Below are 121,690 nucleotides of genomic sequence, written 5' to 3'. Positions count from 1 at the left end.
GGAGAGTTGGGGGTTGAGCCTTTGGTCAGCGCCAATGGAGCTGTTTTGGGGTGTCCTGTGCCACCTACCCAATTACCAGACCGTGTGATCTGGATCCAGCCGGCACCTTTCAGGATTCACCTACAAAAGAACTCAGAAATCCCCCAAGACCCACAGGTGGAGGGACCAGGCCGGTGGAGTCGCTGGCACGGCCTCAGATGAAACTTTTATAACAACACACAAATTCTCACTGGTGGCAAAGTCCCTGGACTGTGGGTTTGACCACGGATTACTGAACAGGGTGGATTTTTACCCATTTGGCTCCCTGATAGTTATTTAATAACCAGTAACAACAGTTGAGCATGGAGCCAAGGGGATATGTGTTGTCTTGAAGGTCAAGTGAGATGTCAAGTGTTGAGCTGATAGGGAGGAAACATAGGGGACAGAGTGGCTAAACCCACATTTATGGGGATTTGGAGCAAGAATCTGAGCTTGGGTGATAGCAAAACTGCGTGCCTAATCCAGCCTCCAGCTTCTGCATTTTCTGTTTCACTGGTGTAGGGGAAAGAAATGCCTTTCTCAAGTATTTCAGAGATTTCACGGTAAGAGGGGCCATGAATGTTTGGTCTGCCACTCTTTAGCACAGCCTGGGGAAGTTAACTCAGGGTTTTTTGCAGGGGAAGAAACCATGGAAGTTCAAAAGGGAAAGTGAAGTGGCCACAGAGCCGCAGGTGGAGAAAAGCGGAAGGGGACAGCACTGGTCTGGTCATTGTAAGGGATTGGGACAAGGCCAGAAACAGTCTGCCTAGCACCAGGAGAACCTACATCCCTGTTGCTCCCAGGCATCCTGACTGAAGTACAGAGCCTCCAAAAGAAGATCTCAGATGAAAAAGCAGCTACAAGAGTCTCCTGATAGCCAGAAAGGTCGGGGGAGGTTGGCAGGGTGAACAGAGTCTTGGCTTGACCTTCTGGACATTTGAGGCTGGCAAAACTACGGCTGTGTGTTAAAGGACACTTGGAAGGTTGTCAAATATTTGTAAAGAGCCTCTGCATGGTTAACTCAATGCTGTGGATGTCCACATGATAGCAATGTGTGCCATGACAGGTCAGGCCATAAACATAAATAAAAAAAAGCTACGCTGAAGAAATCCCATCCCGTACCACAATCATGGACACATCAGGCTGTGGAAGTTGCTTTCAGGGTCTTGGGTGTCTCTTCACTTAATTTAAACACCTAAACAGAAGAAGGAGAGGATCTTCCTCTCTGACTTAACTCATACCATTGGCATTCGTTGCAGAAGAACTGGTTTACTGAGCAGGTGAAATTTAGGTGGCAAATCGGTACTTTGCCCCAGAGCGTGACCTTGCAGCAGCTGCTTTCCTGAGTGTGCCTGTGTTTATTCGGATAGGAAGAAGAGTCCAGGCCCATCTGTCCCTGTGTGTTCCTGCAGTGCTTGGTGCTGACAGATGAAATGTAGCTGTAATGCCAAAAAAAATAATAACGTTTCAAGCTTCCAAACACATGATATATGAGGAAATCATGGCAAGACCCCAGCAAGTGTTGCAGAGTAATGTGAGCTGCCTGGATCCCATCTGACCATACATGTCTCGAGGATGAATTTATATCTGGAAGCATTTCATACAGCTGTCTTACAAATATGTTGCAATATTTACTTAATTTACAGGCTGCTTGCAGTGTAAAATCCCAGTGGGGTTTAGATGGAAATTGCTGCTACCATCTGATAATGGGTTTGCCCGGAGAGTGGCGTGGGTCCTGTGCAGGGACCGCATCTCCCGGCGGTGCGAGCAAGCTGCTCTCGCCGCTGCTTCTGCTGCTCCCGTGGTGCTTGGCAGCGTGTGAGAAAGTACCACCACCAGACTGCGATGGACGAGTACCCTTTGCATGACCAGGATGTGGCTGTACAGCTATTATGACAATCTCTGTGAGGAAAGGAATAACTGCCTGAGTAGATGGCATCTTTGCTCTGCCGTTATTGAAAAACCAAGCTGTAGCAATGAGAAAAATCCAAGATCTTTTTAACTGTAACAAAGACTTACCCTGTTGCACCCCGCATAGCCCCTCTCATGAGTTCTTGTTAAATTGGTTATCTGAAGGTCTGAATCAGGCAGTCCAAGGTCAGCTCATCATCTTTGCAATTACCCTTTCTGCAGAAAGTAGGGAAGGATTAAAGAATGAGGTAACCCCTCTGCATCCAGTCCTTGACTGTCTTTATTGCTCTGAGTTATACATTCCATGTGACCAGGTCTTTTTATTACTAGCATGTCTCTAATATCTAGGAGGGGAAAGGTAACTGGGGGCAGGCGCTCTCAGAAATTACATTCTAGAAAGATCTGGCTCGCTCTGGCACTGGGACACAGTTGCCCCAGAAGCCCTGTTGCAGCCTCAGCCCAGCTCTCCAGTTCAAAAGCAGAGCAGCCATGGAAGATGTGGGATGCAGGATGTGGGATGTGGGATGATGCAGGATGTGGGATGCAGGATGCAGGATATGAGATATGGGATGCGGGATGCAAGATGCGGGATGTGGGATGATGCAGGATGCAGGATATGGGATATGGGATGCGGGATGCAGGATGTGGGATGCAGGCTGTGGGATGCAGGCTGTGGGATGCAGGCTGGCTGGCCTGGGGTGCAGTGCTGGCCCACGTGGCTCGGGGGGACTGGGAGCTGGGCTGCCATGCGTGGCATTATTTAGAAGAGTGTGACTCTAGCTCCTGGCCTCAGAGGTTGTTAGCACCAAGGAGAGCTTTGTGCGCAGATCTGATGTTGGGTTTGGGTAGGCGGCTGCAGGGGGAACCAGGCTCCGCTTCCTTCCCATGCCAAGAAGCCACAAGCACAACACAGAGAGGAGGATGGGATTGCTGCAGAGCACCTTTCCTTTTACTCTTCAGATATGAAGAGGCAGATTTTTAGTGAATCCTAAAAGTCACGGGGGGGATAATGACTGAACAGGGTGAAGGCAGGAGCAGCCTGGCTTTTCTATCCCAGGGCCAGGAACATTCATGCATTGGACAATCCAGCTGGGAAAGCAGCAGTGCAGCTTTTCCTCTACCCTCAATTCAGTCCGGTCCCAAAAACCAGACCAGAGGTACCCTGCTGTAGCCTTACCCCACTGTCGTGGTTTAACCCCAGCTGGCAGCTAAGCACCACACAGCCGCTCGCGCACTCCACCCCCAGTGGGATGGGGAAGAGAATCAGAAGGGTAAACGTAAGAAAACTCGTGGGCTGAGATAAGAACAGTTTAATAATTGAATTAAAATAACATAAAATAAATATAATAATTATAATAATAATAATAAATTGTAATGAAAAGGAAAATAACAAAAAGAGAGAGAAACAAAACCCAAGAAAAACAAGTGATGCAAATGGAAAACAGTTGCTCACCACCAACCGATTGATGCCCAGCCTGTTCCTGAGCAGCGGCCCCCTGGCCAGCTTTCCCCCTAGTTTGTATGCTGAGCATGATGTCATATGGTATGGAATATCCCTTTGGCCAGTTTGGGTCGGCTGTCCCAGCTGTGTCCCCTCCCAGCTTCTTGTGCAGCCCCAGCCTCCTCGCTGGCAGGGCAGCACGAGAAGCTGAAAAGTCCTTGACTTAGTGTGAGCACTGCTCAGCAACAACTAAAATATCAGTGTGTTATCAACATTATTCTCATCCTAAATCCAAAACACAACACTATACCAGCTACTAGGAAGAAAATTAACTCTATCCCAGCCAAAACCAGGACAACCACATTCATTGCTTTCTTTGGGCTTTTGGATTATGCAGCAAAAATGATGACCCGCTCTTAAAACAGCTGAAAATGCAGATTCCCCAGGCAACCTCTGTCAGGGCTTAAGAAACCTTAGGGAGTGCTTTATGCTATGTAATCTATATCTACCTAAATGCAATTTAGCAGCTGCCGTTTATTTACATGAAGACCATTATGCCAAGTTCCCCTAGTCTGATCCCCTTTTACGTACTCCCTTTCAGTGGGTACACTGTGATTTCAGCCTTGTGCTCTTGCTCATCAGATGTTCTTGCTTTAATCTTTCACTTTTGCATGCCAAGGTTCATCCAATCCTTTTTAGATGGTATTTTTTAAAAATCTTATCTTTAAAAGAAAATTGAATCCAATATAGAGATGCATGTCATTTGCTTCTAGCGACTTCAGCTATTTTGATTAAAAATGTTCTCATTTTACACTTTAGAATATGTAGGCAAGGTACATTTTGGAGTAAATGCAGTTGCCTTTATACTTAAATCCCCAAACAGGGTTGAAGGACACTGTCTCATTTCATCTAGTGAAAGGAGATGCAAGTGAAAAATTTTTGAGAAATATTGGTATTTACGTATCCAAGTACGATGTTTGCTTTGATTACAACAGCACAATATTATTGATTCGTATTACCTTTGTCAGCCTCTATATCTACAAAATACCTTTTGGAGAGATTGCTACCTATCAGTCATTTCTGCTCTTGGTTTTGTGCAATAGCTGTGCCTGCTCTTGCTCTTTGTGCTTGTGCTTATGGACTCACATCCCATTCACGTCATCATTTTTTCAATTTGTCAAGATAATTTTGTATCCTAATACTGCCCTCCAAAGACCTTGCGGTGTCTCATAGTTTTGTAACATTTTACATTTTAATAAGCATACTCTGTCTCTCTCCGTTGCAGGGATATCTCTGATTTCCACTCAAGAGCTGCACCTCACGTCCAAAGAGGGGACAGGCAGCTGGAGCGTGCGGGCGTTCGCCTGGGCTGCCCTGGTGCAGCGGCTGGAGCCGCAGTGAGCATCTCCTGCAAAGCGGGTGCCATACCGTCATGCTGATGTTCCTGCTTCTTTGCGAGGAGCTGGCTCAGGCTGAAATAAATTGGATTAACTCGGAAGTGAAAAGAAGTTGAACTGGGATTCAGTTTTCCTGGCATAGGCGGAAAGCCAACATTGCTGAAGGGCAGGGAATAGAGACGAAAAGGCACATGGAAAAGCACATTTACTGGGAAATCTTATTTTCATTTTACTTTCTAGAGTCCTGATCCTTATGTATATAAATGAGGGCAACCGCTAAGACTGCGTGCTGATTGAGCTGCCATTTAACAAGGACTGCCTTTACGCATAAGCTTAAGTGTATTTTCAAAATATATCTTTCTCATTATAAATTTATATCTGTTCTTTTGGTGGAATTAATTATGAAGGAAGAGAGTAGCATCATCATTCAGATTATAATATGGGGTTCAGCAAGTTTCTGATTTTTTCTTAAGAAAATATTTTTCTTCCTGGGAGACTTTACCTCTGAAAAGTCCTGGTTTTCAAAGGAAAAAGAAGTTTGAAAAGAGAAACGGCATTTTGAATCTCTTCTGCTTTTGAGCCCAGAAAATAATAATTGGGTTAGACTAAGGTCTGGCCTGATGCTTGGTTTTTTCATGTGCTTTTTTGCCAGACAGTATGGCATATAAAATAATCTGCGACATTCTGAAATCCCTGCTTACCCACCCAGACCAGCTAAGGGAAGTGGGGTAACCTCAATGCCTCCGGCTGGTCGCTGAGCTCCCCACTTTCCCAAGTTCCATTCACGCTGTTCCATGAGAAGTTGCTGTAAGCTTGATTTTTTAAATTATTATGTATTTATTATTATTTATTTTTAAATTATTCTTTTTTTAAATTATCAACTCAATATCACAGATTTTCAAGTCTTTTGCCTAGAAAATAGTAGGTCTTCCTGCAAACCCTTTCCAGGCAGCCGTAGTGCTCTCAATAAGCGGGATGGACTCGTGAAGGTGCGTGCAGGAGGGATGAGGCTGGGGGATGCTTCCAGCACTGCCGACGGCTCCTGGCACTGAGGATGCATGAACCGCCTGGTCCAGCAGATGCTCTCCAGCTGCTTTCTCAAAGTGATGACAACAGTGAAAGGTTGTCCTCTCACCTAGTTGGCTTGCGCTCTGCACAGCCCTGCACTTCACACTTAGGTGCGGAATCCAGCTGTCTTGGTGCCATTAAGCCTTTCTTTAGCTTTAAATCCTCTGTCCTTTGCAAACTCTGAGTGTGAATTTTAAATTGCACTTGTAATTTGCTCCGTTCTCACTGGTGGGATGTCTGTGCATTTCCATGGCCTTGCAAAATAGTTCCCATGGATACCTTTTCTGTGGGCATAAGGAGCAAAGGAGTTTCTGGTGGGTCACAGCCCAGGTTCGGCTTCATTTGCAGCCAGTTTTGTTCATTTGGTCTCTGGCTGTGGTGGTCTGATCACAAACTCTTTCAGATCTCAGCACAGGAGGAGAGAGGCAAGGTGCTTGATTGGCACCTCATCTTTCCTGAAGGTTCTGTACTGTCTCAGCTCACCGGGTGGCAATCTATAGCTCAGGTCTCACTTGCAATGGTAAGTTAAGGGGTTACAATACATTAAAGGCAGGGAGATGAATGGCGGGTACAAGGGGATGCAACCTTGCCCCATCCTGCTACCATCACAGCAGCGGTCTTCTGCTGATGAGCCATCTGCACTCTGGCCTTCTTGGCGAGAGGGCCACCTGCCTTGATATAAACAATGCTTTCCTCAGCGTTCACCAGTTTTACTGCTGTCACTTGTGTCCTTGGTCATTGATATAGGCCATTTTTGCCATCTTTGCTTTATGTTATTCCTCCTAGTGCTTTCATACACAGCCATTTCCATTCGTGCTTCATGCACAGCACTCCTGCTGTCGCTGTGACAGGTCTGTGCATGGCTCTGCTATGCTGAGCTCCACCACGCTGGCTCTGTTCAGTGTACAAGGACAACTGTGGGTTTTCATGGGAATATTGGCGTCACCCCTGATACGTAGCTCCTCAGCTGCTGTAGCTGGAACAGCCCTGGTTTAGTAACCGAGGTGAGGTGAGTTTGCAGCTTTTTACCCAACGAGCTTTTACCCAGTGACCTTGAATTACGATTGAACGTAACTGAAAAAACTGGCTTTTATCAGCTGACTACTTGCCATATCACTAGAGGCTGTGACTGAGCAACTTTGAGCCACATGCATTTATTGTTTTCCTCCTAGACCAGAGCCTCATCAGGAGGAGATAAATTATTGTTTTCCTTTAACTTATTCCAGGATATGGAGTGACCCAAGTTTTTCTCCTCGCAAGCTATGGATGCAAATCCATGGCAGGGTGGGAATCTTTTGATATATTTTGTGTACTCAGGCTTAACAAAGTTGTGGTTGAATTCAGGGTGAAGCTGGATGATGCAGCCATGTCCTTCGTGTTACCCATGCACGCAGGTGATTTCTTTCTTTTACCATTTCTTCTGAAATGGGATATTACTGAATCATAGCAGTTGCTTCAGGGCAACCTGGAGGTTTTGCTCATAGGAGGAATTAATTTGTGGCTTGGGTGCCTGGAGCACCATGAGGTGTGGAGAGCAGAGGTGAAGCTGGCTGATGAATGTGCCTTCTCGAGGCTGCTTGGCTAAGCAAGCACCCCACGGCAGGCAGGTTTTATGGATGGTGGCCGGATATGCCGGCACAGAGGTAAGTGGAGAGGACACAGGAGGGGTTCGTGGGGGCTTGGCGGTAGCTGTGGATACAGCTGTGGTTAGAGGAGATACGGGTGATGTGGCAGATGAGGTGCATGGGCAACCCTATTTGCACAATATACTGGCCTGGTTTTTGCAGCTTCTCAATTACAGCTGTTCTGAGGACACCTTTGGTGTGACATTTGCAGTGGGCTGGTAATATGCTCAGAGTAAGAGATGACACAAGTTATTTGTATTATCTCTATTATTTATTATGGGCACCCTTTGTGTACTTAAAATTAAAATTGGACAAAACCTTATGTTTGATATAACCTTCCATTAATGGCGCTCACCAGTGATTGGGCTCGTGGTGTTGATAGTGTAGCACAGCGTATCCACAAAAAGGTCCTCCTGTTTCCCCCCCTGCTTTCTATCTGCCTTATCTCTGCAGATGAGAGCTGTATGAAGTCAGCCGCTGTCTTACCACACAGCAGCCTGCTCACAATGCCGGAACCACAGTCGACATCATCGCAACACTAATCGCAACAGCAGCATTTGGGATTTCCTAGTTTGACACTTGCTACCCCAATGATTCCTGCAGAAGCAGAGGACAGCTCGCTAGTGTCCTCCAGTGTACCTCAAGCATACAACCCCCATAAATTTATCAGCTTAGGAAAATAAAAAAAAAAAAGAAGAGAAAAAAACCCTTTCTAACTATCAGAACTCCTCCCTTGCAGCTTTAAACGAAGATTGCACATTGGACCCCTGTTAAGGGGTTGCCTATGGAAGGAGATGCTGCGTTGGCTGTGGCTGGAGACCTGCGGGCAAGGGGTCGGTCGGACACCCCCAGGTTTGTCTCTTGCTGCTCATGGGTTTCCTCTCCATCTCCCATTTCTAAAGGGGTTTTACACCATATTTGTGATGAAGTGGGCAAGCATCAGCAATAAAAACCAACGCAGCTGCTGCTACAGGAATAATTACTGGTTTATTAACACAAAAATTACAGAGTATTTTGCAGTTTAGGCAGAATTTCAAACCCCAAACTGGAATCAGTGTTTTCAACAAAACAGAGACACATTGAGTGCGAGAAGAGAGACAGAGGTCTGCCACGGGCTGTCCCTGCTGGAGGAGAGGAGGGCTGACCTCTAGGCACTGAGGAAGGTGCTGACAATGGAGCAGGGCTGGGAACAGTCACGGATTTGGCCAGGACATGAGTTTGAAGGCAGGATTTGGTAAGGAGGAAGCTGGTGTGACCTGCAGATGTTCCCAGGCCAGTCCAGCCCTTACGGCAGGGCAAGGGGACAGCCAGCAAAGAGGCATGGCCATGCCTGGCTCCTCCAAGATTGGCGCTCACGGAGCAGATGGCAATGGGTCTGTGCAATGCCATCCAGGCTACCTGGGCCGAGGCCGAAAAGGGCTTTCAGCTGGTGGAAGAAGTACAGAAATTAGGAATCCTCATCCCCAGATCCTGCCCTGCACCTTTTGCCCTAGAGAAACATTGTCCCATCATCTGCTTGGTCCCTCCCTCCAGCGAAGGCAGGTCGTTTTCCAGCATCAGTGGATTTTCTTTAGATACAGGTGAATCCCATTCTTGGAGCGAAGGATGATCTGAGGTATTTTGCAGGGAGGCTTGGCTGGGTCGGGCGAGAGCTTGAAGCGGAGCAGGGTCAGGGCCAGGGCTACCTTCATCTCGTTCATGGCGAACTGCTGCCCGATGCAGTTCCTGGGGAAAAACAGAGCAGCTCAGCCACTCCATCTCAGTGCTGGGCACACTAAACCCTTGCAGCTGGATCCCAGCCCTCTCACACCAGCACACAACCCTTCCCCTCTGCGGCTCTGGGGGCCCCAGGCAGTGTTTTGGGTAGCAAAAGCAGGGGCATGGGCTGAGCAGGGGGAATCTGGGGGAGCATCGGGAGCTCCTGGATGTGTGTTCAATGAGCACAGAGAAGGAGGGGAGATTGGGAAGCCAAAGGTGAGGCCAGCAGAGCCGAGGCGGTGGGTCTCTAAGCAGGAGGGTCTGCAACATGTTTGCCTTGGCGGGGTGAGCACAGGGCGAAGGGAAGGACTGGGAGCAGGGGAGAAGGGGGAATCAAAAGGCGGGAGGGGGTGGGATGGGGTCTCTGCATCAAGGAGAGGAGCAGAGCAGTGAGCCCAGGATGCTGCAGGCTCCCCGCATGATGCCAGCAGGATGCTCCACAGCTTTGGCACCCGGTTCCCTGTCCCCAGGAGGGGCTCGGCAATGTTTTCTTCCCATTTTGCCTGCTGGTATCAGAACACCGCTGCGGCACAAACACTTGTTATGTGCTCGTGAACTGTTTAACGCTGCAGGGCAGGACTTCAGGCGGCGGTCTCTGAAAGCACTCTGTGAGTGTTTCCCCGATAGCAATTATAACAGCAGCACACACTTCTCGGGCCGAGCAGTTTCCAGGGATGCACGTTTTCTCTCCCCACTACTCCTTCAGTGTTCAATACACTTTACCTCATTCCAGCAGAAAAAGGCAGAAAGGCGTGAGAGTGTCTGCCAGAGACGTTCTCCGGGGAAAACCGCAAAGGATCAAACACCTGGAAATAAAGAATATACAACAAGAAAAAGCGATTATTTAAGGAACACAGTACCGACTGGTATCTTCAGAAATGTGACACTCCATAATTTCTGAACAACCCCATTGGAGAGAGAATTCATTTTGAGATGGACTGAAACTCACACACCAGACTCCCTTGCTTTCCACTGAGCCTGGCAATGGTGTTGCCAAGATAAACCAGACACAGATATGATGAAAACCGGGGAGCCGGGATTCAATTCTCCACCTGTAGGCTGAGCAAAAAATCATCTCTTTGCCTATTAATACAACAAGCTCTTGGGAGCACTTTGTCTTACTGTTTGGGCAGCACCCAGCCCTAATGCTGCTGTCTGACCACCCTGTGCTGCAGCTGGCCGAGACTAACGCAAGGCGGTCGCTTCTCAACGTGATTCCCGTGGGCAAAGATGTTCGGGAGCAAGGGGGGCGCTCTGCTCTCCTGCTAACAGGCTGAAGGGGACATTGGAAGAGGCACAGCATAAAGGGGAAAAATTATTAGAAGGGCAAAAGAAAACTCACCAAAGGGTCTTTCCATACTGCAGGGTTTCTGTGAATAAGATAAATGCTAATCGCAGTGAGGCTGCCTGTAAAGCAATCGAAGAGGAGAAAAGGGCTCAGTGACAAAGAAACTAGAGGGAAGGTTGCAGCATGCTCACACAAAGGTCTGTCTAAATCATCATGGTCTTATCTGTCAACTGGAAACCTATGAGGGTTTTGTCATTGGCTTCAGAGAAAACTAAACATTTTCTATTTGTTTAGATGTAAGCAGCCAAACAGTGGAAATAAGGAAGGCACCAGCACCATAGGCACATGGTCCCCCCACCAACACTGCCCGCTTGTGTGCCAAATCAGAGGAGGAAAGGAGCAGCACAGGGCAATTCCCACACTGCAAGTTGGGATGGGACCAGTCCCTGTCCCCCTATGCGTGCGGTTTGCCAAAACGGGTGAACCATGAGCTTGTGCTTGGCCAGAAAGAGAAGGGGCTTTTGGCACAGGCACGGCTGCCCTATAGTGGTGGTGGCAGGAAGGATCTCACGGGGATGCTGCTGTACAGCTCAGACCTCAGTCTATCAATGGGATGCCAACATCTGCACAGTCCTGTCTGAATGTCTGTGCCGGCAAGGAGCAGGTCACAGAGGCAGGGCTGTCGCCTTTGCTCTGTGGCAGGCAGCGAGGACGCGGCTGAGGTCCAAGAACACAATTTTGTGAAGCAGGAATGGGATTTACAGACCTTCTGGCAAGGTGCGTCCATCGGGGAAGGTGATGGGTTTGCTGAGCTGCTGGGACACGCCAGGCACCGGTGGGTAAAGGCGAAGGCTCTCCCTGATGCACATGGTGCTGTAAGTCATCTTGCCCAGGTCCTCCCTGCCGGGACAGAGGCAGGCTGAGCCCCACAGTCCCCTTGCTGCCCTGCGCCGGGAGGCCCCTTGCCTCACAGCCATCAGCCCCCTGGGCAGACCCCCTTGCAACAGATGGGGCATACAGAGGGATCCGCAATGTCCAACCACGGGCTGCTGCAAGCTGGAGACCCCAGGACACCTCTGAACAACCTTAACAACCTCTGAACAAGCTCAAGTGCAAAGTGACAGCGAAAGGTGAAAAGCTCCAACTACAACGTCCTGTGGTGAGAAAACAGGAGAGAGCAAAGAGCAACGTTGGTGGCCCAGGTCTTGGCATGGCATCCAGCATGTCCCTCCTGGTCTGGGGTGGTTTTTCTTGTGTCTGCCCTGGTAATACGAGCCCTGAAGCCCTGAAGAGCAGGGAGGCAGATTTAGCTAAAGGATGCAGTATCTGCTCCATCCTGTGAAGTTCCTGTGCATGCAGCAACCTTTAGCACCTCAGCTTTTGAGCCTTGAAGACATTGCTCACTTAGAAATGGCAGCGATAGGAAAAAAGTTACCAGCTGAGGAAATGTGCAACCTTACCACTGAAGCGTCTCTCGGTGCCCCAGGATCCCCTGGATCTCCTCCCGGCACCGTGTCTGGTGCTCGGGGTGTGACGCCAGGCAGTACAAGAGCCAGGAGATCCCGCTGGCTGTCGTATCGTGGCCCTCAAACATGAATGTGTCCACCTCGGCACGCAGGTCCTCATCGGACAGTCCAGCTCCGTTCTCGTCCTAACAGTCCAGAGACATTTCAGTGGCCCATATATATAAAAATAATATATATAATATATAATATAGATAATATAGATGAGATATATACATATTATAGTGGCCCACATATATATATATATATAAAAAAATATAATATCCCAGGAGGGACCATTATATTCTTTCAGGTATTGCAAAGGGGGGTGGTGATGTCCCTGGGATACATATAAACAAAATTAATCTCTGTTTAGACTGAATTCAGGGCCCCTTTTCCTTCACTTATAAATCCCTTTATCCCCCCCATATTAAACCACCAGGACTATGAAATCCCTCTGCGTGTTGTATTCCCCAACAGATGCTACCAACATTTCAGTGATGGAAAACTGGCCCCTCCTCAACTGGGCAGGACTGGCCTAATTTATTTTAATGGCTTGTGCAGTCCTGAGGGTCTCTGGTGGTTTGTGGCACCCCTGCAAAGGCTGAGTGGCTTTTGCACCCTGCTGCCCTGCTGCACACCCACTCCTCACCGCTCACTTTGGCACACAGCAGAATGTCCAAGAAGTCCAAATGTCTCTTCTTCTGGATCTTTTCAAATTCCTGTTCATCTTTAAGGGACTCCTTTCGCTCATGGATCACCTTGTCTGGGGAAGAAAGAGTTAAAGGTTCAGCACGGGCAGGAGATGCTGAGCTGCAAAACTGCCCTTCAAATGCAAAACTCACCCAAGGGGGGGACCACCGCTCAGTCCATGATGCATTTGACATGTGTGCTTCTGCATCCCAGGCAGTTTGGCTTTTTCAGCAGCACAGCAACAAATGCCGTGCATGTTGCCATCCTTTTCTGCAAACTTCTTTGTCCACCACAGACTCCTCAGCCTATTTTACCCACCCCTCCTGCATTAAAATCATTCCTGGCCTGGAAAGGAAAATCATTCCTTGCATCAGTGTTGCCTGCAGCGCCCATCCCTTGTCTTACCAGCCTCTGGTAGTTTAACCGGAGCGTTCCCAGAGGGGAATTCCTCCGTTAGTCCAGTTTAATAATCCCGGAGCTGTGAGACCCCCCTACTTCATGCCTAGATCGGACCATTGCTGCAAGCTGATGCTCTGCTTGGATCCCAGCTCTGAGCCTCCGGGCATGACCCTTCCCTTCCCTTCCTTGCCCTTACAGGCAAGGAGGTAACTCGACTGCCTCTGGTCAGCCATCACCCAACCTGCTCGAAAGCTTTCGGAGAGGATGAAGGCAGGGAATACCTGTGTGGTCATGAGCAAGCTGGCAGACCTTCCTGAACCGATATCCGTGGGGGCTGAGCCAGTAAATGATGTCATTGTGGTAGGGGAAGATGCGGAGGCGCTGGTGCACCATGTGGCATAGGTCATAGACAGCCTGGATGTAGGTGTTTTTCCTGGGGAGAGGGGAATGGTGGAAGTTTGTAAATTTGGGAGCATCATGACAAGCAATTTGCCCGCTTCCCTTCAGAGCTGCAAACTTTCTGCCAGGGTTTGGGGCAGCCAGCACTGACCTGTTGGTCTGGCAGTTGCTGTGACAACTGAAGGCACATTTCATGATGCTATCGAGAGTCATCAAGCTGACGTGCTCAAAGAGCTCCACTGGTTTCCCATCTGTGATCAGCTGCTCCCATTTATCCTAGGGCGCAAAGGAGACAAAAATGAGAAGGCAAGGGACAGTTCTGCACAATCTGTGTTCATCTTCTGGTTAATGACTGCTCAGCTAGGGATACATTCCAGAGAAATGGAAAAAAGAAGAGGATCTGTTAGTTGCCACCAAAATCCCAAAGGAGGGAAGCCAAGAGCGGGATGATAATACAAGATTTGCCTCAGGCAGCTGCTGCTCTCGAATCTTGGCAGCGGTGAGCCCTGGTACACCCTACCCTGGGGCAAAGGCACCCCAGAGAAGCCCAGGACGGGCACATCATTGCTGGGTGAGGGGGCACGTTACCAAAGTATTTCTTGGAGTGCAGTGTGTTTGTGCTCCTGCACAAGAGCAGTGTATGTTGGCACTGGACTTCACCGAGTCTGTGTTTTCTGTCTCTCTCTCACAAGCACACATGACTTTGGTGTCTAAGATGCAAGCTTCCATCTCATGATATCTCTCCCACTTTGTTTTTCCAGCATATAATATAGCAGCTCTTGCTCAACTCTTCCCATAGGGGATCCCTAGAGAAACTATAAAGAGTGTCTCTCTTGCCTGGCAGACATGAAATGATGTTGAATCCTCTGTCCCTTTGTGGCTGTAAGAAACCAGCGGACAATAAAGCTGAGAAAGGGAAGAGATGGAGGAGCACAGTCACATCTGAGCTCCCACAGTATGAAACCAGGCTGAGGAACAGGGCTTATATGGACAGATTTATGTCCTTAGCACATACAGTGATTGCCACCTGGTGGCATGGGCTCCCACCATAGGCACTTTGCGTTGTCTGCAAAGAATTACGAACTGCCAGGCACTTGTGTGCATTGCAAAAGCTCTCCTGCCTCTCCAGCCCCCGGCACCTGGCTGCTCCCTGGGCCAGTGGGAGGGAGGACAGCCAGGATCCATGTGGAGCTGCTTGGGGAGGTTGGAAGGAGGGAGGCAAAGGAGAAGGAATAAATCTGGCACCAAGACTCCTGCCGGTCCACGTGCACAAAGTCTGGTGCCCCTCACCTGTAATTCACACTGGTTTCCATCATGCCCAGCACTGATGGATGCAAGAACAGTGCAGTTTCACTGTGTATTAGGCAAGGCAGAGATTGCAATCCAGTCATGGGTATGTTGACAGCAAATGATACCCTTTAATCTTAGGTCACAGTATAGCTCTGCTCAAAGCTTTATATTTTAGGGATTTATTATGAACCTTTATTTACTTCAATTCTTCATTTACAAGAACACCCTATAAGAAATTGCAGTTGGGATTGAGATTATGCACAGTTTGGGGACGGCAGCAACATTAATCCTCAAATCTTAGCCACAGAGCCCAAAGCAGTACCAGAGACATAGTCCCCACAGGGATGCTCAACCTGCACCTTCCTTCCAGCCCATGGGCAGGGGTTTGTGGTGGATCAGAAACCTCGACTGCTACAGCCTGTCCTTACAATTACCAGGTTGTGAGTAAGGGCACTGCAAGAAAACCCTGCTCCAGCATTTACCTACTAAACAGTCAGGATCAGGGAAAAGAAAACAGGGCAGAGAGAGGAGCATCAGACAGGAGTCCTACCAGCATCACGTTAGTAGACTCTGCCATCAGGGCCACGTACGGTTTCAAGACGTCGTAATGAAACCCTGGAGTCAGGAGTTTTCGATGTTGGTGCCATTTTGGCCCGTGTAAGATCAGCAATCCATTCCCTGGGGAAACACAGTCAAGGCATGTTTTGCTGGGCACAAGCAGGCTGCTTTCACCTGCCTGCAGACACAGCCTCCGCCTGCAAGGAGCATGATTAAATCCGCTGTCCAAGCTGCTATGACAGAGTACTTCCAAACGTTGCCGTCAGCTCCAGGGTTCCTAGGGCTGAGCAGAGCCCTGCTCACCAAAACGACACAGCGCTGCCTCCAAAAAGAAACAGCAACACTGCTGGAGCTGAGAAGTTCAGATCAGCAGATGCTTTTTTCACTGGTCCTCCACTGAATCTGAGCTTCTCCGATCACCGCCCTTTGCTAACTATGGATGTGTAAGTGGTTCTTATTTGTATGTATGACTATGTCTGAACTTTCTTTCCTCGAATCACAAAAAATGGCGTTATTTAGTACCTTTTTCAATAAATGTAATAATTTCAGGAAGCTTTTAGCTATAACTGCATCAAGGAATAAGCACAATGCTGTTTATTTATAGCATGTTCTTGACTAACTTCAGAATCATTCCTGGTAGGCAAAGCCCTGGGAATACATACCGATCCACGGGACAAGGTGTTTATAGCTGACGTTATCCTTGGGATCTGTAAAAAAATCATCAAGAAAGAGAAAATAAAATGGTAAATGTTTCAGTAGCGTCAACCCACTGGTTTGCACCTGAAAGCTCCCTCTGAGCTCTCACTTTTCATTGGGTATGAAGCAGAATCACTGGCATCCCTGCAGAATTCATCAGTATTTCACAACAAAACAACACTGTTTGGCCCAGCTGCAAGAAACATGCATAAAAGCAGATGCCCAGACTGGAATAAACAAGAATATTGGTTGTCCAAAGTCTGTGCTGTGTGATAAATGATTAACCCTCCCAGACAGCACTGTTTAGCACCTTTCTCTCTGGATGCACTAAAGATATGGCTCCACAGTAGGAGCCAGGGGTCTGAGCTGAGAAAAAAGCTTTCAACTGTCTTCTCCTTGCTGAGGTCAGGCACCGAGAAGATAACTTTCCAAGGAAAACTTGAGGAAGTTTGATTTGCCAGATTTGGAGGGGCCCTGGTCACCCCCACAGCCCTGTGCCTAAAGCACTCAGGGCATGGCATGAAGGACGGATATCTCTCCATGCCTTTAGATGATTTCTGCAAAAAAGGAAACCTCTCTGCGAAACCCTGCCTTGCTGTGAATTTTTAAGCTGGCATGGGAAGGCGGCAGGCTATGGTTGTTGCTCCACAGCTGAAGGCATCATCTTCTCACCTCCTCTGGCCAGCAGAGCCTTAGCATAGTCGGGATCAGTGACAACCAGTAATGCTGAGAAACTCCCGAACCAGAGAGGGTGAGCGTAGAGGTACTTCTGTGCCCAGGTCTCCACCTTGTCCAGCACCTCTTCCTCCTTAAGAAACTGTAGTTGTGGGGAAGTAAAAAGAGAAAGAATACTTAGATTCAGAGGAAAAAATAAATGTCTTAAAAAGCTCAAGGTCTTTCTGTATCACAAAAACAGGTGATGGCAAACAAGGTGTCGTCCCTCTGGGTTTGCAAAGCATCAGAAGTAGAGATGCTTGTTACTTTTAAACCTCATATAAAATAATTCTTCCTTATCAATTGACCCTAACCATGGAGAACATTCTTAGGGACAGTGGTGGTGCCTACCAGTGCACGTACGTTATCTGCTCTTTTTCCATGGCCACTCCAAAGAAGACTCAGATTTGCCCCCGACAGCATCTGCATTTTGTGGCATGCAAATATGTTCTGACTTGCACATGGCTGAGCAATTAGCACCCTGCAGTCGTGAGAAAATACAGCAGCGCTTTTACAGCAGCCAACAGCATCGCTGCTGTGTCTGCCCTGGTGCAATGATGCCTCCTGACCGGGAAACCTGGGCCACAGCTTCCTCCAGCCATTTAGGTGGAAAAGGCCAGTGTCCAGGTAAAATTCAACAGAATGAGTCCAAAGTCACCAATGGAGTGTACAGAGGAGGGTACGCTGGTTAATAACATTAGATTAAGATTTCATTGATTTCCAGGACTTGAATTTAATAGGTGACGAAGAGCTGGTGCTCCCAGAAAGGTTCATCTCCAGTCCTTGGAAGCTGCATGCTGAGGAGTAACGTGAGCACCAGCATTCGTATCGGCAGCACTGGCAGGTTCACTCTTCAAAAGCGATCGCCATTCTATTGCTTTTATAGCCAGTGTTGTTGTATATTAAACAGGCAATAGCCAAAGAACAAGTGGAAAGATTGGTGGAAAGATCCAAGGTCACAGGCAGAGAAAAAAAATCACAGAGACAAAACCGTGAATTCTCTTTTCTTTGAACAGAAACTACTCTGCCACAATAGGCAGGGAGAAGGATTTTGGTGAGCCAGGGCTGACAGCTGCTGCTGCTTTGACTTGAAGCCTGAAGTTTAATTACACCTGCATACCGGTGCAGAAATCAGCCACAAAGTCACTCTATTGACTGAGTCAAGTGAATATTTGCTTAATTGCTTTGGTGCTGAGTTATCTCAGCTCAGCTTTTAGTTTGGCTAGTGCTTCTCAACCCGGTAGATGGCTTGTACTCATTTATCACCCACGTCAGGCTTGTCTCGGAGAGGATGCTCAGGAGCACGGGGCGTCTGCCAGGGGACTGCGCAGACAGCGTGGGGGCACATCCAGGCTCCGTGCTCCAAGGCTGAGCCCCTTTCCTTGTGAGCCGAGGGGGTCCCCGCAGCATGTCCTGTGTGTCTCTCACATTCGAGAGTGACGAACTACATCCAGTTGTCATTTATGATAGAAAGTTATTGTTCAACTTCTCTTGCTCAAGTTCAAGATTTTGGACTTACTAAAGAGAACCATCAGTTTCTCTGGTTGCAGGGATCAAGTTTTGGGGTAAAAGGAGGCAGCCCTCCCCAGCGCCCACCCCTTAGGCAATGCCAGCAGAAGCGGGGCTTGGCACGGTGCCTTTAGCTGAGTGACATGCGAACACATCGAAGTCCCTTCGATATGTCTGCTTGTGCTTTCTCCCATCATGAAATCACAGAAAGCATAAATGAAAGTAATTGGGAGATGCTGAGCAAGCCTTGCTGGCAGAAGTCCTAACGCTAGAAGCCTTTGCATCCAACATTGTTTTTGCAGCGCTGGCCTCTGTTTGTGCTATCAAGAACCATCCCTGTGCTGGCAGAGGGTGGGATGGGTTTATCTGAGAGGAGAGGTTACCCGCAAGATGAGTAACCTCTAGCTGCTGTGCCGAGCACTCCCGGGGCAGAGGGTGTAAAGTCCTGTGGGCTGCAGAGGAAAAGGAACGGAAAGCTCCTGCTTCTTAACCAGGGCTCCAGCTACCAGGCTCTGCATGAAACACCATCACTTCTACTTCTTCCTCCCTTGGGGGCTTGAAAAGAAAAGTATAAGCCCCTCTTGGGTCTAAGGAAGAAAGGTAATGGCCTGAGCTTACACTGAAATGCAAGTTTTGAAATGGATCCAACACTAAAAGCATCTGCGAAGAGGCGCTTAAAGGCACTTTTAATAACTATGCACCAATAGCAAATGAAACAGAAAACACAGGAGCTGAAATCTGAGCACGAAGCTGTGCCATGCTCAGCCAGAACCAGGCTGGCTCCCCTCCACCAGCCACCCACGCAGGGCAGATGCAGGCAAAGGGCTGCCGAGGGACCGACAGCCCCCCTGCGCCCGTGAGGCAGCGACCCTGCTCTCCTCTGCTTCCCACCACCCGTGGCCATGGGAAGTCGGTTTGGCCAGCTCAGGGCTAGCACTCTGGGTTTTAACTAAGTTGTGCTGCTGCAGTGAGACTGAACAGCTCTACACAACCTCTCCTGATATTTTAATGTAATTTCTACTGAGTGATTTGGATAAGCAGAGACTAATACCCAAGAATGCTTTAAAACAAAAAGTGATGTATTTCCAGGAGACCTGCCCAAAGCATGACAAACATATTTGAGATACTAAACTGACCTGAATCAAAACTGGCAATTAATCACTTCAAATCAACAGCATAGGAAATGTCAGTGCTCTCCCTGAATACAGCTCTCAGGTCCTCCTCCGAGGTGCGTGTAAACTTTGTACTCAGCATGTGCTCAGAGCATTGCCAGTTTCCTCACTGGCTCAATGAACTGTTGGGCTCTGGGGAATTCAGCAGCATTTAATCAGCAAATGGTTAAATTTGCAAAACAGGAATTCTTCAGAAAATACTGTCCGAGGTAAAAGTTGAGCTGTGAACTACCTAGCCATGATGGGAGTGAGTGATTGGTGCAAATTATTAAATCTCATTCCAGGATACGTAGTCACAACTGACAAACAGGCAAACATACTTTATTTAATTGCAGTTTTAAAGTCTAACTGGCAGTGCAACAAAGCTCTGAACTGGCCCATCTTCATGTTTACTTTGCCAGAAGACTGCCTGTCCCGTCCAGTGCAGCAAAACTGGGGCTGCCACGGCACAAAGACGAGCCCTAGGAGGTCCCCTCCAGATTCCCCAGCTATTTTTCAGGGTGCCAGTTATTTAATGTGCCACAGATTTGGCCGGGGCAGGGCATCAGCAGAGCCCAGGAGAGGTCAGGGCGATTTGAAGCAGCCTTTAGCATGTATGGAAAAGCCTTTCGCACCAGGCAGCTCAGTTACTCCTCAGGAAGCTGCCGATGAGTTGTGGAAATCTGTTTGCCAAGGCAGCCACGCTGATCTGTGTGGGCAAGCGCACATCTTGGGGAATAGCCATCCACGCCACGAGTGCCCAGAACAAGGCTTGCTTATGTACGTGGGTTTAGTTAGTCATGGCTTTAATGCAACCTTAAAAAGATCCGTGGGCCCTGTGCCGGATGCTATACCTGGGATGCGTTTTGTGGCTTAAACATGACTCAAAATGATCAATGCCCTATCTGGCTCACCTGGCCGTGAAGCGGATGCAAGCTGGCAAGGGAGAGAAGGTGCCTCCGGGTGCTGGGAGCAGCATGCATCTCCTCAGCGTTGCAGGGACAGCTGCAGCGGCCATGCCCTGACTTTTACAGGAGCAGAGAGGTGACAGCGGAGCCTGACCCGGGACAGAGCAGCACGGCTCTGCTGCCTCCAGCACCAATGCCGGGTTACACCCCGGGACGACCTTGCCCACGCCACGTTATATTACCGCTTTCTTTACTTGCGAGCCAGCTACCACCTCTTTCCACCGTGCATTTTGCAGCAGCCTGCGTGTGCTGTTCTCTAGGCATCACAAGCAGAGAAAGCAGTTCGCGTGGCTGAGAAAAAGCATGCCCATCTTTCCCTTACCCCGGGGGCTAGCAGAAGCAATTCTCCTGGACCATGGGTACGAGTCCCACCAGCATCATTCCCGCCCCCCCCCCGTGGGGAAACCGCTCCCCGCACTCCCTCCTTCCCCCCCCCGGCAGTGCAGACCGGGCTCTCGCCCTACCTCGTGGACGTGGCCGAAGAGCCAGTGGGTCGGGTGGCCGGGGAAGTCGGCCAGCGCCCTGAGCAGCTCCCGCCGCCGGTGGTACAGCTGGATGGCCTTCAGCAGCACGCAGGTCAGGCAAAAGACGGCAGCCAAGTGCAGCACCCGGGAGACATCCACGCCCAGCCACGGGAGCTTCATCGCCCCCGGAGAAGGCAGCCACCGGCCGCCTGGCCGCTGCCGGCTGGCTCAGGGGGACGCCGGTGTCACCGCCCGGGCGCCCCGGCCGGCACCGGCCGCATCCAGCCAACGCAGGGCGGAGAGGCGGGTTGAGAGTCCGAGGGGCTGTCAAATCACGACAGCGCTTGTTGGGAGGGAGGCATCCCGCGAGGCCTCGGCAAACGCACGGCTTGCCCCCGCAAAATGGGCTCGAAAGCCGTTGCCCGCCCTTCTTCCCCGTTGCCGGCACCGGCTGGCACCTCGCCGGAGACCGCGGGTGCCAGCAGGGACGTGGACGGAGGAGGGAGGACAAGAGCCGTCAGCCTGCGCCGGAGCTGCGGCCTGCGGAGGGAGGGCAGCGTGCCGGGCATCGCCGGCGGAGCGGGAGCTGGCCGGCTGCTGCCCCGCGTTCCCCTGCCTGTACCCACGCACCCCGTGGGCTGCGGCGAACTGCCCCGGCACAGCCCGGGGTGTGTTCACATCCCTCCGCCCCAACCCCGGCTGCTGGCCTGGGCACTGCCACCGGGGGAAAACGGCAAAGGCCGAGCGGGATCGGGGCTTTTAGGGAAGGGGAAAAAAAAAAAAAAAAGAGAGCGTGGCTGAGCGAGGGTGTGTTAACAACCATCCCACCGGGCGTGGGAAGCCGGCATTTGGGAATATCGCTCCTTTACATGCAGTTCTTTAGGCTTTTAGTGTGCACAAGCCTGAAGGAGAAAATAGGCATGCCCTGGGCTTCCTCCCCCCGAGGTCTTCACCACATATTCCTGCCTCCCAAGGTTTCGCCTTCATCTCCGTTCATTCCCATCCCGGCTGACAGCTCCCCACCTCCTTCCCTCCCTGCTGCCGGCACCCCGAGCTAGCTATCATTTTAAGCCGCATCGTAAAAACGCCCGGGACAACATCTCCTCCACAGAGAGCGCGGTGAATCCTGCACCGGGCCGGTTTTGCGCTGCTGCGTAAAGCCGAGAGGCCGGGTAACGTGGCAGCTTTGGCACCGCTTTGCGGCAGGCAGAGGGCAGGCAGCTGCCAGGCAACGCCGCTTCCCTGCCACCATTATCTCTGGGAGCGAGGGCCCCCGCCGAGCCTGGCGGGCGAGGGAACGGAAGGTAACCGCGGCGGGAGGCACCAGCCGGGCCGGGCCCCTCCGCTCGGCCGCTTCTAGCCGCCTCCTTCACCGCTCATCCCACCCGCCGGGGGCGGGACTCGAACCCACGGGCCCTTCGCGCGTGTCCCGGCCCCCGAGGCGGGAGCGCCTGGGCCTTTAAGCCCCGAGCGGGGCGGTCCCGCGCCGCCCAATGAGAACGCGGCTTGCTGGCAGGTGGAAGGGGCGGGACGCGGCGGGGCCGGGAGCAGCCATGGCGCGGGCGGGGCGGGCGGCAGTAGCGGGGCCGGGCGTGTCGCCGCGGGGCCGGCGGGGGAGCAGCGGCCGCGGCCCCGCGGAGCGCCTGTAGCCGCGGCCGGACCGCAGGCTGGCGAGCCGGGGCGCGCTGGCGGCGGCCGCCGCGGCGGCGGCGGAGGAGGAGGGAGGCGGGAGCCAGCCGCCGGCCGCGCCGCCGCTGCCGCCCCACAAGAGGATGAAGAAGCGGAAGGAGCTGAACGCCCTCATCGGCCTGGCCGCCGACGGCCGCAGGAAGAAGCCCGCCAAGAAGGGCTCAGGCCACCGGCTGCTGCGCACCGAGCCGCCCGCCTCCGACTCCGAGTCCAGCTCCGAGGAGGACGAGTTCGCGGGGGCGCGGGGCCGCTGCGGCAAGTGAGTTCCCGGGGCTGCCGCTGAGACCCCGGCCCAGTCCTGTCCCCTTGGGGCTCTGTCCCCGGCTCCGGGCCCCGGCCCGGCCGCGGCGGGAGTCCCTCGCCTCAGCGCCCGTCTCCGGGGCGGAGCGGGAGGCGGCTGCGTTGCCTTCAGCGGGTCAGCTTCGCGGTTGTGGGGCGCTGGGGATTGCCAGGAAAGACCTGGAGCTGCACTGAGTGTGCCTGGCCCAACAGGTCGCCTGGCTGGCGGTAGATCTGAACCATCCTCTGGCTTTTTTCGTCTTGTTTTTTCTGTTTTATGTTCACCGCAGCTGAAGTCCTTAGAGCAGCTCGGGGTCAGTTGCTTGAAATGTTGAGCACGGCTATCCGTGTGTGTTCAGCATGGCACAATCCTGTGTCTGTGAGCTGATGCAGTGCTGGTTTTCTTGTGGACATGATGTGCTTTTGCCAATAAATAAACTTTTCAGTTGAGTAACAGTGTTATTAATGGGTCTCTAAGAATAACTAAAAGTAGGCACGTTGCAGAGAAGCTTAGACTTTCTCAGTTTAGGATAATCTAGAAGTATTTGTCATAACATTATGGTAATACCTTTCTTGAAGCCTGCTTTCCAAGCTATCAAGCAGATGTTCCTAACATAAGTTTATGTAAGCAGAGCAGGGAATTTTAGTAAGGGAAACCTGACAGCTGCTCTTAAATATGCTAGATGTGCCTCCTGAGGATAAACTGAACAGAGAGTAATAGCCCTGATTTCACTGTATAGCCTTATTTATTCTTGGAAAAGCTCTTCATTAGCTCTTGTCAGCCAAAACATGTGCTGTTCTGGTACCGTCCCTTACTTTGATACAACAGCATTTAAAATAAAACTTTTCTACATACTGTTGAATATTCACAATCTGTTATTTTTGTTTTATCCAGGGGAGACTATCTACGATGCTGCAAGTTCTGTTACCCATTATGTGCGTTTGTCATTCTTGCCGCTTGTGTGGTAGCATGCGTTGGCTTAGTCTGGATGCAGGTGGCTCTCAAGGAGGATCTGGATGCAATAAAGGAGAAGTTTCGAACTAGTAAGTATAAATGTAACTACACTATTTCACATTTGCTTTGGGCAGTATGAAGAGCTTTAGTTGCCTACCTGCTTATTCAAAGTCTGAAAGTACTGAGTAGACAAACTGCCCCTGAACAGAGGAGTCCTCTGAGCCAAAAATACGTGGAGGCTGGGCAAATCTAAGGCAAATGTTACATATTTTTGCCTGCTCTATATAATCTGAGGAGCAGGGACACTGGACTAGGTGGGCCTGTAGTTGCTTGTACATACATTTCTAAAATTCCTGACTTTGGTCTTGGGAGTGCTCTCTTCCAAAGGAAGCCCCTATTTAAAAAGCAAAAGTTCTGATCAGCCCCGTAAAAGCAGTCTAGGGGATTTTTATGCATCCCTTAAAAAAAAAAAAAAAAATTAATGGAAAACAACGTTCTTGTCTTGAGCTCTTTTAAAAGCCTCAAATACTTGCTATGGTGTTACTGCAATTTGAATGTTGCTTCGGTATTATGTTTTTTCTTCATACCCTCTGAATGTTAATCTTGCTTGCATTGAGTCATTCTTGTTCAACTTTTATGTCGTGTTGCATATGGTGTGGTGTTACATCATTTTTAGTACTTTGAAGTATGGAGTTAATATGAAGCATTTTGCTTGTAGGTCTTGGGTTTTCCCTGTCCACGTAAGATTTCAATATGATAACTTCTGTAGTGCTGAGGTATAACAAATGGTGAGATTTGCACGTAATGTATGCTCTTGGTTCTCTATACCTCACCTCTGGACACAAGATATGTTTTGGTGCCTTATTTTAGTATTGTTTAAAATCCTGTATATTGAAAAAGGCAAGGATAAGCTGAGGAGCTGTGTGAGTGGAGCAGAAGAGAGTGAAGCTTCAGCATTCAGATAGTCTCTAGCTGCTTCAGGAAAGCTTGGTAGTTACGTTTTGCCTGAGGAGCACCACTCTTGACTGTGAGTTTTGTCCCATAGCTTTGGTCTTCATCTTAGAATTTTTGTGCCCAGGACGTGAAGATGACTTTAAAAATAAGGCTGGTGAAATCAGTTCAAAAATTAGGAGGCTGCTAGGGCTGGAGGTAAGCAGAGGGCTTGATTTGCTTGTGGTAAAAGAGGTATTGAGGAAATGTGTGTAGAAATTCTTTGCTGTTGGTGTTTAGGGCTTCCTGTTCAGATGTGTAACTCTGCTGTGAGGTGGGGAGTTGTCTGCCAAGGTGGAGCCTGCTGGCTGGCTGGGAGTGAGAGAAAGCGTTGCTGATAGATGTGCTTTTATATTAACTGATACTGAACTCTGAAAATTAGCTGTAACTGGCGTCCACCAGTTATGGAGGATACCTTCAGTTACAGGCGCTGCTTTGTGGCTGTCAGCGTACCGAACAGCTCTGCAGCAGCTGTTTCTGTGTTCTGGGTAAGCTGACTGCTGCTCTTCATGGACTGGTCTGCTTTAAGTATGTACTGGCAGTAAAAGTTTTGCACGATGACAACATTTGTTGGCTTTGGTGTAGTTAAGTTTCATCATTCCTGTTCTACATAGACCTCTTTGTTAAAGCAGTTGTTCTCTCTGAGCTCGCTGTCTGGCAATTGCAGATGTGCTTGTTTTCTCCTTAATAGCTCTGATAGAAAAGCTGCGCATTTGATAGAAAAGCTGGGCATTTAATACTTCGTCTAGTGATAAAATACTCTCAGATTTCCTTGCCACTGTAATAGCACGCCTAGAAGCTGGATGGGAGTCTCATAATGAGGCATAGCATTAAAAACAACAACAAAAAAGCAGATAGCAAGAGTAACCTGGTTCCAAAAGGTAACGTTGTGCTTTGGTGAGATGTGTGGGTGGATGGAGAAACAAAGGCATGGGATCTGTCTGTCCTACAGCGAGTTTGGAAAAAGAACCTTCCTCCTTTGAATCTTCATCCAGATTTTTTGCCTGTAAGAGCACATTCCCATGGCGGTATTTGTTAATGCTCTGCCATCCTTTGAACAAACTGAGTATGATATGAGTGCTTTTTAAAAATAAGACATCTTTGCATCTAGTGTGTTTGGGATAGGGGGAAGTCATTGTGGTGTTTCCCTTCAGTTGTTAGTAATGATGCTAAGAATGCATATAGTTCTTAACCTTCCTAGCACTGCAAAAAACTCTTAAGTGGAGTCTCACTGTACACAGTGAGAGTGGCAAAACAAAATAATTTGTCTACAAGAGCCTCTGAAACACCAGATTCAGTGTGAACTGCTTGTGTCAAATGCACAATTAGCTCTCAGTCTGTTTTGGCTCAAATACACCTTTCAAGGTCTTACTTAACCGAAAGCGTTATTTGGATCTTGAGTGATCAACGCAGATTACTCTCTACCTAGAAATGATTTTTAGGACTTGCTTCAAGAAAAGTGAAGTGGGTTTTTGAAGATGCTTGGCTTTCCAGTTGTGTGTATTTGGGCACCCACTCCACAGGCATGAAGCACTCCTGAAGGCTTCCCCTTTTGACTGGGTGGGTCACACATGGAAGTTTGTTCTGGGAGCTGCCAGCTATGTACCACATAGGTCCCACTGCTCTTGGCAGTCTGGTCTGAACGATCGGGGTTTGTTGTGGAGCATTCCAGTGCTGCGTTACAGGGCGGAGGTGCAGGTTTTGGAGAGCTCTTGTCGTCTCCATCTCAAAACCTTTGTTTATTTGTTTCCCAGACCTAGGGATTTAGGATTGCCTAATAGCGCTTGCAACTAAACAGCTTAGTCACTGCGGACCTGGAAGAGCTGCATTTCTGAGGCTCACTTGAATTGGTTTGAGCTGCATGTTTCCCCCTTCCTGTAGTATTAATTGCCTTTATTTCCAAGGACCTTGTTTATTGATTTGTTTACCAACAGACGTTAGTGTGTAAGCTTAAACATTTTTTTTCAGTTGTCTTTCTGTCACACGGAACAACTGTAATCACGTTAATCTCTTTGGATTTCAGAACAACTGTAATCACGTTAATCTCTTTGGAATTCACTTCATCGTCAGCAGCCCCTTTGCAGGCTTGAAAAGGGCGCTGAGGTTCATTTCACGTGCCTCCTTTGCCCTGGTACTATTGGCAGTTCTTATTCACAGTCCCATTACTATTTCATGTTCCTCTGTGAAAGTAATACAAAATAACTGCACTAAATAAAGACCTGCTGAGGCTTGCCAGAATGACAGTACTATTGCAAAGCGTTAAATTTAGTACGGTCTCTCTGGGTTCTCTCTGCAGACATTAGTACTCTTAAAACAAAAAACAGCTATCATTCTGAACAAACACTTAATTCTGAATTGGCAATAAACCCATATATAGAAACTGTTATTGCCTTCTTTCATTGCTGTAGATGTTGCTGCTTGTAATTTGTTTTCTGCCTTTCAACGTTGTTTACCTGGACTTTTGGGGGGTTTTAAAACAAATTTAATTATTTTTTCTTTTTTTTTTTTTAGTGGAATCTAATCAAAAGACATCATTCCAAGAAATTCCTAAACTGAATGAAGATTTGGTGCAGAAGCAAAAGCAGCTGGAACAAATTGAGACTGGAGAACTGGGGCTAAATAAGATTTGGATAAATATCACAGAGATCAATAAACAGGTGAGAGGGAGCAGTGCTTGGTTTTGAAAAATAATAAAATATTTCATTCAGATTTATTTTTACAGAAGTTAATTTCAAGTGCAGTGCTGAGCTTTTATCTAAGGACTTCTGTGACCATATGCTAAACTTTAAAATAAAAGTTAAAATGGAGTATAAGCCTCATTATTAAACAAGCGAAAAAAGTTTGAGCATCCAGTTGGGCTGGAGACTGATTCCAAAGAGGAGAAATTACACAACTGGTGGAAAGACTTCAGGCAGACCTTAAAAGAACCTGAGAACTGTGCAGCTCTTAATTTTCCTGCCAAATAATTGTGATGTTTATGATGAGAGATTTGACATTTCAAATCTCTGAGAGTGTCTGCAAGCATTTCATAAGCGTGGAAAAGAGTTACCTGAATCAGTGCAAGTTCATGTTGCTACAAATGAAGTACTAGTGTCTCGTGAATATAAAATCTGCTAATACACACTCGGAATCTGAGCCGGTGTAAATCTTAGCTTTGTTTACGCAGCTAGAACTAAGCCACTTAACAGAAAGCTGTTTCCTCAGCTGCTGTATTAACTCATGCTTCAAACAAAGCATCCAGCAAGGCTCTGATTGAAATCCTTGCGTCGGAGGGTAAAAGTTCAGATCTGCTCAGTTAGTGGTATCAAGAGGGGTGTGTGGGGAACCCTCCCCGGCACTGGTGCTTTGGGTTTGATTTTTAAGAGTACTGAGGTGCCTGCTCAGATTGGTTTTTCTTCAGTCCCATGCAGTGGTTAAGTGCTTAATGGGGCACATAAATATATTTGAGGATTTGACTTGCTTTCTTTGGCATCCGACAGTATGCATTATCCACAGATATTTAGGTGCTTCATTGGACTTTTAAAATGCTATCATCTGCACCTGGATGTTAAAGATACTTGCACATGGTTCTTGCAGGCCCTCAAGTTACTTCAGGGTCTGGTTACAGTCTGAGCCAGCTCTTCTGGGAATCAAAATTTAGTTACTGTTTTTTTTTCTATGAATTGTTGGGATGTGCTGCTGGGAATTACTTCAGCCAATATTCACAGCTGTGGAACCAGAGACTCTGCATGCCAGCTGATCAGCGTTGGCCTAATGCAAAACTAGGATCTTGCCCATTTCCTCAGCTTGTGAAACAACTTTTTTTTTTAACCAGAAGAAAGTGGATTTTATCCGCTCTACTTTTGTGTTGTCAAATGTGAGAAGAAATTATTTTTCTTCGTTTTGACTACTGATGGCTACAAATTGATCTTAAAGTGATAGTGTTGGCAATTAATGACTAGCATGTAGTTGTAATGAATAAGTAATCTTGAAGACCCATTGAATAACTTGCTGCCTGGGTCAAACAGTTGACAGAAATTGAGCTAACCCGCTGTACCTAGATTGTCACTGTTCCAGTTCTGTAGCAGAAGGCTTGGGTGATACGTGCAACTTCTTTGCCCGTCACTCAGCTAGAGAAGTTGCATGGCTTCACTGGGTTTTGCCAGGCAGGTTTGATTGCTAAATACAGAAGTGGATGACTGTTTCCTCCACGTAAGGGCTTCTTGCCCAATTTTTTAAATCTTTCTTGGGCAACAGCCTCTCTCTAAGGGGATGAATGTAAAATGGGCAGAGGGTACCTTATTGAAAAGAAGGGGCTTCTATGGCTTTCATTCAGTTTAAAAAAAAAAAAAAGTCTTGCTTCTGTTGCAAGAGGCAGAATATTTTTAACATAGCCTAGGCAGGACTTCTAACCTAGAGACAGGGATGTTTTGTGTGTGTACATATATAATTTTGTCTTGCCTTATGTTTTAATGTTACAAATTAAGTCATTAGTATTGGGGAAGGTCAGAATCAGGATTATGTTGACTAATTCTAAATATTCCTCTCTATTTTTAGATATCACTATTGACCTCAACAATAAATCATCTCAAAAACAACGTAAAGTCTGCTTCTGATCTGATTTCTCTTCCTGTCACAGTAGAGAAACTTCAGAAGGCAAGTACTGTAAATGTGGCTATTGCTAAATGCATTCTGTGCTGCTAAGCTGCGGCTGGGCTCTTGGGGACAGCAGTGACAACAGGAGTTACCTGAATTGCATGTGAGGAATATTTGCTTCTCTTGTTTTTAAATTGGACTTCATATACTTGATACATATGGTCCTACGATAACGTATGGCAGGTAAAAAATTTGAAGGCCGCCTTTGTCCCTTTCTGGAGATGCATTTGTTTGTATTATGTTGTCACTTCTTTACTTTGGAGCTGATCTTTCTGGTTGCTTTCCTTCAGGTTGCTAATCTTAATATCATTTAAGACACTTGCAAAAAGTCTGTCTGCAGTTTTACAACTCCGCTTGCAAATAAGTGGTTTGTTTGGCTTTTTTAATTGGAAGAGAACATGGATTGCTTTCTGGAAAACTTCCTCATCTTGAGCAGTATATAGTTCTACATCTGGCTCTGCATTTACAGTCTTGAGGCGGGTAGGGTTCTAACTTGGGAGTGGTGGGCCTGGAACGTTAGCGTGGGAGTTTTATTGGTGTTCAGTACATGCACAACAAAACATGAATTGTACTGGGATGGTTTTCTGACAATCCCTTGAAAGGTGGGCCCTACTGGGTGACACAAGCTTACTTCTAAAGTGATTTCTATTAATACAGTGTCTTACTGTGTGCCTTAGCTGAGCATTCTTTACCAAAGAACTGTCCTGTTCATTTTGGTAAAAAGAATGGCTTGTTGAAACTTCCCTGACTCTTCCATCGCAATTCTGTTTATTTAGCAATAAACATTTATATTGGGCTAACACCTAGTGTCAGTCCAGTCTTTGTGGCTTTTATGAGTTTCCACTTCTCATTTCCTATCCCTACAAAATTATATGAACTATTATATACAACTGGTTAAATCCAGTTGGCAGCTGGTCACAAGTGGTGTTCCCCAGGGCTCAGTACTGGGGCCAGTTCTGTTTAATATCTTTGTCAACGATCTGGATGGGGGGGGGATCAAGTGCACCTCAGTAAGTTTACAGATGACACCAAGTTGGGCGGGAGTGTTGATCTGCTTGAGGGTAGGGAGGCTCTGCAGAGGGATCTGGACAGGCTGGATCGATGGGCCAAGGCCAATTGTATGAGGTTCAACAAGGCTCAGTGCTGGGTCCTGCACTTGGGTCACAACAACCCCATGTAACGCTGCAGGCTTGGGGAAGAGTGGCTGGAAAGCTGCCTGGTGGAAAAGCACCTGGGGGTTTTGGTTGACAGCTGGCTGAAGATGAGCCAGCAGTGTGCCCAGGTGGCCACGAAGGCCAATAGCATCCTGGCTTATATCAGAAATAGTGTGGCCAGCAGGACTAGGGAAGAGATCGTCTCCCTGTACTTGGCACTGGTGAGGCCGCACCTCGAATACTGTATTCAGTTTTGGGCCCTTCACTACAAGACAGACATTTAGGTGCTGGAGCATGTCCAAAGAAGAGCAACGAAGGTGGTGAAGGGTCTAGAGAGCAAGTCCTATGAGGAGCGGCTGAGGGAACCGGCGTTGTTTAGCCTGGAGAAAAGGAGGCTCAGGGAGAGACCTTATTGCTCTCTACAACTACCTGAAAGCAGGTTGTAGTGAGGTGGGTGTCAGTCTCTTCTCCCAAGAAACAAGCGATAGGACAAGAGGAAATGGCCTCAAGTTATGCCAGGGGAGGTTTAGATTGGATATTAGGAAAAATTTCTTCTACCAAAAGGGTTGTCAAGAATTGGAACAGGCTGCCCAGGGAAGTGGTGGAGTCACCATCCCTGGAGGTATTTAAAAGACGTGTGGATGTGGCGCTTAGGGACATAGTTTAGTGGTGGACTTGGCAGTGTTAGGTTAATGGTTGGACTCGATCTTAAAGGTTCTTTGCAACCTCAGTGATTCTATGGTTCTATGAAAAGGCTGCTATTCTTAGAATAGGATTTTGGTTTTCTTAAGCCTTTTTGCCCTGTAGGTACTGTTCCTGAAAACGGGGAGCTGCCTGCTGGTGTTAGAGTCCTGAAGGATTACTGAGGGAGTTCTTCTTGGACAGCGGCTTTTGTTCAGACTGATGAAAGGTGCTAACGGTGTCCTGAAGTCCTCCAGGGCAGAGAGATTGCTTACTGAACCTGTGTTCAGACTGGGAAAATGAAGAGCTGGAGGAAGATTTGTGTGGATAGCATTTGAATATAGTCTTGGTAGCTAGAGGGTCACTTCAATGCCTTAGAGCTTATGAGCATAACAGGGTCATAGGAAAAGGGCATTTTTAGATGGGTTCTGTTTGTTTTAATGATTGAAGAAAGTGTTAAAATGGAATGAGAAGCATAGGGGTATGCTCTGTCCCATTACTGTAACTTCCACTAGTGTTTGTGGATGTCCTAGCTGACAATCAGACTCTGATAGGTGCTATGCTGTCAGCTGCTAAAACACCAGTGCAGCTTTACGGAGTAGTTCCTTTCTAAAGTTAGAGCTGGGGGTAGGGGGAGCTCACACAGGTGAAGGCAAGGGAAGGATGAGAAGGGAGTAGTCAGAAGCAAAGGTGGCTGTCAGAGCACACTGACTGTACCTGCAGAATTCACAGGGGCTTTCATGATGCTTCAGAGCTATTCTTTTCCTTTTAAAAAAGGCAATACTTGCTTGAAAATCTAATCTGCAACCTTTGGCAGACTAGTTTTGCAGTGTATGATGTATCTGATGGGTAGCCCCGAAGGACAATTAAGGCAGGATAAATTGGTGATGTCAGCATCCTTGTATTCAATACAAATACTCCATGTAGAGAGGAGGTAGGATGTCTTCATATCAGGGTGTTTTTTCTAATTAATGCCAGAACATTTGTATTGTTTTGGGAGTGGGAGTAGCAAACCTGTAATTTTGGTTATCTAGCTTAAGCTCTCATGGTGTAGCATGTGTCTGTTTATTGGCCTGGAGATGGCGATGGGTATAATTTGCAGTTTTGTCTGCAAAGAAAGTTCTGAATACTTCAAATTCACGTGTATGTTTTTGTGGCAGTCTGCCTGCAGTTTCACTAACAAAACATTGTGTTTAGCAGATTGAAACTTTGGGACAGTGCAGTTTGAGGAAGGCTGAGATTTTTGTCATCTTCTTTATTCCAGACTGTAGCGAACATAGGTAGCATGCTTACCAGTGTTTCTCATGATGTTGAAAATATACAGACAGCTATTGAAGAATACAAGAAATCCATAGAAATACTCCAGAATGATGTGGTAAGAAAATGTACTGATTTAACGCTGCATTTTAAGTTACCTGCCTAATATGAAGCAAGTTTAAGAACTGTGTGGAGTTCTGCCTTATGGCTTCGAAATACTTCCGAAGTTTCAGTAGGTGCTGGTTGATACATTAATAAGCTAATCTTCTAATCCCTGTGTGGCATCTCCTATATGGTATCAAGTACGTATTTCTCTGGAGCCAGAATTGTTGTTCCCTACTACACTTCTTATCCTGCAGATTTTTGCTTCCTACTACACAGATGTGGTGCCTTGGGAATCTCTGCTTCTGTGTGATGCAGGGTGCTGCTTATGGTAACTGTCTGCCCTATCTTAGGATTGGGGATGGTGGAAGTGTTGAGATAGAGTTTGGTGGTTGAATTAAGGATGCATATAAGGATGAAATTACTGACCATCTTTACCAGAAACTACTCACTGTGTTTATACTGACCTTTCACTTGAGGTTAACAAACTGAGCCAATAATTAAAGTTTTTCAGCTAAACTGCAATACAGTGTTAATAAGAATACTTGCAGATAAAATCTAAATCAGACACATTATAAAACTTGATTCAGCCAGTGGGTGCTCCAAAAACATTGCAGATATGGCAGTATGTATGGTAGCAGTGAAATGTGTATCATAATACCTCATTAAGGGAGAAGAGCTAATTAGGAGGGTTTAATTAAAATAAATTTGGACCTTATGTGTTTGAAGGAGAAAACTCTCTATTAGCCTAGTTAAAAGACTGCATGCACAACAGACATGAGTGTCTATAATTGTAGCAAAACGTCCTTAGCTACAGCCTGCCAGTTATTAAAAGCTTAGTATTTTTTTACAGGCATTTGGTAACATAATTTTCTACTTCTTTCCTTAGAAGGAATTAAAACAGATACCTTCACTTCCCTCCACTATTGTGCCAAGGACTGAGAGAAATCAAACAGAAAATTGCAAAAAGGTATTTTTCTCCCTTGCATAAGGAATATCGGTACAAGTATCACCGATACGTAACTTTTTTGTGTGTTTTGCAGTACTGTAGCGTACAAAAAAGTATGGTTTTTATCAAGACAATACAGATAGCATCCTTCAAAACAAAGTATAAGATAATTTTGCTGTAGTTTGTTCCTGTCTATGTGCAAACAGGGAAGTACCCTAGTCTGAGAGTATTTTTTGTGCTCTAACTGGGTGAGGAGTAAAAAGACTGAAATGAATATCCAACAAATGATAGGTGTACTTTGCTTGTGTAAATGTAAGTGAGTTAAAGGCTTTTTATGGAATGGATTTTATGGCAGGTACTTGCCAATCTGAGCAAATCTGGGAGTGGCATGTTTTGAGTCACTCTCAACGTAATGAGGTGTGGAAAGCAGGGTTTCAGCAACAACAACAACAAAAAAAGGATAATGTGTGGGTGTTTAGCTGAATGGGATGGAACGGAATGACTGCATTTGTTTACATTTAATACAGTCTATCTTCCTCAAAAATAAATCTTGTGTAAATATGCCTAGTACATGCTTTTTTGGGAAAAATAGTTGGCGTGGTTACTAAGCTTGCCCTGGAAAATTAGATGAATAGGCTTTCTGTGTTTACTGGCACAGCTGAAGCGATTACATTAGCAACAAAGAGGTTAGTCCTGAGGAAGAATCTCAGTTTCAAACTTTGAAAGCTGGAATAACTTTCTGGAAGCTTCCAGCTGGATGTTTTCAGCAGTGTCGGTGGAGAGCCAGTCTGAAGTCTGCCCAGTTAAACTGGGTCAGTCACCATGTTGTTGATAGCAGGAGCGCTGCATAGGTTGAGTAAACTGACATGTGCTGGTTTTATATTTCAGGAAAGCCAGTCACTGCATGCAGCTTTGGAAGAGCTAAATAATACTGTAGTGGCGTACCAAAAGTTGAATGACATCAAGCTTCTAAATGTGAATTCAGCCATTGGTAACCTTAGCCGGAGGGTTATGCTGTTAGAAAACTCTCCTCTTGCTGTGAATAATCTGGACAAAAGAGAGAACTTGTCTACCAGTGTGGTAAGTATTTGATGACTAAGGGTGTCTACTCAGGCTAGTAGTTTCAATACTTTCTATAAACTACAGATACAGCTTTTCAAACCTAAATGAAGAAAATGTCAGAGTGAAACTTGAGACACTTAGGATTTCATTTTAAAAGGCTGGAATTTGTTCCATATTTCTGAACAGATAACCAACGTTAAGAGTATCTCTGAAGTAGTCATTTCTTCCCTACAGAATCTGCAGAAAAATGTCCAAAGCACTGTGACATTTAAGACTTGGGTGACTGCTTAATGGGACAGGATTCACAAACCTCTTTATGTTTTAGGAAGGCACTCTGGCATGGGTCTCAAGACCACTGAGGAGCTAGGTCAGCCTCTGGATTGTTCAGCAGCGCTTAAATGCTAAAAAAAAAAAAAACCACCAAAAAAACCGCCCTAAATATGTTCATAAATCCTTTCAGTGCTTTCTGTATGCCATACTGGGGCCAGTCTCCGAGAACGTGTTCTGTATGTTTAGCAATAAGGAACGTGCCGATGTTGCTGTGGTAAATTACATAACCCACTGTCTTCACGTTTATTCTAGCATGTATTTGTCCTGTTTTTTTCCTGCTTCATGTCTGTCAAATTTGAAGGAAAGAAACTATTGTAGAAAATAATAAGCACATGAATAAACTCAGCTCTCCTCCATTTTTCCTGTAGGGGAATGATGCAACTACCTCTCTAAAAGTGGAAAATGAAGATCAACTAGATAACGAAACTCATTCAAATAAAGAACTGAAGGTAAAGTAAGGAAACGCAAATTACACTGGATTAGTAGAGCATGTCATTGTCTTTATAATCATGTTTTAAATGAGATTTAATTGAGGAAAGATCTGCAAGCAGGCTAATCTGATCAAGTTTCTTTTAAAAGTCCGGAGTAGAAGGACAGCTTATCCACCCCATTTTGGGGACAGGAAGTCAATTAGGATGGAAGAAAATTTGTAATAGTTTAAAGTCTTGCCATTCTGACTACATATGGGATAACAGGGTAGAGCTGCTGTAATATCTTTCCGTGGAGCTGAAGGAATCTTGGGAGGTTCAGACCATGGTCCGGTGGAACAGAGGACTCTAGCAGCCAGCTCATTTGAGTACCCATTGCCATGCTCTCAGCAAAGCTAGCCCAACTATTGTGGGTTCACACCGCAAATGGGGTTACAGCATTTGTCCAGGTTTAAAAACTTTCTTGGATTGACTTAGAGAAACTTTGCACTAGTGGAGTCTAGGAATTGATGGGAGCCGCCTCTCAGTAACGATCTGATGACTGGCTGTGAGGGAGCTTAACAGACTGAATGGCCAAATTGTGGGCTGGGGATAAGAGGCAGTGCTGCTGAGGTTAGTTTCCATCCTCTGGAAAGAAGGCAGGTGAGTGAACTGGCTACACTGTCAGTTCTAGGCTTGGATTGATGTGAACTCAGCCTGTCATCTAGAACCTACTCGTCAAAAGAGCAAAGGAGCTCCAGATTAAAAAAATGTGGTCTTACGTTTACAGAGATGTAGTGCCTCCTGCACTAAGGTAGTCAGTACTGCAGACAAACATTTGAAAGACTTATGCAATTCAATTAATGTATAAGTGTTCGCTCCAAGTATGTTTGACTGTTTAATATCACAATTTTTCAGAATCTTGCTCATTTATATAAGAAATATGGAAATTAAATGTCAGATTCTTTTTAAATTGGTGACTGCAAAATAGTTGCCTACTTTTCAGATTGAGGTACTGATTCTATTGTTTTCTTATAGACCATGTGAATTTATTCCTTACATCTTTCCATAGATTGATTTTTTTTTTAATTATTATTTTTAAATCTTGTTTATCATTTTAAACTTGATCAACCTGGAGACCTCCAAGTCACTCTAAAGTACTTACACATTTTAAATTACTTCTTTTCCTGATCTTCTCCATCTACTGAAGGGGTGCTTTTTAAGAAGTTTTTTTTTTCTACATATGCAGGAAACAGGAACTAGAGATTCTCAGGTATCAAAACTAAGAGAGAAGCTTCAGCTGATCAGCGCTCTCACAGGCAAGCCAGAAAATGACAGACCCATTGAGACATCAAAGAATGGTAAGAATGTTGTATAATAGAAATCCATAGACCTGAAGGTTCCCTGTGTAATTCAAAGAATAACTAATGAAGGTGGATAATTTAGACCATTCCTTAAGATTTTGGTGAAGATTATTTCAGTTAAAGTGGTAGGAAACTGATGGCTCTAAAACAGAAAACTGTATATGACTACAAAAGTTTGAACATGACTTCCCATGTGTGTAACAGGATTCACATGCATCAATAGCTTGTATTTGAAGGCATACAGGGATTAACCTGTAGAAATTTATACCCAGTAACATCTATTTTTGCTTTTTCAAAATCTAAGTGTAACATAGAGGAAAGGTCTGCGTCTCTGCTGACTTGTCTCAGTTCTGCACTTTTGCTGTATATATTCAGGTAGTGCTGAAGATAAGATTTGGAATAGTTCATTACAATAGAACTGTGCTTGTTGTTAATTTGCTGAACAGCAACTTCGAAGTTTAGACCTTGTGGTCGAGGAAGACAGATACCTGCATTGACAAGGTGGAAAAAACCCAGGTGGGCAGGTGTAATTTGCCTAATAAAGTTTGTTCAGCACTTTCAGACTGGGAAGTAGAAAACAATTCCAAGTCATTCTTTGTATGGGGTTTACAAATACACATCTCCTAGTACAGCATGAAAGATTAAAGCTGTATAACTGTCCAAAAAAAAAAGTTACCTTCCTTCTGTTCTTCCGGTTATTGGTAAAAGGGGACAACACTGCTGTATTCTGAAATGATTTTGCAGCATTCTTATCCCATACAGCATCTGTGATGGGGAAAAAAAAAATAGTTCTATTGGATTTTTTTTTTGTTTCTGCTAACTGTAATTCTGTGGAATTAGTAAGACTAATAGAAATTGTTTTGTAACAGTTGAAAGTAGTCCGAGTACTACAGCAAAGCCCACAGACCTTTCAAGGCTGGCTTCAAGGTCAGCTGATGACAACACAGAGAGTAACAGACAGCTGAGACATCTGTCCTTACCAGGAATTTCCAGCATCGAAGGTATGTCCTTTCTAGGCTGACCTTTTCTTTTTCTGAATATTTCATGTAAATGTTTAGGAGACGATAAGTATAACTGGAATTACGGTAGTGTGTCTGGGCGTTCTGGGAGAAGTGAGGTCAATTTTAAAAGCTTGAGAACTACAGACTTTAAAAAAAAAAAAAGTAATTAAAAAAACCAACCCTAAAAGGAAGGAATAGCATGTAAAAAAAAAAAAAAAAACCAAACAAACTGGGATTTAAACAGGAATGTGCAAGATAAGTGAATTACAGTTGTTTTGAGTGTCAACATGTTATACCAAGTGCCCCAGAGACTGGGAGAGAAGTCAAGGGCAGAATTAGGGTGCTGAAGGAAAATGAAGTAGGTGTGAGTGTGTATGTTTTGGCGTTTTTTTCTTTTCTTTTTTTTTTTTAAGAGACCAGGCAGTGTTCTCTTAAAATGAATGGTTTCTGGATCTTGCTGTTCAGTCTCTTCAGCTACTGAAAGGGCAATGCTTTGCATCAGGAAATGAATAGACCCTTTTCCCTTTATATCATCTGTGCTGTTGGTATAGCAACAGTCATTCAGAGCTTGCTTTTGTGGAGGATAACTGCATCTGTATGCAGTTAGTGGTTGTAGAATGGGCTATTAGTTGTGGCCAGAAACAGGGATTACTTTTTTCAGATTTAATGTAATTTAATCCAGAAATGTTCGTGCTTTTTTCTCCTAAACTGTTACTGACAGCTTGCAACAATGCAGAAGGCAAACTACATACTTGGGGATGCTTTATTTAATTACTAGGTAGTAAGACATAGTGCAGTAAAATTGGAAGAGCAGCTTATAGGATATTCCTGTGTACTTAAAGGAGCTACTTTTCAATCCTTGTTCTCTTTGCAGATCTTCAGAATTTGTTTGAAAAAGCAACTGAAGATGCTGATGGAAAACTGTCGTATGAAGATCTTCAAAAGCTGCTTGGCTCTACAGCCCAAGAGTCACAGAGTTTTAAGAAATTTGACACAGATGGAGATGAGAAATACTCATTACAAGAACTGAGATTAGCATTAGGTGTATAGGATATATATTTAGAAATGTGATATTGATGGATGCTACTGTAGCTAAAGGAAACTACGGGACATGAAAAACTACATCTGCACTTTCCCAGTGTTTTACTGATCTTTGGAGCTAAATTACTGTACGCATTGCCACCTCTTTTCGTTTGCATTTATTGAAAAGAAATTTACAAATTTATATGTCGATAGGACATAATATTGGGATTGTGTTAAAATCCAGAAAATTCCTAAACTTGGAAACGTTTTCCTCTCATTCTTTCCTTTTCAAGGGAGTTCTTGTTTTTAATTTAAAATGTGTACATACTAAAATAAAACTATGGTTTTTATATTTCACTGAGATTTGCCTTAAATTAGAGAGCTGCACTTTATGTAGAGCAGAGGGATATCTGTCTTGTAAAGATGGGCTTCTTCTGCTTGTAAATATTTGAGATAGAGTAAATTATGCATATTTAAGGGGAAGTTTGTGTCAGGGGCTGTGTTGGTAGTAAGCTGTTTATAATGAGAGACTGAGCCTAAAAGGGGTGGTTAAGAGCTTCAGCTAAATTTCTAATTTTGACTAAGTATATCCATGAATGAGTTTGGACTCAGTCAGAGGAAAGCAGGAGTGGTAAATCATGGCCATCTATAGCAGGATTTATTTTTAGAGGGAAGAGTTGAAAGTGTTTTTATATCATGAGCCTACAGGAGCAATTACCTACCAACTGCTTGGGTTTTCACTTCAGCGTTCTTTTAGCTTTGCTGTATTGCGTCCAGATTGCATTTTGTGAGAAGAGCCTGTCTGTTTTTTAAAAAAAAAAATGTATTGAATAACTTTAGCAGATGCTTAAGAGGTAAAAGTCTACAATGCAGCCTGCTGAGAAGCACCTGAATAGTTCATGCCTTGGGTACAGTCAGCGGTGTGCTGATGGTCTCGCTGACTGGTCACTGGAGATCTTTTGAACAGGGTTGCTGATGCTGCTGCTTTCTTCCGTCCACTGTTGTTTGGGTCACTCTGAAGTGTCCCGAGTAAAGTTCCTGGTCACTGGAAGCGTGAGTGGGTGGGGAAGGCCCAGAGTAGACTTGTGGGCTGTTTCCTGACTAATGTGAACATGATCACTTCTTGGTACCTTTACCTTTTGTGTTCTTGCTGACAGAAGGATGTAAAAAGCAGGATAGGAGTGTGCAATCGCATTGGCATTCTCTACTGACACGTGTTTTGTAAGTGAGGTTTCCTTACTGGAGAGGAACTTAAGGGTTTGTTTATACTAGTGGATCGAAACACAGAGCATGTTTATAACCTTCTGAAACATAAGAGATGACTCTTGCAGAAGGGATTCTCTTGCAGTCTAGATCAGGGCCAAGTCGGATGATTTTGCTCACAAATATCACTGATCTTATTGGGAGTTTTTTGCATGATTAGTGAATTGAAGTTGCCCACCTTGCTGAAACATCAGTTTATGTGGAAGTCGGTTCATAATTGACTTTTATATAACTTTAGACTGGATGTTTTATGAATAATTGTATTCTGGAAGTATGAATCGGTGAAGGAATGTACAAAATGGAACCCTGTTACTCATTGCCTAGGCTTCTTTCACTGTTGCTCTTCTATCCTGTTTGGGTAGTGCAGACATGACCCAATACTGAAATGCTTTTGATGTGACATTTGAAAATGCAGTAGTAAAGACAAAACAAAACCAACCAACCTGGCTTTTGAGAGGACAAGAAGCCAACACTTGCTTCTTGCCGCTTCCCATGCCCTTTTATACACTGCTGTATAATTCCTTAACCAAATAAAAAAAACCTAGCAATAAAATGTAACCATTCTGGTATTTTATTTGTACATACTGTATCATAGCCATATGCCAGAGTTTGCAAAATATTTTTGGAAGTTTGATTTGTATGGAATTTAACTTACCTTAAAATTTAAGGGATTATAGTATTGCCATGTGAATCTATTAGTGTTTTGTTTTGTTACAGTCTGCTTTACTTTTAGAAGGCTCTTCAACAGCAATAGTGAAACTGTCAGCTAGAGACAGCGCGTGCTGCTCCAGCCGCCCATGTCCTCTGCCTGTGGCCAAGGAGCTGAGCTGGCCAGTAATTGGCACTGGGGCACAGCTGTCCAGTGCTGCTGCTTAACTTGCATGTCAAGAGCATAGTCGATCGCTAATTGCTGTAGTCACTGCCGTTGTAGGATGGACTTGTGCTATCAATTTAACAAAATCTGATCATCCCTGAGTACAGTGGTCGTTCTTGTTTGGCCTAGGGTAGCCGGTAGCGGTGTGCTGCAGGCTGGGAGCATGGGTCCCCAGCCAGCCATTGCGATCCCTGCAAGTTTTCTGCTATGCCGCTGGTCTCCATCCTGCGTGCTTTCCAGAGCCCTGATGCTGGGTGCTGGCAGGCTTCCTCCCCCGTGTTTTATTCATGCTGTAGATGGTAAAGGGCATAAAAGCCAGGGGTGTATCTGGACAATACGCTTGTCCGGATCTGCTCTCTGCTGTAGCTCACACCTACAGACCGTGGGTTTCCAGAGGGGCGGTTGGAAGCCGGGCTGAGGAGGCTGCATGCTGCTTTGGGTGGCGAGTCCTAGAGAGAAAAGTAATGTCTGAAATCAAAAGAAATGAAACGGTGAGAGTGACTAGTCTGGGCTGTAGCGGGAATGGAGCGATGTGCTGCCGAGACTTGCTGTTATGCTGTGATTCTTGGGTTCATTTTCAGGCTGTATTTGTGGGGTTTTTTTGGGCGACTCCTGTGTAGGGACCACTGTGTATCTTTCAGTTCAGTTACTGACCTTTACAGGGCGCAAAGCCGCACCGTGCTGGGCGTGCATCGTGCTCCTCTGCTCGCTTTGAGCTACGGCACTCCACGCTTTTTATCATGTAACGCGACTTTCAATTTCTCTAAATAAAAGTTCATTTCCAGCGTGCGTCTCCGGCCGTTTCATTCCGGGGGCGGAACGGCGGGCGGGGCGGCGCGGCGGGCGGAGCGCTGCGGCGGAGGGACCGCGACGGACCGGGCGCCATGGCGGGGCCGCTGCTGCAGGCCTGGGGGCTGGGGGCGGCCCTGCGGAGCCGCGCCGCTCTCCGCCCGCTGGGGCTGCTGGCCCCGCCGTGCCGGGAGGTGGCGGGGCCGGGGTCGGGAGAGGCGGCGCTGGAGGAGAACCCCTTCTACGGGAAGTACCGACACAAGATCCAGGAGCTGCGGAGGTGCGGGGGGCGCGGGCCCTGAGGGGAATGGCTGGGGCCGGGCCTTGAGGGGAAGGAAGAGGGCAGCACGGTGGCCGGGGAGGAGGTGGGGCTGCTTTTTGGGAAGAGGGGGTGCTGAGGGAGATGGGGTTTTTTGGGAGGAGGGAGGTCATTTTTAGCTTTGCGCCCTTACGAGAAAATTAATTAGTTCACGCCAAATGCTGCCTTGAAATTCACATGTAGTTGGCACCAAGTCAATGAGGGAGTCGTCTCCCAACATGATCAGCTTGATAACAGATAGCGTTACTAATAAGAAATTAAAATTTTAAGTTAAGAACGTGAATCAGTACCACAGTAAACATTTTAAAAGGCCAAATGATGTTAATCACCCAGTACTGTTAATAGTCCCTTTTCTGATTCAGATCCAGTCCAGATGTGTTTGAATCCCGCATGGAAAAAAGAAATGAAGTAAAAAAGCAGCCTGTGGGATATTCCAATCAAGGAGAATTTATCAGATGCATGGAGGAAAAGGCAAGGCCAATTTTCTTTGTAATTGACATATATTAAAGCTATAATATCATTTATATAGGATCAGCATAATGCTACAAACATACAGTGTTCCTGTTAGTAAGTGTCGTGGTTTAACCCCAGTCAGCAACTCAGCACCACGCAGCCGCTTCCCCCTCCCCCTCCCAGTGGGGTGAGGAGGAGGAAAGAGGGGAAAAAAAAAGTAAAACTCGTGGGTTGAGATAAGAACAGTTTAATAACTAAAGTAAAATATAATACTAACAATAGTAATAATGAAATATAATAATAATAGTAATGAAAAGGAATGCAACAAAAGAGGGGGGGGGGGGAAGAAAAAAACCAGTGATGCACAATGCAATTGCTCACCACCCGCTGACCGATGCTCAGTTAGTTCCCGAACCGCGATCCGCGCCTCCTGGCCAGCTCCCCCCTGTTTATATACTGGGCATGACGTTCCATGGTATGGAATACCTCTTTGGCTAGTTCAGGTCAGCTGCCCCGGCTCTGCTCCCTCCCAGCTCCTTGCCCACCTGCTTGCTGGCAGAGCATGAGAAACTGAAAAGTCCTTGGCTTAAGATAAGCGCTACTTAGCAACAGCTAAAACATCAGCGTGTTATCAACATCATTCTCACACTAAATCCAAAACACAGCACTGTACCAGCTACTAAAAAGAAAGTTAACTCTGTCCCAGCCGAAACCAGGACAGTAAGGAGGCCCAGAATGTCACTCTCTGGTGGCTAAAAGTATTGTTCTGTATTCCAGTGTATTATTTTGCCATTTTTTAGATTGTAAATTCTGTGCTTGAGACCTTGTTTAAGTGTTTAATTAGTTCCAGATTAGTTTGGCCAGATCAAGTGACATGATCTTGCATTTATCATTTTTTAGTGAATGCAAGAAAACTGTTCAATAATATTGGATCCAAAATGCATAATAGTTTGCTTTTAACTAAATGTTTCTGGCCTTGAAATTCGTAATTCACATTAAGTTGCTCATCTTACTTCTCCTAATCAATCATTTATTTTATTAAAAATGTACTGCAGCTATCTTCAAGTATCTTAAACTTGAGCTCCTACTCAGGAGATTTTTGTCAGCATCCATGTAATGCATGGCAGGGAAGGCAAATAAATGGTATTAAAGCCTCAGCTATAAAAACTAAAGAAGAATGTTTTCTTCTAGGCAGAAGGCTTGGGCACAAAGACATCAAAGGGAGGATTCACAAAGGATAAGGTAACGGAAGCAAACCTAAGTGTTAGGAGAGGACGTGCTGGCAAATCAAGGATGTAGATTAACTTGTATTGCTACCATCAGCGCTTCAGCCAAGAGCTTCTTGACATAAAACTAATGTTCCTCATGCTGCACTTAAGTATAAGATTTTAATTTACTATTGGGATCATGTTCAATCTTAAAACTCACGGCACTCTGGGTTTTTATTATCCTGTCCTTTCACTCTGATACCCTGGAAGTTCTTATTAGTTAGGGGATCTGTACTGAATGCTCGCAGTAATAAATGGAAAGGGTTAAGCTGCCTTTTACAGTATGTAAATATGTTTCCAAAGATCAGCCAGCAGAGGGACAAGAGAATGGTTTTATTCTCTTTCACATTCTTGTATTTTGGCAAATTTTCTGTGTAAATCTGCCAATAGAGCATGTGTCTGAGATGTCTGAAGGTGAAAGGCTGCAGCTCCTCTTGCAGCTTCAGTAGACATCTGCACAACTGGAGCAAAGTGTGTTCTGTGTCCTGACAGAATCTCTTCTATTCTGCCTCAGTGTGTGAATCCACTTCTCAGTGTGTTACTGCTTATGATTTACTAATTTCTTTGGCAATTAAGAGGACTAAGACACACTGTAAATTGAGTTCAAGTTCCTCTAGCTTGATTTTGTTCTCTGTAATTGCATCCATTCATTCTGGATTCCCACTTGAATCAGAGAACTGTCATCATGCCAAATTCCTTATGCTTTCTCTTGCAGACACTTGATTCAATTCTTAATGTTGAGATGGTGAAAGAAAAATCAGCGGAGGAGATAAAAGAGGTGAGGGACTTAAATGGAATAAAGTTTGCTCCACAGCGGTGCTTAATAGTGATCTACATGTGAGGATGGAAATTTTACTTAGACTGAAAAATAAAACATGGCTATGGATATATATTTATAAAAAGCACATTCACATGCATATCAATAGTAGAAGATAAAGTTTTCTCCATATAAGTAAGTTCACCTAGGATGTACCCACTTGATAAATAATACGTCTGGACTTGATCACTCAAAAACTGTCTCTACTGTAATTCTTATTGTTGCCATTTAATGTGTAGCAGTTGAATTGGCATTAGTGAGCTCCTGTCGGGTTTGAAGCCAGGTAAAGGGAAATCCTAGCAGTAGCTCATATGGGTTATGCTACATCTGTTCTGCAGGAATAAAAACAAAGCTTTTGCCACCTTGTACCTTTGTTTGCATTATCTGTCATTCAGGAGCCTGTGTACTCATACTAAAGTTGGTTAGGGTGAGGAGGAGGTGGGTGGGTCTGTTTGTTTCCTTGAAGAACAGTGTGAATCAGGTTATTCTCCCTAGTATCTGGTTGGCTTTGCACTGTATTCCCTTTTACCTAGTTATAAGTCACATCTGTTGCACATTTCTGATGTAGCTTGAGTTGGATCTGATTTTTTTTTTCCTTATCAGACTGTATGCCAAGAAACTGTGTAGGCACAATCATTTAAGGGGAGCAGCACATATGAAGGAGCCTTCTGGCACGACGTAGAGAGCAGAAACCTAGCTGCTTTCCTGATAGCTCGAGAACATTATAGAAGTGGTTATGTGCTCTGCAGGGGATGGTGTGCGACCAGTTATAGCAGGGAGTGGATTTGATAACTCATGAGTTTCCTTTTAGTTCCTCTGTTTCTGTTTCATTGATTAAACATTTTACTGACAGTTCTCATTAGTTATGTAGGACTGGGGAAGAGCAACTGGAAAAGACCTGAACTCTGGGCTTTTACCTGTACTTGTCCATTTATTAAGGACTTTGAGCTTTTATGTAGGTATTGCCATCCTGCTGTGGTGAAGAAAAAGACTGTGAACACGGAGGAGCATCATGCAAAGTCTTGTCTTCTGTTGAAAATGTTTTGGATATGTTCTTTATTAAAAAAAAAAAAAACAAAACAAAAACTCAAACCCTGAAGAAATCATTAGTATGATTATGGGGAAAAATGTAAGAAGTGCTTCTGATGGCTAGTAAATCTTGAGCCACCTCTGAGCCCACTGCTTATTTCTGTTATCTAGTTGAAATCTGTCGTTTGGTACAAGTACTCTGGAACCTTAGGAGAAGTGTATTGCATTAGTAGGGAAGTCAGGCTTGATTGAAAAATGACTTCTCAAAGTGCTTACAAAGGTTAGTTGACAAATGGAATTCGTTTTAAAGCACTTAATATTACTGCTAAATGCTTGATTTTAACTGTATCTCATCTCCTTTGTTTCCTACAGATTTGGAATCAGTATTTTTCTGCAAAAGATACGGTTTATGCTGTTATTCCTGTAAGTAGTTCCCCTGTAGTTATACACTTGAAAGGCCAGTGTGCAAAGCTTTCCTTTCTAACTGTGATTCTGTTGCTTTTAAAAGCAGTCATTGAAAGGAAATGAGGTTTCAAGAATGAAATTTCTTTCCGGATTGAGTGATCTTATTGCCCCAAATAAAGGCTTTTGTTTCCAAAAATGTGTATCCCTTTTTTTCTCGCTTACGTCAGTCTCAATAAAGCTAGTACCTTTTTCTGCACACCTGGCTTGAATTTCCAGGCATTTTTTATTATAAGTATCCAATACTCTTTGCAGGGCCCTAGTATCTATTAAGGTAGCATTTGTATTTTCACATCATTTTTTCCTCAGAGTTGCTCATTTCTTTCCACTCTTCCCTGCAGCACGGACAGCTAACTCAAGTTTAATACGGCAGTACTAGAGCACTTGGCTAATAACTTGCACGTGGCTAACCACTTATGACTTACTTTCATACATTTAAAATTATTGGCAGCACTGTCTTTCATTGAGATTGCATGGTGCTTCCTGTGATAAGATCATATTTCTTATTCCTGATAACTTTACCAGATGTTAATTGTTGTTAATCTGCATTAGGCTGACAGAGTTTTTTTTGCTTTTGGGGTTTCTGTTTATTCTTTGCTTCAGAGTCTTTATGTGATCGTGATCTCTTAAATCTGTCTTTTCACAGCTGGGCACGAACTGTGTGTTCCTTGAGTTCTTGAAACGTCATTTAGATCTGGGGTCTGATTTGCGATTGTACTTGGCCCTTTGAGCGGCAACTGAAGTCGGTGGGAGGCTGTATTCTAAACGTATGAAGTGCTGTATGCTCTGAAAATGGCAACGTGGGATTTGAAGTCAGGCAGCTTCGTGTTTCAGTTTTCCCAACATGTGGATGTTGTGAAAATAGTTTGAATTACATATTTACTGTAGCAGAGAGCCAAAGCCAGGGACTCCAGTTAAAATGGTGTAGGTCTTTCATTAGTGGGGTTGGCACTGTTCTTTGGTGCACTGTTTTAGAGGAGCTTTGGAAGCTTTTAAGGCTTTAATGCAAACCAGATCCTAGGCACATTAGGAAGTAGTTCATGGTGTCATCGGGGGGTGAAAAAAACCTATGTCTTTTGCCAGAAGCTTTTTGCTGGCTTGAAGAAGGGCCTCGCATAATTCTTGAGTGCTCAAAAGCACACACGGAGGAATTTCGTGTTGATGAATGGCATATGTTTTCTTTCCTGAACATTTCAAAGTAGGTATTAACGTATGGTGCTGGGAAGAGAAGAGCAGGCAAAAGATTTGGGGGAACACAGAGAACACGCGAATGAGATTGCCAGGTTTCATCAGGGGTGACCAAATATGTTTGTGGTTTTAATATAAACCTAAGCAATAAGTATGTTGTTTGAGTAAATATCTAGGCTGCATTTTAATACTGAAGAACAGCTGGCTATGATGTTAAATCCACAGTTTGGGGCCAGGGATATGTTGTCTTGCTCAACTGTTGACACCACGTGATGCAGTGGAGCTATTACTGAAGGAGGACGTAATGTAAGCCTGCAGCATGGGCCCCCACCTCCAAGGAATAAAGCTTTGGATCCAAGGAGTTTGCTGCTGCATCTTAGAGACAAGCATTGTTAAAACAGGATACCGATGACATTTAGGTAACTAAGAACTAAATACAGTTTTCCACGCGCTCATTGTTAGCTGTTCCCACAGTGAGACCTTGTGTAGATGGAAGTTGTACCCTGTAAAGGTTAATGAGATGATTCTGAGTAACTGCGCATCCGTGTTTGTATTATGAAAATTGAATTTCTCTTTCTCCTTCCCCAAAGGCAGAGAAGTTTGATTTAATATGGAAGAGAGCCCAGAAATGTCCGTCGGTACGTATGGCAGGGACTCGCAATGTGTGGATGTATAGCTGTAATGCATTTCTCCTCTCTAAATCCTAATTCATAAACTTTTGACCCTCCTGTATTCAGACTTATTGTATCAGCTCGATTAGTAAAATTCAGGTGTTCGAATACTTGTCTTAGTGTTCAGATAAAAGCAGTGGCTATTCATATGTATTAAACAGTTTGATCTAGCTGTCAGATATCTAGATAGATGTAGAGTTCAGAAACGAGAGCACAGGATCTCCCAGGGAATGGATTTAGCTACACGCCTCCGGTTTCCATTAATTGATGTCTTGTGGTTAAGTCTCTTCCATGCAGTGTTGTGAAGAGCCAAGCTTTTTAGGCCAGCTTCATTGATGTTTCTGCATATCTTTCCTTAATGCTTAAAGCATCCTTGCTTTAACCTGGAGCTAACATGTTGTTAGCTATAGCTACGTGTCACCATGACATTACGTTGCATGTACATGGAGAAAGTTCTCTTGTCTTAACGGTTGGTGTGAGTTGCTCCTTTTTTTTTTTTTTTTTTTAATATTTCTTTACTGGCAGTGAAGATAGGCAGGAGTATCTGAAAGGGAAAAAGACAAGAAATCAATATCTTGGAGTTCGGTCCACCGAAAGAGTTGAACCTTGTCTATTAGTCTGCTCTTCCTCATCATAAATGTGCATAGCCATGCTTTCTTCACCACGCTGGTGATCTGTGATAGGTAAACGTTGGTAAGCTAATATGAGCTATTTGCATGGAAGCCATACTGGGCAGGCACTATGCTGTGTCAATAATGCATCTCTTTCTCTAAGGGAGTGTGAGTTGTCAAAAAAGACTATATGGCATGCGCTGCAAAATTTAGTAGTGTAAGTTCTGTTGCAGAGCATTGTAATTCAACAGCTGCGATGGGAAGGAAGGGGGGAATTGAGTGTAGTCGAACTCCTTGTTACAGACACAGAGTAAGTACTCTGTGGGTTGTGTCTTAGGAGTATGCCAGCATGGCAAAGCATAAAATACTGAGAATGCATAATATGGTTATTTCAGAAATGAGTGGATTCCCAGGATTTGGGTTCACTGTTTCTCATGTGGGTTGGCGGATATCTTGTAAGCTTCAATTAGAAGATTTCTGTGTGAATGAGCATGTTGCTTTGAAGAAGTTAAACTACAAAAGAGCAGAACAGCTAACAAGCTAAAGGATATCTTTCTGCAGTTTCGTACCACATGCTGCTGGATTAGTATTGTTTTCTGTTGAAAGTAATGTGTTTTTACAGTAATTTGTGCGCTGAAGCATGGACTTGTGCAAATTTCACTGTGCTGAGACAGAAATGAAATGCTTCATTCCTTTATGAAAACAAAGTAGCTAGACTTTGCTGGGTTGAGAGGAGTGCTTTTGTAGATCTGAATGGGAGACTTTACTGGATTGATGGATTGGTCCTGTATATTTCACTTGCCAAGGGCAAGATCAAATATGTCTGGCTTCCCGACCTACTTCGAGCTTGGGAAGTTATTTATAGCTTTAAGTGCATTTCTGTACAGTGCATTGGCATTTAGTCAGGTATCCTGCATGTTTTTCTGCTCCTATGTTGTCCTTTCCCTTGGTGTGGGAAAATGAGCAAGCCCCTAGCCTATGGAGCCGAATAGATTGTAAATCTCAAGAGAGAGAATGCTTGCTGCATGTTCTGGAACAGTTGGTTCTGAATGCTCCTTATCTTATATTTAACCATTTCTGCTGTTAATTTTCTGGAAGTGAATAAAAAGGTCAGAGTCTGAATGTTCTCCGCTGTCTTTTCCTTTCCTTTGTCTGTCTCTCATAATACTGATAAAAATATGTGCCAACATATTTGCTAATGAAATAATACTGATAAGGTAATGCTGGTTTATTGTCTGCTTTGGAGTCTGGTTCCTGCTGTCCTGTCACTCCTGGTGGGGCAAAGAAACCCTTTTTTCTATTGTGGTTCTCTCGCTAAAGCATTTATGCTGGAGGCCGGTATGACACGGGCATTATTTTGTTCTGTGAAAGGGAGAATTGGGTTTTTTTATCATTTCTTTGCAGTTTCTGTATGCTTTGCCAAGAAAAGAAGGCTATGAGTTCTTTGTGGGGCAGTGGTCAGGAACAGAATTGCACTTCACTTCTCTAATAAACATTCAGGTGAGTGGTTGAAATAAAAAGTCCAAAAATGGCTTAGGATCCAGAAATATATAATACCAGCATATTACAATATATAATATTTGCTAAATAGTTTAATGAACGGGTTGTCTAGCTTAACTTGAAAAGAATTATCAGGGAAAAACTACCATTAATTACAGGTAAATTAGTAAATTAATTATGGGTAAATTAGTAAATTTATGGGTATTAAGTGTGTCTCTAATCTAAAGGAGAATGAGGTAGAAGTCAAATACTCTCAAAATAGAAGCAAGAGCCAAACTTTTTAGAACTCTCTGTGCAAGCTACTTAAAATACCAGTAGATGCTATAAGATGAAATGTCATTCCTGAAATTGCGGGTTCTTTTAAATGCAAAACGGTCTTTAGTCAAGAAGAAACCCAACCTAACTGCAAATCCCTTGTTTTCTGTAAATACCAGGAATAACGAACTTTTAATTAGAACTGACCCTTAAGCCCTGAAAAATGACTGCCTTCATAGCAGTTAATGCTCAGTTTTGTAATCAAGCCTCCAAATCTGCAATAGAGCTGAAGTTCTTTATGGGATACTGACAGATTTCTTTATCTCCTTCAGACCCAAGGTGAAACTGCTCCTAGCCAGTTGGTCTTGTACCATTATCCTGAGCTGCAGAAGGAAAAAGGGATAGTACTGATGACAGCAGAAATGGACTCCAAGTTCTTGGTAAGAGAAATCTACTCCTTGGCTTCCTTCATTTTATGCTGCAACTCCTCCTACAGTTTTGAATTAAAAGCAAATTAAAGTGAAGTCTTTAAAAGACACTTTCCCAAAGAATGGTCTTACTAGATTTCTTTAACCTAATCTACTTAATACTAGGGAAAGCTAGAAGGAAATCATCAGTCTTTGTCTATCTGGTGATTTCAGCTTATGTGGTTCCCCCCCCCCCCCCTTTGGGTATTATAGTTTATTGTTGTAAAGAAAAAATAGAAATGCTTCTGTTTTTCTTATTAATGGAAGCAAATTTAAATGAAAGCTGTTGCTACCTGCCAACAAGTTAAAACAGTGTTTTGAAGCTTAATACTACTTGTCAAATCAGGAGACCTCCAGAGCTTTGTGTCAGGTTTCTGCCTGCCTTTGCTCTTTTCTCTATGTGTGGGTGTACTGTTACTTGCATATTTGTAATAGTACAGTGCTAGGACTAATAGCACTAGGCATTACACTGGTGGAACAAGATAACTAAGCATCCCACCTCTAACTCACCTACTTATACCAGTTCTGAAACTATGCGCAGAGGAGTCCATGGTAATGCATTTGCCCTGTTGTATCTCAGAGTAGACAAACAATTTTTGCAAATAGGTCAACCATAAGAAGGGAAAGATGAGACTTTGGTGCGTCTCCAGTGCCTTAGAGTGGGCAGGGATCATGAAAGACATCTTTGACCTCTGAGGTGTATGCTCAGCAGGAGAGTAGTTTAAAGGCACGGTGCTAAAGTGTGTAAGTAGGTCAGGAACAAGAGGGAGGTGGTTTATTAAGAGATTTGCAAAACTAAGGTGGCTTGGAGTTGAGTGATTCAATGAGTAGGACTGCAGCCTTTCAGCTGCTGAAGAGTCGTTTTCAGCAGGATACTCAAATACAACAAAACCCGATGGTAACACATTCTTTGTTTTAACTTGCAGGTGGTCCATGAAGCACAGTGCTTGGCGAATCAGGTGCAGCTTTTCTACGCGACGGATCGTTCCAGGACCTACGAATTAGTGGAGACCTTCAACCACAGATCTAGTGAATTTAAATATATGTCAGTTATAGCAGAGCTTGAGCAAAGCGGACTTGGAAGAGAACTGAGACCTGGTCAGGTTTCTGACAAGTCGTAGAGCCTGACCTGTGGGTGAAGTGAGCCAGCAGCAGGCAGGGGGTTTCCTAGATGGGGTGGTCCTGTCTCTCTTGTTTTACGGATTTGGTTTGGCTACAGAAAGGATCTGGAGACAACCTGGGAGTGTGATAGTCAAGCCTGTCTGGCACTGATGCAAGATGAGGACTTGGGCCATTTGAACAGCAATAACTAATTGCCAAAATGGAGCCCTGTACTTCAGGGTAACTTCATCAGAACGAGCCGTTTTCCCATCCTGTAACTTACTGCTGCATGCTGTATTTTTGAAATCTGAAATAGTGACAGAAGGGGAGCTATGTAATGGACTATACTGACATCAGGAGAGAGATAACAACCGATGTTTCTTCTCAGTAAATGCATTTTAAATGCCCTCTGCCATTATAATTGCATGGTCCAGTGCTTTTTAATCTGTGTGGAATTTGTACAGGCTTGTCCATCAAGAAAAAAGAATAGGACCGATAGTCTAAAACAGTCTCCTCTTTGTTACTTTGTGTGTGAGGTTCCTTACGCAGATGTATTCTGTGGCCTGTGTTTTTCTCAGGATTAAAAAAGAGTGTGACTAGATTTGTTCTGGGAATTTTGTGTCTCTTAATTCATAAATTAATTTTATCCTGTTGCTGGATTTCTGTCTTAGAGATGTTTTTCTTGAGGAGTAGGATATTATAAACATGGGTTTATTTTTGTGTATTTTTGAATAGTGTAGAGGAATTATTGCATGCTTTATAGAATTAATTTTTCTCAAACTGGCATCTAGTCAGCCAACTCTACAAATGGTATTTGAAGGGACAGAAAATAGCTCTTGTTCCAATTTCAGGAAAGCCGCTATCTCTAATAAAAGTAAGATGGAATGGCATAGTAACAAAGAGAGAGCCACCAGCCAGCTTCTCAATTGCTAAGTGACAGCTCATGAAAAAATGCATTGGTGTGAATATGGACAGCAGCTTTAACACAGCAGTGTTGGTAAGAATCTGGCTTTTAAGGACTAGGGCAGGTTTGGCTTTTTAAACCTGCCTTCAACAAAAGAATCCCAAAGCATTTGTGCTTTGAGCTGCTCTTATTTTCATTCCCAGCAGAGGCAGCCAGTGTGTCTGTGGACAAGGGCATACTGCAGCAGTGCTAAGTGGTGTGCAGCCTGTGCGTGGATTATCAGCATACCACCACTGCACAGGTAGACAAGTAAACAGAGGACAGCCAGGAGCTTTGCAGGAGCAACGCTGAGATATTTCCCATATCCACATCAAATCCCTGGCGCTAACTTGCCCTTAGTGCTAATTATCCTTTACGTCCAGGCCATGTTGCGTCTTCCCATCAGCCTGCTGAAGCTGGCAAGCATTCCCTCCTTTGCCAAAGAAGTGGAGGCAAGAAAGGTATGCAACTTGTCTCTCTGTTAGAGGAAGACCAATTTTTTGGGCCGGGCTGGTATCAGATTTTCTGTGCTACCCTTAACTGTGACCTGATAATGGAGGTTTGATTAGTTATGAAGGGCTCTTACACAATCTGTTTGCTAGTGTGATTGTAGGACCCCGCTGCTGTAATACTCACTCCATACTTTCTCAGCCCATTCTTTGGACATGAACATTGTTCAGCTAAGCACTAAAGGTAGGTACTAAGGTTGTATTGTTGGGGTCTATTTTAGCAGTGACTCTTATACGTTGGGTGTGAACTCTTGTCCATTCAGGGAATTATAAGATATTTTTAGAAGAGGCACATCTTCTGGGGCTTCACTGCAAGGAGATGGTCTTGCTCCCTGGTAATGTCTTTTTGTTTCTGATTGCGTTGAGTCTGAGTGTGTGCATAGCAGGGGAATAATCAGAGGTGTGGATAGGGCTGTGATAATCTGAACAGCAAATCAGCTTTATTAAAGAGCCTTTCTACTTTTATAGCATTCGTGCTCCATTTATCATTTTCCCTTAGCTGAAATAAGGGCAGTTTTGATTAATTATTCACTTCCTGCTTTGAAGAAGTCAAAGTTGCTGTATTCCTTTTTAATATAGCTACAATATAACATCCCTGGATGAGTAATGGGTAACAGGAGTGTAATTCAAGGCTTCCAGATCTATGCCTGAGCCTCTTTCTGAGCTTAAAAGACCAAAGTCTCTAGTAAAGGCTGTAGCAGTCACTACCTGTAATTTTGAGTGGGTTTTTTTTCCACCCATCATGTGATTAATCCCAAGCTAGGAACTTCTCCAAGGGTTTAAGACAGAAATGGCCAAGTCAAGAAAAGGAAACATTTCTTGCATTGCATGCATTGGAATGGTTTTTAAATAAGACCCAAACTGAAAAGGCCAAGTTGATCATACCACCTGCAGCCATTTTGCAAGAGACTGCATTTTCTGGCCCTGGCAGAGGTGGAATGGACTGATGGAGGGAGCGAGGGCTTTTTTCTGCATGTGTATTCGTGTGCCTTGAAGTGCGCACCGTAACACGTTAACCCTTGTGTCAGGGTGAGACCACTTGGCACAGAAATGACTGACTTGGTGTCAGTGTTCTGGTGCTGTATTGCACCTCCCCGAGGAGCAAAAAGCTGGCTAGACTTGTGTGTGTGCACGCAATGGCAGGGAGATAGTGGAGGGCTTACGAAACTGCAAGTTGCACACCCTCCTGGGAAGCATTCATAGATCTGCTGCTGGGAATGGGGTTTGTTGCAGCCCCGGAAAAATCTTGCCGCTGTGTTTGCTCCAGGAAGCCAGTCCGACAGACTGTGCCACTGAAATGTTGTTGTGAGCAGGGAAGCTTCAGACAGCTATTTCCTACTGTATTCCTGTATGATCTGTATACAGATTATAATCTGTATTCCTACAGTTTGTAACGTCATGTAGGGATGCAGATTATAAGAACAGACGACCTGGTAGTCTGAGATGCTGCATCATCAAACCAGAGCATCTTGGTCATGGAAAACAGTTGTTTCAATATTCAGTGGCCCAGTTGTAGGGTGCAAGTTTGACACGGTGTGAATAAGCTCCCTCATTTGTAAATGGAAAAGTGGAAGCTTCTAGTACTTTTGGAAATATATATCCTAATGTGTGCGCTTGTGCTACGGTTAGAACTTGAACAGCACACTCAGATCTGTGCTGACTGCTGCTGTGGTGGAGATGAGGCTGAAACTGGGACAAAGACTCATAATAAAGAGGTCCAAGAGAAATTCTAAGCCTGATCCTCCGTCCCACTGAATGCTTGCTGTAAGGGGGAGTAACTCAGCTGAAGAACTGGCCCCACAAACCATCCTTGCTGCAGAAATAGGCCAGCGGTGTTTAGTGGCTGTGTGGCTTCTCCAGTGCCCAGGATGCACTTGTGCATGAACCACGCTGCCGGCTGCTTGGCGTAACCTCTGCACGAGTCGGCCACGGGGATGGGCGCCTACAAGCTGCAGCGTGGACGCGGATCCCCGGGTCTATCTGCGACTCTGTGCAAATTGGCAGCTGCGTCCGTTTTAAGCCGCTAAAAACTCGCATAGGGTTTGTAAGATTTGATGTGCTTAGGATGTATGTTGAGCCTAAGGGCTGGTGAAAATAACACTGGTAGTCTTGGCGTGGGGAGGGAAGGTAACTGTGAGACCGACGTGCTGTGCAGCCGCTAGAGGGAAGGTTTGTCTCCTTATTCTGAGCTACTGGCACACACACAGCTTGCATGAGCCTGTCTGCTCAGCTTTGTGAGCTTGGGGTGAGTTTTGTGCTAAAAAATGTCTAGATGCCCAGGCTGTTCCTATATGGTCGGTAACGTGGTGGGCTGCACTGAGGTAGACCAACGGTTCCCCTAGCCCGGTGTTCTGGATCCTAGATGAAGTGCCTTGGGCAGGGCAAACATCCTGCAATAGTTTTCCAGGTCACTTTGCTGATTTCCAGCCATTTGTGGGCCAGGGTCTTCCTGAGCTGGTTGTGTCTGTCTTTAGTAGCCCTCAAGTGGCCATGTTCATGGAGGAGAAGCCCAAGTCTCCCTGTGGCCCTGTGTAGGCTTCAGCCCCTGCAGCATCCTGCAGTAAGGACTTCATGGCTGAACCAGGTGCTGTAGGAGCCACCTCCTTCCCTCTGTGCTGGCTGTGGTCTGCCTCCGGCTGGAGGAGAGCCCAGGGCTAGGGATGTGGCAGCAGTTCCTGCTAGGAGCGGTGGAGCAAGTTTTGCAGCCAGAGGCTCTTCGTTATCAGCGTCTCAAACCCCTGGCTTGCCCACCCACCCCTGTCGCCCTGGGGAGATGTACCCTCACGTCAGCAAGAAACCCAGAGCCTGTCCTGCTCCCCGGGGAGACGCCCTGGGTTGTGAAAGGCGGCTGTCGCAGCAATCAAGGAAGTGCAGAGTGAAGGATGATGTTCTTACCTTCACTTAAAATGCTGACTCCAGTGCTTTTTCATCTGTGCCTGGTTTTCCCTGTGCCTTAGAAAATGGCAAGACTCCAGTGCCCTCTGATCTGTGGCTGAGGAAGTTCTCGCTCCCTATCTCTGAGCTTGCGCAGGACTCGGTGGAGCGGAGAGGGGGAACTGACTGTTCCTGACGCTGCATAGCCGAGGCAAACTTTTCTGGGCACATCCTTTGCCTCTCTGGGAATAACCGGAGCAAACCCACTGCTCCCTTTGCTGTGTCCTGTGGTCTGCACAGGCATGCAGAGCCTTCAAACCCTGCCTGGGAACAAGCATCTTCCTGGCCAGTGGGGTGCTGTGCCGGTGGGATGCATGCCGTGCAGGGCATTGCGTGGTCAGGGAGAGCCTGGCCCGGTGCCGCAGCTGGTGGGGGGCTCGCAGGGGGCTCACTGCACCCACACCCCCCGCGCAGCTGTGTCCTGCCAAGCCGTGCGAAGCTGCATCGCCGTGTTGGGCCTCTTTCCATGACTGCCCGTGAGGTCTGATGGAGCCATCCAGTGCTCCGGGCTTGCTTCCTTCCCTGCTTCCTTCCCCCTGATAAATTCAGCCATGCACCTGCCTTCAGGAGCGGGGCCAACCTCCCCCTCTTCCTTCCTCCAGGGCAGACAAATGCCCTCTTCACAATAACACATCCCTCCTGCCCCAAACCTGCCCCTTGGACCTTTTCCTCTCTCCCAACTGACTCCTGCCCTCCTTCCCTGCAGCTGGGACCCCAGGCAGCTCTGGGACCGCGGGCTCTCTGCTCTGCAAGGTTTCTAAAACCTCATGCGAGGGGGTAACTCCCTGACCAGGAGGTCCTCCTCACCCCTGTGGACTTGTGGGGCTGCAGCTGATGCAGCTTCAGCCCTCGTGCTGTTTTCCTGGCCCCTCTCCTTTGGCTCCAGACCGCTGAGGGTGGGAGGACCCCATCTAGCCTCTAAGTATTTTGGCTCCATCTTGCCTGGATGTAAATCCTGGCCATGAGTTCCCTTCGGGATCTTTGCTATATGGCCAAGCCCCCTCAGTTTTGGATTTGTGCCCATTTTTTGCTGGGGTTTCAGTTGAAAGTTTCCTCCTGGCTTGGCATTAGCTGTCAGGAGTTACATCGGCTCTGCAGACCTCTGCCTCCTGCTCACAAGGTCCGAGGACATTTTGTGGTTTCCTGCATCCCTTGGGGAGGAACACGGACACTGGTGCCCGCTGCGTCCCCGGAGTGGAGGACAGCAGAGTTGCAGCCCATGCTGGAACTCGGGGCGGCTGCGATGTGCAAGCAGGGAACATCCAGCATTGGGGATGCTCCCCCAGGTGCCGAAAAAAGACTTTGCGGAGCTGCTGTTGCTGCCTGAACTGGCTGGAGCCAGGCACAGGGCTGGTTTGCCAGCGGCCAGGAAGAGTCTGCTGGGCTACTTGAGCTGCATCCTGATTTTAGGGGTATTACTTCGACCTGAGACTATCTGCAATGACCGCGAGATATTTGCTCAGGAGTGGGACAAGGCTGATGTGGAAAAGGCTCTGCCTCCATAAACCAGCCCGCAGGTCCTGGGGTGGATGTACACACAGAGCCGAGCTTTCAGGGTTACGCCTGTTGTACTGAATTAGCTGATGATCGTGGTGGGGAGCAGCCGGACAGATGAATTTGACAGCTTGTGCTTCCCTCCTGCCCCAGGAGCCGAGCATGCAGGGTGCTTCACCTCCAGGTTTTACCTTTTCTGCAGAAACATGCTGCAGGTGTGAGACATCTCAGCCATCTCATGTTGCAGTGGGTGCCGAGCATGGGTGAATCCTGCATGTCCTCAGTGTGTCCTTCTCCCATCACCTGGCCCAGGACCTGCCCTTTAGCCGCATCCCAAACAGGGACAGGCAGGAAAGCAAGGGGCTGCTGGCGTGTGCAAGTCCGATTCCTTCTGGCTCTGGCCGAAAACAATCTGCTAGCGGCTGCTGCCTGATGCTATGGGCACTTTGATGTCGTTTGCTCCTAATAAGATGCTGATGCAGGTGACAAATAGTTTCTATTGCACCTGCACAAAGCCAGTGCTGTGCTGGGCCTTGCACCAGCACAGAGAGAGGGAGGAAAGGAGAGCAGATGCCTTGAAGGGCCCGGACTGAGCTCCCTCATGGCTGTCTGCTCTGGGAGGCTGCTGGATAATCGAGGGTGTTTGCCATCACCGGGCCCGTAACTTTATTTTTAAAGACCGTCTCCGAACATTGTGCCTCAAGGGCAAACCATGGCATCACCTGTAGCTGAGAAGCCCCGTTATGGGGGAAGGAGTCCAGATCCTGCAGAGATGCGTCCTACTGGATGCACAGCCTGCATGGGGTCAGAAGGCAAATCCACAGCCGCAGCAGCAGGGGAGGCCAGGTGGGGTTCAGGGAGGCAAACCCTCATTCTAAACCCTCCTGCTTCATACAAACGTACCCAGCGGCTGGATCCTCCTGCCGTCTCAGGCTGCTGGGTTTGTGGTTTCCTTTCTCACGCTCCTGCTGCTCTTTAGGCCGCCTCGCCCTGCGCCCCGGTCCCCAGCTCGCCCCATCACCTGCAAATGCTTGGCTGAACCTGAGTTTAACACAAATTTAAGCAAAGCCTAGAAACGTTTCCCTCGCTAGAACTGTCCCGGTGCCAAACAATTTGCAGACGTTTCCAGCAACGCTAGCATCTCATCTCGCCGCGGCTGAGCCAGGCTGCTCCCCTGTGAAAGACACGCTGCTGTGCCAGGAAGGGGACCGTGAGCGCCAGGGCCATGCTGCTGCCTCCCACCCCACTGCAACCCCCGTAAGCATCACACGTGGGGTCCACCACCAGTTTTACATCCCCACCCAGGAGTCTGACCCCGAAGCAGAGTCCCGGCCCGCGCCGAGCCATCCCACGCTGGCTGGCTGCTCCTCTCGGCGCCGAGCGTGCTGGCGCAGGCTTGCTTTTGCCGAGCGGTATTTAAATACTGCAACACGCTTCAGAACTCACCCCACCTCCGAGACCAACAGAAAGTAAGTCTGCTCTGTGCAGCGAAAGTTTTTCTGGTTTTTTATTTCCCCTCTCTCTGGCTTTTCTATTTTGGACAGTGTCCAGCTTGGCCTGGCACTGAAACCTCCGGCTGATTTTTGTGTGCGTGCAGAGGAGGGAAGGATGAAGGGAGAGGGACTGTGCAAAAGATGGGGGGCGGGGGGGGAGGGAAATACGGCAGGATTTCATCTCCTTTTCCCCAGTGCGCTGCTGTCCCATGAAAGCCCGGAGGCAGCCAGCAGCGCAGGACTGCGCACCAAAAAGGATCTCAGCATCCAGGAATGGTGCGTGGGTGTGGGTGTCCGCCCGTGAGCGTGTGGGCCTGGCGTGGCGGCTGGCGGGGGCTGGCAGGCCGACTTCCCAGCGGGTTTTCCAGGGACAGCTGGAGCTGCCGGTGGGGTCAGGATGTGACATCACCGGCCGGAGAAAAACCCTCGGCCCTGGGTTTCTCTAACGAAACCCCGGCGAGCGCCGGAGCGCGGCGGCTCTCCCTGCCGCTGCGATCCCCAAACCGCCGACAGTCCCGACGGGGAGCCTGGCTTGGACTTTCTTCTTCTTAATTTTTTTTTTTTTTTTTCTTTTTCCTCAGTAAGAGCAGAAAGTGCAGCGGAGGGATTTGGGGCTGGAAGCCGGGCGTGCCGGGGCATGAGGTGAGTCCTGGGGGTGGAAAAAGCCAGTGCTGCACCCCTGAGGATGCTCCTGGGGTGCTTTTAAGCACGGGTTGGGCAAGACCTGGTCGGGGTTAGCCTGGGAAAGGCGCGATCCTTCACCCAGCCGGGACACGGATGCCTGCAGAAGGCTCTTCCCCTTCCCCCGGCGTGTCTCGGCTCAGCTGCCAGTGTGTAAATACCGAGGGAGCCTGTTTCGGGGATGCGGGAGGGTCCGGGAGTCGCCGGCGGCCGGGCAGGGATTAGTGCAGATGGGCGGCGGTGCGCAGGGGAAGGGGGGGCGGGCAGGGGAAGGCAGCACGCGGGGTGGGCAGACACCCGTTTCCCGGGTGGGACAGTCCCGGCAGCGGCTTTGCGGGTGTCAGAGGGAGGGCGGAAAGTTGTGGGCGGGGGCAAGTGGGTGGGAGCGAGCGGGGGAGATGGGTTTTCAGCAGCCGGCTTATCTCCTCTCGTCTTCGTCCCTGAGCTCGCAGGCCTGGAGCTCCCGGTGTTTGGGATTACGGCTCTGACGGCAGAGTAATCACGCTTGGAACTGAACCAGAGCACTCGGGTGCCGCGGAGGCCACTGGACATTTGCAGGGCTCCCAGCAAGTCACTGGTGGCAGCAGCGAGATCCCAGCCCCCAGCAATGAGGTACCCCCAAAAAGCCCCCGGCCCCACCAGGTATCATGCCCAAAATGAACTGGACATGCTGCCTCTAGCCTGGAGAGATGGGGCTTTGCTTTTCTGCTTGGAGGCGTCTTGGGTGACTTTTTCGGAGCCTTTGGGCCAGGCTGTGGTCCCTAGGGAGCTGCTGCTTTGCTGGTGGTGTGGCAGGGAGGCAGGGCAAGGAGCGGGACAGAGCGGGGGGGACAGTGGGGCTAGCTGGGGGGGCAAGCCAAGTTGTGGGCGGTCCTGTTCCTGGAAGCTGTGCTGGGTCCGTTTTTGCACGAGCTGGGGATTTCCGAGCACCAGGCGAGCCGGGGGAAGCACCAGCGCGGCTTCCCGCTGGCAGCTGCCCCCAGCCAGGGCACAGCGGGCTGAGTCCTGCTGCTGCTCCGGAGGTGGCTGCTCCGGAGACAGGTGCTCGGGGACTGCCTCAGAGGATGCTCGCACCTCTCGTGGGTCTCTGCGGCACCGGGAGGGTTTGCACAAGGAGCGTTTGGTGGGAGGGAGATGCTGCTGAAAGCCCAGGGCTTCTCTGCAGCTCCCCCAGCCCGCGTGCTGGGCCTTGATCCCCCTCCCAGCATCTCGTCTTGGCTCGTTTCCTGGAATTTTCCATCGTTTGGGTTATATTTGGGATCGGCAGCCAATAACCCCGTTTCTCACGGACAGCCCAGCTGGGGCTTGGCTCCAGCAGGAAGCACAGAGGGAGCGGGGCCAGCACCCCGAGACTGTACTCCCCAGCATCATCCTTCTGCAACCTCTCTTCCTTGGACGATTAAAACCAGATGTGGCTATTGCAAAGGCTGGAAAAGAGGGGATACATTCACCTCTCTAGGAGCCCCACATGCCCACAGCCTCTGGCTAGATTAGGGCTGAGGTGGCTGCAGCGCAAGGGATGCTCAGGAGAGGCAGCTTTGGCCTTTGGGGCGCTTCTGATATACTTTCAAGTCCACCAAGAAGAAGCCCCAGTTGCAAAGGTGCTCTAGGACAAGTTGAAGATCAAACTTTGCAACAGGGCTCCTCTAGGGCTTGAAGGGAAGCTCAGAGACAGGGCTGTCGAGTCAGCAGCCAGACAGTAACACTTCCTAGAGCAGCGAAAAGCCAGCCGAGCCCCAGGACCAGCTGGTTTCTGGTCAGACTGTCCATCTGGAGGCTGGCTGGCTGGCTGTTTCGGGGCGCTGGCAGGCGGTGGCTGAGCTGATGCCTGCCCTGCTCCTTTTCCAGGGACGGGGCAGGACAGGACTTTTATGCTTCCTGTGGTGGGGAGAAGGGAATCTCCTAAAGCAGGCAAGCAGAAGTAGACATCTGGGCGGCCGAAGGCAAGATGCCCCGGGGAAGCCCGAGGGGAATGTGCAGAGCTGGTAGTATTTAACCTACACTTTGCTCTATGGTGCCTGGAGCTGCACGGATCTGCGCTCTCCCTCTGCGGCCTCTTACCAAAGCAGCGGGAGCCGGAGTCTCCCTGCAGATTGCCCGCGGCAGTGGACCCCTCGTTGTGGTCCCCGGCTGTTGCACCACCGGCGAGGGTTGGAGTGAGCTGCTAAAGCGGCTGCCTGTGGTTTCCAGTCAGATGCTTGTGTGTGTGTGTAACCGTCTCAGGCCGGATCCAGAGAGGATGTGCTCAGCACCGGAGCTCCGGGAGGTGCCGGTGTCGGAGCCTTCCTCTCTCCTTACCCTCCACGATCATTAACGCTTCCCAGGGGCACTTGCAAAGCACTTTTCCCCCTGAAGCCTTTGCTTTTGCAGCCCTTAATATAAAGGCAGCCTGGGGAGGGAGAGGAGTTTTGAAATTGGGGAAGCTGAGGCAGGGAGTGCAGGACCATCCCCGGTGCCCATCACCCTGGAGACTGGCAGTATGTCTGAGTGATCCTTCCTGCTGGGTTTCTGACTAAAGCTTATTTGGGGTCAAAACCAGAGATTTTCTTTGGTGACCTTGCCTCGTGCCTGCAGGATTGGGGGGGAGGAAGCCCCCCTCCCACTGCTCTGCCTGCTTTCCCCTTTTGTTTTTCCAGTTTCTAAACAGACCTTTCAGAGTTGTTTTTAATTTACAACAAAGCCTTCGCCTTGCCGTGTTCCTCTGTGGTTTTCAAATGATAAAAAAAGGAAAAAAAAAAAAAGCTTAAGTAAAAAGCAAAACAACCCTCAAATCTGAAATTAGTGGCTTAGTTTGACCTTGAACTTACATCCCCCATCCAGTTCATTTCCTTTCGTCTCTGGACCTGCCAGCAATCTAGGAAATCAGTTTTTCACGTGTCTCTGCCTGCTACATCCCCGGCAGCGGCTCTGCCCTGCCCTTGCAGAGCTTAACCTTGCACTCGTTTGGTTCTTGCTAAACCCGACTGAGGTTTGCTTCTGCTGCTGCTGGTAAAAACAGGGGCAGGACTGAAGCCAGCAGCCTTCACAGCCGTGGACGGGGTTTTGCGGCCGCTCAGCTGGGTTTGTAGCCAGCCCTCTGCAAAGCTGAGGCTATTTTGGGAGCGTGGATGGGGGTGAGCACCGAGTATGCCATGGCATGGATGTCCCATGGGAAGCAGTGGCCTCTTTCCACCCGGCAGCTTCGCTCATCCTCCTCCGACCGTCCTCAGCAGGGACACGGGGTGACAGCAGGGAAAGTCCCCGGCTCCGCAGCCATCTGCTTCACTCCCTATCCGCTCCCAGGAGTGGGATAAGGCTTGAATTGGGGGTTTGCAGATGCTTCAGAAAGGGATGTGTGAGCCCCTGGGGTGCTGGCACCACCCTGTGATGGGAACTGCGGTGTGGTGAAGTGGGGTTGCAGCCTTTGCCAAGGCTCCTCTCGGGGAAGCTTTGATTTTGCACATGGGAACCGAAGGCAGAGACCTGCAGGCTGCTGCTGCGGCGCCGGTCCAGGCCCGGCCGGCAGCGGGATGTGTATGGTCATGTCGTAGGAAGCTGCTGTCTAAGCTTGTTGAATGGCAGCTCGCCCTTCGGATTTCCCAAAACAGGCAGTGCAAGTGGCGATTTAGACTTTGATGGGTCTCCTGTCCCACCCCAAGCCCCAGCGGACCACGGCCTGATTTCCAGAAACATGACAGCCCTGAACATCAGGCTCAGCTGAACTCCGCGCTGCAGCTAAACCTTGGAAGATCTCCCATTTTCTGTCTCTTTATGTGGATCTGTCCCAAAAACTTGGCCGGTGATGGAAGAGCACCAGCCGAGTTGGATGCATAAAGGTGGACACCGGGAAAATCTGGTCTTGCGTTCGCTGCTGATGCTCTTTTCCACCAGTTAGACTCAGGATGTGTCTGGGTCCATTCCCAAGCACTTTGCTTTTCTTCCCAGAAAGCAGGAGCGGGTGCTGTGTCCCTGCCCGAGGGGAAACTGAGGCATTGGTGGCTTTGCAGAGCCTGTTTGCTCCAAGCTGGTATGTCCCATCTCAGCGCCCCAGCTGCAAGGGCCATAGCTGGTATTTAAAGCCCCAGTCCTGGCTTCTGTGCAGCTCCCTCCCTACGCTGCTCACGTCCTTCCCTGCACATCGATCTCTCTGGGCAGTGAAAGCTTCGGAGCGAGTTGGAGAACAAATCTGGTTTTTGGCCCGGTGCCTCTCCCTGCTTCTTTGGGCCATAAATCCCAGGATGTGTTTCTGGCTTTGTGTTAAATTTAATTTCTGGAGAACATTTTTCTTCAGGAAAGATTCACAAGGCTTTTTAATGACTTGGTAATTTGGTAGTGATGCTGGCGAGGATCCTAAAAGCAAAATCGCTTGTGTTGCTCTGGTGTGCGCTGCTGCCTGGGGAGCAGAGAGGCTGTGGTGCTGTGCCGTGCTGGCATCCCGCGGGCTCGACAGACAAGTCTGCTCCGAGCACTTGGGCAGTGATGGGTTTTGCTGCCCACTTCCCAGGAATCTCTAACAGATGCATGGTAGGAAAACACCTGGCAGATGTTTAGCAGGTTTGTTGCTCTTTTTTTTTTTTTTTTTTTTTTTTTTTTTTTTAACTGGTGGTTTTATTCGGATGGTACTGAAGCATGAAGCACATTCCCACCTGCCTGATGAGTGAGAGCAGCTTGCAGGGTAACACAGAGATCCAGTTGTCGATGATGCAGAGATGCAGTTGTGGGATGAGTTACGGGTCTGGCTTCAGGAGATGAGATGCAGAGTTTATTTCCCACTGAGTGGCTCAATATTTGCAGAGGACTTGCAGTGTGAGGCACAGGAACAAGGGAACCCCCCCCATATTCATGGAGAACTGATTTCACTGCTGATGGCCCCTGCAAGTGACACATTTGATGGGATATCATCTGCCAGGGTGGCTTCTCATCACCCCAGAACAACCCAGTCTCTGCATGGAAGAGCCTGCAAACAGCAATAGCTCCTGGAGCAGAGCAAATGGAGCCGAGGCCAGCAGAAATGGCGACACGGAGAAACGTCTGTTAGCATGACTTGCCTTGCTGAAATCCCAGGGAAACCTCCTAGGTTAGATCCCAGTCCCCATCTGTACTGTTGTTAACCCGGAGGGACTGTGTGACCTGGTGGGATCAGTCCGGTCTAACATGGGGATAACCAAGTTGTTCATCCTCCATCTACCCGGCAAAGAGACCGAGGACAGAGGCTCAGCGTGGTGCCGTGCGATGCCCGTCCAGCCCTGCGGGGTGGCAGTCGCTGGGCTTTATTTGGGTGGTGGGCAAAGGGGCTGCTCGGCTTTGTCGGGGGTTGTGGACTGGCTGGGGACGGGGATGAGGGAGCTGCAGGACGGATTAGTAGGTGCTGCATCATCCCCATCCTGGGAAGCTGCCAAGTGTCAGATGGGAAAATCCTGACTTCTCGTTAGGGGCACGATTGTTTATTTTTGCTTATTTTAATAGCCTTTATGTTTCAGCCAGAGCCCTCTGCCGCTGGCTGGTGACAGGAGAGAGAGAGAGGAAAAATAATCCGTGTATGAGGGTACGGACAGCAGCAAGACAGGGACAGCCCCATGTCCTGGCTTGATGGCAGAGCCAGTTAGTAACAAGTGCTTTGAGGGGGGTGAAAGCACCAGAGGTGCTGCTGGCCCCCTGCCTCCCATGCTGGGCCGGGCACTGCTCAGCCCCATCGCGCCTACCTCCATACGGGCAGACCCTGCTGGATGCCTCATCCCGAAGGGTATCCCGGCACTTCCTACGTGACTAGCTTAGGATCCCCATTGCAGTAGTTATATATAAATATAGAAGTATGTATGTGAATGTATTTTAGAAACCGTTACGCATTAGCAAACTCCCCGGGAGGCTTTTTTTAGAGGTGTTATCAACAGGATGTGCCTTGAATATGTGACAGCCGGGTGGGAAGCCCCAGAAAAGGGCTTTTCTTTACAGCCTCACTGTGCCCAGAGTCCCCTGGCCTCCGTTGGGCTCCCTCGGAGCTGCCGTACCAGAGACCCTTCCCCTGGGGACAGGTGGAAGTCATGACGTGATGCCGGCTCCTTCCATCGGCTGGCATTTTGGAGAGCTTGTCCTCTTTTTCTGAAGTGGGGAACAAGCTCTTTGACATGGTTGGAGCCAGCTGCTTGGGGCAGGGGAGGAAAAAGCATCCAAGAAACAACCCCCAGTCATTGCCCTTTGGCAATAAAAGAGGACAACAGGGCTGGAGCCATTAAAATCCCACTCAGCCACATGAGCTGGGGAAGGTTTGCAGATACCCCGGTATTAAAGTCATACTGCATAACACTGTGTGATGGCTGTGACCCCCTCCGTGGGGCAAAAAGCACCTAAAAACATAGGGTTTCAGGTCTGGTTGTACCTGGGTACAGCAAAGCATGGCTGGGTTTGGTACCACCATGCTGTGAGCTACGTAATGGTGGCAAAACAACGCTCCAGACTGTGGGAAAGGCCGTGGTTAGTGCTCTAATGGCACTGATGCTGGGGTTTCCACCCACAGCAGGGTTTGCACCCACGCCAGGGTTTTCCCCTCACAGCCGCGTGCTGGCTGTGGTGTAGAAATCCCCGCTGGGCAGATCCTGCCAGTGTTTGGGATGATCACTAGGTCCTGCTGCCTCCTAGTGATGCCCCCGTCGGTGGGCTTTGAGGGGAGCACAGGGTTTCTCTTGCAAGATATTTAGCTGTTCTCTGCTGGGCAAAATAGGATCTGCCTGTAGCTCAGGACTAAGTTTAAAAAACAGAGTTTATAGAGCAAGCTTTTGCCTAAAAGCTGTCTTTTTAACGATGAACGTGCATTCAAGTTTTGCTTGGGCACCATTTGCTCCTGCTCGTGACTTTGGGTAAGTCACTTCCCCTTTCCATGAATCTTTCTTCCTTTTTTTTTAACTCTTTCTCCATCTCCTCCTGTCAGGGGGGAGGCTGTTGGAGGACTTTCTTTTCCCTAAGCCTCAGCAAAGCATTTAGCCCAAGGGGACCTTGATCTCCTGTTACCACCACTGGTGATGAGTGCAGGTAACGAAATGCACAATTTCAGCCTGTCTGGGACAGCCTGGGACGGATGGGATTTCCGATGGAGCTTCAAGGAGGAAAAGGGAAAAAAAGGGAAATACCGCAGCCCTTGTCTGTGCTGCTAACCTCGGGCAGGAAGGGGTGAGCTCAGCGCTTTGCTGAGCCGTGACTTCCAGACCGAGTCACCCGGAGCATCGGCTTGCCACCCCAATGGCTCCTGTGTGCATTGTGTCCATGCCTGGAGGGCCGGCCGCATCCTGGCACGTCACATTGCTGTGCTGGGCTGCCGTTTCCCTTCTTCGGATGCAGGTTTTGTTCTTTCGGACAAACACACGGGGCAGAACAACAAAATAATCCCCCCTTTCCCCATTGATCTCGGCGCTGGGGCTGTGTGAACCAGCAGCCAGCTGCGGTCGCAGCGTGGTCCCCAGGGCATCGCTCGCCAGCCGCCGCTGCAGGGTCGGGGGTTATTTGTACTGAGAAATCCCTGGGAAAGAGATGCTTCCCCTTTGCTGGAAGAGGAAAGGGCCACCAGGTTGGGACTGCCTGGGCTGGTGAACTCTGCTGATATCGCGGCTCTCGCTTTACTGCAGCAGTTATTGATAAAAGCCCTGGAGGTAAGAGGCTGGCTGAAGTCCGGTGAGCTCCCAGCATACTCAGGAGGGAGGAAGGGCTCCGTCTGCCATCGAGCCTTGCACGGGGCATGTGTGGTAGCGCTCGCCCTCTCCGGTGCTGGGAGCTGCTGTGTGAGGTGGCAGCAGCTGCTCCAGGTCACCCTGGTGGGTGTGGAGGGGCCAGGAGCTCACCCCAAATCTCGGTCCCCATGTGCTGCCAGAGCAGCGGGGACAGCCAGCATCCTGGTGTGAACTCGTCCCTGCGAGCATGCCCACGCGTGCAGCTGGCTTCATACGTGACCAAAATTTGTTTCTTTCTCCTCCCAGAAACCTCCACCCCTGAAGACCCCAGCCTTGGGTTTCACGTTGTGCTGAGCCTCTGCCCTCACCCTGGCCGGCCCTGCCCGCGATGGCGTTGTGTCTCAAGCAAGTCTTCAACAAAGACAAAACGTTTCGTCCCCGAAAGAAGTTTGAGCCGGGCACCCAGCGCTTTGAGCTGTACAAGAAAGCCCAGGCCTCCCTCAAGTCTGGGCTGGACCTGAAAGCGGTGGTGCAGCTGCCTCCCGGCGAGAGCATCAACGACTGGATTGCCGTGCACGTGGTGGACTTCTTCAACCGCATCAACCTCATCTATGGCACCATGTCAGAGTACTGCACGGAAAAGAGCTGCCCCATCATGTCTGGTGGACTCAAGTACGAGTACAGGTGGCAAGACGATAGCAAATACAAGAAGCCGACCAAGCTGTCGGCTCCGCAGTACATGTGTATGCTGATGGACTGGATCGAGATGCTCATTAACAATGAGGACGTCTTCCCCACCAGGATAGGTGAGTGTGCTCAGTGCTTCTTGAGAAGGCTGGAGTTGTAACCGGCGCAGGTTCCCAAGCCACTGGTGCACCTCAGGGTTGGTATTGCCGAACTTTGTGATCCCAAGGATCGTGGCCTTTCCTGTTCCAGGTGTTCCTCAGTGTCTGTCCCACACCCCTTTGCTGCAAATTGAGCTTGGGATTCTTCGTTCTGCTCCGAGGGGATGTAGAAAACAATGTTCTCCTTTTCTGTACTTGAACTTTTTCCAAGTATTCTGTGCTTGTGAGAAATGAGGGCTGGTAGGTCATCAGCTTCCTTGCCCTTCCTCAAGGAGCTGAGCTGCAGGGCTTGTTAGAGGTGGTCATTGCATCCCCGCAGCACACTCTTCTCTCGACTAACCAACTCAATTTCTTTCTGGTTTTCCAGGTAGATTCATGGTCCCAAGGTCTAATCCTCGTCCCACCTTCCTGCTTCACTTCTCAGCTCCTTTCCTTCTCTGCTAATTCATCTCAGCCCTGATTATACATCAGATGTTGCTATTTAGCTGAGGCATCGCCTGAGCAGAGATGCCTGTCCCCAGGATCTGGCCTCTTCAGCTGCCAGCCCCCAGGGTGTACGATGCACCCCTTCAAAAAGTTTGGCCTTAGGAGCTTGCAGCAGCTGCCAAAGGCAACACAGCTTGCAAAGTAACCCCTCTGCTGCTGACCTGCAGCACTTGGCAGCTGCCAGGGCTGATATTAGTCCTGCTACTTATCTGCTTTCTTGTCGTTTGGGGAGATGAGTTCAAGAGTTGGAGCTGATGTGTTGGCTGGCGGGGCTGCTGGAGCCTCAGGTCGTGCCTCGGAGTGGTTGCTTTTCAGACGAAACACAAAGCTACTTGAATGTAAAAGAAGATTTAAGGAGCTTTGGGGGGAAAGACATGGCTCTGCAAGTCTGCTTGACCTTTTTTGTTTTCCCAGGCAGCACAGCTGACAGAGCCGTATGAAATCAGTGCAGTTTAGGCTCAGGATTTTCATTAATATGCTGGGAAACATTGAAGAAAATGGTCTATGTGGGATTACTGGCAGCCACTAGCTGTTGTAGCCCCATTTGGCTGTACTGTAGCATCTAGCTGTGTGTCTTTTTCGGGAATGTCTCTGGCCCTCGGAGGCTCGGAGGGGTTGCAGCTCTGCAAGCAAGAGCGGGGGCAGTGCCTGCAGGCTGGTTGTGTCAAACTATTAATTTCGGCCACTGGGATGGGGTGACCCCCCAGACCCCTGGTCTGACCTGGCTGCACTGGCTTTGCCTGGGGTTAGGGTGGTACAGCTCCCCTTCTGGGGGTTTCTTTCTCTCCCTTCATCACTTGAAGCCAAGACCTGCAGGCAATTGCTGCCTTCTTCCCCTCGCCGGTGGTCTGGGGCAGGCTGGGTAGCGCTGTGCCGGATCCTCATGCCGGAGGACAGGCAGATAGGCTGCCTTCGGGGTGCGTGGGGGAGTCAGTCCCTGGGATGCACCGGGGGCATTCGCTGTGCCATGGAGGCATCCCTCCCTCATGGGCTCAGTGGGCTCCACACATCCTGGTGGATGGAGGAGGCTGGAAGTGTGGCTGGCTGACACAGTCGGTGCAGGATGCTTCGTGCCGGCAGCCCCAGCTCTGCTGGGGACAACAAAGACCCTGTTGATTCTGGCTGCAGCTGGGCACAGGCTTGCTGCTGCCAAGGGGCAAAATGGCAGCCACAGGGTACAGGCTGGATCTTCCTCTTCCTGAGGCAGCTTGTTCCCGAGGAGAAGCTCTGTGTGCCATTAAAAGCAGGGGTGCAGACGTGGATTTACTCCGTTTTCCCTCTGGCCAGAAAGGAGAGTGTCCTGCTCCAATTTCATGCCTTTCAGGTGGGATTTGGGATGTGATGCTGCTTGAAAGCTGCTCTGGGGAGTCAGGGCTACAGGGAGTCTTAACGCTGCAGAAAGCAGGCAGCCACGGAGGGACGGCGGCATCGCAGCACCCTCCGCTCTCCCATGTCTCCCTCTGAGGCGCAAAAGCCAAGTATAGTCGTGGTCCTGCTGGTTTTCACCCCATTTCTGGCACTTCTTCCTCCGAGGTGTAACACATCCTGACATGGGGAGGGACGGCTGGCGCCTCTGGTTTCCACTTCTCCTTTCATTCTGGCGTAGGGTCAGTTCTGGGTGAGATCCAGGCTGGCTGCAGGCAGTCATGGGGCAAACCCATTTTTTTCTCTTCCAAAGCCATTCCCGGGGTCCCTCTTCCAAGCCCCTTTGTTGTGGGGACTCTTGTGTCCCCGAGTGACTTCAGTCCCCTTGCTGGCGTTGTTCTGACCTCACACATGCAAAAGGGAACTTAGCCTGAGATCGCACTTTAAAACACATGAAAGGCAGTTGTGGGAGGCAGGGGGAGGAGGGATTCGGTGGCACTTTGTCGTCAGTGTGTCCCCAATTAACTGCCTTTCACTGGTCTGCCTTGTACACTGGGTAATTGCTCGGCAGCTCTGGCATTTCAGAAGATGGAGGTGTTTGGCTGAAAGGAAATGTCACACCCGCCAGTTCCTGACGGGCTGCTCCTCGTCGCCGCGCCGGATGATGGGGGAGGCTGGGGGACGCGCAGTGGGGAGGGACGCGCGGCTCGGGGACAGTGGCCAGGGCGAGCAAACGGAGATGTTCAGCCTCCCTCCTAATGAGCCAGCCCCTTGGGAAAAGACACAGGACAAAGGGAATAAGGCACCGAGAGGACACAGGGGAGATCGGACCCGTTTTAAGGAGGGGAAAGGAGTCTGATGAGGTGATGGGGGGAAATCATAAATTTCATGCTTTGGAGTCACGGTGAGGCTCTTCAATATTAGCAGCAGAGATGGGATTTAGCATGAAGGTTTATTCCACTCCTGCTTGTACCGGAGAGGTCCACCGGCATGGCTGACCACCATCTCAGTGGGTGTTCATGAGCTGTGTACATCTCAGCTTTCCCTCCTGGCCCCTCTTTGCCACGTGCAATAAAACTGTCCCAGCACAAAGATTTCCCTGGCTAAGGCCACCTGACTGCAGACAAAACAGACTTTTCTTTTTTTTTTTTTTTTCTTTTTTTAGAAACAGCAAGTGTTCCCCAAACTTGCTAATGTTGCCTGAGGCTAACCTCAGCATCCTTCTCCATCGAAAAGCTACAAAGCCTGAAGCAGCACATGATTCAGCGGGGCTCGCTCATGGCTGTCCTGACAGTTAAGGGAGAGGTATCTCATGGGTCAGAGGGGGGAAATCCTTCACCCTGGGGTAAGAGGCTCAGCTAGAAACGAGCAGAGATGGTTCACTGGCTTGTGGGCTCACAGGGTCTGTTGGCATCATGGGGAGACCTTGGCTGGGGTAAATGGGCACAACCCCAGTGACTGGAGCGGTGCTGGGCTGATTTGCACCACTAAAGCATCTGGTCCTTCAGCACATGTCAGAGGTGGGAGGGGAGCAGAGCGACCCAGGTGACAAACACCTTTGGTTTAGCCAAGGTGCGTGACGCAGAGCTTGTGCTGGCTCTGCAGCAAGGCCAGAGGGGCAGCTGACATCCGAAACGGCAGCAAGGGAGCTCGATGCCAGCAGACAGCTTGTGACCTGGCAGAGTTCACCAGCAGGACCGTAGCCCTCGGATGGCACGCTTGCACCAGTAGAAAATCCCTATGGTGGTTTAATGGGGCCAGAGGGGCTGCCAAGCCCTCTGTGGACCACAGCAAGGGTCGGGAGGAGATATTGCGTCTTCCCCATCCCCAGGGAAATCCACCTGCAGGGCTTGGTCCCACTTAAAGGCTTTGCTGTATAATCCTTCCTCTGGAGCGGAAACCTGTTTGTCTGCCGGTCAAGATGAGACAAATCCCTGCATGGGGTGAGCTATGCCAACTTGATCGCAATAAATCTACAGCAGCAGCAGCAGCAGCTTTCCCAGACGATCTGTATCAGTTTGCATGTGCTAGTGCTCTGTTTCCACTCTTCCAACCAACGTAGCTGTCCTGAAAAATACATTTAAATGGAGAATAAGCATTGTTCCCATGCAAGGAGAAGAATAAATGATTCTACAGGTGTATTTTTACCAGCTGGTAAAACTATATCGGTAGATTTCTTCAGTGAGTGGCCATATGAACAAATTACCACCTGGAAAATATCGGCTCCTCCCGGTAATCGTTCTGCCCTGTGGTGCCTGGTTTTAGGGAGCTGCTGCTGGGCAGTAGCACACTGGGGAGGAGGGTTGGGTGGACGGGGTTTGCAGGGCCTGTGGCAGTCGGCTGCGTCTGCACTGGTCAGCCCAGCATCAGGCTGCCGGTTGCACAGGGCCAGGCGTCCTACATCAGCACCGTCGCGGCTGCTGAACCCTCTCCGTTATTAAATCAGTGTGGACGCAGGGTTTGGACCAGACCCAGCGCCGGAAACACCCCGTGCTCTCTGCCAAATGTGCCTGCGGCTCTAACGAGCATCAGTCATAGGAGATTTTGGAACAGTTCTTGGAAAGCTTTTCAAAACTCAAACTCTGCCATTCAAGCGTGGGCCCAAAACAATTACAAAAAACAGAGAAAACTTGGTGCGAAATTATCCGATACTTTCTCCCCATAACAACAGGAGAAAAATGTTCAGAATTCAGCTAATTATTGCCGTTCTCTCAGCTGGCAATTTTTTACATGATTTGTCTTTTTTTCTGCCTATTTTCTTCCAAAATTAACACCACACCAGCTTGCAGCTGCCATCATGCCATTAGTTTTAAATGGGGCTTTAAAGACTTATTTTTAGGAAAAAATGAATCACCGAACACCACGGTGGCCAAAATGGAATTGAGAAATAATAACAACAACAATAATTCATCACGTAATTCATTGAATTACTGCTTTTGCAGAGGAAAAAAATACAACTGCCAAGAAGCAAAATAGCTTCCCAGTACTGATTCACCATGAAAAAATTAAATTGGCTGGAGCACAAGGGTTAGGGATGGGAGAGATGGCAGGAGAGATCCAAGATCCCTTCGCAGCCCCTTACCGTAAGTGCAGGCACTTTGTTACCTCTCATTTTCATTTCCTTTTACACATGGTCCCACATGGTTTCCTTATGTTTTGAAGCAATCAGCACAGAGTGGGGAAAACAGATTTCCATCAGAGCATTAAATCACATCTTGGGGTTTTCAAGCAAAACATCCAAGAAAAACTGAAGGTGCTAATTCATTTCAGGGCTGTGAGTCACGCCGCTCGCCAGCGCCCTGGCTGCGTTGCAGTGAGTGAAATTGTACCTGCTGTACTTAAAGCTTTTGCCCTGGCTTGGAGCATGGGTAGGGTTCTCCCTTTTCCACCGCTGTGGATGGCTCTGCTCCACTCCTCCTGGGACTGGGCTGCATTTCCACCCTGGGACAGGCGATGCTCCCAGCCGCCGGCTGTCTGGTCTGTGTGCAGCGTCTGGGTAGCGCACGCCTGTGATCATGGGTGGAGGAGAAAAGCTGACCTTGTGTATAAATCTTTTTCCCGGCATCTGAGCAAGCTCACATTGCATCCTGTGGTCCCCTCCTCATCACTCATCATGCAAGAAGAGTCAGAGAGGGGCTACCGCCTGCCAGATTGTGGGTTTGCTGCTGCTTTCTCCAAGGTTGCTGGATGGTGAGCACCGGTGAATTAAATGCAAAGGTAATTTCAATGCCTTTAAATCACCCCAGGTGGGTTTTGTGGTGTTCTGCTGTCCCTTGGGGCTGCTGGGGCCAGCATCAGTGGGATGCACTGGGATGGCGTTGCTGGGTCCCCTGTATGTGTGTAGGGCTAGGGAGGGTGAAGGAAACCCAAGCAGCATCACCCTGCCAGGGTGGTTTGTCAAAACTTGGGGCTCCATCCTGACTTCGCACTGGTCTGCTATACTTCTGCTAACAGGTCATCTCAGCCGTGCAGTCAGTCTCACCAGCCTCATCCCTTTGTTTCACCAAGCTGCTACTCCTGCTGGTTTGTGCAACCATACACCACCTCCGAGATGGAGGAAGTCCCCCAAGCAAGGGCCACCGCTGCCCCGCTCCCAAGTGCCACTTATCGGCACATTGGCCACTAATGGGGTCTCTCTGCCACCGGCTGTAACGCTGATCTGCCTACCAGCCTGGCAGGGAGGTGGGACCCAGGAGGGGAGCAGCCTGCCACCCTCCATGCTTGGGGAATGAGCCCCATTGCTCCCCACTTGCTGTCACAGTGACCCCTCTTAGCGGCCAGGACAGCTCCAACGTGAACGTACGGGGGCCTGGCTGCTCGGTTTAAAGCTAAACCTCTGCAAGGGCAGGATAGGTGTGTGGTCAGCGCCGGGATCCCTGTCCCAGGGCTTTCCCCTTGCTGGGATGTGCTGGCGGCAATGCACGCCTGGCTGCAGGGAAGAGGCACAGCCGGCTCTCGCTGTGTCCCCTCACATGCTGGAGAGGATGTCACATGCGTTGTCTGCTGGACATCCGCTGCGCCAGCAGCCATGACCCAGGGCAAGCCGTATTTATGCCCGATCTTTCTGCTGCTCTCCCCGGGTTGGTCTTTGGGATGCAGCCTTTACTGGAGAGCCCTTTCCTTTCAGCTCTGGGTGAGGGGATGGGGAATTTCTCCAGCTCCTCGCCAGCATGGCCAGTGCCTGCTGGGGCTGCTTGTGGGTTGCTTTCCAAGTCACTGGAGATCAGCAGCGAGGCACGACTGCTGCTGGCGGAGGCAACCTGCTTATCAGATATCCGCCCTGCTTCCTTCCCGCGGGGAAGCACTTTGATCAACTGGTGCAGGCCCCTGTGCCAGATGCAGGGTCCAGTCAAGCATCCGTAGCCTGTATTGAGGGTCCTGGCACAGGAGGTGCAGACATGGCTGCAGCACGGGGAGAGGAAGCAGGACCTGATGTCCCAGGGTTGTGCTGCTGGGGCTGCCCGTGCCTCCCTGGGCGTGTGTGCGAGTGAGAGGGGCGATGCGGGGAGAAAGAGCCAGAGCCGGACCCCAGTGATCCCTGGACCCCAACGACCATAGTTGGGGTAGTGTCATGACATGGTAGGGTGAGAGGTGACCTGTAGAAGTTGTCGTGGTTTAACCCCAGCCAGCAACTAAGCACCACGCAGCTGCTCCCCCCTCCCAGTGGGGTGGGGAGGAGGATTGGGGAAAAAAAGTAAAACTCGTGGGTTGAGATAAGAACAGTTTAATAACTAAAGTAAAATAAAATATAATACTAACTGATAATAATAATAGTAATGAAAAGGAATATAACAACAACAAAAAAGAAATAAAACCCAAGAACAATGCAATTGCTCACCACCCGCTGACCAATGCCCAAGCAGCGATCCCCCCTCCTGGCCAGCTCCCCCCAGTTTATATACTGGGCATGATGTTCCATGGTATGGAATACCCCTTGGGCTAGTTCGGGTCAGCCGCCCCGGCTCTGCTCCCTCCCAGCTCCTTGCACACCTGCTTGCTGGCAGAGCATGGGAAACTGAAAAGTTCTTAACTTAGGATAAGCGCTACTTAGCAACAACTAAAACATCAGTGTGTTATCAACAGTATTCTCACACTAAATCCAAAACCCAGCACTGTACCAGCTACTAAGAAAAGAATTAACTCTATCCCAGCCGAAACCAGAACGAAGTCCATTAGTGACAGCCAGCCACCGCTACAGCCTGGCCATGTCTGGAGGGGATGGCCACACACTGACACCTTGTGATGGACACAAAGAAGAGCAGCCCAGCTTCACCTCCCCGGAGCTGCTGCTGCTGCTGGGTTCATGTGAAAGCACAGTGGTGGGGTAGCCCAGAAGGGTACTTGTAGGTCCTGGCAGCTTGATGATATCTTTCCAGGCATCATTAAGTATAGGATTGCTCAGCAGCTCCCATAGTTGCCGATGGCCACGAGATTTGGACTAGGTGACGTTTAAAGGTCCCTTCCAACCCAAACTATTCTATGATTCTGTGATTTATGCTAAATCTCTGTGCCCTGATGCAAGAGCTGCTTTTGGAGAACCCAGGATGTAGCTGGAGGTGTCTCCCCTCTAACTCTCTCAGCTGCCAGCTCGTCCACCAAGACTTGCTGGTAACTGATTTATAGGACAAGACGGTTCCTGGCTAACCTCAGGACAAAAGCAGTGGAAAGCCACTTGTCACCATCTGCCAGCTCTGGAGGTGACTCATCTAACAGCAGTATCGGGACCATAGATGCTATCAGCCCTGGGAGTCTGAGATCCTTTTGATCTGCTGTTCACTGTCTGATCTTATTTCTTTCTCAGTTCAGGACTGGGTTGAGGTTTGCTGCTTTCCGTCGCTATCACTCTTTGCAGTTTGGCAATAAACTCCCGGTGGCTGGTCAGGTCTGATTTCTTCCTCGCTGCCTGCTTTGACCGGAGGAGGCACTAGGCCAGTGGGACGGGTGACAAACTGGAGGCAACAAATGGGTTGCTGTCTGCCTGCTGGCACCTTGCTGAGTTCCCAGCAGTGACTGCTTGCCTCTGGTCCCAGGGAGACAGGCTGTTCAGAACAGTGTGTATTCCCCAGCCGGGGCCCAGCACGGCAGAAATTACTTCCCGTGATGAATTTTTCTTTATTGAAAAAAATGTTTCTTGACTAGTTCTTCAAAGCTGGTCTGCAGGGGCCACCCTGACAGCATGTCCAAGTCCCCAGCTGGGTGATTACGGCTTTTATTTGCTCAGTAAATTCTCACTCAGTGCAAAAAGCTCAAATGAAGCCGTTGATAAAGCACTGTGTCCCTCCTGACTGCAGGGAAACCCAGAGATCTGTCTCTGATCCCTGCTCTTATCAGACTGGCAGGCAAGGAGAGCTCCGCAGTCAAGGGTGCAGGGCAGAAGCAGATCTCCAGTACCATCTCTAAGCTGCTAGCATGGGGAGAGCCTCGTTGTACTTTGCCAGATGCGAACACCTTTCCCAGAAAGTCCTAACGGGATCTGTTAGAGCTGGCAGTGAAACGGGTCATGCCGAGGTCCCTGCTGCGGGAGCAGCCCTGGGGCTGCAGTGTGCTCGTGGTTATGCAGAGCAGCGGCCGTGAAATCAGTCTCAAAGCCACCTCTCTGTCTTCGTGTGACGCTGAGCCGAGACACGCGTCCTCCTCCAAGTGATGGCTGGGACACCCACCTGTGGCACGAGCACAGGCGCTTCTGCCCTGCCCTGCCCTGCCCGCCGCACCCACGCTGTGCACGAAGCAAAGTGAGACTGGGCTGGGCTGAGGGTGACTCTGTTTTAGACCAAAGATCGCTTTCTGTTACGAGTGCTGCGAAACTGAACCCAGCACCCACCGAACCCTGGCCGTTGAAAACACAGGCTCCACGCTTGATGTTGGGGGACAGGTCCTTCGCGTTTGCCACCCACGGAGGAGAGGGGCACGGCACTGCTGCTGGGAAACAAAACTGCCAGGAGCCTTTGGGAAAAATAGTTTAATTGCCTAGCGAGGCTGATGAGAAAGATTCAAAGATAAAATTACCATTTTTAATTTTTTTAGCTAAGAGATTTGCTGATGCTTTCCACAGCGCAAAATGTGTGAGCTGGTTGAGCGGAGATTACTTGGAAAGATTTTTAAGAGGTTATGTGCTGCATGAATAAGAAGCTAAGGGAGGAGGCTGGTACAACCGTGGGAAGGGAGGTTTGTATTTTGTTCTTTGCAAATTTGCATTGCATTGCTCGGGGGAGAGAAAGAAGCTTCAGGAAAACAAATTCCAGCTGTTTCATTTTCCTCCTCCCAAAAAATATGTTCAGGGTTTCAAAGCCATGTTTCCTTTACAGATTTACCCCAAGCTTGCTGACACTGACTGTATCACACCTCTGAGATTTGCACTGTGATAGCAGTGCATTTAGACAAGGATGAAAATGTCGACTATGAAATTGTGTCCTTGTGTGGGACAAGGCTAAAAGTATAGAGCAATGTGTGGTGGGTCCCGTTCTTGAACAACCTGGGAGGACATCTTGGGAGGGAGCATCATAGGTGCAATGAAATTACAACCTAAGCATCATTAAGATGGGCAGTTTTCTTCCTGTTTTAATGAGACATTTGTTTGAAACAAGGATCAGGAAAAAAGGTAGAAACCCGACCTGTTTCTGTTGATGCATCAGAAGTGATGTTTGAGGGTGTGTGGAGGAAGAAAAACAGTATGAACCATGCTTTTGATTCAGAGGACCAGGGAAGGTCTCTTTTCTGCTGGCAGGAGGTTTAGTTTGGTTCATGAACCTTCGTAAATACAATTTGACTTACACTGTGCCTGCACAGGCTTGTAGGGGAAAGGCAGGGAGAGAGGGCAGAAGGCTCCTCTGCCGGATTGCTCTGGATAGAGCCAGATGTGGAGAGATGCGGCCTCCTCCACTGGATGAGAAATTTTCTCTCCTAGGGCAACTCCCCAAATCCTCAGATCATGCCTGTGTGAAATTGCTAGTTGGGCAATGAGAAATTATGTGGGGAGAGGTAGATGGCACATTGCCCCGGTGTAGCTGTCACTCTTGACATTAGCCAAGGGAGTCCTTCCTCCTCATCCACAACTGCCTGTTAAGCATGATAGTGACATTTAAACGCTAGCTGTTTTTTTTTGAAATGGTCAAATGGCTTCCAACTTGCTTCTGCTTTGCAGGTGTTCCCTTCCCCAAGCAGTTCCAGCAAGTTTGCACTAAGATCCTCACCCGCCTCTTCCGTGTCTTTGTCCATGTCTACATCCACCACTTTGACAGCATCATCAACATGGGTGCTGAAGCTCACGTCAACACCTGCTACAAGCACTTTTACTACTTCATCAGGGAGTTCAGCCTTGTTGACCATCGGGAGCTGGAGCCTTTGGTAAGGATGCCCCAGGGATGGGGAGGTGGAGGGGGTGAGAGTGGCACGGGCTGAACACAGCACTGGTAGATTCAGGTCGGGGCTGGACTCTGAGCAGTGCAGTCACGCTCTCTGGACTCTTTCAGCCACCCTATCTCAGAAGCACACCCAGGTTTTCTGTCCGGTAACCATCAGCCTTAGTACTCTCAGAGAGAACTTCCCAGCAACACTGAGGAAACCCTTTACCCTTTGAAAACCCTCCTTAAACTTTGCCTCTGCTGCCACGTCTGTGAATCGCTCTTCAGTATCCTCAGGACGACTGTAACATAGTCTCCCTATATACTGTCTTGGTAGCTCTAATGCAATTTGCACATCAAAGTGTTTCCAGCCAATTGCGTCCACATGGCTTTCAGGGGTCAGATTTGAGCCCAAGTCTCCTCTCCACAGTCTTGAGTTTTCCTATTAGCGGACTAAGGTCCCTGCTTGAGATAGTAGTGTGAATTACAGTGAGGCTGCAGGAGGGCAAGCCCCAACAGGACATGCAGCTCCAGACCACAGCTATAGAGGCCAAGCTGGTGAGGCCTCGCTGGAGCTCCAAGTTTCTCTGCAGCCTCCCTTGGGAAGCCATTAGCCAGGCAGAGAGTGAGAGTCCTTGAAAACAGCAGGACTGGTGGGAAGCAGAGGCCAGACAGCCCGGGCACATAAACTAGAAAATACACATCATTAGTTTTGTAAGAGAAGCAAGTGTGTCACAGGCAAGGTTGAGTGTGGTCTGACCTAGGGAGGACATGTTGCAATGGGGAGAATTATTAATAGAGAACCCAGTAGTTAGTACGCTGTGATAAGGGCTGGGTTGCAGAAGAGGCCGTATCCAGCAGCAGAGAGCCAGGGAAGCCCAAGAGGATCTAATCCCAGAGAGAGAAAGAGCTGCGAAAAGTCCCAGCATGAGCTGCCTGTTTAGGAGTACCTGGGAGCAGGGTGGGGGGAATACCCCTGCCCCTAAGTGCTAAGCACTTTACTCCTTCTCTGCTTTCATTTGTCTCAGTCAATTTGCTGCCTGTCTGCTCTGATCGTGATTTAGGGGGATGGAGAGATGATGATCTAATCAGGAGAGACTTGAATGACAACAGCATCTACATTAATTATTTCGCAGAGTTTGATTGTGACCTATATTATCACAATGGCCCTCAGCTCCAGAAAATGGCAGCTCAGCGTCACTCTGTCCTCTGTTAGTCTTCCTCACCACCGCTCCTCATGACAAACTTCTTTAGCATTGATATAGAGCCCGTAATGGTGTCATCTCCTTTGACTGATGCTTGCTAATGTAAATAATTAGCACCTAATAGCCAAAGCAGAGGCTGACATTGCTAAATAGGCTTTCAATGCCAGTGACTCACATGCAACATGAGATGATTTATGGGTCTGGATGAATCTCAGATGAACAGATTTTCCCGTGTGATGCAACCAGGGTTAAACTACAAGGAAAGGAGACACATTTACCTCTGGTCTATCTGCGTCTCATTTCTTGGTGTGCCCGTTGCCTGGCATCCAAGCCCCAAGCAGACCCATCCACATGGGAGACCGCCTTCCCTCAGGCAATGACTTGCTGTAGGTGTGTATGAGACTGTCCTGCAACCAGAGGACGGCTGTGTCCAGGATGCAATGCTGAGTTGAGGAGGGAGGCACAAGTTGCTGCAGCTTACAAACAACTTTCAGAAACTGAAAGTGGTCCCTCTGGCCATGCTGTTACCCCAGGGAGGCTGCAGCTTGACACTGCCATCAGTCCCAAAGTCTGCATGGGTTAGAATTGGTCCAGTAGCTTCCAACAGCATTTCCCTTTGCTGCAGGCAGGGAAAGCAATAATGGGAAGTTTCTTCATGCGCATCCCAGGGGCTTTGCAGTGAGCCCCTGGGAGCCTGGTGTAGCTCCCGTTCATTGTGCTGTGGAGCGTGTGAGGAGCCCGGCGTTCATGCTGTTCTGGCTTTGCTTCAGCAGCAGTTGTGAAGATGCACAAGTAGTAACATCCAGCCTCCGCAGCACTTTACACTTGACCTCAGTCCGCTTCCCTGTGGCTAATTACTCTCCCAAGCCCAAGGCAGAGCACCAGTGACTTGCTTTGCTCATTCCCCTTCTCACTGGGCTGCACCATAGCTGTCGCCCTGCTCCTAAGTGTTTTTAAGTCCTGAAGGATTCATCAGCTGGTTTGACATTTAAGCAAGGACAGACAGTGCATTGCATCTGCCTTCATTTTAGGCTAAGACTGTAGGGTTTAGTTTTTGCAAGTTCTCAAGTTTTGTGGAAAGGCAATAATCTCTCAGTAGGGATGAGATGAACTGTCCTTGAGAGGTTCAGTCTCTCTTGACTGCCTCATGAGCCCAGACAACTGTCCTAACCTTGCATTTAGATGGCCAGAGTTTAGTCCACATGAACCCCATGACAGGGGAGACTCCTGCCTGCAGAGGTGCCTGTTCCCTGCACGTAACTATGGAAGGCCACCCAGCATGTGGAGGGAGCACATCTGGAGCAGGACAGCAGGTCTGAGTGCTGTATTATGGTTGGAGCTTTCCAGATGTGGGCTTTCTACTGAGGAGCCCCAGTTTTCAGATTTAGGAGTAAGAAGAAAGAAAAAAACAGCACCTCCCCAGTCAGAAAATGTCCTGTTAGGCCCAAATAGCTTAGAAAAATTACAGGGATTGTGGGATGAAGGAGTTCTTGGTTTCTAAGCCTGCCTCTGGCTGAGTCTCCCTTTGCTGCCTCAGTTTCCCTTTTGTCAAGCTTCTTTGGGACGTGATTTCTTAGCAGCAAATCTTGGGAGCCAAGAATGAGACAGATCCTTTGTACAGGCGAAACTAGCAAAAGGCAGTGATTCACTCTCTTAACAAATCAAGAAATATGGGGGCAGAGAGTAGCCATGCACTTGCATCCTTGACAAGGGCAGGTCATGGTGCTGGGCAGCAGCACTGGCAGAGGTCCAGCTGGTTACGTACTAAGGCAGAGCTGTGGGGATTTCCAGAGTGTGATGAATTCCTTGGACATTTGGGGCCAGCCTGAGGAGCTCGCAGGCGGCTTGGCAGTCCACTGGCCGCCCCAACTCATCCCGTTCAAGGCTGCTTTTGTGTGTGGTGCTGTGCTAGCGGGGTGGGCTGGATGCTGTTGCAAAAGGCTGTTCACAGTCTTCTCATCCCCCTCTTCTTTCTCTTTCTGAGATGTTTGCAAACACTTCCCGTTTGCAAAGTGATTTTGTGGCAGAGCGTCGGCTTTTCATTTGATGGCAGGGTTCTGCGCTCAAGTGATTTTGCATGTTACTCCTACAGAGAAGCCCTCTCTTTGCCACTCTCCCCGAAGGATTTTAAAAACAAAGCTCTCAGCACTGAAGAGCTGAGATTGCAGCTTCTGTCCCCCTTGGTTATAACACTAAAGGGCCTTTTATAGGGTTACTCAAGGGTCATCCTACTTTCCTAGTTCTCCTTTTTTCAGAGTTGCATCCTTCCTTCTCTGCAGACCAGTCCTACTTCAGATCTATTTTGGGAGTACATTTTAATGTGCAAGCCTTTCTCTGGGGTGTGTGAGGGGGTCTGTGTGCACACGCAGATGCACAAGCCACGAACCTGATGAGCCAGAGAGAATCACAGACTTTCCTCACTGCAGCAACGTGCATGATTTGCAAGCTATTAGTTGAACTCCTTAAGGCAAGGACAAATACCATCTTCCACCAGCTGAAAGCTGGGCACCTTCCTAATGCAGCTGGCGTGACGCCATCTCGGCTGAAGAAAACAGTCTGTTAGCCTAAACAGAGCTCGCTCTCGCAGGTTTCCTGTGGCCCTCTGTTATTAGCACTCATTTGCGTTGCAGTGTGACCGTGGGATCCCTTACCAAAATCACAGGTCCTTTGGGTGAGCTGTTGTCCCCTCCTGGAGCGAGAGCCGGGAGCAGCTCCGTGTCCCGTCTCCCGAGGCAGCTGCAAACGGAGGCTCTGAGAGCGGCACCGCCTTGTCTGGCTGCTCCGCGGCTGAGTCAGGAGCAGGACCTGCATCTTTCAACGTCTCAGCCAATGCTCTTTCCTTGGACTGCTCTCAAAGCTAGGGCACAGCCAAAATAACCGTGTGCCACAGAGACCGAGGAGGACGCCAGGAAGGAGCTGCTGAGGCAGAGCAGTTCCTAGGAGGGCTGGCATGGGAAATAGAGAAACGCTCCCTCAGACTTCCACGGTCGCTTCCTCGGGTTGTTTTTGGACACCTACCAAACTGCCTGACACGTCACTGTACTAAAACCTGTCTTTTGCACTTACTGTTTCTTTTCTCTCCCCCTTCAATGCAGAAAGAAATGACAGAACGGATTTGCCACTGAAGCATTTTGGCAGGCGAACTCAGCTGGCTCATTCGGAGTCTGCTGGGACAAGACACCCGGTGGTGGGAGACCTCTTCCCAAGGACTCGCTCTGGGCATTTCAACTCAATGAACTATGAACACTGCAGAAGAGCCTCTTCAGGCCAGGGCCAACTCCTAAGCTTGCCAAGCATCTCTGGGCAGATTTTTTTTTTAATAGATCCCAGTCTCTGTTGTATGGCTCCTGTCTTAGAAAGCCACTGACTTACTGGAGAACGAGGCAGGTTTGGTTGACTTTTGCACACTCTGGTTTCTAAGACTCAATCCCATGTCTGATAACATCCCTTCAGCTACCTTTCCTCTTGTTTTGTCCTCAGCTACACTGATCTCCAAATGTTTTATTAGTGATTCCTGCCCTGTGAGCAGCTGCGACCTTAGCTACTGAGTAATGCCTGTTACCCTTCCCACATGCAGTGGGTTTTTGATAACATCTGAGATCAGCTCTGCAAAGTTGGTGACATTTGATCCCAGCTGCCTTCATGTGGTTAGTTGCTGATGTACCATTTTTAACCATGAGCTATGAATGTCTCTCCTTCTGCCCTAATTCATGCTTTACCAAAGGGACCATTTTTCCCCGCAAGGGATATTTCACGCTTGGCAGAGGGGACTTCATGATGTTCTAAGATGCATCCAACACTGCTTGGACTAGTGGCAAGGTGGCCCCATGACAGACGAGGTGAACTAGGCCACTTTTCAGTGTGATCAGCACAGTCCGCCTGAGAAAGACTCAGAAAGTGGTGGAAAGAAACTGTTGCCAGAAAACATTTTCAACATGTCAGCATTTCCTGACATGTTGTCTTTGCTCAAGAACAGCAGATGCTGGCTGTAGAAATTGTTGTTTTTCCATTATCCAACCCTACAGCATAGTAAATCAGGTGGAGAAGGACTTTAAGAGACATCTAATCTATCCTGTTCTTCCAAAAAGGCAAGATCAGTCCTTCTTAAACCTTTTTGACCTTTTGAAAGCATACTATTGCTACCTGGTCTGTGCCATTATTACCCCTGAAAGGTATCACATCTCAAAAATTATTCCCCTTCTGCTTGCAATGCCTGATAACTAGTGTTGTGTTCCCTGTGCCATTTTTCTTTTGACAAGAGTTGAAGTCTTTTTTTTTTTTTTTTGTACTGTTTTTGGGGAGTTAAAATCAAATTGTCTGAGCCACAGCATTGTTATGTTTGTGTTTCCTGCCCTTTTTCTGGGAAAGTTTTGTATACCTGACACAGCTGATATTTATAATCTGGGGTTTGCCCATTTTTGGGGTAGGAGGGGATGTGGCTAGAAAATGTAAATATTTAGGCCAACATTAAAGTGCACAAGTGAATTTTTAGTGCTCAAAGCACTTATTTTGTTGTGAAAATATATTTTTTTTAATCTTGTGTACCAGATGTATATTTTTACATGGAAATAAAACAGAGCAAAATGGACACAAAAACACCTGACACATCATTCCAATATTTTCTGTGTAAAATAATCAGTAAGAGTCCGAACATTTTTGTTCTGTTACTAATTAAAGAAACATTAATAAGCCTGGTGTACTTCATTCTTCCCTGGTTCATCTGTAGTAAGACAGGCATCATGAAAAAGCACCCAGGATAACTTGAAGAGTGGATTTCCGCTGAGACTTGGAGCACTGATGGATCTCAATGCCATATTGGGACCTCAGCTTGCATCTCAGAAAGCGGCTTGACATAGGCTAATGTTGCTGGTCTGCATCCTCCCCTTGCAGACTTTTCACCAGCATCCCACCTGAAGGTATTTTTCCAGCGATACATGGTGGTGAGTTTTACTCACTACTTTGCAAAGGTGTGTGGGTCCTGGGATCCATGTTCCAGCCTCTTCATATAAATCAGAACCGCAGGCACAAATTGCTGTGTGGTGCAGAGGCAGGAGATGACAACAGCTCTATCAGGAACCTTCTGCCTTCCTGAGGAGTGAGGCCTGGTTGGACTCAATCCACAGGACCCTTCCTGGGACTTATGGAGAAGCTGTCTCAACAGTGGGGTCTAAGGGATGAACTGATAGCAGCCTACAGCTACTTCAAGGTGAGGTACAAAGATGACAGAGTCAACCTCTTCTCAACAGTGGAAGATGGTGAGACAGTGACCAACAGCCACAATTTGTGGCTTGGGAGGTTCAACTTAGACAACAGAAAAAAAAATCCAAGAGGGTGGTGTGGCCAGTGAACAGATACCCAGAGAGGAAGTGTTAACCATCCTCAGTTTAACAAGACTTGGGGTAAATAATGCCCGTGCACAGAAGCTGGCTTATATTTTTGTCCTCCACGTTGTCCTACTGCAATGAGTTCCACCAGGTAATTACGCACTATGCATTACAAAAGGGGAGTGTACTTTGTTTATTTTTTAAACCCATGCCTGAGGATTTCAGCCCTCCTGCTTTGAGATTGTTTCCTGTTTACCTCCTTCACACCATGGAGCTCCTACAGATTCCTGTGGAACAGAAAGCACTATTTCTGAAAGACCAACCCACAGGCTCATCTCAAGCAGCAATTTAAAAAAGAATTTCAAAGGTCTCCCTCCCCCCCCCCCCCCCCCCCCCCCCCCCCCCCCCTTTTCTTTTTAATCTGGTTTACCCAAGGAAACAAAGCTCATGATTGTGCTGTGACAACTGCATCTTTAGTAACTCTGGAAGCAGTATAGGAAGGGGAGACAGGGAGATCATTCACTGCCAGAAAGGTCTTTCTCTCTCCAAGACACTAAGCTATTCCCCTGGTCCTCATCCGAGTGCCTCCCAGCCTGGAGAGTTTAATGCCTGAGCACAGCAGAGATGTTTATGAAGCAGAAAGCGCTGAGATAAGTATCTAAGTCAAACTTCTCCTCCCCTCAGGAGGCTGAAGTGTGCCTATGAGGCTCCAACATTCCCAGAGCTTCAACAAACATCCCTGCACAATTTAAAGCAGACCGGAACCCTGGGATGCATTAAATATGCACGTAGCTCTTGTTAGCCCTAGCTCCCCAGATGACTCATCTGCTCGGCTGGCTGCCAGGTGCCTGGGACTCATTTGTCTCTGCAAAATCCCTGGGTTCTCCTGATGAAGGGGAGATGTGCTACTGCCAGGATTTTATTTTCATTCTCTACAGCCACCATGTCCTTCAGGACCGTACAAAAGGCTGTGGCGCCGGTCACCAGCTCAGATAGAGGCTGGCATGGGAGAGGCGCTGTGCTATGCAATGTCTGCAGACATTGGAGAATTTAGGAATAGCCTTGGATGGCGGAAAAAAGGGCTTTGTGGACCATAATGGCTCCTGTCCCAGGGCCACAGGGACAGGACATGGAGGGGGCTTGGGCTCGGCCAGTGAAGCATACTGCCTTCGGCTGGGCAGAGGCAGGGGTCAAGGCTGACCTACCCTGGCAGCAGCCCCACTGGCAGCCCGGTGGGGTTGGGCCATGGGGTGGTGGTGGGGGTTTGCTGGTCTGAGTGGCGGCTCCTGGGTTTGAGCCTACCCATGCTACGGCTGGACAGTCCTGGGTGAATGGTCACAATAACCATGACATGATCTGGTCTGAGATATTCCTCCTCTCTTGGTGAAAGCTTGTAAAATGTAAGAGAAGACTTGGGAAGAGAGAAAAAGGAGCCAAGGAGAAGTTGTTGTTTCCAAGGGTTAAAAATCTGTCCATGCTGGGAGATGACCGTGAATCCACTTGGGATCAGAAAGGGATGAGATGGGTTAATAACACTAGATCCATTCCTTGATCACTTTCTTGGAGGCGGGCTAAGATGCTGATTCTAGCAGAGAGTTTCACAACTTGAGGCAAGAGTGTTCCTCTTGAATGTCTGCAGCTTTTACTTTCTGGAGGCTGATGGCTCTGCTAGTGCAGCCCAGTCAGCCAGATTCCCTCATGCAGGTCAGGGAAGGACAAATGACTCATAAGTGTCAAGAAAACCTCGAAGCCAGAGTGTGGCATTTAGCTCCCTGCTGAAAAGAGACCCTGAGTCAGAGCTGAAATGCCAGCGGTGCGTGGGGGACTACTGCATGTCTGTACGGATGCAGAACATAGCAACAGCTAATGAGGTCTTTTACACAAAAGAGTCTCTTTCTGTAGAGGTGGCTGTGGGGGAAACAAAAGTATGGTCTGCCTGCAAATTTCTTGAAGGTCTCAGTGGAACACAATCCAATCAGCTCCAATGAGGCACCTTACTTTGAGGCTTTGAGATACTGGGTGAGGGCATCTGCTACTGACATCCATAGGGCAGGACTCAGTACCTGTGTAGTCACTCAATGCTGGCCACTTTGACTGCCCCAGGGTCTCCGGTCTCTTCCAATGTCTGAATTCACCCAACTTTTCCCCCGTCCAAGCTGGCTCACTGCTGGGGCCAGCCACAGGTTCCTTGGCAGCAACAAGGATAACTGGGATAGCACTGTTCAGATGATGATACCCACTGGATCCTAAGCGAGTCCAGCAGCTCCACAACTGCTGCTTCTTAAAAGCGTCTGGCACTTGTTCTCCCAAAGCATGTTTTGGTGGAAAACTTGAAGGAAGTCTGGGACTTTGCAGGAACCCTGGATCGTAAGGCTTCTCCTGCAGAACAGTTGGGTCCAGGTGCTGGCTGCTGGGGTACAGGGTTGTTCTGCACTCAGCAAATGGTGGTATGCATTTAACATCCTCCTGCCAGGAACAATAATCATGAGGGGGAGGAAGAGGATCCATATTTTCAAGATTCTTCAACTTGTATGACTCTTCAGCCTGTGTTAGAAGAAGCTTCACCGCCATTTGGGTAATCCTCCAGCAGCTATTTTATTATTAACTTTAATGAAACTGTACCACCTGGGAGTCGCCATACTGGAACAGACCTCTCCTTTGTCATTTAATATTTTATATCCACTGGGCCAGTTACCAATTGCTTTGGGCTATGCCCTAATGACGGAGTGAGGTAAGCATTTTGCCATCCGTTCATGTGGCTGTCAAGTGAGCATACGTAAGAGCTGGCAGTCTCGGGGCAACTTGCTGTAGGCATCCTGGGCTGCAGGCCAGGACCAGCACTGCACTCATGGTCTCCCTCCCTTGGGTCTTACTCATCTTGCGGTTTTCCTGTAGTGCCAGGATTCTCCACGCTTATGTGCACTGGGGGAATAAGAGCCAAGATGTCCACGAGGTCTCAGTCCCAGCCTAAACTAGCAGGGTGGATGTGCTGGGTTTGGTAGCTACATATAGGTGGAGATAATGTTATGGAAGGCTTTGATTTCTAATGCTGTGGCAAAATGTTCTGCTGTTTTGGTGACTGTGCTCATTTCTGAGGACTTGTTTTCTTTCAGTCCTTGGATTGCTTCTGTAACCCATAACTGGCCTTGTTAGGAACCCAGCTAACGTCTTCTCTGAGCTGGAAGCAGCAGCCCCAGCATCTTGTCTAAGTCCTTCTTGCTTGACTTTGCAATCTGCTTGATATTACAGCTCTCTGATGCAAAAATAAATACCTAAGTAGAACAGGAATGCAGTGACATAAAACTAGGGTGATGCATTTGAAAATGTCGCCACTCAGAAGGAAAATCATCTTCCCACTTCTGTTCCTAGCAGTTACAACAATTTCCTCCCCAAGACACCCTTTTTGTGTTATGACTTCCCAATTCATTAAAACTCACAGACATTCTTATATTATACTATCTTATAACCAGCCCATAGGAATAGGAGGATTAGAAAAGCCCCTTCTCCTGCACAAGCACGTAACAGAAGACTGAGAGCCTCCCTCTTTGGTGCTGATCACTTGTACAGCAGCACCTCTCATGTCTGAGGAACCCAGTTGGTTGGGATGAAGGTATCAACCCTCGCTTGTCAAATGGACTTTCTGAGAGTTTTGCTCATCCCTGGCCACAAGACTTTTGTTTTATCCATGTACAAATACTGTCCAAACCTCTAGACAGCGCAGACAGATATAGCATGCACAGTGTCATAGGATGAAACTACGGCGCCCAGAACTTTGGCCAAAGAGGCTGTTACTCATCTGGGTAATATCCCGAGGAACCCAAGGGCATGAGACACCTTAGCCCTGTTCATTGGAATAAGAATATATCACCAAAACACCATGTGTAACATCACCAGATCTCACCTCTCTTTTCCATGTTGCATTGACAATGATGGCATAGGCACCACCTAAATAATCAGTACCACGTTGTAACACTTTAAGTCAGACTACTTGGACACAGCCCCATGTGTCTCCAGTAGCGGTCCAGGGGCCTAGCATTTGGGATAGCACCCAGTCTGCATTGCCTCTTGCTCTCGTAAGCAGGACACCATAGGAAATGGACTGGAAGGATTTGTAATGGGTCCTGCTGAGTCCGGCAGAAAAGTGAGGAGCCGTTGAGGATGAAAAGCAATCGGGACTGGTAGAAGTCACTTTGCTGCTGCTGAGCAGCTGTTTGGGGTAGATGGGGGAGTTCAGGGGTATGCAGTAACAGCCTCTAACGATCAGCTTGTACAGTGGACACAAGCATTTTTCTGCTTGTTTCCAGCTGGTTTGGTTTGTTGGTCTCCAGCAGACCACACATTTTCCAGGTCCCATGTTACCTGGGCCTTCCATTAAATAGAGTCAGTTCAGGATCTCTGTCCCAGTGGGATGGCAGTGGGATGGCACTGTGTGAAGGCGTGAGCACTCCTCATGGGTCTGGCTACAGGAAAAGCAGGTTTCAGCCTCGCATTCACATCCGTATGGGCACTTCTAATGTCCATTTTGGGAACTTTTCCTTGTCCCCTGCTGTGAACTGCTTTGCCAGATAGGACACTGAAACATGGTCTCTAGGGGTAGAGATATCTCACACTACCCATAATGCTGCCCATGAATCATAAGGTTTCCTGAAAGAAACAGCACTTTCTCTTTTTTTTTTTTTTTGGGGGGGGGGGTGGTGGTGGAGAAGGGACATTCACAACAAAAGAATGACACAGAAGCTTGATCCTGGCAAATGTGATTGCATAAGCCTGTCTCTGGGTTTAATCGCCTAAATGAGAAGTATAGTTTTCAGAGAAACTGAGCCTGTACAAATTCCTTGAACAGCAGAGGGAATGGTACATGCTTTGTGTCCTGAAAATCAGACTAGACTAGACTGCAGGTGCTTAAACATAGATTTAGGTGCTTGGCTGTGGACAGATAAGAGAGGAATAATTCTAGTCAAGGCTTGAAATCATTTTAGTAGTGAAACATAGGCCAAAGCACTGTGATCCAATTGTAACACTGCTAAATCAAAACTAGCTTTGGTAATTACTTCTTATTTGCCTAACAGCCAGCATAGATGGCTCCTTATCTTCTCTGCTGTGTGCTGCATGGGTAAAAAGCAGACATGTACTTGAAAAGCTATTAAAAATAAAATGAAAAGTCATGTGGAAGAACTACTTATTTTACTGCAGTTAATAAACCAATTACACTGTTTGAGGAGGTGCTTTCTTCTTCACTTTTCATGGGACTTAGCCCTGAAACATTAGCATAACCATTTCCTAGAAATACATGCCTATTCTATTAAAAACAACATAATGAAAATCAAAATACTTTTTTTTTCTTTTTTTTTTTTTTCCTCCTGCTTTATAACAGGCTACACTGAAACTTAATATTTGCCCTCTGGTTAAGTGTGTTGTGCAGCTGGGTTATCTTGCAAGTAACAAACGGGACAGAAAAACAAGTATATACATCTTTCTCTAAGAACGGACGCCTACTTTCGCAGGCAGAGATGCTGTGTTGTGTAAGAGCCCTTCAACCCAGTGGAGAAAGGTGCAACAAGAAGCAATGGATGCAAATTAAAAACCATGATGAATTCAATTTGAAAACATGCTGCAAAAGTTTGAGATGTTCTCCCCTGAAGTGATACAGTCCTAGATGTTGAGAGTCTGAAATGTGCTTGCATGGATTTGAGCTACTCTCGCAGACTACCCTTTACTTCTGTTCCAGTGGAGGTATACATGGGAAGATATTCAGACATAAGTCCTGAACCCTTCAAGGATAAAAAGTTTCAATTTGTTGTGGAAATAGGTGGGCAGCTAGCGGAGAGCAAAGACTACTAATGCCCTCCCAGAGGGGAGAGGGAAACAGGAACGTCCTCAACCTGGATGGGCCACCAGAGATTCACGTGGGGAAGAGCTGCCAGGAGTGGCTTCGCTGTGGAGAAATCTTCACCTGGGCTTGCACCTTGTTAGACATCAGAGCACTGCACCAACAGGCACACGTGAGTGCATCCCTAGGAAACCAGGCTTCAATGCTTCTGCTGTTTATAGGACATGCTCTTCCACGCCAGCTTGGTGGAAAGAACAAAGCATGCTTTCATCCTGGGAGAGAATACCACAAAGATACCACTGATGTTCAGTAACCCCATCCTGTTCTGGGACCTGCAGGCTTCAGCTGTCTCAGGCACTGCTCTGCTTCTGGGCTGTTTCCTTTGAACCCAGGTGAGGAATTGGCAGCTCTCTCGAACTGTGGTGCATCCTCCTGGCCCCCTGGCAAAGAAGACAGCAAGAGCAGGTAGCATATGTCTTAACTTGCCTTAGATTTGCTGAGCTTGTGGCTTTGAGAGTTGTGGGTACCAAGCTGCATGTCCAGACTGAGACCATACAGTGCTGGGATGCTCATGGGTTAAAGATATAATTCACTAAGCTGAATTTGGTGTTTCTCTTGAGCCATTTTAACAATAGCCAACACTAGCGGAATTGAACAGCTTTAGGTGAAAAATACTGTTATTTAACAGTATTTAACAACAAGTTATTGACCCTATATGCAGCAGCAGAGTTGAAAGTTTTGGGCCAGTATAACTAAAAGAGGTTTCTCTCCCTCCATGGCAACTTGGAGATGGTTTCTGGTGCTCTGGGGGTGGGAAGGGCTATATCTCTTCCCCATCCACAGTCCTACAGGCTCTTTGCCATGTGGCAGTTATCATCTCCCAGTTGAAATGCGGTGACACTGTGTGCAAATTCCCAGATCTTTGCAAATGCAAAATAAAAAGAGTTAGAACATCTATATGGCGACTGTTAAAGTCCTGCTAACTTGATAACTTGCAATTTGCTTTGATTTTCCCAGGCATATTCAGGTTCCGCTTCAAAGTTTCCCATTATCTATCTGACATCTGTAGCCACACAGTGCAGCAAAGCTGCACACACACACAGTGCAGCAAAACTTGCAGTCTCCAGGCATGAACATCTCCCGCTTCCCAGCAACGCTAGTATCTCCACTGATGTTTGAAATCCTTATGGAGAAGATACTGTAGCACAAATGAGGTATGGAGTAGTATCTCACAGGAGTTCTTGTTGGACTTGATTTCAACTTACTCTTTTTTTTTTTTTAATATGAACTCTAAATTTACCAGGTTTACATCTTTTCATTTAGTCTACTACAATGAGCGGGGAACTGAAATGTCACCCAAACTGAGAATAACCTTATAAAATGTCGATCTGAGTTGATACGGAAAAGAGCTATTTCTTGCCAGGGATACTTCTCTGCAAATGAATCCACCTCCCTGCTCAGCCTTACGGTGGGAAATAGCACTGATAACTGTCTCTTCCTGAGCCTTTTTAACACCTGAGAAGTGGATCAGAGCTTCTCTTTGTAAAGCTAAAAGAAGGGACTCATCTGCAAACTCCAAAGCAAGATTTCTGCTATTAGTGAGTCTTTTTTCTCTTGGAGCTCTTGTGCAGAGCTGGCACCTTGTGTCTCTGCTGAGAAGAAAACCTGATTGTTTTTCCAGTCAAATATATTTGCAGGCAATATAACCAATCTAAAAAGGGATAAAGCTAGCAAAATTAAAAGCCTCATTCAATAGTAATTACTTTAAAAGATTTAAAAAAATATTTGAACAGCATGTTTGTCTTTGCCCCACTGCTCTCACACTGCTGCCCCTCTTCTGTAGCTGTATTGGCCACAAAGGAGGAGACTTATCTTTCACTGCCAGATAAAAAGGGGCAGCAGTTCTGGGGAGGTAAGGAAGTAGCTGCAGGAAATAAGACTGCTGTCTAAATTATTCAAGAGAGCGTGGAAAAAATGAGAAAATGCATCCTAATGTAGAAGGGCTGTGAGTTACCCCAAAGGGGATAGGAGCAAGTGAGGCTGGGATACAGAGCCACCGCTGAGGAGAAGCAGCAAGCCAGGTGTACAGCCCTGCCTTCTCAGAGTCCTTTGGACATTTTGTCCCACAGTAGGGTTTTCCTGCTGTGCCTCCCTAGGTTTATCCCTAGCTCTTCGTTGTTATTACTTTACTTTTTCTTTCCTTTCTTAGTCTGGCCTGCTTGAAGGTGCACCTGGCTTACTGAACGTCCCCAAACCCCTCTGCTGTAGCCACACTGCTCTGAAGGCAAAGGCAAGGGACACTTTCCCCTTGTCACCTGAGCAACTGCCGAGGTACATCAGCACTAAGTTGATCCTGAGGCCAAACGGGAAACCTGTGAAAAATCACTGGCTCATGCAAAACGCTTGTGGGGAGCACTGGAAGCAGAGAAAGCAGGCAAGGAAATGAATTTCCAAAATATCTATCATGCTGCTGGCATTACACAGACAGTACAGTATCGACTTGTAAAGCTGAGACAAAACCAAATTTTCCTTAATAAAGAGGCTTCTAGAAAGTTATCCTTATCACCCCTCCTGTGCCCTAACAGTTTTGTGAGAGACAGTACTTGGTGCAAGCAGATGTGAAAGTCTTTTTTTAACTCACTAGGGTCTTTTCTGCGAAGGTATTATCTGAACAGCATGTGCTGAATTTTGTTAATTGCTGTGTTTTTTCCACAAGCGCTTCTTGGCAACCCTGCAGAGGGATGGGGGGCAGCAATACAAGATGGCAGCCACCTGGCTCTCGGCCTCAGGCTACCACAGAGGGGCCCTGCACGGCCCACCTGCCCTGAGGGGCCCTGCACCCTCCTGCCACGAGTGGGGACATGGTCAGGTGCATATCCCTCTTCTGGGAAGGAGCAGATTGCAAGCTGCCAGCCTAGCTTGGGCAGCGATGCCCCTCACAACATCCCCTTCCCCGGCGCCTTAGAGGAGAGCCGTGCCAATACCCCCCACGGCACCACTGCGCCTGCGCGCCACTCCCCTCCCCTCGATCCTCGGCTACCGCCCACCCGCGCTGCGACCCCCGGGGAGGGCGCTTCGCGCGCATGCGCGTAGGGGGTGGGCGGTGGCTGCCGGGCGTCCCCAGGCGGGGCGGTGCCGCACGCATGCGCGCTCTCCCCTCGCCACACAGACAGAAGGAGGGGGCGGGTGGTCCGGCGGCGCAGCGCCGCCCCCGCCGAGGGACGCTTGGCGGCCGCCATGGAGGTGAGGGCGGGCGGGGGGGGGCGAGGGGCTGCGGGGCTGGAGCGCTCCCTCAGGGCTGTGCGGTGGTGGCGGCGAGGGGGAGACGCGTCTCGCCGCCCTCCCCGCCTCGCTCAGCTGAGGGGAGGTGTGGGAGGGGAGCCCTGAGGGGGAGCGGTCCGTGCCTGCAGGAGCCTCTGGGCTCCCCCAGCTGCGAGCGCGGGTCTTCTCACCGGGGCTTGTCCGGGCTCCTCTGAGGCGCGGGACGTGTGGAGGAATAAAGACTTGAACGCTGGGAGCGGTGGTAGCCCTGGTTTCTGGGGATGGTGCCGGTCGGTGGCTGAGGGCAGCTGGAAGGCGGTAAAATGCCTCCAGCCCGCCGGCCAGCAGCATCGGGTCTTGGGGTCCTCTCTGAAGGATGTGGGAGTATTTCATACATAGTGCGTTTTTTAATAAAGAGTGGTAAGTCTATAAACTCCTACGACGCCTGCTTTCTATTAAGAATATTGCTGGAGTGGAAGAAGAGTGGGCAAAGGCAAATTAACCTGTTCCTCGATTTGATCACAAGTAATCTTTTAGGTCGTCCTGTATTTTTTGTCTGTCATAAAATGATGAGACCTGTGAACCCCTGGGAACACTGTAAATCTATCTAGATTTAATCTATACTCTACCTCTGCAGTATCTGTTAGGCTGATCAGGGTGACCTTCTGAGGCACTTCAGAGGGAAAAGAAACAAACACAAGGCAGCGGTACAGCCCTGGTGACAGCTTGGCTGCTGCCTTCAGCAGTACGTGTGATAGCCAAAAATTAGCCTGTTCCCCTGACACCACTGGCACTTGTTTGTGAAGTGGCGGATATGTTTAGAAATAAACCACTGTCTAGATTTTTTTTTTCCCCTTTTATGAGCTTACTGCTTATAAAAACCTCATTAGCATACAAATTTATGCCCCCCAATTAGCTTGGAAAGATTGGCATATATTCTGATAGCTTTGAAGAACTACAGTTTGGCATTTTTTTCAAAACAGAGCTCCTGTTCCTGCCTTCCAGGTGCTGGATGGAAGCAAGGCAAAATACACTTGCGGAGCTGAACCTCTTCCACTGCAATTCTAAAGGTAATCGGTTTTGGTATTGGCAGCCTTCCAGGTAAAGTGGATTTGGGTGCCCTAGACACTTGAAAGTTTCCTGACATTGAGTATTGTCCATCATGACATTATTTCATGGTGTGAAGGCTGTATCAGTACTCCCTAATGCTTTCAAAAAAGGTATTTACTGCCATGAGGAATTTCCTCTCACCTTCCAGTACCTTCCTGGTAACCAATGTTAAAACACTGGTACAAATTTTATGTGACGTTAAATGTGAAAATGCAATGGAGTTTAATGACTTAATTTTAGAGTTGAAGGTACAGAGGAGGGGAAAAGGAAGAAAAATCAGTCTTGCTTCAAACTTTAAAACCAGTTAGATTAAACCTCTCCAAACAAGGCTGCTTGGGAGTATGTTGTGTAGCTTTTTTCCAGTGACAAATGTCATTATCTGATCATTTGTGGGGTGTGGAGTAAGAGCAGGAAATGCTTATCTTGTATCTGTATGAAATTAAAAGTGGTCTTATAAGAAGTTTTTCTCTTTGGTTTAGACTTGAAAACTAGCAAGGGAGCTGAGTCGGGTTAGAGGAGATAATTGGCGATGCAGAGACAGTCTTCTGAGTTGTTGATGCCATCAGACGTAGAAGAGAGTAAGCAGCTTACTGTTTAGTAAGTGGCCTTCAGAACTTACTTGCCTTGTATATCCTTAATTTAAAAGTGCTCTAGGGGTTAGAGAAGTTTTGAGTAGTTGAGTCAAAGTACTATTGCAGGGACTTTTCTCATTTAGAATATGTGTGATCTGCAGTTTAAAATAATTTTGCAGCTAAGTTCCTACTGCGCTGTGATGGAAACTCTTAAATATGAATTGTCTGCCAGTGGTTAGTAGCATTAAATATCTTGTTTGGCTGTACTGCTGTATGTGGAAGGAGGGAAGATGGTCTTTAGTGCAGTAACCAGTGTGTGTGCCATGTTGTTCCCGACAAAGCTTACCATTCACATTTATTTGTTAGCTCCGTGAAATATACCCTATTATGTCCTCTCATCCGTGTGGCTGCCTCAGAGGCATGTTGTCCTAGAACAAGAAATTAAAAAGATTACTATGTGTTTTTAAGCCACCTTCAGTCTCATTTGTTATCCTTACTTGTTAACTGATAGCAGGGTCAGCCCATTTGTCTTGTTTGCCTTTGTCTTTCCAGTGGGGATGATAGCAGTTCTTTTGCTGTCATTCTGAAGGATAACTAATGCTTTTAAAAAAATGCATGTGTGTCTATGTAAACATAGACAGACCTCAGCAGAAGATCTTATGTCTACAGCATGTGTGCTAAAATATGCTATTTTCTCCCAATGGGAGAGGGAAAAGAATGCTGTGTGCTCTTCTCTCCATTAAGGCTCTCACTGCTTCCCCAGTGGTAATCACGGTGAAGTAATAAATTGGGGTGGGAGGAATCTATTTGAAATAACTTTATGTGCTATCCTGCAAAGTGAGATCCACCCATTGCTGGAGGGTTTGACTCAGAATCTCAGAAACCCCATACTTTGTTTGCAAGGGAAGTGGCTAGCTGAGCATACGAAAAGTTGGATTCTGCAACTTGGCGTACACAGAAGATAAGGTGACTCTGGTCTTCTAAAAGTGTGACAGAAGGGAATCACAGAGAGAAGTACAGAGGTAAAGATAAAGGTTGCTGTAACCTTTTCTACAGAGTGAAGGATTTTAGAAGGATGGTGTCAGCTGTTATACTGTGTAGGTGTTACAGTAATGCCTGTGATAAGGCAGAATGGATAATTTTTCTCAGACTTGCTCTTTCATGAAATCAGATTGCTTGGGCTTCCTGTGGACTTCCGGGTGTTCATTTTAAAGTGTTAATGCTCCGATACCTTATTGGGAAGATGCTGGAATGTTTTTAAGTTCCTCTTCCTTCATGGATAATTCAGACTAATGAATTAAATGATACTAAAAGTTTTCTTGTAGGTGGGATGAGAAGGTAACTCTGACAGCTAAGAATGAATTATGGCAGACTACTGTAAAGATGAATGACCTGTAACAGTACTCGCTTCTTAAAATTTGAAATTAATATTCTTACTTAATGCAATACAGAATGAGTATTAAAATAATCTGCCTCTGGATTTGACACAGGGCTGTCCTGAAGAATTGGGCATTCTTCCTCTTCAAATTGTGTTTCTCTTGCTGTAACGTTACAGGCACAATTAATCACTATGTAGTCACTTTATAAAGGTAGCTTTGATTTTTTTGAGTTTCCTGCAACTAGCAGGTTTCAGCACAATCAGCACCTGCTGAGTGAGTCCTGTTTCATTATGAGCCACATCTACTGGAATCAAAGTGTTGCTGGAGAAGGGAGGGTCCAAAAGTGATGTGAGCAACTGAGCTGGGAGGAAAATGAGACTGAAGTCTGTTTCCGTTTTGTTTCTTTGTCCAGAACTCTGGATGTCTGAAGCTTTAAAGTGGCTTAACTTTTTTTGAATTTTGAGCACATGCTTTTTACGTTTGAAGCCCGAGAGTCACAGGTATGTCACGCTTGTGGAATCAAGGGACTTACTCATGCCTAACTATTACTGCATCTGTTGGTAGCTGTGTGAACAAGTAAACAATGGCTTTGAAAATAAGCTTAAATCAACAGAGAAGTTGGGTGCTGTTCAGAAGGTGCAGAGTGGTCTGCCTGTTGTTGTTCAGTTAGTCAAAATAGTATTTTTAAATCTCAATTAGAGAAGCCTCATCAGAGATCTCAGTGGGCTTTTATTTGGTCTGAATAAAAAGCCTTTGCTTTTGCAGTATCTGTGGGACAGTAATATTTTTGTAATTGCAGCTGTTTAGGTACCACCTCAGTGGTCTGAAAACATCCTGTGCCAGCACATCAACTTTGAGTTTGTTTCATCTATTGAATTCTGGGTTGTGGCTATCCTCTGTGAATCCACAGAAGGCTTTACTTGAGGCTCCTGATTCTTCTTTTCTTCAAATGGTTTTACCTGAACATCACTGCCTTGTTTGCTGCTTGCTAGGAGTGAATTCGGTACTAGTGGGACCTGTTCTCAAGAGAAGACTTTCAGCTGTGGAAAATGCTTTCTCGTGCTCCTGGTCTGTTGGAGCCTGTTTGGCTGCCTTCAAGACCAGTTTCAAGATATGCTTTAACTTGGTGCTGTTATGGCTGTAGTTGTGGTGCTCTATCTTGTCAGAGTGTTGATCTAGGTTAGGAGTACGATAATTCTTGTCCATTAAGAGTAATTCCGTATTCTATATCTAAATTTGTTATGGTTCTCCAATGGTATAACACCAAGAACTAATGAACACCATAAATCCCTCCATTGTTTTTGCAAGACTGTAACGAGGGGGTCTCCTCTTCAGTTGAAATGATTGGAGCGCTGGAAATAACACTGTTTTGCATTCTGTACTTAAGAGTTAAAGTCTTTAATGCAGGGGTGTGCTCCTGCTGTGTGCTCACATGAAGCCTGGCACAACAGGTTCTTGCAATCTCTTGAGACTCTGGGCACTACTTGAATGTTTGTAACAACATTTATGTGATTTCTGAATGTAAATGTGATTGTGTTCCTTTTCAGCTGCAGAACAACCTGGCTCAAGCAAGACCAAGTTTTGAAGCAGGTGGTAGTACACAAACTCTCTGCTTAAACTGCTTTCTTCCATTGAATTCAAACGCACAAACAAGCTATCTTCTTCTTAATAGAAAAAGGCATCTGTACTGTGTTCTCCAAGTGCTTCCTGCATGTGCGTGTGCTTATTTTCTAAAATACCCTTCCTTCCTTTGGGAAGCAGATTAGAATGAGAGGGGAGTTACATCTGGGTAGTGGATTTTGGCATGTTTGTATACAGAGTGTAGGAAGCAAGATGAAAGGTGATTTAAGATCTGGATGAAATGAAACTTGTGGTAATTGTTCCTTTTCTTCTTCACTTGGCATTGTTTGCAAGTCTTCTTTATAAGTGCTTTTGTTCATCCTTTTGAAGATAGTTGTAGAGGCCACAATACCAAAAGGGAAAGGCTGTAACTGTACCTTCCCACACAGGCTCTGAATAATGTGTATGTTAAATATTGCCTCAACACTGAATTATGATGATAATAAAATACAGGACTTCAACAAAACTGCAGCTAAGACAGAAACTTGCTCTCTTTTTGCTTGCAGTTTTGGATTTTGCAGTATGCTGGGTTACATTATCCTGTGAGCATTAATCCTAACCTGACTGGAGGAGAAGGACAGATCAGAATTTGAACTGTTCCCTATTTCTTCGTGTTTTGTTAGACTGCTAGTGAGACAGTAGTTCTTAGCAAACAGTCTGACTGTTATGGTCGAGAGAGATGTAAGAAGTGCTCTTTATCAAAGGTTTGGCTAGTCTGCTCTAAACACCAAGTAGCATTCTACTCCAACCTCCCTGCACTCAGCCAGAACAGATTATAAAGTGGGTGGGAAGGTTGGTTTGGTGGAACCAGGAGTTCAGTGCTTCGGGCCACATTGTAAAATGACCTTAAAATGACAACAGTTAGACATTCATCTTGGACCTGACATGTCCATGGGCCATTTCCCTCCAGAGCAGTTCATCCAGCCTCTGAGCTTTCTGTCTGGCAGGGTGAGCTTCCTCAGAGCCCACAGTGTCCTTGTCACCAGAGGTAGTCCTGCAGTATGCAAAACACCTCAGCATTGCTTGGATGGTTGAGGCATGCTGTCTTTCAGTGTCATCAGAAACTCTTTGGTATACGGTCACAGAAACACAAACATTTCTCTGAAAGCTTGAAAAACCTCTAAAGCATTTGGCTGGGCTACAGGCATTTTCTTGTCGTACCAGCTGTTACTTAAGTACCAGTTCATTATAACAAAGTGAATAATGAGAATGAAGCTGTGATACCGCTTATAGGAAAAGCTGTGTTGACAGAAGTGAACTACACAATGATCTGAAATAGTAGACCAGAAGGGCAGTAAGAATCTAATATAGCAAACATTTCATGCCTGTCTGGTAGCAAATTTGGTCAAGGCTGTAGGTTGAAAACATCAGCTTTTCAGTAATTTGGTTTCTGTATAGATGACTAGTGAACTTCCTGGTTTCAAGGAAGCAGTTCTCTGTAATTTAGGAATTGAGTCAGACTAAAGGGAATTGAAATAATGTAGTGAGTTATTAAACACCAGACTGTAGATACCATAGCCAACTGGTAGAGTACAGGAGATGGTTGTGAAGAAATGTCAGCTGTGCTAAGATGCAGGATTCATCTCCTGTCTTTTTGCTTATTTTTAGCCTGTTACAAGCTTTGAAACCATGTAATATTTGAAATTGAATAGAATCTGTCTAGGTATGACTTGTTGACTTGCAGAAGGTCAGGTCATTAAAATGACTCATTTGACGCCTTCTGGAAATCAAGCACCTCCTTCAAGCAGACCAGCTCTATCTCTGAGCAGCTTCCTATGTGTCATTTTGATCCCAATTCTGAGTAACTTCTAATGCAGGCTGAATTGAAATTGAGGAGAGCTGGAACTTGCTGTCAAAGGCTAGCCTTCTCTTTATGTTAAAATTTGAAACTGTATGTGTGTCAATTTGAGTTAAAAAGAAGTTGTTGCTTTAGAAGTTGGTAAAATGTATGCTTTTATATTTCTTATTGTATTTAAGAACTCATATGTCATCCATCGTGATGATTTCTTAACACGCTCTGCTTAAGAGTTGAAAATGAGGATTTACTATTGTCTTGAAGGTTTGAGTGATACGTTTTTAAGTGTTTCAATAAGTTGTTAAAGAGAAAGGGCTTTCAAAACAGCACTTGTCTTAAATTTTAAGATGATGTGTGAGTTCTAAGTGACACTCATAATAGCTATTACTGACAGATGTTGACAAGAAAAATACGATGAAGCGAAGAAGAAGTATTTCATGTATTGGTAGATTGTTGTGTAATATTTTCTGCCTCGGAGCTTCTCCTGTGTTTTAAGAGTACTTTAGAAACACTGAAAGGCAGAAAAACTGCTATTCACAAAAGCTCTCTGTTAAAGGAGAACTGCCAGAACAGTGTTTTGTTGTCATTTTTAGGGCTTGCTGCTCTTTCATTACCAGTGTTCTTATAATTACACTATTTCTAGGGAATTAGTTTTTTCTGTAGTACAAATCTTTAATTGTGAATTTACTTAGAAATCCTCCTGGCTGTAAAATGTTTTAGCACTGCTTTGCTACTGCCTTCAAGACTTTGAGCTGTGACTTTTAACTGTTAGGGCCAACTTGGCAGGATGTGACTGGTGTTGTGGAGAAGTGCTCATGTGAGTATAGTGTGGAATCACATAACCTTTCTGGAGATAGGTTAGCTGTATGAAGCAGCCTCTGGCAGAGAAAGTGTATGGCAATGTTTTTATTTAGGCCTTCCATAACACACACATGCGGGTGCGTTTTCTTTTTCTGCCATATTATCTTGCATCAGTGAATTGTTATCTCTGACTAAGCTCTTGTAATACCTGCAGCTAGTAATGCAGGAAAAAATATCTAAATGCCATAAACACCGCTTGTTTTGGAGCATAAGTTATCCACTGATCTGTGGTTTAGAAAGGCACATCGTGGTTCTGTGAGAAATGGTTTTTTTCTGGCCTTTTGGCAGCATAAACTGACCTAGATTCCTCCTTTGACCTGTTAACTCCTGTGGTTGTTTTGTTTTACCGGGTTGTTTGAAACTTCCCCACACCTTCCTCCTGTTTTGGAAGCTCATTTTCTTAAGCTGACTTGAAAAAATCTACTTGTAAAACAGTAGAATAGCTCAGAGAATAGCGCCCTTGTGAGGGCTGTAAATCCTGTCTTGCATCAGGGCATGCGTTATGTTGTGGGTAGCTCATGGTGGTTGTTGACAAGGTTATTCCCATGCTTTGCCTTACTCTGCTGTGAGAGGAACATTTGGCATAGATGCATAGTTGTTTTCTTCTGTTTTTACTTTTTTTTTCATCAAACCTCCCCAGAGCCGTTAATTAGCACCCAAATTGTCTTTTTAGGTGTCCTCTGATATTTGGGGGAGAGATGGCAGCCTGTGATGAAGACAAGCAGAGAAACTTTTGGATAGCTTAAGAACATAAACACACAAGAGCATGTTCATTTTCTCCTAAAGTAATTTATTGTGTGTTAAAGGCACCTTATGTTCTGCCACACAGAGATGGTCAGCAGTCAGCCTCTCCCCATAGCAGACAGTGGGAAAAGGAAAAAGAAAAAAAGAACCAGAGCCACAGATCATGTCCCTGGGAAGTTTGAAGGTTGGTGGCAACTTCTAAGCTTTTAATTGTAATGGTCTGTTTTCCCTCTGCTGTTCTCAGTTTTCTGAGCTAAACCTTGCTTTTTGGCAAACATTATAAGTTAACGTTTCTGTTTTTTCTTTATGCCCCATGTTTTGGTCTTCAGTCTCTTTTTTCTCTTAGTGGTGAAATCTGAGTCCTATTCATAATCTGGTTTGTTGTTTTTTATTTTTTTAGTAGGAACAGTGTTGATGTCAAAATGTTGTGATTGAATAGATGTGAGCACAAATACTGTGAAGCATTGTAGGTAAAACACAGTTCAGTGCGACAAAACTGACCAGTATAAAACTTCTTAGTGGGCAAGTAGCATTGTAAGGTACATTGCAAATCAAGATGGTAGCAATCTTCTCGGTTTAAACCTTAAAGTCTTCTCGGTTTAGACCTTCAAATTTCAATTATACTTACAAAATCTGCTTGCAGAGATAGTGTTTTATGGTAGGCATTTTCTGATCAAGGAGTGAAATGTTTTCCACCTGAAAAAACTGGTTCTGAGTTTTACATGAAGACGAGGAAGGTGGATGAGGTCGTAGCAATTGCTGAGATATAAAATGTTTCTTGTATGAACAAACTTGTAATTTTGATGCTGGAATGAAGTCTACTTTAAATTTTCCTGGAACTTGAAGTGGGGAAGTGAAAAATGAGGCATAATGAAGGCTGGCACATCTACTTTAATACTGCATAAATCTATTTTCTGTCTTCATTACCAAGGGAATTTTTTCAGTTGCTGTCATATGAGGGATGCTCATCAGATAAATAGCTTGTCTTGATGTTATTCACTGAAATGCTTTGGCTAATGTGTCCTTTCGGCTGGATTTCTTTGGCAGACTTGTACAAGCTGACTGCTGAGCTTCTTGGTGAGGGAGCATATGCCAAAGTTCAGGGTGCTGTCAGCCTCCAAACTGGGAAAGAATATGCAGTAAAAGTAAGTATAGAATAAGAGCAGCATCACTTCTATCTGTAATGTCTTCTCCCTCCTAGCATCTCAGTGAAAACCTGTACTAGAGTAGGTAATAGCAAAAGCTTTTAGAAAATTTTTGATGCTTGAAATGAGCCTGCTTTATAACCGTTGAGATACCTATCGTCTTAAGTGTTGTGCCTCTGGAGTGACCTGGTGTATCAGCTGCAGATAGAATTCACGAACAGTAAATGACTGTGGTGGTTAGATCTCAGGGCAAGCTTTCCTCTCATGTCCTGGTTTGATTGTCGTCCTACCAGTTTTTATCTCTTCTTATGAAAGAAGAGGCAGAGTCATTATCTAGCATGGCCTACCAAATAATGCAAGCTTTTGAGAATGCTGCTTCAAGTTAAGAGAGCATCAGTTACTGCCATTAGTTCATGTAAAGCTGTCTCTTATTTTTTGATAGAGGTGAATCTTCTGTAACGCCATTATATTAAGTGTTAGGGCCCATTTACAGATTTGTGGTTATCCTGAGTCCCCCACTTAATTACAAACACAAATAATAGTAATAGGAAAGCTTTATGCTTGATTCTTTTGCAAAAACCATAGGCACAAAATCTTAAGCCACTTAAAAATCTAGCCCTATAGATGCTGTAATTTTGTGTGTACTTTGTAGAATTGTTGAAGTTGAAAGTCTGGAATAAACAAACCGCTACATTATGAATTAGATGTGATCAGATACCAAGTCCCATGTAGTACTAGTGAATGACTGCTCGTTCTGTACTGGAGAACTCTGGCTGTAAAAATGAGAAACCGATACTGGATACAGATGGTGGTAGTATTTGCGATAGTGTCATGAGCTCTCGGTTCTCGTAGCACTCATTCAGTCTCAGCCTCTGTGGAAAGCCCTTGTCCTCTTCCAGCCTGAGGAGTGTGTGAATGAAGGTGACTTCTGATGGCAGTACAGAAGGGCTCTGAGATTGAATGTATGTTTTCTTTAATATGTTCGGTCCTATCAATGGGTCTCCATGAAGTTTGCACTATGAACCAACCTGTCATTTTGTGGTGAATTTAGTACTTTTTACTTAAATGCCAATAATGACAAATCTCTTCTTTTTGTCTCTTAAATGTCTGATATGATTCAAATCTATTTTTGTTAGAACTCAAAAGGATATCCTTTTCTGCACATTGCAGAGTTAAAATGATGCAAGAAAAAGCTTGTGGTAACTGATTAGTGACTGTGTAACATGGATTTAGTTCCTTTCTTCTCTTCTTGTCCTCATTTCTGTTGTCCTTTGAATGCCTTCCAGAGCTCTGCTGACATTATAAATAAATGACAGATGAGAAATTAAACAAGCAAACAAAGGTGGAGCGTTTCTCTCTGGTGGGCATGCCTGAGATTCAAGCCTTAGATCAGTTATCTAATTCCAGAGCCACATGCACAGTTCCTGCAGTAATTTTTCAAGTATGAGCTCTAACTCTTTCCACAGATCATTGAAAAAAATGCTGGGCATAGTCGGAGTCGGGTTTTTCGTGAAATAGAAACGCTGTACCAGTGTCAGGGTAACAAGTAAGTACAAAGTCTTGTGGTTTTTTGCTTATTTATTTAAATAATCTTGAATTTTTTTTTTTTTCAAATTGTTAAGCCTCTTATGTGTGACTGGTTAGGAGCTTTGCAGTAGTCTCCTTAAAACCAGTTGAAATTTAGACTTGACCTATTCAGAATAAGAATTTCCCCTTCTCTTACCTGTGAAATTTAGGGAAATATTTACAGATTAAGTGACATAACTCAATTAGCGACCAGGTCAATGTAGCCTGAATGTGCTTCAGTGATGCATGGCTTTTGTCTGAATGAGGAATTAACTTTTTGACACACTCCTCTGTGATTTCACCACCAGCAAAAGCTGACCTGATACCAGCTGCTGTTGAAAGGAACAGTCTTGCCATTCCTTTCCTTAATGTGTGGTTTGTCCTCCTCTTTGTGTCAGCCTTTCTGCTTTTGCACTGGAACTCTTATATCAGCCAAAAGCTAATTTAGTTTTCATTTGGATGTGTGCTGACTTCATATAGCCACAGGATGAAGCAATTTTAAAGCTGCTACTTGTGTCTGAAAAGGAGGGAAAGGCTATGCAGCCAGTGGCAGCATGCTTTATGATGAGTTTAAGCCAATTCTGAAACTACTCCTTTAGATGTCTCTGTTAATCTAGAATGTATACAACAGCTGTCATATGTACTACAGTTGTGCAGCTTATATCGAGCCTTTTTTTTACAAATTTTTAGTACAACACTTAAAGATAATTTAAAAACAAACTTGTTTACTAAACTCATGGGCTTAAGTTGTGCTATAGAGAAGCAGATTATATTTTTGTTCTGTTGGTGGTTAAGAGCACGTGGTCATCCAGTACATAACTGATGAACTCAAGCTCTGATGACAACACACAGAATTTGGATTTTTGTGTACTATAGGTATAGAAAAATCTGACTTACACGTTTGACATTCTGAAGGCAATATGGGGTGTTTGTGTTGTGCTGAAAAGACTGTACACTAGCTAAACAGGAGTGAGTTAGTCTAAGATGCTGGATTTAATGTCGTGTTGACAGATGCCTGTCTCCTTTGAGCCCTGTGTGTTCTGCCTTGTGATTTCCAGAGAGAAAGAATGCCAGTTTAAATTTTTTTTTGTTGTTCTTGCCTTCAGCACAAATGCAATGTTCTAAATTATTAAATACAACCTATTGCCAGTTATCTTCCTGTCAGTTGAGCAGTAGCAGACCTCTTTCACAGTCCTGTCTGATTTTGGTGTTTGGCCTGTTTCCCCTGCTTAAATTTCAGTGTGAGTTGGAAATGTGGTTTTAATGCCATGGGCAACCAAATCAACTTGTTTAATTAGGACTCTTATTTTTGGTTACTTCTGGCACTTCCTAATGATCCATGCTGAAAGTCTTCATTGCTCTGTTTATACTCTGTGCCTGTTTCTTCTATTTCCCCTATTTTTTTTTTTTTTTTTTTAAAGGAACATTTTGGAGTTAATAGAATTTTTTGAAGATGACACAAGATACTACCTTGTCTTTGAGAAGCTGCGAGGAGGTACCATGCAGTAACTGTGCCTTTGTTCATTGAATTGTCTTGGTCCTGTTTGTCTCAATGTTTTAAAGTAGAAAATGAAGAGCTTATTTGAAATGCTTGAGAATTTTAAGACAAAGAACTAGTAGAGGAAATAATATACAAAGCTTGAAGTATGGTTATTCTTGAATATTGATGGGTCTGGTCATACATTTGCAATCCCTTTCTGTAGTTAAGCGATGGAAATGTCAGCTCTATTAAAGTGGAAGCTTTGGAATATAGTTAGTAGGTCACAGTACTTTCAGGCAAGGGGAGACACACAGTATGTCAGGTGTTATGCATGTTCTCAGTACAGCATCTATACACTCTGGTAGCATTTTCTCTTGATGTAGGATTGACTTCGTTTCCTGAAACTCACAGAGCACTGTTGCTAAAAACATCTTGCTTCTGCCTCGGGTTGCTGTAATTGTGAAGCAGTCTGCTTATGGCTGTTTGAGGCCCAGTCAAGTGAGCATGTGTAGTCACTGGTCTCCAGCATTTAACACTCACCTGGGGAATGAGAAGACTACATCAAGCACTTTGTGGACTTTCTCACATTTGTCTGCATTGAGGCGTAGTTACAGTATGCATTAATTGCATGGCTGTGCAAAACCATGAGTTAAAAATGTGGCCCACCCTTCAAAGAAAAACTGGGTTTCTGAAGGAGTATACTTCTGTCCATGGAACATCATCTATTGTCACTGGTTAAGAAAGTTTTCAGTAGCAAACTGTATGTGCAAGAAATGCAAATTCTTTCAGTATAGATGCAGAACTTTTTAAAAAGAGAACGACATGTTTTTTTTTCTTGAGTAAAAGCTTTTGTTTACCTTCCCTTAAAATTACTGCATCATTTCGTTGTGGTTTCCTCTAACACTGTTCCTCTTAATGCACAGACTTCTCTGACAAATTAGCTATAATAGGGCTCGATTAGGATGAATCTGCATTTGTCTATTTTCCTATCATCTCCTCATTCTTCCATTAGTTAACCCTCTTTGACTGTGAGACTGTAGTTGTCAGCGTACGTGCATGGCTGCTGAGAGGATAATAACGCTACACCTTCTTCCCTCTCAGCTACTGTTTTTACAGTGGTCAGCTAGGGCTGAGGCTAGTTTTCTCTTTGAAAAATTTCAGCATTTGAAGTGTTAGGTATGTGGGTTTGAAGAAAGAAATAATGGGAATTAGGGGTCAGACCAGCTTCTGATGCACTACAGATTCTGATGTAAGCAGCGTGGCTGGCAAGAATGAGAACATTAATCTTCAATGCAAGCTTTACTTTAGTAACTCCAGTCTGAGACTGATGTTACCTACAATGTTGGGGCATAACTTGGGCTTTCCATTTTCAGCTTTGCTTTCCTGTAGCTGTGGTAACTGAAGGAGCTCTGCTCCCATTTTAGCTGGGTTCAGTTTACCACGATATGCAGAAGCCATTTAATATCCTTGCCTGACAGCATTTTATAATTGAAAGCGTTAAAATCCAGCTTATACTGAACTTGCATGATTTAAGAGTCCTTTTGTCTTTTTTTCCTCTGAAATGCATTTTGGAAGGTGCTATATGATGCTTTCTCACTGATGAATACTGAAGAGGTGGTAACAACTGTGGCAGGAGTGCCCTGCTGTTCTTTCTCTTTGTGGGATTTGTCTACATGGGCTGAATATAAAGTCTGTAGAGTATGTTTTCATTGATATTGATATAATTCTTATCTGAGAGAGTTTGGAACATCAGCTCTGTTCAAAAAGGTAACATGAAGTAAACCTGCTGAGTGAAATGAGCACTTTGGGTGGCTCAGTATTGTTTCCTGCGAAGTCTGAGGTCTTTCCCACAGGGATGGAAATATTCAAGAACTGTTATTACTTTCTAAAGGTGTAAAGAACAACTATACCAGGAAAGCCCTTTGAACTCTGTGCCCTTAAGAAATCTGTAGCAAACTAGAAAGTGTTTTTGTTAAGGGAAACCTTCTGTATTTGAAATCTGATAACCTGGTCCAAAGTGGCATTCCTCCACCCATCTGACAACAGCATATCTGTGCAGATCTGAGGACTCTTTTGTCATATCAAAGCATATCCGAAGAGTCTTTTGTATATCTTTCTTCTTTTTGCCTGTCTTTCCTGTTTCCTCTTTGAATCCTCACTGTGGAGGAGTGGCAGCAGCATTGAGGGTATAAGAATAGGAATTACTGCAATAGAGAATGGGAGGTTTCCTTCCACATCTAGAACTGAAGAATAAAAATGAGATCACCTGAGATATAAAATGTTTACTGTGTTGGGGGCTAATAACGAATGACAGTTACTTCTTGAATTTCTCTGCCTGATTGCTTTTATAAATATACCTCTCTGAGTAAGAAAATGGAAGACAGTAGTAAGGCTATTTAGTGGGCTTGGATCTCTGTGGACTACATTTAATTGGTTTTTTAAAGACATTTTTAATCTTTTGAGAAGACTGATAGAATTCACGTAAGATAAGGAATCAGACTTCCCTTTATCCTTTGTTAAAGGGATGTTAAAGTGGAGCTCTGCCTGCAAGCTACCAGTCCTTCAGTATGTTCATATTTGAGAGGTCTTTTGTCAGATTTCATGTCCCTGGGCAAGTTTTGCCTTAAGTCAGTGTACAAGCCTTACCTTCATGTCAGTGGGAATTTTAATGTGCATTTAAAGGTAGAACGTCTTTTTATTTTGATGGTGTTGAGACAAAAAATGTGTATACTTGACTTTCAATGCAGGGCTTCAATTGTCACGTTACACAAAATGAGGAGAGTTAGTTCAAGCATGGCCACCTGTGACCTGGGGCAGGGTGGGTTTTGCTGAAGTGCTATGTACATCCTTAGCTGATGTTTGAGTTTTACTAGTACTATTAGCAAGTCTCTACTGTTCACAGTGTGTGGAAAACAGACCAGTCATGCTGGGGCAATAAAAAATGATTGCCTCTCATGCTGTGCTTAAACTAGAGGGCTACAGTGTTTGAAAATTATGTTCTAGCATGCTTAAGTGTTGAAGCTGCTCAGTTGTACCTTTTTCTTAGTCATTCCTCTGTTTGGTCCATGGAAGTTGCCTGCTGGGAAAGGCTGTTATAACATATGAGAAATGAGGTTAAGGATTCATGATATTTTGTACTAGTTCATCATTATTTTCTGACACTTTTTTCATATAAAAACATGGGATTGTGACTCTTCAGTTTCTGCCATGTAAACATACTAGGACAGAGTGTTAGTTGCAAATAACTTTTCTAAATGACTTCTGGCCCTGTTCACGCTGAGATCAGTTCTCCCTTTATGGCAGACTAGTAGTGGCCATTGCGTTTTCATCCTTGTATTGACAAAGCCCTTTCTCAGCCCAGGCAGCATTCATACTAAGGTTTTCCCTTTCACCTGTTACTCTGACAGGTTCAATCCTGGCCCATATACAAAAGCGGAAGCACTTCAATGAACGAGAAGCCAGCAAAGTGGTGAGAGATATTGCCTCTGCTCTGGATTTTCTTCATACAAAAGGTAAGAGAAGGCTGTCTCCATCTTTACTAGTTGATACTGTACCCTTAGGTTATGGAGCACATTTTATCTGTAAGTAGTCAGCCTTTGCTAGCATTTCTATTTACAGCAATGCCAGATGACTTATACTGTTTTCCTCTATAATATTATTTTTATAATTCGGTAGTTTAAGTAATCAGCTGTATTAAGATGGGATAGCCTTTTGAAGAAGAAAAGTTAAATCGGCATCCAGGGAGAATTAATATTAGGGTTGAATCTGTTTGCTTGTTCTTGTTACCTAAGCCACCATGTAAAGGTTACTCAAAAGGGAGTTAATACTCTTTTTAATTTCCTCTTTTTTCAGGTCTACAGAGATGCTTTTCTGTATTTACCCAGAATTTCTGCTGGTTACAAGACCTTTGTTTGTAGTAGCTTTTGGTCTCCACATTTAGACCCCCACTGCTGGGCTGAGAGACCTACAAGTGAACCATAGTCCTTGTTTGAAGGTGTCCTCATTTCATTTGGGATTTGCTCAGATTTAAAAGCAGTGCTGTTTGTAGAGAGTTCTTTTATGTTAAAAAGTTTTCTTGCTGCTTTTTCTACTTGGGAGTACTTTTGTTTCATTTCAAAATATCTGTGTGCATTATGGTCATCCCAGAGTATATGTTCGTGTTGAATGTGATAGATACCTTTTAAAATCTTTCCTGTGTCATGATTATCTGGTCTTGCATAGATTAAGCAGCTTCAGTTAATATTACAGTGACTACCTCTGAGTAGAATGGCATGTAATTGGAGGCTATATTTATTGGTTATTTATTTTGATAACGTTTTCTCCTCATTTATTTTGCCATTCTGATTAGCCAGGTAGATCTCGGCAGATCTGCGTTTGCTGTCATAAGTTGTTTAGTACTGGCCCCAGTTCAATAAATGTTTAATTGTAGGCTTTACTTGTAAGTCACAGGACTGCTTATATACTTGAGTTGGAATCAACAGCATTGGTACCTCGATAGGTTGTACCCATTAAAAAGAAAAGTGTAGCAGTGCATAGGGAATAAAGAAGGCGGTAAACCTGAGGAATACGGATCTTGTCACATGTTGTGACTATGTTCTGAGAAGTTAATTTGAATGTGGAAACAAACTTAGTTGCGATTTAAGATTTTTTGGTAATCTTCATAGCCTGTCTATGTGATAACTCAACTTTAAACCTGCAGAGAATGTACTCTTTGAATACCTGTGTTTAGAAGATTTGGACTTTGAGATATGGGGCAAATAAGGAACAGGAAACTTAGGCTGAACATGTGGAGAAATACTTATGTGATGTGTTAGGGCTATAGTAGGTTGCTTAACAGCTGAAAGTCTAGAACACTGTTGAAGGAAGTTTAACATCGACTTGGCTAATATCTTTCTGTTGTTCTCTCAGCTTTTAGTTTTAATTCCCCTTTCCCCAAACAAGACAGGAGTGATTCATTAAAATGGCTTTAGAGCAGCAATCCACTTTCTTGTCATTTGCTGTGAATTGGTACAGTGGGGACATGGCTTGCAAAATCGGCTACAGCAACATCCCCTTTCATTTTATTGTTCTCTTTATGGTTCTTCTGTGTGACATTAAAATAATTAGTAAGTAGCATACAGAACACTAAAGTAAACAGGAAATTAAACCAGTTTTATTGCACAGCTTAATGGTGAAGTGCTATAGCTAGATGTTTTAAAAAAAAAAAAAAAAATTTGAATGAGGACAACTAATTCTTTTGCCAGGAGTAGTTTAAAACTCAGCTGGATGATAATACTGCCTCACACCCACATATGTGTGCTTTATTGCTAATAATCCACTGGAGGAGTGTTTGAAGGCAGTTGTTTTCTTTTCTCAGCATTGTGTGCAACTGCAAAATAAAATGTTATATAATCAGACGTTTGAATTCAAACAATACAAAAAGCGCTGTTGGGTTTCACATTGCAAGCCAAGCCAACTGTTGGGAGTTTTGTCAGCCTTGCTGTAAATGTCAGCACGGGCCATCTTGATGGATTCATTGTGCCATCTTCCATGCATAAGCAGTGTGAACTGCATCATTATGAAAGCTCCGATTCCTTTAGATTGGTGCTATGCTGTTAATGTTATATTTTAAGTCATGTCTTGTGGAGTGTGCTCAAGAAAAGACATTAGAAACTCCCCTACCTAGAATTTGGTGGGATATTTTCTTTCTCATACTCTGAAGTAGTATCAAGTGCGCTTGGAGTGTAATTTTTTTAAGCAAGGCTAGAATGCAGTTAAATTACAGCCAAGTTGCTCATTTGATTTGATTTTTTGGAGAAGTTTGATCATATTAAATGGAGAACTTCCAGAAATTGTGTTGTTTAGGCATTTGAAGAACTGCTTTGACAACACAGAACCACCTTTGCATGTGAACTGCACGGATAGATAACTTTGTGCTTCCCTGTTGGATTTGCCTATGCTGATAGCAGTTGAATGAATGAAGCAGCCCTTTGGTTGTTCTCCTTTAGCTTTTCTTCTGCATCTCCAACCAAACCCTTAAATTTTTCTTTTGCTTCAGCAATGAGTACGTACCTCACCATTAAAGGGATGATATTTTCATCTGGAAACTCAGGGATTTTTTGGGGGGAGAGTGTCTCAGGCACTGTCTGTGCTGGTAGGAGTTCAGCAAACCACCAGTTGATCCATCTGGAAAGAAGGACCTTACTGTAGAAGGCACAAAAATCTTTTGACTAAACTGTGTACACAAGTAAACTTTCCTACAGGTCAGTCATCTTAATAAGCTGGTTTTAATTAACATAATTAATTTGGGCTAAGCCAAAAAGTTCCAGTGTTGGCAGGTTCTTATTTGCTTGACTGACTCTCATGTACACTTAAGGATGATAAAGGTATAGCAGGATGCAACAGTGACTTTCAACAAATATACTTTGCTATTAAATTTTTTGCAGTATCATTAAGGGGGGGGTTGTGTAGCAAACTCAGGCCTAGAATATTTCCCAGGCCACCTTCTAATAAAGAGAAGTAATGAGAAATAAAACAGGAGAGTATCTTCTCTAATGAACATTTGTACTCTTGTTTAGGTATTGCTCACAGGGACCTGAAGCCTGAAAACATCCTGTGTGAATCTCCAGAAAAGGTGCTACTCTGGTCTCTTAACCTTCTGAAGTGTATTTTTTAACTTGGTTTCCAAAAACAGTCCTCATGTTCTGTCTCTTCTCTTCTTGAAAACTTTTGAACCCATTAGTGAACTTCAACTAAATTTAACAGAACTGAAGCCTGAAAGAGACTAAATTCTTTGAGCTGTAAAAATGTGAGCACCTGGCTAAGAGAAAAAAAGCCAACTGTTCTTAGAGAGGGCATGGCAATTACAACTTAGCACCTCATCTGTTCTGAGGCAGTACCCAGATGGACAAGCAATGTTTACAGGCCAGCTGGTCATGTTACATATAGTTCCTGAACTGCCCCAATGTGTACTGGCACTTGTCTAGCCAAATTAAAAAAAAAAAAAAAAAGTAATAGGGTCAGATGCTGGTGGTGTGGGAGCAACTGGGGCAGAGGAGGCAAATGCGAGGAGTGGAATAGAGCTGTAAGAGACTGGGTTTCACCAGTCCTGCTGCTAGAACAACTTGTGTTCTGTCCTGGGGTTTTACACGTGGTGTATTCATATATATTGCATTAATCCCAGTCTTCTGGACCTCTTACTGTTTTGTCCTTGTTTTTAGGTATCACCAGTAAAAATATGTGACTTTGATCTTGGTAGTGGGGTGAAGCTGAACAGTGCGTGTACTCCGATAACTACTCCTGAATTAACAACGCCGGTAAGAGACCTACTGTGGCTTCATGCTTTTTGTCGTCTACAATAAAACAATTTTTCTTATCTCCAGAGGAGAGCTTCCAAAGGGCTTACTGCAACTACACCCAGTGGTGGATAGTTCATTTAAAGTGGGTGTATGTATGATAAATACTGCCTTGGTTTCCCAGTCATGGAACAAATATACAAAAGCACAAGAGCTCACCGTGTTAATTCTCCTGTTGGCCAGAAAGTAACACATTGATCCTGTTCATCTCTTACTCCATTGAATGGGGAAGCTTTTCGTGGAGATTTTTTGTATGCTTATGGACTGAGTTTGAACCTTAGTTTCGCGTTCATTTCCCCATGTTTGGGTTCTGTAGCTAAGACCCATGAGCTAAGGGGAATGCAAGCTCTGTAGTCGGTGTGTGGCTTTATAATACACATTCGTTTGAAAAACTACAGCGCTATGCTTTTGGCATTACTGTGAAAGAAAAATCAGACAGTTTCGCAGGAGTCTGTTATAGAAGTGACCTCCCATGATACACTTGTTTACTTTCTGAAAAGCCTGATAACTAATGAATAAGACTTAAAACCCTGAAATATGTAAATTAATATTTTGACCCTGTATAAAGGATCATAGATTCATATGGAACAGCTTATGATCCTGCTAAAGAACAGTAGGAACTCTTTTGCCTTCTGTTAGGTCTCTGTAGTCCTTACACCTGAAATGTGTTAATTTTTTCCTGTGCAGTATGCTCACAATGTTGAAAGCTCTTGGCAATTCCATTTAACCTTTGAGGGATGCAGCAGTTGTGATTTGGCTTAACAAAATGAGACCTGCAGTGAAAGGCAGCAGTAAACTTCAGCAGTCCCTGATGCCTGATTCTGCTTTTAGACCAAGCCGCCTACTATAAAGAGAGGAGAAAGATAAACCTGAGTCTTGTTTTGATTTGACCCTCCCTTTGAAAACTTGCTTGAATTTGGTTTCCTAGTGTGGGTCTGCAGAATACATGGCACCTGAAGTGGTTGAAGTCTTCACGGAGGAGGCCACCTTCTATGATAAGCGGTGTGATCTTTGGAGCCTGGGAGTGATTCTGTACATCATGCTCAGTGGTTACCCCCCTTTTGTGGGCAACTGTGGCACGGACTGTGGCTGGGACAGAGGAGAAGTCTGCAGAGTTTGCCAGGTGAATGCACATGTCCTGGGCATATGTGGGAGAGTGTAGTTTGCCCCGTGAACTTTGGGTGTAAGACTTGCCATAATGCCAGCAGTGAAGAGCTGTGTCTGTAACCCAACCAGTTATTTGGGAGGATAAGCTGTCACTGAGAAGTGAGGGTGGTAATATAAAAGTTGAGTGATGATATCCCTTTCTAAAGTAAGGTTTGGCAACTGCCTCTTTCTCCTCCTGATGTGAGATCTCAGAGCTTCTCCTCGTCCTCTCCCCCACCTCGCAATCCTCCTGTATTCTGTAATTCTTGATCTGGTTTATGGTAGTCACCACAATTCCTCAGATAAAAGTTGAGCCCTGGGAGAGTCTCCATGCAGGGCCTGAATTTATTTGTTCTAAAAACTGAGTACATTGGCTGCACTGTTATTGGAGGGTTGGGGGGGAAGGTGTTTTCAGCAGACGATGTATCATGTCCATCTTAAGATGCGCTGAATCACTCTGTGGAGCTGCAAGTCACTTTCCATTGACTCCATAAGGAGACTGGATGGTTTCAGTTGTCACCCACCACACTAGGTGGATAAAATTGAGTAAGAAGAATCCCACCTAAGAAGTCTTCTGGTTCCACTCTAGTTGCTATTTAAATTAAAAAAATTTTCCTTTACTAGAACAAGCTTTTTGAGAGCATTCAGGAAGGCAAGTATGAATTTCCTGACAAGGACTGGTCGCATATATCCTCTGAGGCCAAAGATCTCATCTCAAAGTTGCTGGTTTGTGACGCCAAAGAACGACTTAGTGCTGCTCAAGTTTTGCAACATTCATGGGTTCAAGGAGTATGTATCCCCCCCCTTTTTTTTTTTTTTTGGAGTGTTAGTCGTCTTCGAAAGTGACAAACAAGCTGTTCCCTGTCTCTCAACTTTTAATAGAGTCATTACGTGTTTTAGTGCTCTTATCTTGATTAATTAAACGATACACAGTGGCTTTATTCTTTCTGGAGCTGTGTGTGGTAAATATTTGGATGAATCTGTCAAGCTTTAAGTGTTTTTTTTTTTAATTATTGCTTTATGCATTTTAAATGGCTTTCTTGTGAATAGTAAGCACTGCAGTACCCAAATTATTATGTTACTCTTTAATACAGTAAGGCAGAATGCTGGTAGATATGGTTTTAAAAGAACAGCAATGTCCTCTTTTGCTTTAGCTCCCAGTTCAGGAAAGAAGGGATAGACCCTCTGGAGAGCTTCCAAAGCTTTAGTCTTATACGTGCAAACTGTGGTATCTTCTTGTGAGGGGAGATGGATTATGAAATGTGATTTGTAAACCCACAGTAAATTAGTTTATATGCAATATCCATTAGTTGTAAAGATTTGGGGGAGTTACTTGGTTTTTATTACTCTTGGGAAAGCTTGGTTCCCAGCTGCTAACATGTAACTAACTTTTCTTAACTGCTTCTTCTAGCAGGCTCCTGAAAGGGGATTACCTACCCCTCAAGTTCTTCAGAGGTAATTTTTTTTTAAATGTCTGTAAACTTGTCCAAGAATCATTACTGAAAGAATGGGGAGAGATAGGAGGTGACAAATCAGGGGGTAAGATCCCTGGTTGAGAGTGGAACTTCATAAATGTGCAGCACTAATTTTGTGAAGAACATCAGAAATATTAAAGCTCTGTTTTTTCTTTATGATCTAATCTTGCCTGTTTGTGGGAAAGGCATTGGAGAGGATTCCTGTGGTGCAGTGCTAATCTTAGACAGGAAATAATGATGGTTTTGGCAGTTTGCTCCCCAGGAGGGGAAAAAAGGCATGAAGGCATGCGTTATCCAAAGAGACTACTTTCTGATGGGTGAATAATCATCATATACACACGGATCTGACTTCCATTGTAGTTGGTGGTAATCACAGTATCAATTTAACTGTGAGCAGGGCAAGCCTCATTTAAAGTGATTTGATGGCAGATTGTATATGCCAGAGAGCCTGAGTCACACATCTGTTTCTATTTCCGTGTCTGCCACTGGCGATTCCAGGTGGTTCTTCCCATCAGAAATGCATTTCCTTAAGCCAGATGTGCAATTATAGTGGGATTGCAGTTCTCTGAAGAAAGAAAACAGTATTGCCCCATATGTCCATCCTTTTATAACATGTAGAAATTAAGCATGGCATCTGAGGTGGCTTCCTGGGTTTACATCGGAAGTCCTTGGCAGAACGAGGACTAGAACTGTGGCTGTTTCCAAAATCCCAGAGTGTTTTTGTTATGTATTGCTGGTCCTCGCAATGAGGAGAGATGCAAATATTAACTGGTCATTTTGCCTGCTGTGTCGATGTTTTGATAGGAGAAATAAAACTGCCTGGAAATAGATACTCTGCTGTGAGGGTAACCAGGTGAAGTGACTCTTTGTGTGTGTTGTAACTGCTTTCTCCTTTTCCCTCGAAAGGAACAGTAGCACAAAAGACCTGACACTTTTTGCTGCTGAGGCTATAGCCCTGAACCGCCAGTTGTCTCAGCACGAGAACGAACTCAGCGCAGAGCAGGAGAACGTTGCCCATGCTGTGTGCTCCATGAAGCTTTTTCCTCCGTCCAAGTCCCGCCTCGCCAAGCGCAGAGCAATGACGCACGCCACCAAAAACAGCGACTTTCAACCAGTTCCCCATAAAGCCTTTTAAACTTCTTCCCTGCTATGGATTGGCAAGATCAGCCTGTGTTCTTATTTGGATTTTCATCGCTGATAAAAGCTGCTCTGCTTCTGACACTTTGTTTAGAAGCTTGCTCTTGTGATGTGACTAGTAACTTTAAGGGGACAGCTTTTTATGGGAATGTTTTGTCTGTCAGATTTGGTGCATTAAGATAATTTAACTGATCTTTTTAAACTCGAGAAGATGGGTTTGCTGCTGTATTCTCTGAGGTGATAAATCACTAAGCTTTCCTTATTTTCTTCTTAGAAGAGCATGCTTTAAAATGCAAACTTGAAAAAATCAGAAAAAAAACACTTCCTTGCTTTGCCCAGCAGAGCATCAAGTCTCTCTCTCCTATGGCTGCTCTCCTTGATGGCACATCTTGCAAGGTGGTGCTGCTAGTGTCAGCAGCAAGGGACTGTTTTCCACCAACAGTGCCCTTCTCTCTGTAGACTCAGGAAACGAAGATGGTGACTGGGTGGATCTCTGTCTCCGTTATCTTCATTGGGCTTAAATTGTATGAGGATGGTACTGCAGAAGTGCAAGGATCGCTCGGGCTTGTAGAGATGAAGAGGACCGGGTTGCTTTTTTATCCTGTTGATAGTTTGTGTGTCAGCATGTGGGATGAAAGCTGGGGGTGTGTTATTTCTTTCTGACGTCTTTTTGTTCTTAACTAAAATGTGCTCCAGATCATCTCTCTTTTTTTTTAATTGGGTTTTTTTTTGGTGTCCAGTATGTCCCCTTCTCTGGCAGTTACATTCTTAAGTCTGATAACAACAGTATAACAGACTGTTTATATAACAGTTTATATTTAGTATATGTTTTTTCTATATTAATGCTATCCTCAGTTATACCTTCCTTTCTGTAAACTCATATTTCTCCAAGTCCTTTTGTGTGTGTTACCTGGAGTTCTTAATGTGAATGGACAGGCTTCAGTGCATTTTGGTGTGTGAATAATTTAGGATTATCAAATGCAGAGGTATATCTGTACAAAAATGGTGCTGCAGCTGTTGCATTCTGCCTCCTGCAGTGATCTCAGGCTGGGTGTCTAGATTTTTGCTTCCAGTTTTAGTACTGTGGTGCACCAGGGGTCAGGAGTAATTTGGAAGGGTACTGGCTGAAAAGCTGAAGATTTTGAGTGACCAAGGTGAGGTGTCCGTGGAGAAGGACACAGATGTTGAGCACTTTCTGAAACGTAAGCTGTGAAAATTGGGCCACTAAGATGCCCGACATGATGCACCTTAAACTTGCCGGCCACTTCTGAAACCTTTTGCCAGGGCATTGTGTGCAGGGTGGAGAGGGGGAGGAGGAGGTGGCCCCCAAGCGCCAGCGCAAAACCCTCCCAAGCAGAATGAGAAGGAATAAAGGAGCAGATCCAACAAGTGCTTAGAAATTGAAAGGTCAAAGCTGAATGTCTTTGCATGGCCTGCTCAGAGCGGTTTTACATTATCTTTTAGCAGTGTGCATACAGCTATTTTTATACAACATGCTGTATTTTGTGACTAATATTAAAGTTGTTATTTAAAAGATTTTATACATTGTGCCAGTGGATGGATTATGAAATGTATTTTGCTTTGTTTTTATTAAAATGCTTTAAGTTATGGATTTAACACATTTAGCAGTTCTGTGTGTCTTTTTCCTCTTGATTTTTGGTGACATAGGAAAATGGAGAATTACTTCCTTACTTGTCAGTGTGACATTGGATTTAAGACAACTTAAGTCGCTGAAGACTAAGCATACCTCCCTCTTCTATTGCTTTATCAATCTCTGGAGGCTCCTGTGATCTCAGCTTTCTTGAGGTAAAATGAAGATATGACTGCACAGAGTGGGATGGAAGGGATCCTGTGATCCTTTTGACCTTCATAAGAGATCAGATAACTGAGGACCAGTGAGTTCAGGAACTTATCTGCACTGTTACATTTCATGTTCTTCCCTTTGATTTGTGTATGAAGCAAAAATCCTGAGGCTTGGCCAGGAGTGGTGGTACGATGCAAAATAATCCTCTTGGATGGAACCCTGAAGCCTTTCAGACTCCAGAAGTTTGAGCAGCAGCATTAGCGTGGAAGTGTGAAAAGGGGACATTAACGGTGCTGCTTGCCTAGAGATGATGGGGTCTGGTAGATTTATTCAAGCTGTCCTGGTTTCAGCTGGGATAGAGTTAATTTTCTTCCTAGTAGCTGGTATAGTGCTGTGTTTTGGATTTAGTGTGAGAATGATGTTGATAACACGATGATGTCTTAGTTGTTGCTAAGTAGCGCTTATCTTAAGTCAAGGACTTTTCAGTTTCCCATGCTCTGCCAGCAAGCAGGTGTGCAAGGAGCTGGGAGGGAGCAGAGCCGGGGCAGCTGACCCGAACTAGCCAGAGGGATATTCCATACCATAGAACATCATGCCCAGTATATAAACAGGGGGGAGTTGGCCGGGAGGGGCGGATCGCTGCTCGGGCATTGGTCAGCGGGTGGTGAGCAATTGCATTGTGCATCACTTGTCTTTTCTTGGGTGTTATTTCTCTTTGTTATATTCCTTTTCATTACTATTATTATTATAATACTATTATTATTCTTAGTAGTGTATTTTATTTTACTTTAGTTATTAAACTGTTCTTAACCCGTGAGGTTTACTTTTTTTTTTTCTCCTCCACCCCACTGGGAGGGGGCAGGGGGAAGCGGCTGCGTGGTGCTCAGTTGCTGGCTGGGGTTAAACGGTGACCCAAGTGTTGGTAAGTGGTCCTTTGCAGACTTTGCTCTGCACCTGCTGCCTTTCACTGGTGGTAGAGGTTGCCCCCGTGAGTGAGTGAGTGGAGCAAAGACCAAAGCTGCTGTTCCTGTGTTCTTGGGTGAACTATTGGTCTGGACGGTCAGTCCTTTCCTCTCCCTCCAAAACTCAGCATGGAAAGTGAATCCAATGCATGTGTCGTCTTCACAGTGAGGAAGAAGCTGGCTTGCTAGCCAGATTTGCTTGCCCTCTACAAAAGAGAGCTTGGGAGGAGGGAGTGAAATGTCCAAAGAAAACCTTAGTTTGGGGATATTCATGCCATTACCTTCGGCTAGTGGAATTGCAGTCTACATGAGCAAGTACTCCTCTGGGCCTGAGGCTTCCTCCTGTGTGAGGAGAACGCGTCAGCTGTTGGATGTGTGCAATGCAAAGGATTTTAAGCATTGGTGTGTGAAACATTGCAAGTGTCCAGCAGGACTTGCAGTAAACGCTTAAACTTTGCCTGATGGTTATGACAAGCCTTTCAGCTGATGGCTCAGGGCCCCATCTGGCTCTTGTGGTGCTCTCAGCTGCCTGGCTGATGCTGTCAGCAGCCGCCTCCACATGTGACCTGTATTAGAGCATCCGTGCTCCCCACTGGTACATGCTTGCAAACTCATCTGTTCAGGACTTGAAGCTAGGATGTCGGGCTTTTCACTGAAGACCTAAAATCTGGACATCCTTTTCCTTCTTCTGCAAGGCAGTAAGCTCTGGCAGAGAGGAAGGCAAGCAGCAGGTAGTGGTAGATGCCAGAGCTGTGTAATGCTGGGAACTGAGAAAACTTCCCCAGACAGGAAAGAGACATTGATTTAAGCCAATTGTTCTGCTCTCAGGTGTAGTCTAGTTTTGACTGCCTCTTGCAGAGTAATTTTTTAGTTTCTTTGGAGGTCTATGGCTAAGAGTTTATAATGGAGTTTGGGTGGG

At 46.4% G+C, this 121,690-nt stretch overlaps 5 protein-coding genes across 11 annotated transcripts; 4 read left to right on the top strand and 1 right to left on the bottom strand.

The window, feature by feature from the left end:
• Positions 1–8,449: 8,449 nt before the first annotated feature.
• On the bottom strand, positions 8,450–21,051 carry LOC127018904 (cytochrome P450 4B1-like). 4 transcript variants are annotated; one of them, XM_050900705.1, is made up of 12 exons: positions 20,834–21,051; positions 16,716–16,844; positions 16,010–16,054; positions 15,340–15,467; positions 13,651–13,775; positions 13,382–13,533; positions 12,668–12,774; positions 11,967–12,157; positions 11,273–11,406; positions 10,561–10,625; positions 9,942–10,024; positions 8,450–9,185 (listed from the first exon to the last, which is right to left on the bottom strand). In XM_050900705.1, the coding sequence occupies exons 1-12, from the start codon at positions 21,027–21,029 to the stop codon at positions 9,017–9,019; spliced, it is 1,524 nt and encodes a 507-aa protein (XP_050756662.1). In that variant the 5' UTR covers positions 21,030–21,051; the 3' UTR covers positions 8,450–9,016. The 4 variants fall into 4 exon arrangements, with proteins under 4 accessions (XP_050756662.1, XP_050756661.1, XP_050756663.1 ...); XM_050900704.1 differs by having other exon boundaries at positions 16,716–16,860; positions 20,850–21,051; XM_050900706.1 differs by having other exon boundaries at positions 16,716–16,848; positions 20,850–21,051.
• A 1,536-nt stretch (positions 21,052–22,587) lies between these two features.
• Positions 22,588–39,084, top strand: EFCAB14 (EF-hand calcium binding domain 14). Of its 2 annotated transcripts, none has more exons than XM_050901166.1 (11): positions 22,588–22,797; positions 23,713–23,861; positions 27,274–27,419; positions 29,299–29,397; positions 32,497–32,607; positions 33,484–33,561; positions 34,429–34,620; positions 35,301–35,381; positions 36,589–36,700; positions 37,573–37,704; positions 38,579–39,084. In XM_050901166.1, the coding sequence occupies exons 1-11, from the start codon at positions 22,622–22,624 to the stop codon at positions 38,752–38,754; spliced, it is 1,452 nt and encodes a 483-aa protein (XP_050757123.1). In that variant the 5' UTR covers positions 22,588–22,621; the 3' UTR covers positions 38,755–39,084. The 2 variants fall into 2 exon arrangements, with proteins under 2 accessions (XP_050757123.1, XP_050757122.1); XM_050901165.1 differs by having other exon boundaries at positions 33,481–33,561.
• Positions 39,085–41,748: 2,664 nt separating this feature from the next.
• On the top strand, positions 41,749–52,395 carry ATPAF1 (ATP synthase mitochondrial F1 complex assembly factor 1). The gene is made up of 9 exons (XM_050901332.1): positions 41,749–41,933; positions 42,335–42,443; positions 43,617–43,667; positions 44,409–44,471; positions 45,912–45,962; positions 47,780–47,827; positions 49,876–49,971; positions 50,559–50,666; positions 51,620–52,395. Exons 1-9 carry the CDS (start codon positions 41,749–41,751, stop codon positions 51,812–51,814), a joined length of 906 nt encoding a protein of 301 aa, XP_050757289.1. The 3' UTR covers positions 51,815–52,395.
• A 7,949-nt stretch (positions 52,396–60,344) lies between these two features.
• MOB3C (MOB kinase activator 3C) lies at positions 60,345–83,416 on the top strand. The gene is made up of 4 exons (XM_050900877.1): positions 60,345–60,460; positions 67,792–68,291; positions 78,823–79,025; positions 83,322–83,416. Exons 2-4 carry the CDS (start codon positions 67,874–67,876, stop codon positions 83,349–83,351), a joined length of 651 nt encoding a protein of 216 aa, XP_050756834.1. The 5' UTR covers positions 60,345–60,460; positions 67,792–67,873; the 3' UTR covers positions 83,352–83,416.
• Positions 83,417–95,611: 12,195 nt separating this feature from the next.
• MKNK1 (MAPK interacting serine/threonine kinase 1) lies at positions 95,612–119,620 on the top strand. 3 transcript variants are annotated; one of them, XM_050901174.1, is made up of 13 exons: positions 95,653–95,711; positions 99,250–99,295; positions 102,808–102,906; positions 103,770–103,867; positions 105,334–105,413; positions 106,855–106,928; positions 110,321–110,425; positions 113,471–113,526; positions 114,113–114,208; positions 115,176–115,370; positions 116,018–116,182; positions 116,805–116,848; positions 117,775–119,620. In XM_050901174.1, exons 3-13 carry the CDS (start codon positions 102,810–102,812, stop codon positions 118,001–118,003), a joined length of 1,239 nt encoding a protein of 412 aa, XP_050757131.1. In that variant the 5' UTR covers positions 95,653–95,711; positions 99,250–99,295; positions 102,808–102,809; the 3' UTR covers positions 118,004–119,620. The 3 variants fall into 3 exon arrangements, with proteins under 3 accessions (XP_050757132.1, XP_050757129.1, XP_050757131.1); XM_050901175.1 differs by lacking the exon at positions 99,250–99,295 and having other exon boundaries at positions 95,612–95,711; XM_050901172.1 differs by lacking the exon at positions 99,250–99,295 and having other exon boundaries at positions 95,629–95,711; positions 116,808–116,848.
• Positions 119,621–121,690: the final 2,070 nt, after the last annotated feature.

Source organism: Gymnogyps californianus, chromosome 8, assembly GCF_018139145.2.
Source record: "Gymnogyps californianus isolate 813 chromosome 8, ASM1813914v2, whole genome shotgun sequence".
In the NCBI taxonomy this organism is placed as follows: domain Eukaryota; kingdom Metazoa; phylum Chordata; class Aves; order Accipitriformes; family Cathartidae; genus Gymnogyps; species Gymnogyps californianus.
The sequence above is the reverse complement of the archived record's forward strand: the minus strand, read 5'-3'. Positions and strand labels throughout refer to the sequence as shown.

Excerpts from the sequence above, each read along its gene's own strand:
- MKNK1 (XM_050901175.1), top strand. The coding sequence starts at position 95,654 with ATGGAAGCAAGGCAAAATACACTTGCGGAGCTGAACCTCTTCCACTGC. Across the intron at positions 95,712-102,807 it reads CTTCCACTGCAATTCTAAAG|AGATGGTCAGCAGTCAGCCT; the intron begins GTAATCGGTTTT and ends TCTGCCACACAG. Across the intron at positions 106,929-110,320 it reads CTTTGAGAAGCTGCGAGGAG|GTTCAATCCTGGCCCATATA; the intron begins GTACCATGCAGT and ends TTACTCTGACAG.
- EFCAB14 (XM_050901165.1), top strand. The coding sequence starts at position 22,622 with ATGAAGAAGCGGAAGGAGCTGAACGCCCTCATCGGCCTGGCCGCCGAC. Across the intron at positions 23,862-27,273 it reads AAAGGAGAAGTTTCGAACTA|TGGAATCTAATCAAAAGACA; the intron begins GTAAGTATAAAT and ends TTTTTTTTTTAG. Across the intron at positions 32,608-33,480 it reads AAATACTCCAGAATGATGTG|AAGGAATTAAAACAGATACC; the intron begins GTAAGAAAATGT and ends TTCTTTCCTTAG.
- ATPAF1 (XM_050901332.1), top strand. The coding sequence starts at position 41,749 with ATGGCGGGGCCGCTGCTGCAGGCCTGGGGGCTGGGGGCGGCCCTGCGG. Across the intron at positions 42,444-43,616 it reads TCAGATGCATGGAGGAAAAG|GCAGAAGGCTTGGGCACAAA; the intron begins GCAAGGCCAATT and ends GTTTTCTTCTAG. Across the intron at positions 43,668-44,408 it reads GAGGATTCACAAAGGATAAG|ACACTTGATTCAATTCTTAA; the intron begins GTAACGGAAGCA and ends TTTCTCTTGCAG.
- LOC127018904 (XM_050900705.1), bottom strand. The coding sequence starts at position 21,029 with ATGAAGCTCCCGTGGCTGGGCGTGGATGTCTCCCGGGTGCTGCACTTG. Across the intron at positions 13,776-15,339 it reads AGTCTACTAACGTGATGCTG|GATAAATGGGAGCAGCTGAT; the intron begins GTAGGACTCCTG and ends TTTGCGCCCTAG. Across the intron at positions 9,186-9,941 it reads CCTTTTTCTGCTGGAATGAG|GAACTGCATCGGGCAGCAGT; the intron begins GTAAAGTGTATT and ends GTTTTTCCCCAG.
- MOB3C (XM_050900877.1), top strand. The coding sequence starts at position 67,874 with ATGGCGTTGTGTCTCAAGCAAGTCTTCAACAAAGACAAAACGTTTCGT. Across the intron at positions 68,292-78,822 it reads CGTCTTCCCCACCAGGATAG|GTGTTCCCTTCCCCAAGCAG; the intron begins GTGAGTGTGCTC and ends TCTGCTTTGCAG. Across the intron at positions 79,026-83,321 it reads ATCGGGAGCTGGAGCCTTTG|AAAGAAATGACAGAACGGAT; the intron begins GTAAGGATGCCC and ends CCTTCAATGCAG.